The following is a 137189-nucleotide window of genomic DNA, read 5'->3' on the forward strand; positions in this document are numbered from 1 at the left end:
GACCTCGCTGTAACATGACACCCGAAGGTCCAACACAACAAGCAATGAATGAATTCAGAATTATTGCAGAGCATATCAGTACAAGGGACCTGGTTCAGGAGTTTTTGGCTTTCAAAGTTTTTCCCAGTTTGAAAGAATGGGAAATGCCGAAGCTGAAGGGGGAGAAGAAAGAAGGTGAACTTGTACGTTTACCTTACTATTTCAAGTTTAAGAAATACTTTAAAGCGCCTTGCCAAGAGTGGCTAGACACAATTGAAGTAATGTGTAATGAAATACTTGGCAATTATTCCAAAAAAGAAGATCAATTAATGACTGCGGCCTTCGGCACCCGTCCGAAGCGAAGACTGAACCGAGTGTTGGACGCCTTGGGTTTTGAATACCCTGACTATGAAAATCTGAACAAAGGTGCCGGAGGCCAGAAAAGGAAAAGGGTAACCGAAGCCTCAAATGAAGATGAAAAAGAGACACCAAAGAAGATAATTCCAAAGAAGAGGAAAGCGTCTTCTCCGAAACGGAAAATATCCGACGAAGAAAAATCCCCCGCATCACCCTCTGCCGCTGACGTTGAGGAAATTCTGAAGGTAATGACTGAATCCTTACCTGCGAAGCTAAGTCCACTGGGGCCCCAACTGACAAAGTTTTTTCAGAAGGACAAGGAGCCCGAAAAATCGAAGAAAATAATCAAAGCAAAGAGACAAAGAATTATCACTGTGACAGAAGTAATTGACAAGACACCGCCAAGAGCTTCAGCTCAGAAAACACCAGCGGCTCCGGAAGGGACAGATATTGAAATTACACCTTCGTAGGTCGCAGCTGCCGAAGCTGCCTCAGCTGAAGATTTGAACCTGGAGAGCACAATCGAACACATAGACAAAATACTGCTAGACATGGCTGCAGAAGAAGCTACCACCGCCGCCGAAGAGGCCGCGACCGCAGCGTCGGAGAAAGGGAAAGAAATTGCTGATGAAGCTTCAGAAAACGAAGCCTTCATGTTCCAGAATTTAGTTGGGGAAAAACTATCAAAAGCTGAAATAGAAGAGCTTAGAGAGTATGCCAAATCCTGCGGATACAAACCTGGAGCACTCCTCTTCGGAGGCGTTGATGATGAAAAATTAGATTGTATTCGAGATCAAACCGGAGCCAAAGTTATCGGTACTCTGTCAAAGAGTATCGGTTTTCCGAAGCTGGAGACAGGCATCAGCCGCTACCGACGACAACATATCGTTGGTAGTTTATTTTATTCCAATTTCAAGGTGAACTACTTTTCCCTTAACTTTTATTGTTTCTAATAATGAAAACACGTCTGACGAAGGTTGATTTCGTGCAGAGTATGCTGTTGAGCAAAGCCTTAAAAATGCAGCAAGATATTGAAGACAAGAAGCACGAAGTTATAATTGAAAATTTGGAAAGCAGAATAAAGGAGCAATCAGATGCTATCGAGAAAAAGAACTTCGAGCTCCAGGCAACCGAAGGTTCATTGGCGGAAGCCGAAGCAAAAATAACAGAACTGAACTCGAAGCTTCTTCGCCAATCTGAGCAGTTCGAACGAGAAAAGCAAGACCTTAATGCAAAACTTGAAGCCGAAGCTCAACAAAATTCAGATTTGAGAAAACTATTGACGAGCCTTCAAGAAAAATGTTTGGAATTTAGCAACAAATGCATTCAACGATTAAGAAATATTTTCCACTCAGTTGGAGCCAGCAGTGAAAAATTCACCCCCTCAGCTGAAGATCTACCGAAGACCTTCGAACATATTGAGGGTGAGATTGACGAGCTCGACGAAGTCATAGCTGGGCACGGTGACTTCTGTGCCTGGGTAGCTTCTCGGGGCACTGCTGCAGCTTTCCTAAAAGCTGGCTGCGATCATGGAAAGATTGTCAATAGGCCAAATTTCACTTTATCACCATCAATCCTAGATGACATTCCTGATCTCGCCCGAAGTATCTCTAATAGATTTGTAAAAATGATATGGACAAAAGGTGGGCGAGAAAAGGCTGGAGACGAAGCTCGGAGTCATCTTGAACCAGTAAGAAATCATACCTTGTGCTTACCTCTTCCTTCAAGTTCGATTTTGACTTACAACAACCTTATTCATGTAGGATGACGAAGCTGATGATTAAAAAATGACGCCGAAGCTGAAGCTCCTTGGAGATTAAATAGTAGACTGTAGACAGTTCTTAAGAAACTTTTGAGATAACTTTTGTAAATGTAACTAAAACTTGTCTTTAATGAATTCTATTCATACCTTGTAATATATCCTTATCCTTCCAATGGTGTATGGGAAGTGCTTTGATGTGGACGAAATTTTCTTTTTTGAGCCGAAGGCGAAAAAACACCTTCCCTTCTTTTCGTACGCAGCGAAGCATAGAAAACAACATTCCCCTCTTTCCGAAGCTCTCCTTTTTGTATATGAAGCTCTTTCTTTCTCTTCCCCCTTTTTTTTCTTTTTGCCGAAGCAACCACTTATGCCATGATGATGATTATCCTACATATGCCTGGATGAATGTTTATGAATGCAAATGCTATGATGTAATGTGATGTGCAAATGAATGTCCAAACACATATCCGAAGCCATACTTATAGCCATTATTTCCTTAGAAACAATCACACCTCAGCTCTGCATTCCCTTAGGAACGACTTTGGAGCTTCTTCGCCTTTACTTTTGGCGGAATCAGCGTTGACTTTTCGCTGTAAGCTCTGCATTCCCTTAGGAACGTCTTTGGAGCTTCTTCGCCTTTACTTTTGGCGGAATCAGCGTTGACTTTTCGCTGTAAGCTCTGCATTCCCTTAGGAACGTCTTTGGAGCTTCTTCGCCTTTACTTTTGGCGGAATCAGCGTTGACTTTTCGCTGTAAGCTCTGCATTCCCTTAGGAACGTCTTTGGAGCTTCTTCGCCTTTACTTTTGGCGGAATCAGCGTTGACTTTTCGCTGTAAGCTCTGCATTCCCTTAGGAACGTCTTTGGAGCTTCGTCACTTTTTACTTTTCGGCACTCGATGGTGCGTTCTCAGCTTTTACATTTACATTCCTTGGGGGATTTTGCTCTTATAGAACTAAAAAAGGAAATTACATATGATGGCCCCATTAAAAACCTTTCTCCCCCTTCAGAAAGGAAAAGGGTGCCATGAATGAAAAATTACATCGAGCTATACATAATATCGCCGAAGCTCATCCGCATTCCAAGATCTAGGAATGTCGTTGCCGTCCATATCCTTCAATCTGTATGAACCGGGTCTTGACGAAGATGCTACTAAGAAAGGTCCATCCCATTTCAACTGCAACTTGCCCACTGTTTCTGGGTTGGCCACTCTCCGAAGCACCAAGTGTCCTGGCTCAATATTCTTTAGCCGAACCTTTCTATCTCGCCATTTTATTGTTTCGGCTTGATATTTATTGATGTTCTCCACGGCTTGCAGCCTGATCCCTTCTAAAGCATCTTTTTCCACAGAATAAGCAGCTTCGGAACCTGATTCTGCCGAAGCTACTACTCTTATTGATCCGGTTTTAACTTCCTCCGGAGTTATTGCTTCGTCGCCGAATAATAACTTGAATGGAGTAAAGCCTGTAGACCTTGATGTTGTTGTATTGTGGCTCCACACCACTTTGGTTAACTGATCTGGCCACTTTCCCCTGGGTTGATTGAAGATTAACTTCATTATTCCTGTCATTATAATGCCATTGGCTCTTTCAACGAGTCCGTTTGACTCCGGATGCCTGACTGATGCAAAATGGATCTTCGTACCAATTTGATCACAGAAATCCCTGAAAGCTTCGGAGTCAAACTGTGTTCCATTATCCACAGTGATGGCCTTTGGTACCCCGAAACGACAAACAATATTCTGCCAGAAAAACTTTTAAATGGTGGCCGAAGTTATTGTGGCTAAAGGCTTTGCCTCAATCCATTTGGAAAAATATTCCACAGCCACTACAACATATCTTAAGTTCCCTTGGGCCGGTGGTAATGGACCCAACAAGTCAAGGCCCCACCTTTGCAATGGCCAGATGGGTTGTATGAGCTGTGTTAAGGACGAAGGTTGTTTTTGATCTCTTGCACATTTCTGACAACCTTCGCACTTTTGAACTAATTCCGCCGCATCCGAAGCTGCCTTCGGCCAATAAAACCCCTGACGGAAAACTTTTCCAAGTAACGGCCTAGATCCAATGTGAGATCCACACAGGCCTGCATGTATTTCTTTCATCAACTCTATGCCTTCGGCTCTAGATAAACACTTGAGTAATGGAGCACAAACTCCATGCTTGTACAACTCCCCTTCTATCATGACATATGGACGAGCTCTTGCCTCTATCCTCCTGTTATAAGTTTCGTCATCTGAAAGGAATTTACCCTGAAGGTAAGAGATGATCTCAGTTCTCCAGTCTTCACTATAAACAGGAGATATATTGAGGACTGCTCTTTCAAGAAGTTCCACCGAAGGTGCTTTTATTGTTTCGAAGAACACATCCGAAGGTAAGGGCAGCCCCTGTGCTGCTGACTTAGCTAGCAAATCAGCATGCTCATTTTGTCCTCGAGGGATATTTTTAACAGAAAATCCTTCGAAGGAAGCTTCAACTCTTCGAACCATATCCAGATATTTTTCAAGCTTCGGATCCTTAGCCTTGCAACTCTTGTCAATATGACCCGAATCAACCTGGGAATCAGTTTTAAGCATAGCCCTTCTGATTCCCATTGCTTTTAGCTTCCGAAGACCCAAAAGCAGGGCTTCGTACTCGGCAATGTTATTTGTGCAACTAAAATCAAGTTTTGCCGCATAGCAAGTTTTAACTTTGGAAGGTGAAACCAACACAGCAGCCGCTCCCGCTCCGAAAGTTCCCCAAGACCCATCACAAAACAATGTCCATGCTTCGGCGTCTTTATTTGTTTCTTCCTCCTGAGCCCCTGGCGTCCAGTCAGCAATGAAGTCAGCTAACGCCTGGGACTGAATCGAAGATCTATGAACATATTCAATACAAAATTCGTTGAGCTCTGCAGCCCATTTTCCAATCCTTCCAGTAGCTTCTCGGTTCCTCATAATATCCTTCAGAGGTTGTGAAGAAGGAACAATTATGTTGTAAGCTTGAAAATAATGCCGAAGCTTCCTGGAGGCCATCAAGACAGCATACAGTACCTTCTCCAACTCTGTATAATTTTTCTTTGATAAACTAAGAACCTCGGATACAAAATATATTGGGGCCTGCCGCTTAACTTGACCATCAAGCTTCTCCTGGACAAGCGCTGCACTTACCGCTGAGTGCGAAGCTGCCACATATAATAACAAAGGAGCCCCTGGCGTCGGTGGAGTTAATGTTGTTAGATCTATCAAATACTGTTTCAGCTCTTCAAAGGCCTTCTGCTGAATTGGTCCCCATTGAAAGACTTCGGCTGACTTCAGCACTTCGAAGAATGGTAAGTTTCTCTCTGCAGATCTGGATATGAATCTATTGAGAGATGCCAACCTTCCTGTCAATTTTTGAGCCCCCTTTTTTGTAGTTGGTGGCTCCATCCGAAGTATAGCTTCAATTTTACTTGGATTAGCTTCAATTCCCTTTGTTGAAACCAAGCACCCAAGAAATTTCCCCTTCTTTACTCCGAAGACGCATTTTTCTGGATTCAACTTTAAACCAGCTTGTCTGAAACTGGCGAAGGTCTCCTGCAAATCAGCAATATGATTCTCTTGTTTTGTGCTTTTTACAATGATGTCATCAACATAAGTTAGCACGTTTCTGCCTATCTGAGACTGGAGAACCTTCGCAGTCATTCTGTTGAAACTTCCTCCAGCGTTTTTGAGCCCCTCAGGCATCCGAAGATAGCAATATGTGCCACTTGGAGTTATGAAACTAGTCTTCGGCTCATCTTCCTTCTTCATCCAGATTTGGTGGTAGCCTGAATAACAGTCTAACAGACTCATGAGCTCTGAAGAAGCTGCTGCATCAACTAAAGAGTCTATCCTTGGCAATGGGAATTCATCCTTCGGACAAGCCTTGTTAAGATCTGTAAAATCGATACACATTCGCCACTTGCCATTGGCCTTTTTTACCATAACAGTGTTAGCTAGCCATTCTGGGTACTTTACTTCTCTGATAACTCCTGCACTGAGGAGTCTTTTGACTTTGTTACGAGCACCTTCGGCCTTATCATCTGACATTTTCCGAAGCCTCTGCTTTCTGGGCCTGAAGGATGGATCAACATTGAGCGAGTGCTCAATAACATCCCTATTAACTCCACAGAGATCATTGGCTGACCATGCAAAAACATCTTTGTTGTGAAACAAAAACCTTATCAAGGTTTTCTCTTGTTCTTCGGATAATTGAGAGCCCAGCAGCACCTTCTGCTCTGCTATGTCCTCACATAAGAGCATGGGCTTCGGCTGATCTGCTGAAGCTGCTTTCTCCCTTCTGAATTTGTATTGTTCACAAGCTTCAGCTCCATCTATGTTATGGATTGCTTTTGAGTCGGTCCAGTTTCCTTCGGCCCTTCTGGCAGCTTCCTGACTTCCATGAATAGCGATGGGTCCTTGATCCGAAGGTATCTTCATGCAGAGATAAGCAGGATGAAGAATCGCTTCGAAAGCATTGAGAGTGCCACGACCAATAATTGCATTGTAAGGGTATTCCATGTCAACAATGTCAAACACAACTTGCTCAGTTCTAGTGTTGTTGATGAACCCGAAGGTCACTGACATGGTGATCTTGCCGAGTGCTACAATCTGTCTTCCTCCGAAGCCACAGAGAGGATGTGTAGCATCATGAATCTTATCTTCTGGCTCTTGCATTTGTCTGAAGGCCTTAGCAAATATGATATCAGCTGCACTACCTGTGTCAACCAAGACATTGTGGACCAGAAATCCTTTGATAACACAAGAGATAACCATGGCATCATTATGTGGGTAATCCTTGAGCTGAAGGTCCTCTTGGGAGAAGGTAATAGGAATGTGAGACCATCTTGACTTGATGAAGGGCCCTTGCACCCCAACATGTTGTACCCTTCTCTGTGCCTCTTTCTTCTGTTTCTTGTTGGCTGGCTCTGAGGACGAACCACCTGTAATCGGGAGCACCAGCTTCGAGTCCGAAGCAGCTCCAGCTTGATCATTGAACGAAGCCATCAGCTCAAAAAGTGGAAGTGAGTTCACCGGAGGTGGGCGCCAATGTTGGGGACTTGTTCTCAAATGCTATGAATTAAGAACAAGGCAACATAAAGTGTTAAATGTTAACGTCCTTCGTCCACGAAACATTATTCCCTTGAGGATAATGGACCTTGGACGAAGGTTGATGAAAGTATAATTACGAAGCTTAAGTCTTCGTAATAAAATTTCAATAGATATTGTAAGATGACATAAAATAAAAGGTATAAAAAGGGGTAAATAAATCATAGACGAATTATATCATATTTACTTAATATATTGAATCATTGAATACAATAATACCTCTGCCTTGGCAAAGGTTGGATTCCAGAATATGTTATTGCAATTATCAGGATCCGTGAACAGTAAAGGAATACTGTTCACTATTTATAGGCACAGGACGCAGCCTGTGAGGAATTACAAGTATGCCCCTTATAAAAGCCTACAACATTGACTCAGACCTTTATGGACTAAAAGGTCATTCTATTTTTAAGTCGGTTTGTAATACCGAAGCTTCACGAAGAGGAACCTTCGGCCATCTTATACAAACAGCCTCAACCGAAGACCGCTTCTTCCTATAAGACCTTCGGCGACGAAGCATAGGCCCAACATTATTGTCTAGCCATTAGTGTCTCTGTCTTAACATGAAAGATGATTTAAAATTTATCTAGCACTTAATCTTGTATTAAATGCATAAAAGCTTCAGAAATCCATAACTTAAAATCTATACCTCCAAATTTAACGATTCCAGTTCCTGTGATCTTAGTTTAATGTCTAGTTTATTACTGTATATTCTATTTGCATGTTTGATGTGATGTTAATTTATGCCATGCTATGTATGTATTGTGTTGATACGAGTAGACGAGCAAGCCACTGTGGAATCTGGGGTTCATCAAGTTGAGATAGCTGAGCAGGAGCTCGTTGAAGGCAAGTTGTGCCCTTGATCACTTCTTTTTACCCACTCGCGTTCTAATTAATCATAATGATCTGCATAGGTTAATTTTGATGGGACCCAATAGGATACCCTAGTTTGTTTATCTTTATACCTTGTTTACCACTGAACTTTCTGGGTAGTACCTGCTATTGCTTTATGTGGTTATGGGTATGGAGATACATTTTATTCATGATTATACTTTTATTATCAGTTGTTATTTACTGTTCATGATAAGATCATTATGTTAATTGGAACATGGAGAACCACCCGGGAAAACAGTGCTACCACAAGGGTTTATGGGACGCCCTTGGCTGATTAACTAGGAAAGCTAGTGGATGGCTACCTTACCCGAAAGGGGCAAGGGCAGTAGGGGAGTGGTCAGTGTAGGGGGGTCCTTGGTTGATTTTGCTGTGATGGCGGTCAGGCAAGAACCCTGCACTGGAGCTTCCTATAAACTGTAGCGGGTAGTCTGAAGCTAGTGGAACTTTGTAAAGGCCTCATAGTGGTACCCTGCCTCGCTTCCTTGGTAGAGGTGTATGGAGTCTGATCAACTCTGTGGCAAATGGGTAACACGACTTGTGGGTAAAGATGCGCAACCTCTGCAGAGTGTAAAACTGGTATACTAGCCGTGCTCACGGTCATGAGCGGCTCGGACACTCACATGATTAATTTATGGAACTTAAACTCAATTTGTCATATGCATTGCATCGCAGGTGAGTTTGTTACTTTTGTTCTACTACTTAATTGGGTTGGTATTTACTTATACTTAGTAATTGCTAATAAAATTTTGACCAACTTTAAAAGCAATGCTCAGCTCTAACCATCCTCTTTGGTAAGCCTTACACTTCACGTGAGCTCCCACCTTTGGCGAGTTCATGCACATTATTCCCCACAACTTGTTGAGCGATGAACGTATGTGAGCTCACTCTTGCTGTCTCACCCCCCCCCCCACAGGTCAAGAACAGGTACCGCAGGATGAGGCGCTTGGAGGATGTTGTGGCGTGTTCGTGAGAAATCTAGGTCGTCGTCTCCCAGTAAACTTTGGGTTGCTGGACCGTTGTCTCCTTATAATGTAATTATTTATTTATTTTGTACAGAACTCCTGTTATGTAGTAAAGATGTGACATTCGATCCTGTGCCATGATTCATCATATGTGTGAGACTTGGTCCCAGCACACCTGGTGATTATGTTCGCGCCCGGGTCTTGGTGCCCCGAAACCCGGGTGTGACAAAATTACTCCTACTCCTAGTACGATGAAGAATGAAGCAAATAAAGTAGATTGTATTAATTTGGATAGATTGTGTTACATTCCAATCAGTCGTACCTCTTCGTATATATACAAGGGGAGGTTTGGACCCATTCCTATACGTATCCCAACAGATTTCCGTGCGGTTAGTTGGATAAACACACACGGGATAATGACTTTCGTCCGAGTTTATCTAATAGCAGACCATTCGGGCTACACCCGCAGACCGTCCGTGGCGCGGACCGTCCGACCTCACACTTGGCGCTTGTTGGGGACTTGTTCTCAAATGCTTCGGCTTGAAAGAAGGTGAAAGTCCAAGTGTGACGCGCGAGTGAATACAAGTCAGCGTGAACAGTACGGTGTTACTGTTCATCTATTTATAGGCACAGGACGCAGCCTATGTAAAATTACATCCATGCCCTTTAAGTTTACTATTGACTTAAGGACAATCTATCGAGGACTAAATAGCCTTTTCCTCTTTAAGTCAGTTTCCGCTGTTGAGCCGAAGCTTCTCTACGCGTAGCTTCGGAACTGATTTAACCTTTTCTCAGGCCATGCTTTTCATATCGTGTACAGTTTCATTCCGAGTCCGAAGGTCCCTATGAACATATTATACTTGGAAAACATGTTAGTTGTGTTTTTGAGGATCTTCCTCTACGCGTAGCTTCGGAACTGATTTAACCTTCTCTCAGGCCATGCTTTTCATATCGTGTACAGTTTCATTCCGAGTCCGAAGGTCCCTGTGAACATATTATACTTGGAAAACATGTTAGTTGTGTTTTTGAGGACCTTTGGAATACGAAGGCCCCCAACAATAGCCCCTCATAGTATTAATTTATTACAACAATAAATTCAGACTGCGACATGAACGAAGGCCTTAAGCCGAAGGTCCAAAAAAACACCTTCCCTTCGCTAGAATAGCAAAAGTCAATGACAAACGGGGCCCGCCAAGTTGCAAAGCACTGAGCGTATAAATATGAACCCATAGCGACAGCGTTTGATACGCCATTTCTGCTATTTGTGTTATTTTCTCAAACTTTTAGCTCTTGCTCACTAGCTCTCGCCTGATTTTCAAGCTTTTTGAGCTTCGGTTTTAAAGACGTTTGCCCCATGTCTGAGAAGAAGATGACTGAGGAGAAGAAGTTGTATGAAGAGAAGAAAGTTGCAGATCCTTTCATTGCTGGGTTTTATGAGTCTATGGCAAAAACGAATACAAAAAAATTACTAAGGAGATCATGGAGGGTTTGTCCGAAGATTCTGATGACAGTGATAGTTATGATGTGGAAAGTGGGGATGAAGACTCTGAGGACCGGCCCTGGTGGCTAAGCCATACTATCTTCGGAAAATCAACCATCAAACAGAGTCATATTGACACCATGAGGGGGAGATATTTTCGCGATATGTCTATTGTCAGAGTTGGAGGAGACAGCACTGCCCCTGCTCCTAAGGAAAACGAAGTTGTTATTTACCGAAGCTTTTTGAAGGCAGGCCTTCGGTTCCCACTGAGTAAATTTGTGGTCGAGGTTTTAAAGATATTTCAAATCTTTCTTCATCAGATTAGCCCCGAAGCTATAATCAGGATAGGGATATTTGTCTGGGTTGTAAGGAGCCAGGGGCTGGAGCCGAGCATGAAGTGCTTCTGCAATATGCATGAGTTATTATACGAGACAAAGGCTATCGGCAAAGAACAATACCACAACAACTTCGGTTGTTACAGGTTCATTGCCCGCTCTAATGCAAGCTGCCCGGTGCCAACATTCCGAAAAAGATGGCCCAGGGCCTAGATGGAGGAGTGGTTTTATGTTAAAAATGATCTTATTAAAAGGGAAGACATCAAGGAAATTATCCAGCGCCCCATCTGGTCTCGCTTCGGCCTTCGAAGGCCGAAGGTGAATATTGATAGCGATGTTGAAGCATGCCAGAAGGCCTTTAGTACTGTTTACGCCTTCATTGGCACAAGGGATTTAATTCAAGAGCACATATCCTTCAGGTTGTGGCCACTTGTGGAGAGCTGGGATATGTCGAAGGAAACTACTGTCGAATCCACTAAAGGTGGCCTGGTTCGATTGAAATATACCTTCAGGTTTAGAGAGAAGTTTGATGAACCAAATGATGACTGGTTGAAATATATTGAAGCTACCAGTGACGAGCTGCTTGGGGCATATTCCAAGGCCGAAGATGATACCTTGTCCGCAACCTTCAGGGGTCGGGGCAAGAAAAGATTGAATAGGGTATTTGATGCAATTGGCTTCGTATACCCTGATTATCACTACCCGCTATGAAGGAAAGGAAAAAAGAGGAAGACTGTCGCTTCGGCCACCACAGCTATGCCGAAGGGCAAAAAGGTGAATGTTCTGACCCACCGACCGTGATATATTGAACCAGCCCTAGTGCCTGAATTTGGGGAAGGAACCTCTTCAACTGCTGAAACAAAACAAGCCGCTCCGATTGCGAAGAGCGTCGAAGAGTCAATTGTAGTGCCGAAGATGCCTACAGTCGGGCCAGCCGAAGCCAAAGATGGTGCAGTCGAAGAGCCGATAGTGGAAAAGGTAGTGTAAATGCCAGAAATTCTGAGCCCATCAGCAGGGGCAGAATTACCGAAGATACTAAAAGCTGCAGCCGCAACTCCCAAGAGGAGGAGGATGGCTAGCGTACTAGACGCTGTCATGGAGACCACGAAGGCCTTGACCCCTACTCCTACCAAGAAAGTTGACGAAGTTATCGAAGTCCAGGCCGAAGCCGAAGCTGGATCTTCAGTGCCTATTGAGATGAAGGCTGCCGCGCTTGAGGAAGAAACTGAGCAACAAACTTCGGATACCGACATGGTGGCGGGGCAAGGTATAACAGAAGAAGCAAAATCTCGTGCCCCCGAAGCTTCGTCCGAAGATGCTGATTACATTATTCGACATGCTTCGGGGAAAAAATTGTCCAAAGAAGAAATCTTGAAAGCCAGACACTATGCCCAGAGGTTAAAATATCTGAAGGGGGCCTTAGTGTTTAATGGCACTGACGAAGATGACTTCCTATACTGTCTCCCGGACAATAAAGAAATATCCGTTTGCCGGGAGATAGCTAAGAGTATGGGGTTTTTGAAGCTTGAGGAAGGCCTTTCGGTTATGTCGAAGGATGATCTCGCTGACAGCCTTGCTTACAATAGTATAAAGCTACAGAGTTTAATTCTAAAGTTGGAAAATGAAGTATTGAATTGTCATACTCAATTCTTTATTTTTATTTACAGGGCTTGATTCTTAGCAATGCCTTGAGGGCACAAAAAGCGCCGAAGATGAGAGATGTACAATAGCTCTCAGTAACCTTCGCTCAGAGGTAATTGAACTGAGAAACGAAGGTCTAGAGAAAGACAAAATTTTAATTTCATTGGTGAATAAAATAAAAAGAAGACGAAGCTAAGTACAATGCTCAGGCCGAAGCCCAAAAGGTCGAGGTTGAAAACCTTCGGAGACAACTGGCCAAGGCTAAGGAGAACTGCACGCTCGCACAGGCTAACCGAGAGATTAGTGAATATTGGAAGAATAAACTAGAGAAAAATGTTGAAGAACTTCGCGAATCCAAGGAAAAGTGCTTTGAAAAATCCTTGGATTGCGTGAAGAAATTAAAAATCAGCTTCTCCAAAGTGGGCGCCTATTCTTCTGAAGAAAATTTTATCCAAGGCGACCTCGAGGGCGTTATTGAATGGATAAGTGGAGAAGCCGAAGCTTTCGAGGAAATATTGAATGATCGCGGGGATATTTGTGCTTTCTCTGGCGCACGGGAGGTTGCAGCTATTCTGGAGAAGGCTGGATGCGAATACGTGAAAGTCGTAGCTCAAACCGAAGCCGCCTTCTCCTTAAACGACACGAAGGACCCTTCAGTCGAAGCTTCTTTGATAGGCGGAAAATTTTATTCTAATGTCTGGGTAAATGGTGGGCGAGAGTTGGCCCATGAAATTATAAAAAAGAATGAAAAAGACACCCATGACGCCGGGAAGAAGCTAGGCGAGTTGAAGAGGCTGCCGAGCGCGAAAGGTGCATAGGTATTTGTTTGTTGAATTTTAACTTTGGTACTTGCTTTATGGCTTCGAACTAATACCTTTTTCTATTACAGCTGAGCTATCATCGCTGCCAGAGCCGTACAATCCTCTAGCTGATCCGGAAATGAAGGAAGCGTTGGACGTTATGAGCCTTGCAAATTCTATTATCGACGAAGTTGTCGACAAATTATTAAACGAAGCTGCCGAAAAGATCCTTAGTGAAGAGTAGTCTTTGATGTAATAATACTTTCGTAACTTTATTGTAAAAATACTTTGTGACATTTGGTGTATGAAACAATTGATGAGCTATGTAAATTATTGTAATATATTTCTTTACGATGCGTGAAATTTACACACATACCGTTTTTGAGCCTTCGGCAAAAAAACACCTTCCCTTCTTTTCATGCTTCGTAAAGAAAAAGATCCCTTATTATGGCAAGTCTGATAAAATTGTATTTCCCGAAGCTTACTTCGTGCCTTAGCACATTTTCATTTTGACGAAGCATTTGCCGAAGATTGGCTTCGTATTCGATTTTGTGCCGTCAATGCAATATGATGTATGATGTAATGTTATGCGAAATGATGTGATGATGTGATGCAAAATGATGAGGATGCCGAAGACACACACCCACGCACTCACACTGGAATACACAAGACTCTGCATCCCCTTAGGAACGTCTTTTGAGTCTAAGCTCTGCATCCCCTTAGGAACGACTTTTGAGCTTCTTCACCTTCTATTTCGGTGGTATAACTTCTGCATCCCCTTAGGAACGACTTTTGAACTTCTTCGCCTTATATTTCGGTGGTATTTGGCTTTGCGTTCCATTTGGAACGACTTTTGAGCAGAAAACGTACACTGGGTTCCCTTAGGAACGACTTTTTGTAGCTTCGTCAATTTTGGCTCTGCATTCCCTTAGGAATGACTTTTGAGCAGAAAACTGATAGTCGCCTAGAGGGGGGTGAATAGGGTGAAACTGAAATTCTCAAAAATAATCACAACTACAAGTTGGGTTAGCGTTAGAAATATAAACGAGTCCGCAAGAGGGCGTAAAAACAAATCGCAAGTGAGTAAAGCGGTGAGACACAAGGATTTGTTTTACCGAGGTTCGGTTCTCGCAAACCTACTCCCCGTTGAGGTGGTACAAAGATCGGGTCTCTTTCAACCCTTTCCCTCTCTCAAACGGTCCCTCGGACCGAGTGAGCTTTCTCTTCTCAATCACTTGGAACACAAAGTTCCTACAAGGACCACCACAAGATTGGTGTCTCTTGCCTCAATTACAAGTGAGTTTGATTGCAAGAAAGAATCAAGAAAGAAGAAAGCAATCCAAGCGCAAGAGCTCGAAAGAACACAAGCAAATCTCTCTCACTAGTCACTAAAGTTTTGTGTGGAATTTGGGAGAGGATTTGATCTCTTGAGTGTGTCTAGAATTGAATGCCTGGCTCTTGTAAGTGGTTGGAAGTGTGAAAACTTGGATGCAATGAATGGTGGGTGGTTGGGGGTATTTATAGCCCCAACCACCAAACTAGCCGTTTGGTGGGGCTGACTGTCGTATGGTGCACCGGACAGTCCGGTGCACACCGGACATGTCCGATGCGCCAGCCACGTCACCAAAGTCGTTGGGTCCGAACGTTGGAGCTCTGTCTTCTGGGCCCGCCTGGATGTCCGGTGGCGCACCGGACATGTACTGTAGAGTGTCCGGTGCGCCAGTAAGGGCGTGCCTGACTTCTGCGCGCGCTGGCGCGCATTCAATGCGCTGCAGGTAGCCGTTGGCGCCGAAATATTCGTTGCTTTGATGTCACACCGGACAGTCCGGTGCACACCGGACATGTCCGGTGAATTATAGTGGACTAGCCGTTGCAAATTCCCAAAGCTGGCGAGTTCCTGAGGCGCCGTTCCTTGGAGCACCGGACACTGTCCGGTGTACACCGGACAGTCCGGTGAATTATAGCGGAGCGCCTCTGGATTTTTCCCGAAGGTGACGAGTTTGAGTTGGAGTCCTCTGGTGCACCGGACACTGTCCGGTGGTACACCGGACAGTCCGGTGCGCCAGACCAGAGGTGCCTTCGGTTGTCCCTTTGCTCTTTTGTTGAACCCAATACTTGGTCTTTTTATTGGCTAAGTGTGAACCTTTGGCACCTGTATAACTTGTACACTAGAGCAAACTAGTTAGTCCAATTATTTGTGTTGGGCAATTCAACCACCAAAATCAATTAGGAAATAGGTGTACGCCTAATTCCCTTTCAATCTCCCCCTTTTTGGTGATTGATGCCAACACAAACCAAAGCAAATATGGAAGTACATAATTGAACTAGCTTGCATAACGTAAGTGCAAAGGTTGCTTGGAATTGAGCCAATATAAATACTTACAAGATATGCATGGATTGTTTCTTTGTTTTTAACATTTTGGACCGCGCTTGCACCACATGTTTTGTTTTTGCAAATTCTTTTGTAAATCTTTTCAAAGTCCTTTTGCAAATAGTCAAAGGTAAATGAATAAGATTTCGAGAAGCATTTTCAAGATTTGAAATTCTCCCCCTGTTTCAAATGATTTTCCTTTGACTTAACAAAACTCTCCCTAAATTAAAATTCTCCTCTTATTGTTCAAGAGGGTTTTGATATATCAATTTTGAAAAGCTACTTTCTCCCCCTTTTGAACACAATAAGATACCAATTTTAAATTTATCAATTGAGAATCATACCAATTGAAAAACTCTTTTTAAAATTAGGTGGTGGTGCGGTCCTTTTGCTTTGGGCTAATACTTTCTCCCCCTTTGGCATGAATCGCCAAAAACGGAGTCATTAGAGCCCTTTGTAATACTCTCTCCCCCTTTGGTCATAAGTAAATGAGTGAAGATTATACCAAAGACGAAGTCCTTTTGCTTTGAACTCTGCCCCAAAAGATGGAGAGATGCGCGGAGCGACGGCGAAGGATGAGTTACGGAGTGGAAGCCTTTGTCTTCGCCGAAGACTCCAATTCCCTTTCAATATACCTATGACTTGGTTTGAAATTCACTTGAAAACACATTAGTCATGGCGTATGAAAGAGACATGATCAAAGGTATATAAATGAGCTATGTGTGCAAATCAACAAAAGAAGTTTCTAGAATCAAGAATATTTAGCTCATGCCTAAGTTTGTTAAAGGTTTGTTCATCAAGCGGCTTTTAAAGATATCGGCTAATTGATCTTTAGTATTAATGTATGAAATCTCGATATCTCCCTTTTGTTGGTGATCCCTTAAAAAGTGATACTGAATGGCTATGTGTTTAGTGCGGCTATGTTCGACGGGATTATCCGCCATTTTGATTGCACTCTCATTATCACATAGAAGAGGAACTTTGGTTAATTTGTAACCATAGTCCCTAAGGGTTTGCCTCATCCAAAGTAGTTGCGCGCAACAATGGCATGCGGCAATGTACTCGGCTTCGGCGGTAGAAAGAGCAACCGAATTTTGCTTCTTTGAAGCCCAAGACACCAAGGATCTTCCCAAGAACTGGCAAGTCCCCGATGTGCTCTTTCTATTAATTTTACACCCTGTCCAATCGGCATCCGAATAACCAATTAAATCAAATGTGGATCCCCTAGGATACCAAAGCCCAAACTTAGGAGTATAAACCAAATATCTCAAGATTCGTTTTACGGCCGTAAGGTGAGCTTCCTTAGGGTCGGCTTGGAATCTTGCACACATGCATACGGAAAGCATAATATCTGGTCGAGATGCACATAAATATAGCAAAGATCCTATCATCGATCGGTATACCTTTTGATCGACGGATTTACCTTCCGTGTCGAGGTCGAGATGCCCATTGGTTCCCATGGGTGTCTTGATGGGTTTGGCATCTTTCATTCCAAACTTGCTTAGAATATCTTGAGTATACTTTGTTTGGCTTAGGAAGGTGCCTTCTTGGAGTTGCTTCACTTGAAATCCTAAGAAGTACTTCAACTCCCCCATCATAGACATCTCAAATTTTTGTGTCATGATCCTAATAAATTCTTCACATTTAGACTCGTTAGTAGACCCAAATATAATATCATCAACATAAATTTGGCATACAAACAAGTCATTCTCAAGAGTTTTAGTAAATAAAGTAGGATCAGCCTTTCCGACTTTGAAGCCATTATCTAAAAGAAAATCCCTAAGGCATTCATACCATGCTCTTGGGGCTTGCTTGAGCCCATAAAGCGCCTTAGAGAGTTTATAAACATGGTTAGGGTACTTACTATCTTCAAAGCCGGGAGGTTGCTCAACATAGACCTCTTCCTTGATTGGTCCATTGAGGAAGGCACTTTTCACGTCCATTTGATAAAGCTTAAAGCCATGGTAAGTAGCATAGGCCAATAATATGCGAATTGACTCAAGCCTAGCTACGGGTGCATAGGTTTCACCGAAATCCAAACCTTCGACTTGGGAGTATCCTTTGGCCACAAGTCGAGCTTTGTTCCTTGTCACCACACCATGCTCATCTTGTTTGTTACGGAAAACCCACTTGGTTCCTACAACATTTTGGTTAGGACGTGGAACTAAATGCCATACCTCATTCCTAGTGAAGTTGTTGAGCTCCTCTTGCATCGCCACCACCCAATCCGAATCTTGTAGTGCTTCCTCTACCCTTTGTGGCTCAATAGAGGAAACAAAAGAGTAATGCTCACAAAAATGTGCAACACGAGATCTAGTGGTTACCCCCTTATGAATGTCGCCGAGGATGGTGTCGACGGGGTGATCTCGTTGGATTGCTTGGTGGACTCTTGGGTGTGGCGGCCTTTGTTCTTCATCCTCCTTGTCTTGATCATTTGCATCTCCCCCTTGATCATTGCCGTCATCTTGAGGTGGCTCATTTGCTTGATCTTCTACTTCATCAACTTGAGCTTCATCCTCATTTTGAGTCGGTGGAGATGCTTGCGTGGAGGAGGATGGTTGATCTTGTGTATTTGGAGACTCCTCGGATTCCTTAGGACACACATCCCCAATGGACATGTTCCTTAGCACAATGCACGGAGCCTCTTCAATACCTATCTCATCAAGATCAACTTGCTCTACTTGAGAGTCGTTAGTCTCATCAAACACAACGTCACAAGAAACTTCAACTTGTCCGGAGGACTTGTTAAAGACTCTATATGCCCTTGTGTTTGAATCATATCCTAGTAAAAAGCCTTCTACAGTCTTAGGAGCAAATTTAGATTTTCTACCTCTTTTAACAAGAATAAAGCATTTGCTACCAAAGACTCTAAAATATGAAATGTTGGGCTTTTTACCGGTTAGGAGTTCATAGGATGTCTTCTTGAGGATTCGGTGTAGATATAACCGGTTGATGGCGTAGCAAGCGGTGTTGACCGCCTCGGCCCAAAACTGATCCGAAGTCTTGTACTCATCAAGCATGGTTCTTGCCATGTCCAAAAGAGTTCTATTCTTCCTCTCCACTACACCATTTTGTTGTGGGGTGTAGGGAGAAGAGAACTCATGCTTGATGCCCTCCTCCTCAAGGAAGCCTTCAATTTGAGAGTTCTTGAACTCCGTCCCGTTGTCGCTTCTAATTTTCTTGATCCTTAAGCCGAACTCATTTTGAGCCCGTCTCAAGAATCCCTTTAAGGTCTCTTGGGTTTGAGATTTTTCCTGCAAAAAGAACACCTAAGTGAAGCGAGAATAATCATCCACTATTACAAGACAATACTTACTCCCGCCGATGCTTATGTAGGCAATTGGGCCGAATAAATCCATGTGGAGTAGCTCAAGCGGCCTGTCGGTCGTCATGATGTTCTTGTGTGGATGATGGGCGCCAACTTGCTTTCCTGCTTGGCATGCGCTACAAACCCTGTCTTTCTCAAAATGAACATCGGTTAGTCCTAAAATGTGCTCTCCCTTTAGAAGCTTATGAAGATTCTTCATCCCAACATGGGCTAGTCGGCGGTGCCAGAGCCAACCCATGTTAGTCTTAGCAATTAAGCAAGTGTCGAGTTCAGCTCTATCAAAATCTACCAAGTATAGCTGACCCTCCAACACTCCCTTAAATGCTATTGAATCATCACTTCTTCTAAAGACAGTGACACCTACATCAGTGAAAAGATAGTTGTAACCCATTTTGCATAATTGAGATACAGAAAGCAAATTGTAATCTAATGAATCTACAAGAAAAACATTGGAAATAGAGTGGTCAGGAGATATAGCAATTTTACCCAATCCTTTGACCAAACCTTGGTTTCCATCCCCGAATGTGATCGCTCGTTGGGGATCTTTGTTTTTCTCGTAGGAGGAGAACATCTTCTTCTCCCCTGTCATGTGGTTTGTGCACCCGCTGTCGAGTATCCAACTTGATCCCCCGGATGCATAAACCTACAAAACAAGTTTAGTTCTTGACTTTAGGTACCCAAACGGTTTTGGGTCCTTTGGCATTAGAAACAAGAACTTTGGGTACCCAAACACAAGTCTTGGAGCCCTTGTGTTTGCCCCCAACAAACTTGGCAACTACTTTGCCGGATTTGTTAGTTAAAACATATGATGCATCAAAAGTTTTGAATGAAATGTCATGATTATTTGATGCATTAGGAGTTCTCTTCTTAAGCAACTTAGCACGGGTTGGTTGCCTAGAACTGGATGTCTCACCCTTATACATAAAAGCATGGTTTGGGCCAGAGTGAGACTTCCTAGAGTGAATTCTCCTAATCTTGCTCTCGGGATAACCGGCAGGGTACAAAATGTAACCCTCGTTATCCTGAGGCATGGGAGCCTTGCCCTTAACAAAATTAGACAATCTTTTAGGAGGGGCATTAAGTTTGACATTGTCTCCCCTTTGGAAGCCAATGCCATCCTTGATGCCAGGGCGTCTCCCATTATAAAGCATACTACGAGCAAATTTAAATTTTTCATTCTCTAAGTTATGCTCGGCAATTTTAGCATCTAATTTTGCTATATGATCATTTTGTTGTTTAATTAAAGACATGTGATCATGAATAGCATTAATATCAACATCTCTACATCTAGTACAAATAGATACATGCTCAACGACAGATGTAGAGGGTTTGCAAGATTTTAATTCTACAACCTTAGCATGTAATATATCATTCTCACTTCTAAGGTTAGAAATAGTAATATTGCAAACATCAAAATCTTTAGCCTTAGCAAGCAATTTTTCATTTTCAATCCTAAGGCTAGAAATAGAAACATTTAACTCATCAATCCTAGCAAGTAAATCAACATTATCATCTCTAGGATTGGAAGTTGAAACATTACAAACATGAGAATCAACCTTAGCTAACAGATTAGCATTTTCATTTCTAAGGTTGTCAATAGTTTCATGGCAAGAACTTAGCTCACTAAAAAGTTTTTCACATTTTTCTACTTCTAGAGCGTAAGCATTTTTGACCTTAACATGTTTCTTATTTTCTTTAATAAGGAAGTCCTCTTGGGTGTCCAAGAGATCATTCTTCTCATGAATAGCACTAACCAATTCATTAAGTTTCTCTTTTTGTTGCATGTTGAGGTTGGCAAAAAGAGTGCGTAAGTTATCTTCCTCATCACTAGCATTTTCATCACTAGAAGACTCATATCTAGTGGAGGATTTAGATTTAACCTTCTTCTTTTTGCCGTCCTTTGCCATGAGGCACTTGTGGCCGACGTTGGGGAAGAGAAGGCCTTTGGTGACGGCGATGTTGGCGGCGTCCTCGTCGTCGGAGGAGTCGCTAGAGCTTTCGTCGGAGTCCCACTCCCGACAAACATGGGCATCGCCGCCCTTCTTCTTGTAGTACCTCTTCTTTTCTCTCCTCTTGCCCTTCTTGTCGTCGCCCCTGTCACTGTCACTAGATATTGGACATTTTGCAATAAAATGACCGGGCTTACCACATTTGTAGCACACTTTCTTGGAGCGGGGTTTATAGTCCTTTCCCCTCCTTTGTTTGAGGATTTGACGGAAGCTCTTGATGATGAGCGCCATCTCCTCATTGTCGAGCTTGGAAGCGTCGATGGGTTGTCTACTCGATGTAGACTCCTCTTTCTTCTCCTCCGTCGCCTTGAATGCGACCGGTTGTGCTTCGGGTGTGGAGGAGGTGCCTTGCTCGATGATTTTCTTTGAGCCCTTAATCATTAGCTCAAAGCTCACAAATTTTCCTATAACTTCCTCGGGAGACATTAGCTTATATCTAGGATCACCTCGAATTAATTGAACTTGTGTAGGGTTAAGAAATACGAGGGATCTAAGAATAACCTTGACCATCTCATGGTCATCCCATTTTTCGCTCCCGAGGTTGCGCACTTGGTTCACCAAGGTCTTCAAGCGGTTGTACATAGCTTGTGGATCCTCCCCTTGGTGAAGCATGAAGCGACCGAGCTCCCCCTCGATCGTTTCCCGCTTGGTGATCTTTGTCACCTCGTCTCCTTCGTGCGCGGTCTTGAGTACGTCCCAAATTTCCTTCGTACTTTTTAACCCTTGCACCTTATTATACTCCTCTCGACTTAGAGAGGCGAGGAGTATAGTAGTGGCTTGGGAGTTAAAGTGGTGAATTTGGGCCGCCTCGTCCGAGTCGTAGTCTTCATCCCCTACGGATGGTACCTGTACACCAAACTCAACAACATTCCATATGCTTGTGTGGAGTGAGGTTAGATGATGCCTCATTTTGTCACTCCACATATTATAATCTTCACCGTCAAAAACCGGTGGTTTGCCTAATGGAACAGAGAGTAAAGGAGTACGCTTTGAAACATGGGGATAGCGTAGAGGAATCTTACTATACTTCTTGCGCTCTTGGCGCTTAGAAGTAACGAACGGTGCATCGGAGTCGGAGGTCGATGGTGATGAAGAGTCGGTCTCGTAGTAGACCATTTTCCTCATCCTCTTGTGTTTGTCGCCTCTTCGATCCGACTTGTGGGAAGATGATTTCTTCTCCTTCCCCTTCCCTTTGTTGGAGGAGCTTTTCTTCTCCTTCCTCTTGTTGCGGGACTCTTCCGATGAAGTTGACCCGTGGCTTGTAGCGGGCTTGTCGCCGGTCTCCATCTCCCTCTTGGCGAGTTCTCCCGACATCACTTCGAGCGGTTAGGCTCTAATGAAGCACCGGGCTTTGATACCAATTGATAGTCGCCTAGAGGGGGGGTGAATAGGGCGAAACTGAAATTCTCAAAAATAATCACAACTACAAGCTGGGTTAGCGTTAGAAATATAAACGAGTCCGCGAGAGGGCGTAAAAACAAATCGCAAGCGAGTAAAGCGGTGAGACACAAGGATTTGTTTTACCGAGGTTCGGTTCTCGCAAACCTACTCCCCGTTGAGGTGGTCACAAAGACCGGGTCTCTTTCAACCCTTTCCCTCTCTCAAACGGTCCCTCGGACCGAGTGAGCTTTCTCTTCTCAATAACTTGGAACACAAAGTTCCTACAAGGACCACCACAAGATTGGTGTCTCTTGCCTCAATTACAAGTGAGTTTGATTGCAAGAAAGAATCAAGAAAGAAGAAAGCAATCCAAGCGCAAGAGCTCGAAAGAACACAAGCAAATCTCTCTCACTAGTCACTAAAGCTTTGTGTGGAATTTGGGAGAGGATTTGATCTCTTGAGTGTGTCTAGAATTGAATGCCTAGCTCTTGTAAGTGGTTGGAAGTGTGAAAACTTGGATGCAATGAATGGTGGGTGGTTGGGGGTATTTATAGCCCCAACCACCAAACTAGCCGTTTGGTGGGGCTGACTGTCGTATGGTGCACCGGACAGTCCGGTGCACACCGGACATGTCCGGTGCGCCAGCCACATCACCAAAGTCGTTGGGTTCCGACCGTTGGAGCTCTGTCTTCTGGGCCCGCCTGGATGTCCGGTGGCGCACCGGACATGTACTGTAGAGTGTCCGGTGCGCCAGTATGGGCGTGCCTGACTTCTGCGCGCGCTGGCGCGCATTCAATGCGCTGCAGGTAGCCGTTGGCGCCGAAATATCCGTTGCTTCGATGTCACACCGGACAGTCCGGTGCACACCGGACATGTCCGGTGAATTATAGCGGACTAGCCGTTGCAAATTCCCGAAGCTGGCGAGTTCCTGAGGCGCCGTTCCTTGGAGCACCGGACACTGTCCGGTGTACACCGGACAGTCCGGTGAATTATAGCGGAGCGCCTCTGGATTTTTCCCGAAGGTGACGAGTTTGAGTTGGAGTCCTTTGGTGCACCGGATACTGTCCGGTGGTGCACCGGACACTGTCCGGTGGTACACTGGACAGTCCGGTGCGCCAGACCAGAGGTGCCTTCGGTTGTCCCTTTGCTCTTTTGTTGAACCCAATACTTGGTCTTTTTATTGGCTAAGTGTGAACCTTTGGCACCTGTATAACTTGTACACTAGAGCAAACTAGTTAGTCCAATTATTTGTGTTGGGCAATTCAACCACCAAAATCAATTAGGAAATAGGTGTAAGCCTAATTCCCTTTCAAAAACTTACGCTGCGCTCCCTTAGGAATGGCTTTTTGTAACTTCGTCAATTTTCGGCTTTGCATTCCCTTAGGAACGACTTTTGAGCTTCGTGAATCTATGAAGAAGATATATTTCATTCTGGAGCAGGCAGAATCATTACAAGAAATTAAAACTAAGTTTTTCATTACTTGTTCCTAATACAGAAAGTAAAATGGCGTAAAAGATAAAAGTATCTCAGAAGTAGGATATTGCTCAGTATATGTGCTTCGATTCTGGTACAGTGTTGTTAACTGTACGAGCTTCGGACTCCTCCCTGAAGTCGCGTTGCTGTTGGGGGTGCTGGCGCCCTTCTGGCTACTGGCTTCGGGTATGAGTAGGTTGCAATGGTGGTGGCGGTGGGAGCTGAGGCTGGGGAGCTTGTGAATGGCTTGCCAAAGCAACAGAAGCTGCAGGTTGATTGCCCACATATTCTGGTATGTAGGGAGAGTAGCACGAAGCAGTATGTAAGACCTGCTTCGGCTGATTCTGCCAGGCTTATGCTTCGGCAATCTCTTTTTGCTTCTGAATGGTAATCTGACACGTTCTTGTCGTGTGGCCCTTGTCTTCACCACAGAATAAGCAATAGATTTTTTTGGGCTGATCCCCATATCTTCCTCCGAAGCCCCTGCCGCCTCTGCCCCTTGGAGCTGGTGGCCTGAAGGAGCTTTGCTGCTGTCCTGAAGACTGTGAGCTATGTTGTGGCCTCTGAAACTAGTTTCCTTTGTCATCATTCTGAGTGGAGTTGTGGATTGATCTGACATGCCTAGGGTGGATTCTTCCTCTGAAGCCCCTAGTCATCTCAGAAAACCTATAAGCTTCCTCCCTTCTTTGGTGGAAGTCATTATAAGCCCGGATGTACTCATCCATTTTCTGAAGCAGCTTCTCCAGAGTCTGGGGGTTTCTTGGCAAAGTATTGAGCCGTAGGCCCTGGCCAAAGACCTTTGATCATGGCCCCAATGACGATTTCATTGGGCACTATGGGCGCTTGTGCTCTCAGACGCAGGAACCTTCGGACATACGTCTGAAGGTACTCCTCATGGTCTTGTGTGCACTGGAACAAGGCCTGAGCAGTGACTGGCTTTGTCTGAAACCCTTGAAAACTAGTGACCAGCATGTCCTTAAGCTTCTGCCATGACGTGATTGTCCCTGGCCGGAGAGAAGAGTACCATGTCTAGGCCACACTTCGGACTGCCATGACGAAGGACTTCACCATGACTGCAGTATTGCCCCCATATAAAGATATGGTTGCTTCATAGCTCATCAGAAACTACTTCGGATCTGAATGCCCATCATACATGGGGAGCTGAGGTGGCTTGTATGATGGGAGCCATGGGGTAGCTTGAAGTTATGCTGACAGAGGAGAAGCATCATCAAAAGCAAAATTTCCATGATGAAAATCATCATACCAATCATCATCATTGTAGGAATTGTCCTGACGAATCTCTCTTTGTGGAGGTCTTCGGTCCTGGTCATCTTAAGTGAGATGACGTATTTCTTCAGCAGCCTCATCGATCTTCTTCTATAGATCGGAAAGACGAAGCATTTTCTCCCTCTTCCTTTCAACCTGTTGATGGATAGCTTCGATGTCCCTTATTTCCTAGTCCAGCTCCTCCTCCTGAGGTGTTGGACTTGTAGCATTCCTCTTTTGAGTTCGAGCTTCGCGCAATGTGTCCTTGTTGACATCCAGTGGCTGCAGTGCAGCCCCTTGCCCTGAAGCTTTCTTCGACGGCATGATGAAGGTCACAGCTTGCCGAAGATGGTCGAATGAGTTCACCAGAGGTGGGCGCCAATGTTGGGGACTTGTTCTCAAATGCTTCGGCTTGACAGAAGGTGAAAGTCCAAGTGTGACGCGCGAGTGAATACAAGTCAGCGTGAACAGTACGTTGTTACTGTTCATCTATTTATAGGCACAGGACGCAGCCTGTGTAAAATTACATCCATGCCCTTTAAGTTTACTATTGACTTAAGAACAATCTATCGAGGACTAAATAACATTTTCCTCTTTAAGTCGGTTTCATTTTCCGCTGCTGAGCCGAAGCTTCTCTACGTGTAGCTTCGGAACTGATTTAACCTTCTCCCAGGGCATGCTTTTCATATAATGTACAGTTTCATTCCAAGTCCGAAGGTCCCTGTGAACATATTATACTTGGAAAACATGTTAGTTGTGTTTTTGAGGATCTTCGAAAGATGAAGGCCCCTAGCAGCGCTCAACATCCCGTTGCTGCTTTAGGGCATGTACAACTTAGAGCCCTTGGTTCGGTTTCTCAAGTATAAAAGATGGTTAAGAGACTGTATGATATAACCCAGAGCTCCTATATCAAAAATGTAGTTAAGAGACAATATGTATAGAGAGTTGTGTAGAGACAGGCTCTTTACAAAGAGTCCGTCTTTTACTTTTTTCCACTTAACCTTTAGAGACTCATCAAGGACACTCTAACTAATAGGGTTATACATGTCATAAGGGTCACCTCCCATGACCAGCCGATGGAGCTTGGACGGGCCAGCTCGACGTGAATGTAAACACCGCCTCTGCTAAGAGGTGAATGTAGACACCGCCTCTGCTAAGGGCGCGGATCCAAGAGCCACGCACAACACGCATAATTGGTTGTAAGCCTTTGTTGTCCATATTATTTCCTCTCAACGATAGCTTGCATGCATGTATAGACCTCTCGACCATGACTTTTTCCCAAATGTTAATAATCTAGCTAACCCGTGTTTGATGCTCCATCCCAACTAGCTCCAGAATCAAACACTACCCAGCTAGCCCCAGAATCAAACACTACCAAACTTGTTCTATTAGCATAGTAGTGCTCTAATAAGACTGATCTTGTATGTATGAGACTCCATACAATTTTAAGTTTAAAAATAATATTTTTAAAATTTATATAATATAAGCATTTTAAACCATGTGTAAAGTATTGCTACAAATCTATAAAGACAAACTAAACTTTGTACTACATCGGGAATAAAACGATCATTGTATCCTTTACTTAACACCCTTAATTGGCTAAACTAACAAAAGTGCTGTATAGGTACGTGAACATAGTTTTGGAGCCTCATAGGTAAATTCATAAAAAAACTATACTTTTTTGAGGCCATATAGCCAGTTCTCCTATAAAAATGACTGTGTCCCAATCATAATGTGACAAACCTCACTGTTGAGAGGATTGTTTCTCGAGATTCTTTGAAATAATATTTACGCATTGAAATTTAAAAATTAAAAGAAAATAGACATTTTATTCCCCTCTGTCTATATCTACTAGTCAGTTACTCGTGCGTTGCGACGGCTCACAACAATACCCACGTAAATTATCCACAAAAAAGATCTCAATATTTTTTATTGATTGTCTCCGCTCTTCGCATAATATTTTTTATGAACGCACGGGTACCATAGACAGCAAATCAGAGACCTCCATCCCTCGTCTCCCCAATTCCAAGGTTTCGTAGAGCAGGAGGGGAAGAGAAGAGGCGGACATACATGTTCGTTGCCGGAGAAGGACACGACGAAGATGAAAGTCGCCTAGAGGGGGGTGAATAGGCGTAATCTAAAACTTACAACTTTAAACACACACTACAAGCCGGGGTTAGCGTTAGAACTAAAATCAAGTCCGGGAGAGAGAGGGGAAAACAAATCAAATGGAAATCAAGCGAATGAACACGGTGATTTGTTTTACCGAGGTTCGGTTCCAAAGAACCTAGTCCCCGTTGAGGAGGTCACAAAGACCGGGTCTATTTCAACCCTTTCCCTCTCTCAAACGGTCACTTAGACCGAGTGAGCCTTTCCCTTAATCAATCAGGCCACTAAGACCCCGCAAGGATCACCACACTCTTAGGTGCCTCTTTCTTTGATTACAAGTCACTTGAGAACAAGAATGAGAAAGAAGAAAGGCAATCCAAGAGGCAAGAGCTCAAAAGAACACGAAATCACTCTCTCACAAGCCACTAAGTATTTGAGATGAATTTGGGACTTGGAGAGGCTTTGATCTCTTGAATTGTGCCTAGGAGTGAATGCTAGAGCTCTTGTATTGAATGTGATGTTCAGAAATCTTAGATGCTTGGAGTTGTGGTGGCTGAGGGGTATTTATAGCCCTCAACCACCAAAGTAGCCGTTGGAGAGGCTGCTGGCGATGGGCGCACCGGACAGTTCGGTGCGCCACCAGACAGGCACTGTAGGCTGTCCGGTGCGCCACCACGTCACCCAACCGTTAGGGTTCGGAGCTCGGACGACCGTTGGAGCTTTGTCCACTGGCGGCACCGGACAGTCCGGTACCACACCGGACAGTCCGGTGCCACACCGGACAGTCCGGTGCCCCTCTGACTTCGATGCTCTGACTTCTGTGTGGCACTATTGCTCACTATAGCTCATGTCAGAGTCGACCGTTGCACGCTGGATAGCCGTTGCCCGCTGGCACACCGGATAGCCCGGTGAATTATAGCGGAGCGCGCCCGTGTTTTCCCGAGAGTGGCTGGTTAGACCCTGTACGGTACGGTGCACCGGACAGTCCGGTGCGCCAGACCACAACACAATCAAGTCCTTTTGGCTCCTTTTGAATTGGGTCCCTAACTTAAATATTTATTGGTTTGTGTTGAACCTTATGCACATGTAGAACATGTATTCTAGAGTAAATAGTTAGTCCATATATTTGTGTTGGACATTCAACCACCAAAATTAATTGTAGGAAAAGGTTAACCATATTTCCCTTTCAGAAGACCTGAGCATCTGGATGCAACGTAAATAGTATACAGCTAGATATATAGGGAGAGAGCATGCAAGCGAAGAAAGAAGCCCAGTCGGAGCAGCTCCAAACCGAGAGGCACCCGCACGAGGCGTCAATCCGAGAAGAGCGAGTGTCTTCCTAACCATGGACCCGCCGAAGCAACACAACACCACCACCAACTCCGTAGCATATGCCGACTGCTGTCACGCTACGGGCCTTGGTTGTCCAATATCTTAGACCTGGACTCCTCATCGTCAAGATAACCTAAGCATGGCAGGCACCACCATGTCCTCCTCGACGGCACACACGGAGAAAGGCCGGGAGCATGATCGACTCCCCTCGTACCCACGTCGACAAGCGTCGGTCGGCTCGCGGCTGCGACCATGGGCAGGGGCAGCAAGTTGGGGAGGAAGAACAGGGTGAAGGTCAGGAAGACGAACGAGACGTCCGACGACGGCGAAAATGATGGTGCGTGCATGATGTGAAACGTACTTGTGGACGTGCAATAGCCACTGCGCGAGTCGGTGTCGGGGCTAGTGTCGGACAAATATGGGGAGGAGGCACATGCTCCTACGCCCTCTGCCGAGAATGGGGTGGCGCGGAGGTGGAGGCATAAGGAGAGAGAGAAAAGAAGTAGAATGACGAATGAGGTGGTGGCAATTGAGGCGAGGACCATCATTATCGTGCGGAGGTATAGATGGCCAAATAGGTCGTGTCTGGCGAGCCGACCCGAGGCACGACCCATTTAACAGTGTCTGGGCCAACCCGGCACGAGCGACATGCAGTGCTTAGGCCGTAGCCTCGGCCGTAGTGCTGGCCCGATCCGACACGATTATTTTTTTATTTTACAAAAAATATATATACATATGTACAATTTATATTCAATATTATAAACACGTGAGCATGATGTTCTACTGGTTAGACAACTTTGTCCAGTGTCTCACACCCTTCTTCCATTAGGGTGTTGTTTCAAACCCCATCGCCTGCACCACTTTTTAACATAACCCACCTGATGCACTGTTTTTTAACATTTTACGCTGAGTTTATTTGGAAGAAATGTAGGGACTTTTTTGTAAAAAGATGACGCGGGACGACCGTTGAAACTGGTGCTTTAAGTATAGTAGAGATTTCTTTGAACCCAAGCTAAAATAGAAATAAGAAAATATTTGCCTTTATGATGTCATCTATAGTTTCACGTCCTCTATTTTACTATATCTACTGGAGACAATATTATACTATGGGTTCTTCTTTCTTATAACATCTTCTACTTTCAAAGCGGCAGGTTGAAATACAGCTTCATTGTAATTTTACTATCTTTATGGTTTTTGTTCTTATATTTCTTTTCAAAAAGTCTAAGGTACCGTTTGGTTCTGATATGTAACGTAAATGGTAACAATAATGATTCACACTCGAGTACTAGCGGTAATAAGTTTGAATAGGACGATATCATTTTTTAGTGTGGTACCTGATTACGGTTGGGGTTAAATAAACATGATTTAACGTTATCAGTTATCCATTATGTTACAAATATGTGAACCAAACGACATCTAAAGTGTAATGGAATACTTTTTATATATCAGACTTTGACCCGCAACTCAACTAAATTAATTGGTTTGTGGTTGAAGACACTTCTTGAGTTGGGAAATAAGAAAAAAATTGTGAGTCTGATAGTGTAAGGAACTGTTTGTTACCCTACTATCCTACTAAATTTTAGTACTATCCACATCGGATTTTTGGATGCTAGTTAGAAATATTAAATATAGTCTAATTACAAAACCAATTACACATATGAGAACTGAACAATAAGACCATTGTTATTAAAACATCGTTAAAACGACGTTTAAATGCAAAAACACTATTAGAAGGCCAAAACATTGTAATGCTTATGAACTAGATGTAAAACAATATTTTTTGGTGTTTAAACATCGCATTTTGGTCGTAAAACTCTGTGTTTCTAGCGTTTTAGACCTTATGCCCAACAATGAATTTGGCTCGGTCCATCTAGAGTTTTAGGGTTCGTTTGGTAGTGCTCTCCTACATGATTCTCTAGCTTTGAGAGTTGATTCTCTAATAGAATGATTCTGAGTGATTCTCTAGTGAAGGTGAATCTATTTGATAAAAACCGTTTGACAAATAGTCTGTGAAGTGATTCCTAGGGTTAAAGAGTGGGAAGCAGGTTGAAAGTGGTGGGAAACATGTTTTTTTGCTCCCGCTTTCTAGTACAAAGTAGAGACCGTATTCACTCTACTTCCACCATAAAGTAGTTCAGATTTTTATCGTTTGGCCCGATAGGAGTAATTCTCGCTGGGAGCAAAGCCACGAGAGCTCTAGCTCTGTCAAACGCTCCCTTATTCCATCTAGCCCAATTCAGCCTCATGGCTCATGCACTCACGCTCGCTCCTCTTCAGGGGCAGAGGGAGGGGGGCCAGCGGGGGCCACAGCCCCTGCCAACGTCAACAGATTATTATATGGGCCACGTGATCACAGGCTCACAACCCAGACCCACACCATTGTTTATTCCTAATTCTGTGCACTATGCTGACCTAATTTATTTTGGCCGCCACAGCCTATAGGCATCAGTGCAGCACCACGAATCCACCTGCAGACCTGCTCACCGCTCGCTGCTTTTTCCTCTTGCGGTCTTGCCGACTCGCCACCCAGCAGTGATACAGGCAACCGTAGGCCGTAGCGTCCGTCGGGTTGTGCGCCTGTGCGTGGCGCCGTGGCGGCCAGCGCTACGCTGGCGCTCTCCATCATCTGCTGACCGCTACCCGCTGGTACTCGCCGATCTCCTCAACCCCGCTGTCATGTATCGGTAGATGCCTAGATGGTTGATTTATTTAATTTGCCTACTGTTCAGGCCTCCTCTTCAGCACAATCTACTCTAAAGGTTTCAATCATTTGCCTACTATTTTTGTTGTGCACTGTGCAATACTTTATTTATTTAATATTTTAATTTACTTGATATTGGTTAAGTAATGTCTCTATCGGTAGATGCTAATTTGTCCTATTATGTTTTTTATCTTAAAGGACAATCATGGTATTCAAAAGAACAACAATTGATATTTTTTATAAGAAAGATATTGTTGTCGATGTCCCAAGAGAACAAGAACAAAATAGTTCTGATTCTGAGCAAGAACAAAATAGTTATACCATATTGAACCGATTCTTGAGAAGCAAACAAGTGATGAAGTCAAGGCAAATAGATTGCGGCTTAGAACATCAATTGATGCAGTCCGTTGGTTAGTATTTCAAGCTTGTCCCTTTCGTGGACATGATGAGTCTGCTAATTCAAAGAACCAAGGTAATTTTCTTGAGATGGTAAATCTAATTGCATCATATGATGAGGAGGTCAAAGCTGTTGTATTGAGTAATGCTCCACAGAATGCTAAATACACGTCACATCAAATTCAGAAGCAGATATTGGACCTTATAGCTTTTAATGTGCAAACAACTATTCGTGATGAAATTGGTGATGCCAAATTTTGCTTGATTGTTGATGAATCAAGAGACTAGTCAAGAAGAGAACAAATGGCAGTTGTTGTTCGGTTTGTTGACAAAGGGGGTTTCATTCGAGAGCGTTTTCTTGATCTTATTCATGTTCATGATACATCATCTGCCACTCTTAAGAAGGAATTGGACTTTGTTTTATCACATCATAAATTAGATGTTCAAAATATTCGTGGACAAGGATATGATGGTGCTAGTAATATGCGTGGAGAGTGGAATGGATTACAAGCAAGTTTGTAGAAGAGTGCCCTTATGCATATTATGTTCACTGTTTTGCTCATCAATTACAGCTAGCTCTTGTAGCTGCATCTAAATAGGTAACAAAAGTTCATAATTTTTTTGAACATCTTGCTCTTATTGTCAACACGGTTGTGTCTTCTACTAAGAGAAATGATGATCTACGTGCTAATCAAGTTGCTGAAATAGAGCACCTCATTGAGCTTAACGAGATTGAAACAGGAAGATGTATTAATCAAATTGGAACTCTGCAACGTCCTGGTAAAACTAGGTGGAGTTCTCATTATAATTCCATTTGTAGCCTTATAAAGCTTTACAAGCCGACATTCTTAGTGTTGAAAGATATTGCTATTGCAAAAGGTTCAGGAACCACAGTTGCTGTGCGTGCGAAGGCTGTTGGTGCTATTAAGTTGATGATGTCATTTGACTTTATATTTATTATGCATGTTATGAAGGAATTAATGGGGGTTACAGATTTACTCTGCAAAAAGCTACAACATAAATCTCAGGACATTGTGAATGCTATGGATGATGTTGCCACTACCAAAAGGTTGATTCAGAACCTGAGAGACCATGGTTGGGATAGACTTATTAATGATGTGACAGTATTTTGCAATAAGCACGAAATCATTATTCCAAACATGACTGAAGTATATGCGGACTACATTCGATCTCGTGCAGGGAATGAGATCACAATTGAGCATCACTAAAGATATGATATTTTCACTAGTGCAGTTGATCAACAAGCTCAAGAACTAAACCACAGGTTTAGTGAACAAGTTACATAACTTCTGATATTATGTGCTTCTTTAGATCCTAAGAATTCATTCAACTCATTGAAAATTAATGATGTGTGCTCTCTTGCTGCAAAGTTTTACCCTGCTGATTTTTCTGAGCAAGAAAGAAGTATCTTAAGGCTTCAGTTGCAACGTTATGAATTTGATGTAACTTCAAATTCGAAGTTTTAGAATTTGACAACTGTTGCTGATTTTTGTCGCTGGCTAGCAGAAACTGGGAAATCAGATGAATATTATTTGATCGACAGGTTATATACCATTTTATATTCAATTTAGTATTATTTTCTATCGGTACAGAAAAACTCATACATTTCATCAACATGTTGATTCGGCTTGTTCTAACTCTACCAGTTTCAACAGCAACGACGAAGCGTGCCTTTTCTACGATAAAACTTGTTAAGACAAGGCTTCGAAGTAGGATGGAAGATGAGTTCTTAAGAAATTGCTTAATAACTTACATCGAGAAGGAGACAACAATTCAGTTTGCAACAGATAAACTTATTGATGACTTCGATGCAATTCAAACACGCAGAGTAGCACTCAAGTAAAACATGTGAGTTCTTTTAACAATTTGTTTTGCTGAATTTAAATTATGTGAATGTAAAATTACTAAAATTTTACTTACTATGTACATACGATTGATTTGATACTTATAATTATTATTATTATTTCTTACACTACTATATACTATGGTCTTGTTGGCCTCTCCTATATCTTCTTTCTAGCTCCGCCCCTGCTCCTCTTGCCCATGCCCGTCCGCATGCTCTCGAGTTCTCGACCGTCCACGTAAGGGGAGGCTGTTGCAGGTCCGATCCGCGCAAGGGGAGGCTGTGCGCCAGCGGCATTGTTCGCTCCACGCCGTAGCCGTCCGTCCGCTCCCCCATCCAGCGCCCGTCTGCTCCTCTGCCTCTGCTTATGGACAATGTCGGCTGCTTGGAGCTTTAGACTGTCTACTCCTCTGCCTCCGCTTGGCCTAGACAGTGTTGGCTACTTGGAGGTATATTGATATTTTCCTATGTTGATATATTGATATTTCATATGTTATTTAAAACTACATTTAAACTGTTTAAAAGTTAAACTTCACCCAAACGTTTAAGTTAAACTTCACCCAACGTTTCGTTGTTTTTAATAACCTTGATAATATAAACCTATTAAACCTAATTAATCTATGATTTACTCATATGATGCTACAATAAATATTTGCTAATAATGAATTAATTAAATTTAATAAATTTGTCTCGTCATTTTATGTTTTAGCTATAGAATTAGTTTTATAATTATACTATATTTAATACTCCCATCCCACCAAGAAAGTCGTCCAACGATTCAAAATTTGTCCCGCAAAGAAAGTCGTCTCGCACCCTGACTCACCGTAGGACCCGCCATCATCTTATCCCCATCCTCTTTCTTCAATATCTCTCTCTCCCGTTCTCCACATCGGCTTTGACGGCCTAGCTTGCCCCGTTCTCGGTCTCCAAAACGACTTTGACGGCCTAGCTTGCCCCGTCCTCGGCGGCGGCGTACCCCGCACATTCGCCCAGCGGTTAAGGTGGCCCTGCCCGCGCATTGGCGGAGGCAACCCCGCTAGCACCCCAGCGGTGGAGGTAGCCCCGCGTCGACACTCGATGGTGGAGGCAGCACGACGGTGCCTAGCTCGGTCGCATCCATGGGCCGGCGGCATGGACAAGATCCACGACGACACCGACCAATGCAGGCTCGTCCTCGTCCTCCGCTGTGCTGCCTCGAGAAGCTAGTCAATGGCGTGGCGCTCGAGTTCATCGAGCCAGTCAATGGCGAGGAGGGCATGATAGTCTTTTCCATTTCCGGCTAGTTTCAGCTGTAGAGCGACAATCTTTGTGGGACGAAGGAGTACTCGTGATAGGCATCTAAATACTTAATGTAACATGTGTTAAACTTCTCTAGAACCAAACGGCCTCCTAAATCCATGATTCCACATGGGAATTATAGGAGATTGACCCAAAAAAATTAACTTGTTTTTCAATCCCATCCAAACTAAAAGACAAGAGCTCTGTTTGTTTCAACTTTTTTAGCTTCTGGCCACTAGAAGCTGCTACAGACTGTCAAACATTAAGCTTTTCAATCCGTTTATATGAAAATCACTTTAGTCAATACATCAACGTGAATACAGAATAGACCGAATCGATGCGGTGCACATGAACTAACAAATTTATAAAACAATCTAAAAAATTCATACATATTTTTTCCATCCTACTCCTATTATATAGAAAAATCCAAGTTCAAATTCATTATGTTTTAGCTGTAATAAAAAAGAACATTTTAGCCGATTTTTTAATTTAAACTTGTCAGAAATTTTATCTCTTGCTATAGGTAAAATAAATGAATTTAAACTTAAAATTTTGTATATAATTCGAGTAATATAGAAAGAATATATATGAATTTTTTAGATTTTTTTGAACTTCTTAGTTCCTGTATACCATATGTGAAAAAAACTCATGTGCATAGGATATGCATAGGATATGTTAACCCTATAATTTTTTTATGTTACTCCCTGTATAATCACCATTATATTCAGATTCCACAGAGTAAAACTCATAAAAAAAGTTGAACTGACCAAGTCCATGAAAGTCCCCTTCGCTTTCCCTTTCCCGTTCTCGCGCAAAGCCACCTTTCACTTTTCCTTGCTCCGCCTCTCCTGGGTCCCTCCCTGCCCCCCTTTCCAACTAGGGTTTATCACTGGCCGGGCTCGTCACTGCATAGAGTTCCACAAGCTTCGCGGGGCGATGGTGTCGCCGCCGGCCTTTGCGGCGGCGGTCGCGGTGGTGGCCGTGCTGCTATGCGCCTCGGCTGCCGCCAACCCCGCAGGCGGGCCCCACATGGCGGACCTGAGCGTGCTGTTGCCCCCGCGGATGACAAAGCCTGTCGAGTACCGTCTCATCGGCGGGGATGGATGCTTCTCCTGGTATTCTTCTGTAGCCGTCCTTTGCCCACATTTTTTTGCTTCGGTGCTCTGCGTGATCGCTCGCTGTGGAGTGCCGTTCTGCGACATGCGTTGCTCCGTTGGTTTCGTGGAGTGTCTCCACGTTTGGTTGTTGCTACAGCTTGTAATTATGGATGGTTTATGTTTCGTGATTTGCTCCATGCTCTTGCTTGCTTCAGACAGTGGCCCTGATGTGAACCATGGTGAACCCACAGGATAGCAGTTTGGCCATGGTTAGGGCTTTTGGGGAACTGAAGTTGTACCCTTTTACTTGGAGTAGTTGATTTTCCATGTTTGTAGCTTGGGCATGACGCTAAATCTGTTATGTTGACCTTTAATTAAGTTAGGTATGCAGCCTGCAGGCAACCAGTAGGTGTCTGGTCTCTTGGTCAAGGTCGATTTTTGTTGTAAGCATAAGTCACAAATGTTTTTGTGCTCGCCCGTGCATGTGCATGTTGTAAGGGTTATTACCTCTTTTTTCTCTTAATACAAATATGCACAACTCTTTTCTGTGTTCGAGAAAGCCAGTGTCTACACTAGATCAGAATTTGGGATGCACATCACATTTTCAGGGCGATAGTCACCCGTGCTTAGTTGTTTGATTCTGTATCTGTAAATGTTTTATTTAGTAGCAATGTACTTCAAGTATGTAGAATCATCTGGTCAGTTGAATCATTTTACTTATGCATGGATGTATAGGGAGCGCAAGTTTTTTCCCCACAAATTAGAAACTGTTCTAGTACCATGCTTCTGTCCTACTTATGGAGACGGGGAGTTCCCATTTCACAATGTTAAGAGGGTAATGCCTTTGTTTTCTTTGTTTACAGGTCATGGGATCATCATGACCTTATTTCAGTTAAACCAGAGTATAATGATAGCAGCAGATGCTCGACTAGTGCTCGTTTGGCATCAATTGCCCCATACTCTGGCCGGAGGGAGACTTCTGTCTATGCGACTGATATCATCAGTGGAATCACGATACACTGCAAAGTATTCGTAGACAAGATCTCCCGGATCAGTATTTTCCACCATGCTGTTAAAATTGATCTAGATGAAATTGCTACATTACGTATACATGCCTTCGATGATGAAGGTAATTCATATGAACCTTTTGTATCTTTCATTCTTACGTTATGAAATTGACATAGTACATATAAACAGTGATACTGCTTTTTCTATCTAGTACTTGGGTTCATTGTTTGTAGATCATCAGTTTACATCACATTTTGTTCCCTTCTTTTCTGGTTCTTATTTCTTAATGCCCCGAAGTCGTTGTTGACCTAAGAGCTTCCTTTTGGAACACTTTTAGATTTAGTAAGCCTTTTTTCCAGTCAGGCATAGCCGTTTAGAACCAAAAAAAGTTGGGGTAGGCTAGAGATGAAACCATCTATGAACCACAAACAAAAAGGGGAAAATTTATATACAAAACTACTGTTTCCACTGTTCACAACTTCTAAATGGTAAACAAAGGCGAACCATGTCGTTTAGGCCCTAAGCGGTGAATTATATTGTTAGGCCGTTTAAACCCTTTTAAACCGTTAAAAGCCGTTTTAGTCAGAATCGATTAAACATGATTAAATGAGCTAAATGGACATTTAATTTGCCATTTACTCAATGAGAGGATCAGAGGATTACAACTACCACACTTGGTACCCAACTAATTAACACCGTAAGTACATAGGTGCAGTGGGATTTAGTTTTCTTCCAAAAAATCATTTGGTAGAATACTTATATTTTACATGCATAAATATGCATACTTTCTAGCATGTTTGAATTCTAAATACATTAATATGTATATTTTAGTGTTGCTATACAAAATCGTTTAAGCCATTAGCTCCATTTAAACACCATAAAAAATGGCCTAAATGCTAAGCAAAGGATGACCAACTGTTTACCATTTAGCGTTTAGGATAACTCTGCTATTTTCCTGGCATTGCTATATTTTCTTATTTTAGCATACTTAATTTGGTTCCTTTTGGGTTTAGAAAATGTGTTCTCGACATTGGTGGGCTTGCAGTTTTTGTGGCACCTTACCCCGAGGTTGGTTGATAACAGTAGCCATCATCTTATTCGTATTCCACTGAAAGAAACACATTTGAGTGACTGTGGTGGCTTCTGCGGTGATATGAATATTCGGTTTGAGCTAGAAGACAAGGTAAACTGTTTGTGTGCTTGTTTTCCAATTACATTTACCACTCTTCAGTATGGAAGAATACATATTTTGAATTTTCTTGCTGTACTTGTGCAGAATCTTGGTTCAGATTTCTCTGTGGTGAAGGGTATTGAGATTGGCCAAGAGGTTGTTAAAGCTCAGTTGTTTGAGCCTCAGTTTGAACATGTGATTGACACAATCACATTAACTGTTGCTGAATCCATGTCACTAGAGCCATCATCACCAGTTCTCGTGACTGTTGGTGTTTTGGTGAAGTTTAAACTCAAGGTATTCCGACAGAAAGTTGCTCAAGGTACCTTCTCTAACAGATCAAGTTCTGTCATTATTTGACATTGAATTCTCTGAACAATGAAACTAACCTAACTGTGTTCACTGATGAAACTGCATTATGGTCTCCTGTTATATGCTATATATCAGAGAAGAAACACAATAGATGAATAATTAACACAAAACACATTGTATTCATATTCAGGGAAAAATGAATCTTTTTTATGTCATCAGAGCTAAAATATCCAGTTTTAGATTCTGTTTTATGGTATGACATATTATTTTATCTCATTGCTATATCTTTTCTACCTGTGTTTTCTTTAGTGCATCTGGTGCTGAAAGCTAACCGATCCTCTCCATTTCTACCTTTTCACTAGTGGTTAAATTACCATCACAATATCATCGCTGGTATGCGACAAACTCTTCTGTGGCCCAAGTGGATTCCTTGGGTATCTTGCATGCATTGAGTCTAGGGTTTACTAAGGTGGTTGTTGAAGACACAAGAGTTTCTGGTCATGAACAAGTATCATCTCTACATGTTGTTATTCCACGGACACTTTTCCTTTATCTGGTCCCTATTATGGATGATTCTGCCCATCTTCATGGGATTACAAACATTCCATCCTCAAAAGTATGGTATGTTTATCCTGGAAGAAAATACATGGTCCTTGCCAAAGCTTTTGCAGAGGGATTTGATGCTAGGGAAATATATATTACAGAGGTACTATTCATATGATGAATTTGATTACTTGTTCTCTTACTATATGTTACTTATATCTGATATGCAGATACTACAGATGTCATTTGATATGTAGGAAAATTCTTGGAAATTATTTCAAGGTTGATTTGTGGATGACGTGTAGAACTACAAGCACACATTTCTTAAATTCCATCAACCAGCATGTGCTTCATGATGCAAGGGCAGACCTGGTGCAGTGGTGAGAGCTGTCTCACTGAGTCATCAGGTTGCGGGTTCGAAGCAGCTTCTCCACATTTGTGGGATCCCTTCCCCAGACCCCACTCATCTAGGAGCCTCTAGCACCGGGTCTGGACTTTTTTTAATCATTATGCGCTTCATGATATGCAGCGAGCAGGAGGCGTGTTAGTATCCTATGTGTTCAGGAGACAAAATGGAAGGGGCAAAAAGCGAAGGAGGTGGAGAACACTGGTTTCAAACTTTGGTACTCAGGAACAGTGGCAAACAAAAATGGAGTAGGTATCCTGATTGATAAGACCCTCAAGGATGGAGTGGTGGACGTCAAAAGACAGGGAGATAGGATTATCCTAGTCAAACTAGTTTTGGGGGATGTAGTCTTGAACATTATAAGTGCATATGCCCCTCAGGTTGGTCTCAGTGAGAGCGAGAAGAGGAAGTTCTGGATCAGTACCCATAGGGATAAACAAGCTAAAATTGCGAGGACGAAGTGGTGAAAACTCAAAGGGGAGACATCCAAAGTTTTTAGGGAAAGAGTTTTGTGGAGGGCGCTTGGATTGAAGAAGATGCAAACAACATGTGGGTGAAGATGGCAACTTGTGTTAGGAAGGCGGAGTCAGAGGTGTTTGGAGTGACCAAAGGGAGTAGCGGTGAACCTAAGGATACTTGGTGGTGGACCGAGGATGTTCAAAAGGCAATAAAGGAGAAGAAAGAATGTTACAGGAGCTTGTTCCATGACAGGAGCGCGGTCAACATAGAGAGGTATAAGGTGGCAAAGAAGACTGCAAAGCGAGCTGTGAGTGAGGCAAAGGGTCGAGCCTATGACGATCTTTATCGAAGACTAAGTACAAAGGAAGGGGAGAAGGATGTCTATAAGATAGCTAGGATTCGGGAAAGTAAGACGAGGGACCTCAACCAAGTTAAATGTATTAAGGATGAGATGGATCAACTCTTGGTGAAAGGACAAGACATCAAACAGAGGTGACAGAGGTATTTTGACAATCTTTTCAACAGTGAGAATGAGACTATGGACACCCAATTGGATGACTCCTTTGATGATTTAAATAGATGCTTTGTATGCAGGATCCAAGAATCAGAGGTCAAAGAAGCTTTAAAGAGGATGAAAGGGGGCAAGGCAATGGACCCAGATGGTATTCCAATAGAGGTGAAAATGCCTTGGGGATATTGCTACCGTTTGGCTAACCAAGTTGTTCAACCATATTTTTTCAATCAAACAAGATGCCCGATGAGTGGAGGAATACATTAGTACCAATCTTCAAGAACAAGGGAGATATTCAAAGCTGTACGAACTATCGAGGGATTAAGCTCATGAGCCACACTATGAAGCTATGAGAGAGAGTTATTGAGCATCGCCTGAGAGGAATGATGCATATCACCATGAATCAATTTGGATTCATGCCTGTAAGGTCAACCATGGAAGTAGTTTTCTTAATAAGGCAGGTCATGGAGCGATATAAGGAGCAGAAGGACTTGCACATGGTTTTTATCGACTTGGAAAAGGTCTATGATAAAATACCTAGGAATCTCATGTGGTGGGCATTGGATAAGTATAAAGTCTCAACAAAGTATGTTATGCTCATCAAGGACATGTATGACAAGGTTGTGACTAGCGTCCGAATAACTGATGGTGATACAAATGTTTTTACGATTAACATAATACTACATAAAGGTTCAACTTTGAGCCCTTATCTATTTGCCTTAGTGATAGATGAGGTCACGAGGGATATACAAGGAGATATCCCTTGGTGTATGCTTTTCGTTGATGATGTAGTTTTAGTAGATGAAAGCCGGGAAGGAGTAAATAGAAAGCTAGAGTTATGGCGTCAGACCCTAGAGTCAAAAGGATTTAGAATTAGCAGGACCAAAACTGAGTATATGAGATGTGACTTTGATACTACAGTTAGTGAGGATGGAGATGTAAGTTTGGGAGGCCAAGTAGTACCAAAGGACACCTTTTGTTATTTGGGATCGTTGGTACAGAGAGATGGTGATATTGATGAAGATGTTAGCCATAGAATCAAAGCGGGGTGGATGAAATGGCGTCAAGCATCGGAAATCCTATGCGACAAGAGAGTGCCACATAAGTTGAAAGACAAGTTCTACAGGACAGCGATTAGGCCTGCTATGTTATATGGGGCTGAGTGTTGGCAAACTAAGAGACGACATATCCAACAACTAAGTGTGGCTAATATGCATATGTTGCGTTGGATATGTGGACACACAAGATTGGACCGAGTGAGAAACAATGACATACATGATTGGCTAGGAGTAGCGCCAATTGAAGAAAAGCTTATTCAACACCGGTTGAGATGTTTTGGGCATGTCCACCGGAGACCCCCAGAGGCACCGGTGCATAGAGGCATTATAAGACGGGACAATAATGTGAAGAGAGGTAGGGGTCGATCAAACTTTACATGGGAGGAGGCAATCAAAAGGGACTTGAAGGAATGGAATATCCCAATGGAGTTGTGTTTGGATAGAAATGCTTGAAAAGAAGCTATCCACATGCCCGAACCGTGATTAGGCCTTTTTCCTTTTAGTGCTGTTAAAACTTTTCCCCTCCTCTTTCTCTCTTTCTCTTTTTGGTGACATCTTGTTGGGTTTCAACTCTAGCTACCCCAACTTGCTTGGGACTAAAAGGCTATGTTGATGTTGATGATGTATGTGCTTCATGATGCAAGGAAAAAGATAAAAAAACTCGACCTGCGGGGGGTAAGACAGCCCCCGGGCATTGTATTAAGAAGAAGACCTTCTCACACAGGTCGAGAAAACCCCCGAACCCTTGCCCCACCCATACACAGCAGCATCGAAGCCCATGTGAGGACCACGACCGGGGCTGAGCCTTAGACCTGTGCTTTGGCGTGGGACAGACGAGGGGATTTTTTAACCACAGCCTGAAATTCGCTCCCACGGGGAGTCGAACCCAGGACTTGAGGAGTGCTACTCAGACCACCTAACCAACTCAGCTAGAGGTCCTTTCGCTGCAAGGAAAAAGATAGTTCCATCCGATTTGTAGTATTAAGCGCAAAAGCTCAAACGAACAAAAAATGCGGCCAACCTAGGATGTAAGAGGAACAAGATGGTGTTGTAAACCCTGTTCTTAAGGCGTCGCCTAGGCGTCCAGACGGAGGTCCAACGCCTAGGCGCCTTGTCCGCCTACCTCGCCTAGGCGCCGCCTAGGCGTCCAGGCGGTGGTCAAACGCCTTGGCTCGCCTTACCGCTTTAAAAACCATGGTTGTAAATAAGAAGAAATAAGCACCAAATTCAAGTCAAAAAGGCCTTCAACCTAGGGTGTGGTGTGGTGGGGGGCTATATGCACAAACCTTCTACCAACGAAATTAGTTTCAGTTGCTAACACTCGAACAAACACGACCTAAGCATGATTACATTTCTATTTACATGCAATGTTGTGTTCGTTGTTCTACTAATTAGTGTGCATATCTTAATATCTTAAGCTTTTAGATTACATAGGGCATCACTATTTGCTACCTCAAGATGTTTAATTACCACATTACCTTGGTGCTTCAAGATATCTGGCGCAGTTTTGTATGAAACTTGTGCAATGCATGATACATAAAATAATTACATAATTTGAGCAGTTTGTTAGAGGTTATTTTTTAGGTTGCCATATGTTGTTGTGGCGGTTACTGCAGTGGCTAGTGTTGAGGGAGCACAAGGAGGCTGGCCGAGGGCCTTGCCCGCAACCAAGCAAGAGGAAAGGGTTTACTTCTTAATTCTGGCTTGATTAGATTGATACGTCTCCTCTTTTTATATAGAGAGGCTTACTTGACCCCTAAGCAAGCGATCCTTATCTTTTACTTGACCCTAAGCAAGCGATTCTTATATCCTAATTTACCCCTAAGCAAGCGATCCTTATCCTAACCAAATTAATCTAACTTCTCTTTCCCAACAAACCGAACTAATCTAAAATCTCTTTCCTAACAAACCAATCTAATATGTTCGACACTCTTGCCATAACACTACTGCACCCTTCCACCAGCACAACTCGTCCTCGAGCTGTGCTGGTGGCCATGGTTGCAGATGTCAGTGTTTCCCTGGAAATGTGGGGCTTAAACGAGCACCATCCAGGCGATGGAATTGCATGCGTACAACTACCTCGATCCCATGGTGTAGTATGGTGGGTGTTGAGACAGAGAGTGGTCACAACGATGGCTAGTGAGACGCCCTTGTGGAGGTCGGTGACGAAATGCGGCGGTGCTATGCAGTGCGTGCTTGCAAGGAATCTCATACCTTCTCGCTGGATGGCTGCTGGTCTGTGCCACACTGGGAAGTCCGTGAAGCTGAGGTACCTCAGAGGACAGAACTTGTGCCTTGGAGGGCGGGACAAGTGCCCCGAGGGCCGGAAGAGTTGCCTGAGGGTCTATGTAGGAGTTGCCCCGAGGGTCGACGGAAGAGGTGCCTTGAGGGGCGGAACAAGTGCCTCGGGGGGCGAAACGCGAAACAAGTGCTCTGGAGGTCTGAAGAGTTGCCTCGAGGGCTGAGAGAGTTGTCACGAGAGGCGGCACACGAGGTGCCTTGGTGTACGGCACAAGAATTGTTCTGAGGGCTAGGCGAGATATATGCCCTGAAGGTTGGAACAGGTGCCACATGCCAGAACAGGTGCCTAGAGGATTGGGACATGTGCCCTAGTGAGTGAATGCTGCCCATGGAAGAACTGCTCACATTAGCCGAGCCAGTTCAGGAGGTCCTCCTTGTCGTCGTAGGTGGAGAAGAACAGAACGTTGTTGTTCCGTACCCCATCATCCCATAGGGAAAGCCTTGGGGTATGGCGCCTGCTGATGAGGATGCTTGGTGGCTCCCCACGTATGGAACTAGAGGTGGAGGCACGATGGTGGCAGAGGTAAGTGTGGGCGCGATTGACGTTTTGGTGGAGGTCGCCGATATGTTGCCATACCCCAGCAGCATGTAGGTAAAGCCAAGCGGGTAGACGACGAAAGAGGCGACAGACTGCCGAGCATCGAAGGTAGCGAGCCCTGTGGACTGTTGGGCGTTTATGGTGATTGATCATGTAGAGAGCGATGCTGCACGATAATGCACTAGAAGTCCCTGTCGGCGTGCTAGGGTCGGGCATGGCAGGGGAGGCGTGGAGTCGATGGTGGTTGCCGCGGCGGAGGAGACCACCGGGTTGTTGTCGTCGTGTTCCGACATCGCTGATACTAGATTGTTGTGGTGGTTATGGTTGTGGCTAGTGTTTTGGGAGCGCAAGGAGGCCGGCCGGGGGCCTTGCCCGTGGTCGAGGGAAGAGTTTTACTTCTTAATTTTTGCTTGATTAGATTGATACATCTTCTCTTCTTAAGTTCGTATATAGAGAGGCTTGCTTGACTCCTAACTCCCTAAGCAAGCGATCCTTATCTCTTACTTGACCCTTAAGAAAGCGATCCTTATCCTAACCAAATTAATCTAATCTGTTCGGCACTCTACTTGCCGTAACATCTGTACTGCAACCTTTTCTGTTCATTAATTATTTTTTCTTTGGCTGATAGGAAAATGAGCTTAAACTGGAGAGTAGTACCATGGAATTCTGGAACTTATCGCAGGTGCCAGACAGTTCTACAAGTTCCTATGAAGTGCAAACTTCTAGATTGTTAAGTCCTATTTTCCAGGGGCAAGGGCATTTAGATGCTTCCTTAACTTACCTAACGGGGGCATCTGGACCAACAAAGGTACATCCAACTCATGTGTGCATTTTTTTGGTGCATTGTTTAGCAGAGACTATTAGGATGACATTGTCATTACGGTTTGCTGATCACCTGATTGATGCATGCAATATTAGGTGCTCAAGCTTGTGCAAGAAGTTAATGTTTGTAGTAAGGTGAAGGCATTCTGGGATGAAGGATTGGAGAACTCCAACGTTATTTACCTGCCCTGGGTTCCTGGAGTTCACCAGGAAGTTGAAATGATGGCAATTGGAGGTTGGTTATTGTAGTATACTGATATCTGCATATTTTTTTCCCACTTTTAGTTTGTAATTTGAGTAGTTTTATATTGTCTTTGCATTCATATGAAGGGTGTGGTAAGACGCTGGATGACTACAAGTTATTTTCCTCTGATGAGGATGTTGCTTCTGTGTCTGATTCCCGTATCGTGCGTGCAAAAAAGCCTGGTCAAGCTGTCATCCGAGTAGTTTCTGCTTTCGATTTCTTGAATTTTGATGAGGTTTGTCTATCTAATTTTCTTTTTAAATACTTATCCTTCCTGAGGTCTTTACCTAGTTGACATGATATGAAGAGTGACACATGTTATTCCTAGAGATCATCTATAGAACCACTTATTATGTTGTGCTGAGTTACTGGTGATGTGTAAGGTTTAAATTTAAACTTCAAAATTTCTACTATTTAGTGCTGATCACTATAACAATAACTTCTTACAGAATGACCAGTTGACCACTTCCTTTTATTTTTTCTCTTGCCCTTGGACTTCTGAACCTTATGCATATCTAGCATATGTGCACCTTTTTCTGTTACAATTGTTTGTTTGAGGCCTTTATTCTTGGGCAAAGCATATTATGACACCTTCCTTTAATTATCAGATAGATACATTGAAGTTACTGGATCCATGTTTTCCACAAGTGTATATCTGCACCAACTCCCGAAAAGAAAAAAAACCCATACTTGCATAGTCTACTGTGCCTTCATTCACATTTTCAGTTCACTGAACGTGCATACATGGTTGATTGATTACTGTCCTTTTTGTAGTTTCATTCTGGGTTCATTTTATTTCATGGTTCATGACAGTCCTGTTTCATTATTCTACTTTTTTGAGCCATTGGCAATTTTGCCATTACCATTTGTGGGCTTTGCCAGTATGCCATCGGACCCACAAATCATACACAAATGGCATAATAACGGACAACCAAAATTGAGAGTGGCGAAATGGCTTTTAGTGGAAGTCTTCCTTTACATTAATAATATTCCGTTTCCACAAATTTCAGACTCCTGGTAGCTCATTTTGTTTTTTTGGCAATGTAGGTAATTGTTGAAGTTTCCATTCCTTCAGTACTGTCTATCTTGCCAATCTTTCCTGTGGAGGTGCCTGTTGGAACACGACTTCATTCTGCTGCAGTGTTAAAAACATCTGCTGGTGCGTTTGCCAAAAAAGAAACATATGGTGGTTCATGCAAGTTGAATTTGATGTCACTCCTTTGTTACAAATCAGATGAAGTTTAGCTTGTGCCTTACAAAATGGCATTAGTACACGAATGGAAAGTAGCTTGTGTCTTACAAAATGACATTAGTACAAGAATGCTAGGTTTTGGAGTACTACTCTCATACCAATGCTTCTGCTGTCAACTCTCTCTTGTTCTGTCCTCATCCTCAGCAAATAGCATAATTTATTCAGGGATTCAAATCAGACTTCGTCTTTTTCTTACAAGAAGAAAGAAGCTTATGTTAAACTTATCCATTTTTGTGTAGCATCTGAATTACTAATTAATTATTTTTGCCTTCAAACTGTTATGTTCTAAATGAGCTTTCACCATTTCTCTCTGCAGGACACCCATTCTCACAATGTAACCATTTTAATGCTTTTATGCCTTCAAACTGTTATGTTCTAAATGAGCTATCACCGTTTCTCTCTGCAGGACACCCATTCTCACAATGTACCCATTTTAATGCTTTTATAAGGTGGAGTCTACTATCCGAGGATGAGGCCTTTCACATTCTTAACACCGCTGAGGCCTCAAGCATCGACGACATAAAACATAATTCTGGTTATTGGGGACAAAATGGCAATCCTTGTGCCTGGGTCTCTCTGAGTGCATTTGCTGCTGGCAGATCAACAATAGTTGCAACATTTGCTGTTGATTCAGATTCAGATATTGAGACATTTGGTGGACCCATTTCTCTGGAGGCAACTTCAAAAATTTCTGCATATTATCCTCTTGTAGTTCTCCAAGGGGGGAATGGAAATCATTTTGGTGGGTACTGGTTTGACTTATCTGGAATTCATAGTAGGATTAAGAACATGGATAACAACTCTCCCAAGGAGCTGTACTTAGTTCCTGGATCAACAATGGATGTCCTTATCTTCGGAGGACCTGAGCGTTGGGACCAAGTTATTGATTTTGTTGAAACAGTTGATGTTATTGATCCATCCAAAAATCATATTATTAGTTCTACCGCTGTGAAGAAACTATCTAGTGGACTATATCGAGTATCTTGCCTAAGCAAAGTGAGCTATGTAAGTACTTCAAATGGATCTTTGCATTTTTGTTTATGAACTGCGTATTGCAATATATTCTGGTGAATTGATTCACTGAAATATATTTAATTTAATTCACTTTTTTTTTAGAAATTGCTGTTTTCACGTGGGAACATGGTTGGTAAAGATCATCCTGTGCCTGCAATTTCCAAATCAGAGTTCACTGTTATTTGTGACTTCCCATCAGAAATAACATTGATAGCAAATGAAAATGGTACTTTCTTGTTCTTTTCATTAAAATTCAGTTTAATAATCCTTAAAAGTTCAACATGTCCATGTTGAAAGTTTTTGTACTGTTCCCAGCCTACTAAATGGTTTCCGTTGACTGTACAGAAAACCGACTTGATATATTGGAAGCTGCTAGGAAAGCTGACCGTGGTCCAGATAGATTGCAAGCATCACCCATTGTAATCTCCAACGGAAGAAATATACGTCTAGCTGCTGCGAGTATACATGTAAATGGAAGATTTTTCGCTAATTCATCTTCTCTTCGCTTGAAATGGGAAGCCACTGGATGTGAAGGGCTTGCTTACTTTGAAGAAACCAAATCTGTTGAAATGCTTGATGAGTCAGCTTGGGAGAGATCTCTTGTCCTACAGAATTCTACAGGAGTGGTCAGTATAGTTTATATCATAAGTTGCATTGTATTGAACTTTGGTTTCTTTAATTACTCGTCCAAAAATGAATGCAATTCTTACTTCCCGACAAGTCAAACAGTTTGAAGTTTGACCAAATTTATATGAAAAATACTAATATTTATGATAACAAATTAATATCCTTAGATAGTTAGATTGGTTATGAAATATATTTTCATAGTAAACCTATTTGGCGACATAAATGTTGATACTATTTTCTATGAACTTTGCCGGACTTAATTTTTTTGACTTGTCTCAAGTCTAGAGTTGCTTTCTTTTTGGGGAGGAGGGAGTAACATAAGAAACAACCCACCTTGCATTTACAACAACGTTCACATTTTTTTTTCTTATTGAGTTCAAGTGATTCACCTCTCTCTTAATATGTCCAACAGTCCAATGTGGTTGCATATTAGTGACATACAAGGGGATATCCCTTGGTGTATGTTTTTTTGCATACGATGTAGTGCTAGTTGATGAAAGTTGTGCAAGAGTAAATAGGAAACTAGAGTTGTGGCGGGAGACTATAGAATCTAAAGGTTTTAGACTCGGTAGAACTAAAATAGAATATATGAGATGTGATTTTGGCACTAAACACGAGGAAGATGTTAGTTTGGAAGGTCATATTGATGAATTATTAGCCATAGAATCAAAGCGTGGTGTATGAAGTGGCGTCAAGCATCTTGCATTCTATATGACACTAGTCTAATACTTGTGCTAATGCTACGGTCCTGGGGAGGGGGAATGGCCGGCGGTGGCGGCGCGAGTGGGGGAGGGGGCGGTGGGGTTGTGGGGCAAGGGGAGGACAGAGGTGCGAGTAAGGGATGAGGAAGGAAGGATGATCTAAATAATATTAGCCATTAGATTTGAGTGAGTAAGAGAGAGAATGGGTTATCCAGCCATCTGAACCGTTGGTTTTGATATTGTGTTATGTGCGTGTGCAATTCGTTTAGTGGATTTAGGGAAGGTTATGGGTGTGGGGGTAGAGATGGCCAAACAGGCCACCCGGCCCAGGCCGACTCGGACCCGGTGAAGCCTGGCCCGTTTTGGGCCCGGCCCGCAAGGCACGGTTAGAAAACTGGGCCGGGCCGTCTAAGCCCGCGGGCTCAATTTCCTGTCCGAGCTCGGCCCGCAGCGGGCCTAAACGGGCCGGGCCGGACCGGCCCTTTTAGCACGAAAAAAGCGGGCCGAAAAGCGGGCTAAGCGGGTCGGTAAGCACGTTTTAGTGTAAAAAAACGGGCTTAACAGGCTTAGAGGTAAACGGGCCGTGCCGGGCTAGCCCACCGTGCCTAGTTTCTTGTCCGAGCCTGGCCCGCTTATTCGTGCCGGACCGGCCTGGCCCGCATAGAACCGGGCCATGCCGGGCTCGGACCGGGCCCAAACAGCGGGTTCGTGCCGGGCTCGCGGGCCTCGTGCTTATTGGCCATCTATAAGTGGGGGTGATTTGGTTGGGTCAATTTTGCAAAATTTAAACTGATGGATTATATAGGGGTATAGAAAAGGGTACCACATAAGCTAAAAAACAAGTTTTATAGGACAACGATTAGACCTGCTATGCTGAATGGTGTAGAATGTTGGCCTACAAAAGTATGACATATTCAATTGATAAATGTTGCGGAAATGCGTATGTTGCGTTGGATTTGTGGACATACAAGAAGGGATTGAGTCTGGAATGGTGATATACATAATAGGCTAGGGGTAACACCAATTGAAGAAAAACTTGTCTAACATTGGTTGAGATGGTTTGGATATGTCCAATGGAGACCTCTAGAGGTGCCAGTGTGTAGTGGGATTCTAAAGCGTGACCGTGATAGCAATGAAAAGAGAGCAAGACCGGAGTTGACATGGGAAGAGACAGTAAAAGGAGATTTGAAAGGATGTGATATATCCAAAGATTTAGCCTTGAATAGTAGTGCAAGAAAAATAGCTACCCATGTGCCCTAACCTTGATTTGTGGGTTCTATTGGGTTTTTAACTCTAGCCTACCCCAACTTGCTTGGGATAAAAGGCTTTGTTGTTGCTGCTGCTGGTGGTGGTTGCATACTATCATAGATGTATGAATTTTGTGGATAGCATGCGAATGTCTTGACATTTTCAATTTTGAACCTCTAGTGCACTGTACGTGCTACAGTTGATGACTTTTCTACCAAATATGCTGGCCAAACTCATGAGGAAGAATACACATTCCATAGTCTCACAGATGCTATTCAGTTGCAGGTAATTTAACTATTTTTTGAATACTTTTTATCAATTTCGCTAAAGTTCTTGTCTCACTCAGTTTATGTTTATACAGATTGTTTCTTCTTTAAGAGTCACCCCTGAATATGTCTTATTAGTTTTCCATCCTGAAGCACAGGTGAACTTTTGCTCACTTCTTGTATATCCTGTTCATGGTCTGAAGTAATTTAAGCCCCCTTTGCTATTTATGCTCTTATACATTTGAGCCACAGGAAAACCTGATTGTAAGTGGTGGAACATGCTCCCTAGATGCTTCTACCAATGACACACATGTGGTGCAAATAGTTACACATCCAGGAAAAGCCTTATGTTCTCAATTGATTCTTGCGGCTAAAGGTTTAGGCGAAGCTATAATCATAATCCAGGATGTTGGCCTTTCTCCAAGAGCAACTACTCATTCTTTGGTACATCACTTTGGCGCTTATCTTCCTAATTCTCCTGATACTTTTTATACTTGTTACAATTCAATCAAGTGACTTCTGTTGCATACTATGTTTATACTGTTCAAATGGTTGCCAACATCCCTTGAGTCATATCTTTGTATCTGTGCTTTGTCTAGCATTAATCTTGGGATAATGATAACTTTTGAATTTTGATATATATCTGTCATCCCTAATTTACAGTCAACTTCTATCAGACTACCCCTCATAATAAAGATGTGCTAATCTTCCTTTTGAGGCCACTGATATCAAACTGACAGTAGTTTTTGTGGTGCTGTTTTCTTATCTGTTTGCAGGTTAGAGTTGCAAATGTTGACTGGATTAAGATAACAGCAGAAGAGCAAATCAGTCTTATGGTACGAGGATCTCCATTTTTATTATGTTTTTTTGTATTTTTTGCTGATTTTTTTTCATTTATAGGAAGGAAGCACAAAAGATTTCCAAATATTAGCTGGCACCCAAGATGGACAAATATTTGGTGATTCTCAGGTTTGTGCTTGGATGCATTATGTATCTACTTCATATTTTTCTAGCATGTTGGTTAAATTTAGCACTATTCATTTACAACAATACTCTGGTTTAAAATGTCTAAACTTTACATTTAATATCCTTTAAACTCCTTTCAGAGATTTTTATTACCCATTATCCTTTTCAACTGTATTCAATCAGCTAACACCAATTCTATGAGTTCTTCAAGTTATCATGTTGGTTCAAGCCTGGAAAATAGGGTTGTTATTATTTGTCTCAATGATTTTTTTTCCTTTCCAAATCTTAATGCTGTGACAATTGTTTGCTCTTGTCTTTGCTCATTTGATTGGCTATACTGTAGTTTTTCTGAGTTTGCTAATTTCTCTCCATCTTTGCAGTTCAAATATATGGACATTGAGTTGCATCTTGACGATGAGATTCTGGAGCTTATTGGTCCAAGCGAATCAATGGATGGACCCGAATTTTCAATTAAAGCTGCAAAAATCGGCATTACATCTCTATATGTAAGTTGGTGATAGATATATGTTCAGTTGCTTGTATTGGTTGATGATCCTTACTATGTCCAATCTTCAGGTCAGTACTAAACAAAGCTCTGGACACAGAGTTTTAAGTCAGGTTGTCAAGGTGGAAGTGTATGGACCATTGCAAATACATCCTGAGTATATTTACCTCACTCCAGGCGCCTCTTTTGTGGTAACCAACTAACCATTAATAACCTGCTCTCTTTCTATAAATTTATGCCAGCTATATCTACATCCCTACAAGTTTCTAATGCACATTTGGGGATGTACTATTAGGCTAGTCTCGATAGTAGTTTCATTGTGGTTTCATGCACATTTAATAGTGTGCCACATCAGACCTTTTGATGACATGTCATATCATTTAAGAGAATTAAGTTTCATGGGATGAAACTAGTTTCATGGGAATGAAACCATGTCAACTCGTTTCCAAGGTCTTGGAAACCGTGTGGAACCTCCATTGAGAGTGATTTGTTTCATCTTTACATATTTTACTAACTTCTATTGGTCATTGAGTTACATCATTTAATTGGTATGTTAGTCTGAAATAGCGAGGTGATTTTTTTGCATTGAGAGGCATTGTTTCATTCTGAGTTTCATGACACCTTGGATGATGTGGCAGTGTTGGAAAAAGTGGTACGGAATCTCCATTGTGAATAGCCTTAGCATGCTGTTGCCAAATCATTGACATTTTAGTTCCATTTTCGTAAAAAGATTGTGGGTCCTGAGTTTTATCTTCCTCCTGCTTAGCTTTCTGTTAAAGGTGGTCCAAAAACTGGAGTTTCCATTGAATACTCAAGTCTGAACATGGGAATTGTAGAAGTTCAAAATACCACTGGGAAACTATCTGCAAAATCTGTGGGGAACTCTGTAAGTTGTACCATTTTGAGATCATTTACTCCTGAATCTTGAATCTGGATCAGTTATACACTCAATGTACTGAGCTGTTGCACTATTTAGACTGTACGTGCTGCTGTTTTAGCAAATGGAGGTATCTTAGTCTGTGAAGCTTTTGGAAGAGTTGAAGTGGATATCCCAGTGGCTATGACATTGAATACTCAAAGTGAACGTCTTTGTATTGGCTGTAGCATGCCAGTTTATCCATCTCTGCCTAAGGTGTGCTTTGTATCTGTTTGCTATATGCTTATCTTTTCACGTTTGCCATTCCTTAAATGATAATGCTTCTCAGGGAGATCTATTTTCCTTCTATGAAACTTGCCAAAGTTACAGTTGGATGATAGCAGATGAGAAGGTCAGAATTCAGAATACTCCTACTTCCCTTGCATAAAGTTAATCTGTACTAATAATAAGTTATTCTGCCTTAGGTTGTGACATTCCAATCAGCTAAATCCTGGCGATACAGACTTGACCAAGGACTATATTCAGATGGAAAAAAGAGTCCATGGTTTTCCAATGGCAGCAGCAAATTTTTTATCAGTCATATGCTTGGAAGGTATAGTATGTAGCATGACACTAAATCTGCAGTGAACTGATTTTTTATATCAGAGAATTGACTGCCCTAACCTTAAATCAACTGAAATAGTGTTTTTATTTGGTGCTTGATCTATATAGTAAAAGGGAATAATAATTGTTCCAGTAAAAATGTATTAAGTTTGAGCTGAACCAGATGTTGGGTTCTGCAGTGCTCTCGTAGACCCCCCCCCCCCCCCCTCGAAAACAGACTTAAGCTAGAAACCAGTGGAGAAGCTTTCTTTTTCCTCCCTTTCCATTGGTTTAAACACATAACAAAACACCCTTGTGTATTTGGTAACCCAGATAGCAACAAGTTTGTCCTAATAGATTATTTCATTTTTGTGACAGGTCTGCTGGCAAAACCAAAATTTCCATTTCAGTTGTTTGTGATTTCTTGCTACCTGGCACCTCTGGATCTGTTGTATCATACAATGCCTCCAAGATCATTCTTGTGGTTCCAGATCCTCCCCTTGCACTTGCGCTACCGATGACTTGGTTATTCCCACCCTTCTATACCACTATGAGCCTTTTGCCTAGATCAGCAAATTCCCTTGGGGAACCAAACTCACTTGACCTGGAGAGCTCCGTTGGGTATTCTCTGCTAAGGGGCAATGGTAGGATAATTGATGGAAGTAAAATTCAGACTGGAGAAAGCAATACAGTTGATTGTATTCAAGCAAAAGATCACTCAGCTGGGAGAACGGAAATAGCAGCATGTCTACGAGTTGCTCAGGTTGGACGCTGAAACTAATGTTATTTAGTTTTGACTGCAAGTCGTATACTTAACGATTTACTTACAAAGATTCTTATTTGTTTTTTCATCTTTCTTCGTAGACTGTGGCTTACTGAACTGATTTAGAATTAGAATATCAAGGTCAATTGTGTGCGCATTTGGATCTCTTACTTAGAAGGTCACCGAGTCGCCAGGTCATGGGTTCGAAGCAGCCTCCCTGCATTTGCATGGGAAGGCTTGCCTTGGTTTACCCCTTCCTCAGACTTCACTCACGTGGGAGCCCGACACTTAGTCTGCCCTTTTTTTGGATCTCTTGCTTGAGCTTGCCTCGCTTCGCTGGGCAACAGACTGGAACACACAACATGTTTTTTTTGCTTGCCTGCCTTGTTTCCTGTGCTGTCAAGGCTAACCTTGCAAGACGAGGAAATCCAGCAAGCCAACTAAACAGCCCCTAGATATATGGAACTTGACAAAGTAGACAATCAGTCATGGCTTTCAAGGCGCCGCCTAGCTGTACATGCAGCCAAAAATTCTGGGTGTCCCTGAACAGGAGAGAGGAAAGGGCAATAATGGAAGAGAAATTTACCAACAAGCAACAAGGCCATGTAGCTGCTGCCTGCCCCATCCCCATCTTCTCAGGCAGCAGTGGTCGATGAAATTTCACTCTGGATGCTGCAGCAGCGGTCTTCTTAGAACCTAGTTAGTTAGGGTTTTGGGGCTAGTCCCTTTGTAATTACCTGCATATCCCTGTGTAATAGGCCAGGCCCAACAACTTGGTCTATTAATACATGTCCCAACCCTAGTTAGGGTTAGGGCTTCATTCTCCAATTTGGTACCAGAGCCAGTTTCTCTCTTTCCCACCCTCCCTCACCCACAACCGCCGGGTCCTTGGGCCTCTGCCCAGCTGGCCGCCTCCCTTCCCCGGACCGCACAGGCACCGCCGTCGGGACCACGCTTCCTCTCCGCCGAGCCGCGCCGCCGGTTTGCCGCCCCTTGGCCACACCACCGTCGGATCGAAGCACGCCACCCTCCTCAGCGGCACTGGGCATAGCCTGCTGCCCACTGGCCGCGCCCCTTTGCTGCGCTGCTGTTCGGGCCGCTCCGAGCCGCCCAGCCACGCGCTCGCGCCCCCACCTCAAGCATCGCCGGCCTCTGGGCAACTTCAGCCCTGTCGTGTTGCTCCCTCCGGTGTGCGCACCCAGACGTACGAGCTCGGCCCCAGTCCTGACCTTGCCGTCGAGCCGTGCGCCTAGGCTGTCAACAGCTCTTCTGCGCCAAGTCGTGTGCCTCCATCGCCGCGCCCTGGTGGCTGTCGTGCAGTTCGCCGCTGGCCCTGCCCCTCTTAGCTCTCCACCACTAGGTCGGGCGCTGCCACCCACCCGTGGTACCAGCAGCAGTCTCGCGCGATGCCCCCACCTTGACGGCTGCAACCCTCCTCATGGTGGCTCCCTCTTCCTCCGCTGTAGTGGACGTGCTCGGCTCGGACACCCTCCTCTCCACGACTGGCCTCTCGGTTGGCGCTCCCCTTGGCCTCCACGACTACCCTACGATCACTAGACTTCTTCTCGACGCCGACCCGCTCGACCCACCCCACCAGCAGGCACACACCACCACCGCTGGCACCTCAGGCACTCTTCTACAGCAAGCGCACACGCCGACCTTTCGTCGACATCCTTCTACAGGGTCCCACCATCCTCCGCCCCTCTGGCTTTGCTTTGGGGGACTTGTACCTCCGTCACGGCTCCCGTCCTAGGTCCTGTGCATGTGCGCGTCCTACTCCACGTTCAGCTTGTCTGGGGTATTTTCGTGGCCTTCTATCGGGCCATGAATCCTGCCCTTCGTGACTGCATCGAGCTCCACCCTCAAGCGAGCCACCACATGCTTGGGCCGCTTGTCTTCCCCCATGCTGTGATTGCCTCCCTGCGATCGAGACGTTGTCTCCCTCCCCTTCTAGTGGCTCTGTCGGAGCAACCCCCTGGCTCTCTCCTCGCACCCCATTGCCTTCGCCCCCTCCCTGTCCCACTGATTGGGTGATCGACTTCTGGAGCCTCCTTCCACACCACTCCTACTAGCTCCTTATCAAACTACCATCCTCCACGCTCCTCACATCCTCTATTGTTGTGGTAATGGTTCAACCCTCTCGATCACCTCAGTAGGTGCATCGGTTCTTCCGGGACCCTTTTACCTTAACGACGTCCTTGTTGCAGCCCATTTGACTCACCCCCTTCTCTTGGTTCGTCGCTTTGCTAGTGACAACCACTATTCTATGGAGTTCGATCCCTAGGGGCTCACCATACGACACCTTCCCACTCATGCCGTGCTCGCTCGCTGTGGCAGCTCCGGCCTCCTCTACTCTATTCACTTGCCATCCACTTTCCCCACCGACGTGTCCTCCCCCCTTGCTCTTGCCACTATCACCACCTCCACCGTTTGGCATTGTGTCTCGGTCACCCTGGACCTGACATGATGTCCCAGCTCTCCAGTCGCTCAGATATCTCCTGTAGCCGGGGCTCCTTTGAGTGGCTCTGTCATGACTGCCAGCTCAGCTGTCATTTTCATCTTCCATTCTCTACTTCCACGTCCAAGGCTGCTCAGGCCTTTGATCTTGTTCATTGTGATCTCTGGACTTCTCCTGTCCTCAGCCTCTCTGGTTACAGATACTACCTAGTCATTCTGGATGACTTCTATCATTTTCTTTGGACTTTCCCTCAGTGGCTCAAGTTCGACACCTTTCCCAACTTCTTCGCTTGGCTCTCCACCCACTTTCGTCGTTCGGTTCGTGCACTCCAGTGCGATAACAGTCGCGAGTTCGATAACTCCGCCTCTCGATCCTTCTTTCCCACGACATTCAGTTGTGCCTCTCGTGCCCCTACACCTCTCCCTAGAACGGCTAGGCTGAATTCATCATTCGCACCACCACCAACATGATCCGTTGCCTCCTCTTTCAGGCGTCTCTCCCTGCCAGCTACTGGGCAGAGGCCCTGAATGCTGCTACCCATCTCCTCAACCGCCTTCCTTTGAAAATGGTGAGCCACCCCACTCCCTACTTTGCCCTATATGGCATATCCCCCTCCTATGAGCACCTTCGAGTTTTTGGTTGTGCCTGCTATCCCAACACCTCCGCCACCACTCCTCACAAGCTCTTTTCCTACTCCACCTGTCTTTTCCTTGGTTACTCTCCTGACCACAAGTGGTACCGTTGCCTTGACCTCCTCCCACCGCATCATCTCTCGTCATGTCGTTTTTGACGAAGATGTCTTTCCCCTTGCTGGCTTCGCCTCGCCTACCGATCTCGACTCCCTTCTTGACTTCGATCCTATTCCTCCACCCCGGTCGCCCCGGACCGTGCCCCGCGTGGCCCAGACGCCTCCGCTCGCGCCTCTACCCACACCATGCACGACCTCGTCGCCTTCGCGCGTGGCGTAGGCGACCCCACCTGCGCCACACGCGGCCCCGTCTCCTTCGCCTACGCCACGCGTGCCTCCGTCGACGAGCGCTGCACCGTCGTCTTCACCTTCGCTCGGTGTGGCCCCGTCGCTTGCTCCTCGTCTACCGCTGTCGCGAGCGGCCCGCTCCATCAGTACCCGTTGACCTGCCGACTTGCCTCTACATCGAGCACCGCCATCCACTGTGACCCTGGTCATGTCCACCCGATGGTGACTCGTCGTGCGACTGTCGTTCTCTGCCCCGTCGATCAACTGGTACTCACTGCCGACGCTCCTCCGGACGCCTCCCCGGTGCCCTCCTCTGTTTGCACCGCTCTCGCCGATCCCGTTGGCCGACCACACATGGGACCTGATGCCACGTTCGCCTGACACCAACGTGGTTACTGGCAAGTTGATCTTCCGCCACAAGCTGACCTCGGATGGCTCGCTCGATCGTTGCAAGACCTGTTAGGTCCTTCGAGGCTTCACCCAGCGCCCCGGATTATGACGAGACCTTCAGCCCTGTCGTCTAGTTTGCCACCGTTCGTGCTGTTCTCCCTCGCCCTCTCCTGGAACTAGGCGGTAGATCAGCTCGATGTCAAGAATGCCTTTCTCCATGGCACTCTAATAGAGACCATCTATTGTAGGCAGCCCACCAGTTTCGTCGATTCCGCTCACCCGGATTTGGTCTGCCGGCTGAATCGCTCCCTGTACGGCCTTAATCAGGCTCCGCGAGCCTGGTACACTCGTTTCGCTTTCTACTTGGCCTTCCTTCGCTTCATCGAGGCCAGTCTGACATGTCCTTGTTCATCTACCGGCACGTCGAAGACACCGTATACCTCCTGCTCTACGTCGACGATATCGTGCTCACGACGTCCAGTACCGATCTTCTTCAGCGCACGATCATCGCCCTTCAGCGGAAGTTCGCGATGAAGCACCTCGGGCCTCTCCACCACTTCCTTGGCACCACCGCCGAGTGACGGGCTTAGGGTCTCTTCCTACACCAACACCAGTATGCTCTCGACATCCTGGAGCAGGCTGGCCACCGGTCGCCGACGCGACAGCCTACCGGAGCTTCACCGGCGTGCTCCAGTATCTGACCTTCTCCAGGCCTCACATTGCCTACACTGTCCAATACGTGTGCCTTCACATGCAGTCATGCACCCCCCGGGAGCCTCATCTCACTGCTCTTAAGCGGATCCATCGACTACAACCTACTACTTCGACCCTCCCCGACGTTGGAGCTCGTGGTCTACACAGACATTGACTGGGCCGGCTGTCCTAACACGCGCTGGTCCACTTCCGGTTATGTCGTATTTTTTGGGCGCTAACCTCGTCTCCTGGGCCGCTAAGCGACAGCCCGCCGTCTCTCGCTCCAGCGTCGAGGCCGAGTACCACGTTGTGTCCAACGACGTGGTAGAGGCTTCTTGGCTGTGCTAGCTTCTCCAGGTGCTCTACAACCCCCTCCAGCGCGCCACCCTCGTCTACTACGACAACGTTAGCGCAGTCTACCTCTCCACCAATCTCGTGCAACATCAGTGCACGACCACGCTGCAGTTCGTCGACATCTTCACCAAGGGGCTACTGTTGAGTGTTTTCGTCGACTTTCTATCTAGTCTCAACATTTGCACAAGATAGAGTTGAGATGCAGGGGTGGTGGTGTGTTACTACCTAGTTAGGGTTTTGGGGCAAGTCCCCTTGTAATTACCTGCATACCCCTGTGTAATGGGCCAGGCCCAACTACTTGGCCTATTAATACATTTTTTGAAACGAACTAGGCAGGAGAGCTGTCGATTATATTAATAAAGGAGAAGGGTCTGGACCGGACAAAACAACAGACAACAGGCAGTTGGATTGGGACATCAACACGCCGACACCATACAAACTCAACTCGTCAGTTGGATTGGGACATCAACACGACACAACACTCACCACCTACAGAATGCACAAACATCCCAGACAACGGTAGCCCCTCACACACAACCCATCCAAAGTTGTCGTTGCCAAGCTCGACCCAAGGGACAAGCAGCTCCTACTCCGCAAGACGGGCCACACATGGCCAAAGAAAACACGACAACGCCTACAACCAAAACCAGCACAGAAGGAGGAAGATCGCGGTGCGCCGTCGTTGCCAAGCCTCACACACCCCACGCGAGGCAGCTCCGATTCTTCACCAACGAGCTTGAATCTCCGTCCTGTCCCCGACAGATGCCTGACCCTCCGAAATAATGGCTCGTCAGCTGTCATCTTGACATCTTGTCGAGCCACAACCCCTGATGCAGTAGCTTCGACTTCACGTTGCAAAGCCCCGCCTTCACCCGCATACCAGACGCCGAGAATCGAAAGCAACCACCGAAGGCGAAGCTGGGGCCGAGACAAACTTCAATGCGACGCCTTCAGCGAGTGACGTCGGGGACGACAACGTCGCGAGTCTGAGATGGACTGGGCTTCGCCCAAGGAAGAATATGCTGGGGAACGCGACGCCCCAACAGGGGAAGCAGTGCCCATGGGCGTCGCCGTTGCCGTCGCCGAGGCTTTCGCCGAGGCTTTCGCCCAAGAAGTCCCCAACACCAACGTCAGGCCAAGAGTCACCGTCACCGTCGTCCTCCTTGCCACGTGCATCACACTGGCGCGTGCCAGAGCCGCAACCGGCAGCCATCGATGGCACTGGCACACGCGGCCACTGAAGCCAGCTGCCGCTGGGCACCCTGTCACAGCCACCACCACCCTGCGCCGTCTTGGGCCACTGGCCGGCGCCGCCCCTCACAAAAGAGAAGCCTTCACGCCGCGACACTCGCTACTACCCACACCCATCCCCTTCCTCTTCGACACTGCCTCCACGAGGTAACTGAGAAAGAGGAGCACACTATTGTGTGCTCACGGGTACAGGCGCTGTCGGCCCTGCTGCCGTCTTGCACTGCCTCGCTGACACCGGAGCGTGGCGCCACCACCAGCGTAGCCCGCAGCTCCACGGCGCCACGCCGTCGAGGCCGAACCAGATCCAACCCAGTGGGGTGGAGGACAAGCGGAGGCCGTCGCCGTGGGGGCTCCCTTGCACGTGTGCCAGCCCCATGGGTCTTCTCGCGGCCCGGGTGGCGCGGCCGCCCAGATCCGCCGGAAGGAGGGGAAATGGCCTTGCCGCCGCTGTCATCGCGGGCCGCATGGGCATCCTGTGGCCTGCTCGGGTGGCGGCGCGACCTGAGGAGGCGGTGAGGGCAGGGTGGCGGCTAGGGTTTCTTGGGGACGCTCGGGTCGCCTAGCGCGGGGCGACACGAGCGCTGTTACTCAGTGGTCTATTAATACATGTCCCAACCCTAGTTAGGGTTTCATTCTTCAACTGGTTTATCTGAAGATGGTGGTAGATTTGGTGGTCTGGTGGATCTAAAGGCTGTCGTGTTAGGGCCTAAAGGGCAGGAGCATGTGAGCGGCAAGGATCACTGGCTGGCTCTATGGGCGAGAGATGGGGCGGAGAGGCCGTGGTGCTGCTTCTGCCAGAGATCCATTGCAGAAAAAATGCATGTTGGGTCTTTGAAACTGTCAATCATTTCGATATAATCCGTTTGATCTGTTTTATTGAGAAGGTATATGGTTCAGATGTGTATAGCACTAACATATACTCCCTCTGTCCCTAAATAAATCAATTTCTAGAGATTTATTGAATCAAATCTTTTGTGTTCAACCAAATTTGTAGAAAAAGTACAAATATTTGTGACAGCAACTGTGCATATTATGAAGGTGGCTAATTATACTATTTTTGTGTCATAAATCTTGGCGCTCTTTTCTATAAATTTGTTGAAACTTTAAAAAGTTTGACTTAAGATAACTCTAGAAATTGATTTATTCAGGGTCGATTGGAGTATGTTCCTTTTCTATTTTAAGATAAGTATCTTATTTTTCTTTACACCCCTGTTTGGATGTGGATATTCAGCCTTAGAGTTCGGAATGCATATTGGTTAGCTCCTAATGTGGATGTTTGGATGGTTAAGAATCCAGAATTGGAAATTGACCCAAGTACCAAACGGTATTAACTACACCTGCAGCCCTTTGTCCTCCAAATCTCCAATACCGGCCCATACCCCTCCGTTTTGCGTTGATTTCGCATGCCCCCTCAAAAAACAAAAAAGAACCCTGCTGTTCCTCTACTTGCTGTTGCCGCTGCTGCACGCTTACCACCACTTGTGTGTTGATGCAGCTGCCGCCGCTGCTTCTGAATTTCACCTGTCTCCGTGTGGCTCGTCGACTCTGACATTCCTCGTTCCTCGTCCAGCATAAAGGCCAGAGATCCAATCTCCCTTGGCTGCGCTGCCTAGCCTCGTCCTTTTCTTCCTTGCAGCCGGCGAATCCTTCTCTTCTTCCTCACAGCTGGTGACTCCATCTTCACGCCTGGCAGCCCCTTATTTCTCCTCATCCCTGTGGCTGGCTTCCTCGTGGTCGGCTCCCTTGTCTTCTTTCTTGTGGCCGGCACCCCTGGTTCTTCTTCCTCACCAGACAGCCAGAGGTAGAGGCGGAGTTCGTGTGGAACAGTGGAAGGCATCACACACATGACCAAGTTTCAGTTTAATCTTCTCCTCCAGCGGGTCGGCCTGTCCGCACTCTCCCCCGGGATGGAAGATATCAACTTTGAAGCTTGGTGGAGTAGATCGGCTGAGGTTACTCCTAAGGACCTTAGAGATGGCCTTAACTCTTTGGTGGTTCTTGGGGCTTGGACTATCTGGAGGCACCGTAATGACTGTGTTTTCAATGGTGCTCAGCCTTCTATAGCTAGATTGCTTACCTCAGCCAGTGATGAGTTCAATATGTGGTGTTTTGCGGGGGCCAAAGGTTTGACCCGTCTTTCGGACCTAGCTTTTGTGTTCAACCCCGGTTAGAAGGGGGTTATTATTACTAGTGTTGTTTGTGTGTGTGTTTGTGGGAGTGGTGTTTAGGTCATTGTAATTATTATCATCCTTCTTTTAATGAAATGATACGCAGCTCTCCTGCGTGTTCGAGAAAAAAAAGACCCAGACAAGAATCAAATTGGACTGCTTTCTAGGATTCCAAAAGCCATTTTTATGTCATCCAAACATCAGAATTTGAATTGTGGCCCATTTAAAATCATGAAATATTTGGTATTGAACTCAATCCATTTCCTTGCCCGCCAATGTCAATATTGAAATGGAGCTTTAGTGGAGGGAGGTGGGAGTAGAGAGAGATCTGTGCACACAGCAGCATTGAGTGGTTCAAGAGAGTTGTAGAGCGGATTAGGGAAGAGGTAAGGTAAGCTGGGCCAGTCACTTTCTGCTTCATGTTTTCTCCCTTCTATTTTCGTTATCCTTTCTCTCTTTATATTCTACTGTTGCTTAAGTGGTAATGTGCCAATGTGGTATGATGTTGTCTAGGCGTTTGGAAGGAGGGCGGCGTTCACCATGTCTTGCCTTTTTTGCCTTAAGAACCATGTAATTGATTGTGCACGGGTGGGCGTTTGGTCTAAACTATGAGTTTTTTTGAGGAAATCTAAAACGAGAGTTTGATTTGGGTATATCGGTTATTAGAAAGTTTGGTCTTTATATATAGGAAAATGAACTTGTGCTTGAGTAATCGAGAACAGATAGTTTGGTTACCTGAATCCACGATGTCAGTCTTTGGTTTCAACCAAATCTAACCGCAGAACCACCCCTACTCAGATTGCTGCTCCTTTGATGCGCTTTCCACCGCTGCCCTCAAGTTCTCAGCACTCCAGATACGCCTCTCCATTGGCATAGCGCACAGGATCCCCTTCTTTGGCAGCACAGTAGCCTAGTTCGCTGAATCGTGTTTGGTGGGGAGAGACTTGCCGTAGCTGTGCTAGTGTGATGGAACATTAAGATGAGCGGCTGTTGCTGGTGGCTAGGCGTCACAGCCACGCTGCCCAGGAAATCCATGCACAGCATCGTCAGACAGCCAGTGGGGGGCGCTCGGTGTATAGTGGTTGGGAGCCTTGGACGATGGGTAACTGGGCGTACTACTACTAGGTAGACTCTACTGGGCTTCATGCCATAATGGATAATGGTCCACCGGAGCCTTATTAGAATAGTATCTGGTTATTCGGGTTCATGACTGAACGACCGAAAAAAAAATTGGTGTTCCGTGATTAGGATGCGAAGTAGGGACTAAGGACTGAAATTTCAGTTTCTTTGGGTTCCGTCTCAGTTGTTTTGCCCACCCCTAGTTGTGTATAGACCACCTTATGATCGACAGATAGAAAAAGCCTGCCTGAGATTGAGGGTCAGTTTGTTGTTGTTATTGTGCTGTGCTCTACTGTACTATGGAAACAAATAGCCATTAGGAATCTTTGCTATTGCTAGTAAAATATTTATGACATTACTGTGGAGTTCGCTAATTAGTGTATCCAAAAGTGCAAAACTGAAGTGCTTATAAAAAGCCACATGGATGGTAATGCCAAAGAAGCTTAAAAACTTTCTAAAAAAAGTGACACTTTGTCAGACTGCAATGTGTTCTTATTTGTGGGGTTGTTACTATTCTCTCTGCTATTATGTGAATTAATGTGAAGGAAATTATGTTATGCCTAATGTTTCCTTTGATGCTGTGATCATTATTGTTCAGGTTGCACAAGTGCGGGTAGCTGCTGCAGAATCATCAATCCAGATTGTCTATCTATCTGTAAACGATAAAGTTGAATTGGATATAAAATATGCTGATGAATTAGGTAGATCAATAGCATCTTTATCAATATCAAACATTTCAATTCTTAAAGCTGATGTTTTTATCCCCTTTCATCAGGTTATATTTTCAACGAAGCTCATGGAGTAGTCCCTGTAAAGATTGAGACAAATTATCCAGATGTTGTTTCGGTTCTCATGCCAAGAGATTTTAATGGTACATATGACACACGTGAACGTTTTGTTCTTCAGGTTTGTCATGGAATAATGTGCTTCTGCTCAGTTCAGGAATACTGTCACAATACTAGATTTAAAGATAACTCCCTTTTCATGGAAACTTATTTTTTATCACTGTATTTTTTTAACTTGAAGGCGAGAAGTCATGGAACAGCTCTTGTAAGGCTCCACACAAACAATGTCCCTAACAAAGTGGATTTCATAATGGTATTTTTTTTTGTTATAAGCCCATGTCAGTTCATGCTGTATTTGATTTTATTAATTTAATGCTGCTCAAACTCGAATTCAATATGTTCTTTATACTTGCTAGCTATAAAATTTTGTAGGCTCTTTTTGTCTGTAGTCTCCAAATTTGCTATTGGGATTCAGTTTTGAATTGTTTATGGTGTATTTCTTAATATAATGATGGGCAGTTCTACCAGTTCGAGGAAAAAAATTGTGTAGTGTACCGAATTAGCAACATCATGCCTTTATGGATGTGGCAGTGCCATCAAATTGGAGAGCCGCAGAGAAATAATGATGATGCTTTTCTCACTTTTTTAGTTAAGTGCATGCACCCAAGAAATTTTCTCAACCCTGACTGTTTTACTCTGTAGGTATCCGTAGGAGCACAAATATATCCTAGGGATGTGATCCTTCATTCTGGCCAGCACCTGAACTTCACTGTTATCGGAGACAGTATGTTCAATGAAATTAATTTCTTATTCATATTATCTTACATTTTTTATTGTTGTTTTAATACTAATATCATTTGACATTAATCTTTATCCTACCCTTTTTATGGTATTTTCTCATTGCATGTTGCATTCTAATTAACAGTATGAAATGCTATTTCCGTAATGACAAAAACTTACGAGTGTTAGATCTTAGGCCTTCAGCGTTAGGGGGAAACCCTATGTGTCTTGTACTCTCTACACTTCTGAATCAATAGAGCATATTCTAACATGGTACCGAAGCCTTATCTTCTAACATTCTCTCCTCTCGTGGCCACAGTCGCCTGCCATGGCTGACACGCGCCTACTTGTCCCTTGCTCCCTCGACATCGATGTAGCTCCCTTGGGCGCAACCATGCCCGCCATTCCCTTGGCCGGAGCTGCACCTGCCATCCTTCCGGCCGGAGCCGCACCCAAGGTTATTAAAACGATAAAACGTTGAAATACTCATGTGTGAAGTTTTGACTTTTAAACGTTTAAACGTAGTTTTAAACAACATAGGAAAAATACCAATATATCATAATTTCAGACAATAACATGAAGTTAAATACCAAATCAGAGAGGTTAGTGGCTTACCACAACAGAGGTAGAGAGGATGAGAGGAGTCAACTGCTGGTGCTGGCTACCGACTGCTAGCAAACATAGGCGTGGAGAGAGAGGGCAACACGGAGGGAGAGGGCGGCGCAAAGGGAGAGGAGTGACGCGGATGGCTCACAACGTGGAGAAGCGGCTGCACACGCTGCGGAAGGAGGGCACACTCGGCGCGAAGGGAGAGGGCACACAAGGTGCATTAGACGACAACAACACCTTCAGGCGGCGACGACGATAGAGAGTATAGAGGTGTGCTACTAGCCATTGGGCTTCAGGGCAGGGGACTAGGGAAGCGTGTGGAGACTTGGTCGGTTTGGACCCAAAAGTAACTAACAGAATGGGCCCAAAAGTAGCTAATGGTCTAAAAAGCATGAAACACTGTGTTTTACATTTTAGAACGCCAAAACGCGGTTTCAATCTTTAATTAGAGTTTTGACGTTTAAGCGTCGTTTAAACATAGTTTTAATAACAGTGGCCGTGTCCGCCCTATTCTTTGTGGACCTGTGATTGCCACTCCCCTCTGGACACCCCTGCCTCCACGCTTGATGTGGCTTTCACAGTTGCCAAGAAGGTTGCGGCTGTCGTTTAGAAGCGTGAACGCTGAATGGGTTGCGGCCCTCACTTGGGAGCAAGTGCACTGTTGCGGATGCCTTCGCCCACTAGCTCGCTGAGGCTGAGCGTCTTCTCGACAGTCCTTCCTGCTTCGTTCCGCTCTCGGAGGTCCTAGTGCTTGATCCCCCTCTAGAGTATGGGGCTCGTCATCGTCAATCTCCACGCTTAGGCGACGAGTGTCTAGAACATCTGCTCTCTAGTTCTCGTCCTGGCTTGCTCCACCTAACGTTCGTTGGTGTGAACCTCGTCCTCACCGTTCAGTGCTACGCCTTGGACGACCACGTCCTCACCGACACGTCGTCCCTCGCTATCACGTTCTAGCGTCGGATAGCATGGTCCTCTCGTAGATCATTGGGACCGTCACCGTTGAGCTATAAGATGTTGTTTGCGAGCGTAGTGGCACGGCCCGTAAGGCCCAGGTTGCCATCGAGGAGCATTTCCTTAGCAACCGTTAGGCTCGTGCTCTCCACCTCGACGCTGCCTTGTAGACCGTCGTTCAGGGGACCTCTCCGTCATCGAGTATTCTTGCCAGATGAAGAATATGGTAGCCTCCCTCCGTGATATTGGGGAGCTCGTCTATGATTGTACGCTTGTCCTCAACCTTCTTCGCGGCCTCAACGAGCGCTACGACCACCTTGGCACTTGTATCACTCGCTCGGTCTCGTTCCTGTCATTTCACAAGGTCTGCAACGACCTCATCCTGGAGGAGCTCACCAAGGGGTCATCTCCTAGCTCCGACGTCGCTATCGCGCTCTACAGCTCCACCCTCGGAGGCCAGACCTCACACCCGTCCTCTTCCTCTCTTACCTTGGGGTGCTCGTCGTTGCACTCGTCTGTCTCTCTCGTCTTCGGTTCTGTGTGTCCTCCCCACCAACCTGGGCCTCTAGAAGGGTGCAGGGCCTAGGGTGGTGGTCGGCGGCGGCGGAAGAGCGACAATGATGGCGTGGTGGTGGGAGGAGTGGCCAGGGGGACGCCCCTTGGCCCTCCATTTACAACTCGTGGATTGGCCGCATCTCCATGTGGCTCGGACCGTCTTCGGGTATCCCCTAGCGTCTTCACCACAATTGGCTCTCCTGACGATGCCCGATCGAGGGTATCCCCTCGGCCACCTTACCTCTACACCGCAACTCATCCACCACCATTCCACTCTATCCTAGGACCCATGGCGTGGTGGGTGGGATCAGCCTCCCGCTGTCACCGACTGGGTTGCTGATTCCGGTGCCTCCTACCACACCGTTCTAGATACTGTATACTTTCTTCTTTCCACCCACCTCTCTTGTCCACTCCATCTATCATTATGGGCAACAAACACATCCTCTTGATCACCTCTGTAGGTGACTCGGTTCTTTCTAGAGCCTTTCATCTTCACAACGTTTTTGTCGCCTCGCATATCATTCAAAATCTCCTCTCCGTTCGCCAATTTACCACTGATAACTCTTGTCCTATTGAGTTTGACTCCTTTGGGTTGTTCGTGAAGGTTCTCGGTACTCAATGCCTTCTCCCTGCGACTGCTTGCATCCCCTTTTTCACACCGTGCTTCTGCTACATCATCGCCTTTGTCCTCGCCGCAGCCGCACACATTGACTATGTCCACTACATGCAATACTTGGCATCGTCGACTTGGTCATCCTAGCCCTGTCATGTTGTCTAAACTACGCAGTAGTTCAATCATTTCTTGTACCAGGGGCACCCCTGAGTATCTATGCCACACCTGTTAGCTAGGTCCCATGTTCAACTTCCTTTCTCTAGTTCCTCATCTCAGGTTGTGCACAATTTTGATCTCATACCCTGTGATTGTTGACCTCTTGAGCTGGGAGGATTGGGTATCTCTAGTCTCCAAGAGCTCTGCTGGGCTCTCAGAATGAGGTGGCTTTGGCTGCAAAAAATTGAGCCTGGGCGCTCCTGGTCCTGTTTATCTATACAGGTACCTGCCAAGGCCCTACTTTCTTTTCCATGGTCTTGACCTCCGAGGTTGGTGATGGAGCAAACACCTTGTTTTGGACAGATAAGTGGCTGCATGGGGAAAGAATCTTTGATTTGGCCCCTCGGCTTTTTGGCTTAATTCCTAAGAGATTTGTTAGCAAAAGAACTCTCCAAGAGGCCTTATCTAATAAAAGATGGATTTCTGACATTAAAGGGGCCCTCACAGTTGAAGCTATAACAGACTACCTACATCTCTGGGAAATGTTTTCTGGTTTTGAGTTGCAACCTGACAGGGAGGATAAGCACATATTCAGCATTGCTTCAGATTGTAGATACTCTGCAAAGTCTACCTATAAGGGTCTCTTCCTGATCATGCTCTTTTGGACATCACAAAAGGGTGTGGAAATCACAGGCCCCATCAAAATGTCGATTTTTCATTTGGCTTGTTGCCCAGAACAGGTGCTGGACAACCGATAGACTATCAAATCACCCAAGCAAATGTCCTTTATGTGACTAGGAATCTGAAACCTGAAACTATCTGCTTGTCACATGTGTTTTTTCAAGGTTTTTTTGGTATAAGGTGCTGAGAAAGTTTGGTATCATTCCTTAGCTCATCCCTCCTTTTTAGAGTGGTGGGAGAAAGCCTCAGAGAGACAGTAAATGGGCTCACCAAGAAAGGTCTCGATAAGGAGTCTTTTGTTTGTTTGTATTTTTGGTCTGCTTTAGACCTTGTACCTTCTCTTCTTAATTTATAAAATGGTGTAATCCTCCTGCGCATTCGAGAAAAAAGATGTGGACCTCTCCTGTTACCATTGTTTCGGGTTATAAATATTATCAGGTGGTTCTTGATGATTCCTTTTATTATTCGCGAATTTTCCCATGCGTTCAAAGTTTATACTTTTGCTACTCTTCTCCACTTCTTCGTTTGGGTTTCCACTCGGGTTGGTTGCACCATTAAGGACGTTCAGTGTGACAATAGCAGGGAGTTTGATAACTCCTCTCGATTCGTCTCTCATGGGCTTCAGCTCCTAATGTTGTGTGTCCCTATACTTCCTCTTATAATGCTAAGTTCGAGCACATGATTCACACTACTGGCGATGTCATGCGCTCCCTTCTATTTCAAGCATCTGTCCTGTTCGTTACTGGGCCGAGAGCCGCCACTTGACTCCTTAATCGTCTTCCTACAATGATGACTCGCGCCCCACCCCCATTTTGCTCTCTTCGGCACCACTCCCTCCTACGACCATCTTCGTGTTTTTGGTAGTGCGTGCTGTCCCAACATTGTTACCACTACTCTCCATAAACTTGCTCCGCTCTACTCGATGCGTCTTCCTTGGTTACTCCACTGATCACAAAAGGTAACAGTGTCTTGACCTCACCACTCATCGTCTCTTGATCTCCCTTTACGTTGTTTTTGGCGAGACAGATTTCCCCTTCTCGACTTCCAATCCACTGCCGCCTCCCTTCTCGAGTTGGATTTTCTTCGTGATCCTAACTTCATGGCGCCCTCTGGCCATCGCTTGTTTTTCCCTTGTAGGTTACCCCCTCCGCTTCAGCTTGTGGCACCGATGCCCTTGATGGCTCCTGTACCCTTGCCGCCCTCGGTTGGACCGTGTGCTCCCTGTCAGTCTCCGTTGGACCACAGGCGGCTCCGGTGGCGCCTCCTTTAGCCTTGCCTTCTTCGCCCTCGTTGGCGCCACTAGAGGCCCCATCGATGGCCTCCCTGAGACTGGCTCCTCGCTATGTCAACCCTATGCATGTCTATCAATGATGTGCATGAGTAGGTGCACCACTCCGTTCTCGTACCAACCCGACGGTGTATCACCCCCTCTTCTTCACCGTGGCCCTTGCATATCCACCCAATGGTGACTCATCAGGACGCTAGGGTTCTTTAGCTGGTTCATTGCTTTGCCCTCTCTGCGACCTCCTCCACGCTGGTTTCCCTTGTGCCAACTTCTGTGCATAGTTCCCTCGTCGATCCTCACTGTCGTTGTGCTATGGAGAAAGAGTACCAGACCCTCCTTACCGATCACACCTGGGATTTAGTGCTTCGTTCTCTAGGCGGCAATGTGGTGACTGACAAGTGGGTCTAAGCACATAACGGTACAAGACATGTTGGATTCTCCGGGGCTTCACTTAGTGTCATGAGATTGACTATGGTGATACGTTTAGCCCAGTGGTGAAGCCTGCTACTGTCCGAGTTGTCCTCTTACGGGCTCTTTCTCGTTCGTGGCCAGTCCATCAAATGATGTCAAGAATGACTTCATGGGACCTCACCGAGACAGTCTATTGCAGTTAGCTTGCTGGTTTTGTTGACTTTGCTCACCTTGATATTGTCTGCATGCTCAACAAGTCACTCTTTGGTCTGAAGCAAGCCCCTCGTGTTTGGTACAACTAGTTTGACATCTATTTTCTCTCCCTAGGGTTTGTTGAGGCTAAGCCGGACACCTCCCTATCCATCTGACGGTGTGGCAATGATGATGCTGTGTATCGCCCGCTGAAAGTCGCCTAGAGGGGGGGGGGGTGAATAGGGCGAAACTGAAATTTACAAATATAAACACAACTACGAGACGGGTTAGCGTTAGAAATAAATATAAGTCCGAGAGAGAGGGCGCAAAACAAATCGTGAGCAAATGTGGAGTGAGACACGATGATTTGTTTTACCGAGGTTCGGTTCTCGCAAACACTCCCCGTTGAGGAGGCCACAAAGGCCGGGTCTTTTTCAACCCTTTCCCTCTCTCAAACGGTACCTCGGACCGAGTGAGCTTCTCTTCTCAAATCAACCCGGGAATAAAACTTCCCCGCAAGGACCACCACACAATTGATGTCTCTTGCCTTGGTTACAAATGAGTTTATGATCACAAGAACAAATGAGAAAGAAAGAAGCAATCCAAGCGCAAGAGCTCAAAAGAACACGACAAATCTCTCTCGCTAATCACTAAAGCCTTGTGTGGAATTGGAGAGGATTTGTTCACTTGAGTGTGTCTAGAATTGAATGCCTAGCTCTTGTAAGTGGTTGAGAAGTGGAAAACTTGGATGACTTGAATGTGGGGTGGTTAGGGTTATTTATAGCCCCAACCACCAAACTAGCCGTTTGGTGGAGGCTGTCTGTTCGATGGTGCACCGGACAGTCCGGTGTGCACCGGACAGTCCGGTGCGACAGCCACGTCACCAAAGCCGTTGGGTTCCGACCGTTGGAGCTCTGACTTCTGGGCCCGCCTGGATGTCCGGTGGCGCACCAGACATGTACTGTAGAGTGTCCGGTGCGCCAGCATGGGCGTGCCTGACCTCTGCGCGCGCTGGCGCGCAATAAATGCGCCGCAGGTAGCCGTTGGCGTCTGAAGTAGTCGTTGCCCCGCTGTTACACCGGACAGTCCGGTGTACACCGGACAGTCCGGTGAATTATAGCGGAGCAACCCAAATGAATTTCCGAGGCTGGCGAGTTCCTGAGGCCGCTCTCCCTTGGAGCACCGGACAGTCCGGTGAATTATAGCGGAGTCGCCTCTGGATTTTCCCGAAGGTGACGAGTTTGAGTTTGGAGTCCTCTGGTGCACCGGACATGTCCGGTGGTGCACCGGACAGTCCGGTGCGCCAGACCAGAGGTGCCTTCGGTTGTCCCTTTGCTCTTTTGTCGAACCCAATACTTGGTCTTTTTTAATGGCTGAGTGTGAACCTTTGGCACCTGTATAACTTATACACTAGAGCAAACTAGTTAGTCCAATTATTTGTGTTGGACAATTCAACCACCAAAATTATTTAGGAACTAGGTGTAAGCCTAATTCCCTTTCAATCTCCCCCTTTTTGGTGATTGATGCCAACACAAACCAAAGCAAATATAAAAGTGCATAATTGAACTAGTTTGCATAATGAAGTGCAAAGGTTGCTTGGAATTGAGCCAATAAATATCACTTACTAGATATGCATGGATTGTTTCTTTATTTTTAACATTTTGGGCCACGCTTGCACCACAAGTTTTGTTTTTGCAAATTCTTTTGTAAATTCTTTTTCAAAGTCATTTTGCAAGATAGTCAAAGGTAAATGAGTAAGATTTTTGCGAAGCATTTTCAAGTTTGAAATTTTCTCCCTTTGTCTTAAAATGCTTATCCTTGACTAAAACAAAACTCCCCCTTAATCAATTCTCCTCTTAGTGTTCAAGAGGGTTTTAAGATATCAAGTTTTGAAAATACTACTTGCTCCCCCTTTTGATCACAAAGAGATACCAATTTGAAATTTACCAATTGAAAATCATTAATTTTAAAAATTAGGATGGTGGTGCGGTCCTTTTGCTTTGGGCTCATATTTTCTCCCCCTTTGGCATGAATCGCCAAAAACGGAATCATTAGAGCCCATCTTCTAACTACTTTCTCCCCTTTGGCAAATAAAACATATAAGTGAAGAGTATACCAAAGATGGAGAGTGAAGCGAAGCGACGGCGAAGGATGAGTAGTAGAGTGGAGTGGAAGCCTTTGTCTTTGCCGAAGACTTCAATTCCCTTTCAATATACCTATGACTTGGTTTGAAATACACTTGAAAACACATTAGTCATAGCATATATAAAAGAGATATGATCAAAGGTATACTTATGAGCTATGTGTGCAAGATTAGCAAAATAAATTCCTAGAATCAAGAATATTGAGCTCATGCCTAAGTTTGGTAAAAGATTGTTCATCAAGTGGCTTGGTAAAAATATCGGCTAATTGATCTTTAGTATTGATGTATGAAATCTCGATATCCCCCTTTTGTTGGTGATCCCTAAGAAAATGATACCGAATGGCTATGTGTTTAGTGCGGCTATGCTCAACGGGATTATCCGCCATGCGGATTGCACTCTCATTATCACATAGAAGAGGAACTTTGGTCAATTTGTAACCATAGTCCCGCAGGGTTTGCCTCATCCAAAGCAATTGCGCGCAACAGTGGCCTGCGGCAATATACTCGGCTTCGGCGGTAGAAAGAGCGACCGAATTTTGCTTCTTTGAAGCCCAAGACACCAAGGATCTTCCCAAGAACTGGCAAGTCCCCGATGTGCTCTTCCTATTTATCTTACACCCCGCCCAATCGGCATCCGAATAACCAATCAAATCTAATGTGGATCCCCGAGGGTACCAAAGTCCAAACTTAGGAGTATAAGCCAAGTATCTCAAGATTCGTTTTACGGCCGTAAGGTGGGATTCCTTAGGGTCGGATTGGAATCTTGCACACATGCAAACGGAAAGCATAATGTCCGGTCGAGATGCACATAAATAAAGCAATGAACCAATCATCGACCGGTATACCTTTTGATCCACGGACTTACCTCCCGTGTCGAGGTCGAGATGTCCATTTGTTCCCATGGGTGTCTTGATGGGCTTGGCATTCTTCATTCCAAACTTTGTTAGAATATCTTGAGTGTACTTTGTTTGGCTAATGAAGGTGCCCTCTTGGAGTTGCTTGACTTGGAATCCTAGAAAGTACTTCAACTCTCCCATCATAGACATCTCGAATTTCTGTGTCATGATCCTACTAAATTCTTCACATGTAGATTCGTTAGTAGACCCAAAGATGATATCATCAACATAAATTTGGCATACAAACAAATCATTGTCAAGAATTTTAGTGAATAAAGTAGGATCGGCCTTGCCGACTTTGAAGCCATTTGCAATAAGGAAATCTCTAAGGCATTCATACCACGCTCTTGGGGCTTGCTTGAGCCCATAAAGCGCCTTAGAGAGCCTATAAACATGGTTAGGGTACTCACTATCTTCAAAGCCGGGAGGTTGCTCAACATAGACCTCCTCCTTGATTGGTCCATTGAGGAAGGCACTCTTCACGTCCATTTGATAAAGCTTGAAGCCATGGTAAGTAGCATAGGCTAATAATATGCTAATTGACTCAAGCCTAGCTACGAGTGCATAGGTTTCATCGAAATCCAAACCTTCGACTTGGGAGTATCCCTTGGCCACAAGTCGGGCTTTGTTACTTGTCACCACACCATGCTCGTCTTGCTTGTTGCGTAAGACCCACTTGGTTCCTACAACATTTTGATTAGGACGTGGAACTAAATGTCATACCTCATTCCTAGTGAAGTTGTTGAGCTCCTCTTGCATCGCCATCACCCAATCCGAATCTTGAAGTGCTTCCTCTACCCTGTGAGGCTCAATAGAGGAAACAAAAGAGTAATGCTCACAAAAATGTGCAACACGAGATCGAGTGGTTACCCCCTTATGAATGTCGCTGAGGATGGTGTCGACGGGGTGATCTCGTTGTATTGCTTGGTGGACTCTTGGGTGTGGCGGCCTTTGTTCTTCATCCTCCTTGTCTTGGTCATTTGCATCTCCCCCTTGATTATTGTCGTCATCTTGAGGTAGCTCATTTGCTTGATCTTCTATTTTATCAACTTGAGCTTCATCCTCGTTTTGAGTCGGTGGAGATGCTTGCGTGGAGGAGGATGGTTGATCTTGTGCATGTGGAGGCTCTTCAGATTCCTTAGGACACACATCCCCAATGGACATGTTCCTTAGTGCGATGCACGGAGCCTGTTCTTCACCTATCTCATCAAGATCAACTTGCTCTACTTGAGAGCCGTTAGTCTCATCAAACACAATATCACAAGAAACTTCAACTTGTCCAGTGGACTTGTTAAAGACTCTATATGCCCTTGTGTTTGAATCATATCCTAGTAAAAAGCCTTCTACAGTCTTAGGAGCAAATTTGGATTTTCTACCTCTTTTAACAAGAATAAAACATTTGCTACCAAAGACTCTAAAATATGAAATATTGGGCTTTTTACCGGTTAGGAGTTCATAAGATGTCTTCTTGAGGATTCGGTGTAGATATAACCGGTTGATGGCGTAGCAGGCGGTGTTGACCGCCTCGGCCCAAAACCGATCCGAAGTCTTGTACTCATCAAGCATGGTCCTTGCTATGTCCAAAAGAGTTCGATTCTTCCTCTGCACTACACCATTTTGTTGTGGCGTGTAGGGAGAAGAGAACTCATGCTTGATGCCCTCCTCCTCAAGAAAGCCTTCAATTTGAGAGTTCTTGAACTCCGTCCCGTTGTCGCTTCTAATTTTCTTGATCCTTAAGCCGAACTCATTTTGAGCCCGTCTCAAGAATCCCTTTAAGGTCTCTTGGGTATGAGATTTTTCCTGCAAAAAGAACACCCAAGTGAAGCGAGAATAATCATCCACAATAATTAGACAGTACTTACTCCCGCCGATGCTTATGTAAGCGATCGAGCCGAATAGGTCCATGTGTAGGAGCTCTAGTGGCCTGTCACTTGTCATGATGTTTTTGTGTGGATGATGAGTGCCAACTTGCTTCTCAGCTTGGCATGCGCTACAAATCCTGTCTTTCTCAAAATGAACATTTGTTAGTCCTAAAATGTGTTCTCCCTTTAGAAGCTTATGAAGATTCTTCATTCCAACATGAGCTAGTCGGCGGTGTCAGAGCCAACCCATGTTAGTCTTAGCAATTAAGCAAGTGTCGAGTTCAGCTTTATCAAAATCTACCAAGTATAGCTGACCCTCTAACACTCCCTTAAATGCTATTGAATCATCACTTCTTCTAAAGACAGTGACACCTATATCAGTAAATAGACAGTTGTAGCCCATTTGACATAATTGCGAAACGGAAATCAAATTGTAATCTAAGGAATCTACAAGGAAAACATTTGAAATGGAATTGTCAGGAGATATAACTATTTTACCCAAACCTTTGACCAAACCTTGGTTTCCATCCCCGAATGTGATCGCTCTTTGGGGATCTTGATTTTTCTCGTAGGAAGAGAACATTTTCTTCTCCCCTGTCATGTGGTTTGTGCACCCGCTGTCGATGATCCAACTTGAGCCCCCGGATGCATAAACCTACAAAACAATTTTAGTTCTTGACTTTAGGTACCCAAACGATTTTGGGTCCTTTGGCATTAAAAACAAGAACTTTGGGTACCCAAACACAAGTTTTGGAGCTCTTGTGTTTGCCCCCAACAAACTTGGCAACTACCTTGCCGGATTTGTTAGTCAAAACGTAAGATGCATCAAAAGTTTTAAATGAAATGTCATGATCATTTGATGCATTAGGAGTTTTCTTTCTAGGCAACTTGGCACAGGTTGGTTGCCTAGAGCTAGATGTCTCACCCTTATACATAAAAGCGTGGTTAGGGCCAGAGTGAGACTTCCTAGAGTGAATTCTCCTAATTTTGCTCTCGGGATAGCCGACAGGGTACAAAATGTAACCCTCGTTATCCTGAGGCATGGGAGCCTTGCCCTTAACAAAATTAGACAATCTTTTAGGAGGGGCACTAAGTTTGACATTGTTTCCCCTTTGGTAGCCAATGCCATCCTTGATGCCAGGACGTCTCCCATTATAGAGCATACTTCTAGCAAATTTAATTTTTTCATTTTCTAAGTTATGCTCGGCAATTTTAGCATCTAATAATGCTATATGATCATTTTGTTGTTTAATTAAAGCCACATGATCATGGATAGCATTGATATCAACATCTCTACATCTATCACAAATAGACATATGCTCAATAGTAGTTGTAGATGGTTTGCAAGAGCTAAGTTCAACAATCTTAGCACGCAAAATATCATTGTTATCTCTAAGATTGGAAATTGTAACATTGCAAGCATCTAATTCTTTAGCCTTAGCAAACAATTTCTCATTCTCATCTCTAAGGCTAGCAAGAGAAACATTCAACTTATCAATCCTAGCAAGCAAATCAACATTATCATTTCTAGGATTGGAAGTTGAATCAATACAAACATGAGAATCAACCTTAGCAATTAATTTAGCATTTTCATTTCTAAGGTTGGCAATAGTGTCATGGCATGTGCTTAGCTCACTAGATAATTTGTCACATTTTTCTACCTCTAGAACCTAAGCATTATTAACCTTAACATGTTTCTTGTTTTCCTTGATTAGGAAGTCCTCTTGGGAGTCCAAGAGATCATCCTTCTCATGGATGGCACTAATTAGCTCATTTAGTTTTTCTTTTTGTTCCATGTTAAGGTTGGCAAAAAGGGTACGCAAATTATCTTCCTCATCACTAGCATTATCATCACTAGAGGACTCATATTTAGTGGAGGATTTAGATTTAACCTTCTTCCTTTTGCCGTCCTTTGCCATGAGGCACTTGTGGCTGACATTGGGGAAGAGGAGTCCCTTGGTGACGGCGATGTTGGCGGCGTCCTCGTCGTCGGAGGAGTCGGTGGAGTTCTCGTCGGAGTCCCACTCGCGGCACACGTGGGCATCGCCACCCTTCTTCTTGTGGTACCTCTTCTTTTCACTCCTCTTGCCCTTCTTGTCGTTGTCCCTATCACTGTCACTTGATAATGGACATTTAGCAATAAAGTGACCGGGCTTACCACACTTGTAGCAAACCTTCTTGGAACGGGATTTGTAGTCCTTCCCCTTCCGTTGCTTGAGGATTTGGCGAAAGCTTTTGATGATTAAAGCCATCTCCTCATTGTCGAGCTTGGAGGCGTCAATTGGTTGTCTACTCGGTGTAGACTCCTCCTTCTCCTCCGTCGCCTGAAATGCCACCGGTTGTGCTTCGGACGTGGAGGGTTCATCAAGCTCGTTGATCTTCTTTGAGCCCTTAATCATACATTCAAAGCTCACAAAATTCCCGATTACTTCCTCGGGAGTTATTAGTGTATATCTTGGATTGCCACGAATTAATTGTACTTGAGTAGGGTTAAGGAAAATAAGTGATCTTAAAATAACCTTAACCACCTCGTGGTCATCCCATTTCTTGCTACCGAGGTTGCGCACTTGGTTTACCAAGGTTTTGAGCCGGTTGTACATATCTTGTGGCTCCTCCCCTTGGCGAAGACGGAAGCGGCCGAGCTCCCCCTCGATCGTTTCCCGCTTGGTGATCTTGGTGAGTTCATCACCCTCGTGCGCGGTCTTGAGTAGGTCCCAAATCTCCTTTGCATTCTTCAACCCTTGCACCTTTTTGTATTCCTCCTTACTTAGAGAGGCGAGGAGTATGGTTGTAGCTTGAGAGTTGAAGTGCTCGATTTGGGCCACTTCGTCCGTATCATAATCTTCATCCCCTATGGATGGTACCTGTGCTCCAAACTCAACAACATTCCATATACTTTTGTGGAGTGAGGTTAGATGAAATTTCATTAAATCACTCCACCTAGCGTAATCTTCGCCATCAAAAGTTGGCGGTTTGCCTAATGGAACGGAAAGTAATGGAGTATGTCTAGATGTACGAGGATAGTGTAAGGGGATCTTACTAAATTTCTTGCGCTCTTGGCGCTTAGAAGTTACGGACGGCGCATCGGAGTCGGAGGTTGATGTTGATGAAGTGTCGGTCTCGTAGTAGACCACTTTCCTCATCCTCTTGTGCTTGTCGCCTTTCCGATGCGACTTGTTTTTTTTTTTCGAATACGCAGGAGGGCTGCGTATCATTAAATTAAAGTAGAGGGAAAAAGGGCCTGTGGCCCGGGACAAACAGAACACACACAACACAAACACACACTCTAAACACAAACACACACTCACCCTTACAAAGCACACACCACACAGACACATACGACACCCCAACACCCCCGTCTTTTAGTAGGCTATAAGACTTTCCTTTCTCTATCCAGGGTCAAAAAGAGAGCGCAAGTTCTTGGCTCCAGCAGAAACCCACAATCTGGGAAGAAGATTTTTCCTTCTTCTCTTTGTGGTGAGAAGAAGAAGATCTTTTCTCCTTCAGTTTGGAAGAGTCCTTCTTCTTCTCATTCCTCTTGGTGCGGGACTCTTCCGATGAAGTGCTCCCTTGGCTCGTAGTGGGCTTGTCGCCGGTCTCCATCTCCCTCTTGGTGTGATCTCCCGACATCACTTCGAGCGGTTAGGCTCTAATGAAGCACCGGGCTCTGATACCAATTGAAAGTCGCCTAGAGGGGGGGGGGGTGAATAGGGCGAAACTGAAATTTACAAATATAAACACAACTACGAGACGTGTTAGCGTTAGAAATAAATATAAGTCCGAGAGAGAGGGCGCAAAACAAATCGTGAGCAAATGTGGAGTGAGACACGATGATTTGTTTTACCGAGGTTCGGTTCTCGCAAACCTACTCCCCGTTGAGGAGGCCACAAAGGCCGGGTCTTTTTCAACCCTTTCCCTCTCTCAAACGGTACCTCGGACCGAGTGAGCTTCTCTTCTCAAATCAACCCGGGAATAAAACTTCCCCGCAAGGACCACCACACAATTGATGTCTCTTGCCTTGGTTACAAATGAGTTTATGATCACAAGAACAAATGAGAAAGAAAGAAGCAATCCAAGCGCAAGAGCTCAAAAGAACACGACAAATCTCTCTCGCTAATCACTAAAGCCTTGTGTGGAATTGGAGAGGATTTGTTCACTTGAGTGTGTCTAGAATTGAATGCCTAGCTCTTGTAAGTGGTTGAGAAGTGGAAAACTTGGATGACTTGAATGTGGGGTGGTTGGGGTTATTTATAGCCCCAACCACCAAACTAGCCGTTTGGTGGAGGCTGTCTGTTCGATGGTGCACCGGACAGTCCGGTGCGACAGCCACGTCACCAAAGCCGTTGGGTTCCGACCGTTGGAGCTCTGACTTCTGGGCCCGCCTGGATGTCCGGTGGCGCACCGGACATGTACTGTAGAGTGTCCGGTGCGCCAGCATGGCCGTGCCTGACCTCTGCGCGCGCTGGCGCGCAATAAATGCGCCGCAGGTAGCCGTTGGCGCCTGAAGTAGCCGTTGCCCCGCTGTTACACCGGATAGTCCGGTGTACACCGGACAGTCCGGTGAATTATAGCGGAGCAACCCAAATGAATTTCCGAGGCTGGCGAGTTCCTGAGGCCGCTCTCCCTTGGAGCACCGGACAGTCCGGTGAATTATAGCGGAGTCGCCTCTGGATTTTCCCGAAGGTGACGAGTTTGAGTTTGGAGTCCTCTGGTGCACCGGACATGTCCGGTGGTGCACCGGACAGTCCGGTGCGCCAGACCAGAGGTGCCTTCGGTTGTCCCTTTGCTCTTTTGTCGAACCCAATACTTGGTCTTTTTTAATGGCTGAGTGTGAACCTTTGGCACCTGTATAACTTATACACTAGAGCAAACTAGTTAGTCGAATTATTTGTGTTGGGCAATTCAACCACCAAAATTATTTAGGAACTAGGTGTAAGCCTAATTCCCTTTCACCCGCTGCAATGGATCATCACTGGTCTTCAACACGAGTTCACCATGAAGGGTTTGGGTCCTCTTCGTTTTTTGGGGATTGTTGTTGAGCGTTGTTCGGATGGCTTGTTTCTTTATTGGCGACAGTACACCTCAAACATCCTGGAGCACGCTGACATGCTGGATTGCATTCCTTGCGCGACACCGGTGGACACACAACCAAGGTCTCCGGCGATGGTGCTCCTGTAAACGACGCCACTGCCTACCAGTCTTGTTGATGTCCTTCGGTATCCCACCTTCACTAGGCCCGACATTGCATATGATGTCCAGCAGGTCTGCATCTATATGCATGATCGTCGGGAGCTGCACCTGAGCATGGTTAAGCGGATCCTTTGGTACCTTTGGGGTATATTCGATTACGGGCTCCATCTTTGGCGCTCTCCCACTGTCCCACATGAGTTCTTCAGCTATGTGATATTTCTTGTTACCAATCTCATCTCTTGGTCTTTCAAGCGTTAGCTCGTGGTCTTCCGGTCTAGTGTTGAGGTTGAGTACCGAGCCGTCACTAGTGGGGTTGCTGAGGCGAGCTGGTTGCGCCAACTCCTTTAGGAGCTTGAAAACCCCCTCACTCGGAGCACATTTGTCTACTGCAACAACTTCAGCACCGTCTATCTCTCCGTCAACCTCGCCCAACACCAACACATGAAGCATGTTGAGGTCGATCTTCACATCGTCCATGAGCGCGTTGCTGTTAGGGACATCCGTGTTCATCACGTCCCGATGAGCTCGCAGTTTGCCGACATCTTCACGAAGGGTCTTCCCTTGTTTTTATAAATTCTATCTAGTCAATGTTTGCTCTGGCTAGTGTTTTGACTGCCCCGGGGGGGGGGGGGGTTGGCCTTTAGGGTTAGGGGTAAACCCTATATATCTTGTGCTCTCTACACTTGTGAATTGATATAACATATTTTAACGAGTACAGCTATATGTACACCCATATAAAATTTGGGAAATGCTTCAAGTACAACCACAGTACAACTCAGAATCCAATGGTTGGGATCACTTGGATGGAAAGCTCATACGTGCATTACATGGTTGTACTTAAGTAGTTGAGTTATGCTCAAGTGATTGTACTTGATGCATTTTCAAAAATTTATACTGGTGATATATAGGTCAGAAGTAGGTCGTTTTCAGCTAATGTTTTAGCTTAGTACTAATGTAGTGTCGAGTATTTGTTTGATTGATAGAGTAAGCAATCATTGTTACCATACATATTGTTAGGTCATAAACATACTGCTGTTATAGGTATGGACATGTGTGGACATGGTCACTGGTTAAGTAGCAATGGGAAGATCGTCCACATCAATCGGGTAACTGGTGAAGCACAAGCACGTAGTGAAGGTGTAGCGGAAGGTAGTCTTAAGACCATATATCCAAGCATAACTGTATAATACATTATCAACTAGACTGTTCTTTTTTTATGATAACTTCTCGCAAATCTACTCTTTCTAAACAGTAATCTTCAAAGGTTCAAATTTTAAGCTGCAAACAACTATCACTGTTCTCAAGGTGAACCAGATAGTTGTTGATGCTCCTGCGGAGACACTGACTAATGCAGCTGGCCTGCCGGATGGATACATGTTTTCTGTGAGATTTAGGTTTGTATTGCTCATATGATAACCTTCCTTCCACATTTTTGTAATTATATTATAATCAAGGCTGAAACTACTCTAACATACCAATGTGATTTCCTTGGGATTTCGTGTCAATTCAGGAGCAGACATAAATTTGTGGTATACTAGGTTGGAATATGTGGAAAGTGTAACGTACTGATTTCAAGTGCACAGATAGTGCATGGTATGTGCACTATGGAAAATACCATCTAAGAGCATCTCCAAGAGACTAGCTAAATAAATTTTAGCTACTTAATAGTATAATAGCTCTCCAACAGACTAGCCATCTAACTTGCTAAGCTATCTGGTTCTCCAAATTAACTCACTCACTAGCCAAATTTGGCTAGCAACTCTCGCTAGCCAAATTAACTTGCATGTTGGAGAGTCTGTTGGAATGAGATTTTATATATAGAGTTTAATATTTATGGAGAGACAAATAAAGAGTCAAATAGAGAGTCAAAAATAAAGAGTCTCTTGGAGATGCTCTAAGCCAACTGCATTTAGTATTTCTATATGTGTAGTTATCTGCTTCTGCTGCAGTTTGTGATCTTAAAGGAGAGGCTCACAACATTTATATGCATAAAATGTCTCATATGACTTCTAGCATAGGAATGCAGTCACTATGAAAATCGGATAAGTACCCTTTGAAACTGTAATTGAGTTTATCACATGTATCTGCAACTATCTCCAGTCTCAAAGGAATGTAACAATGCATATCATTTGTGCTAACCTTTTCTCATTTCTTTTTCTATAGTGATTCAATTGAGCACAGTATTGGATCCTCTGCGAGCCCAATTAATGTCCCCTTTGAATGCAAGGTTGACCCTTCTTTTGTTGGGTACGTTTCCTTCTCGTCAATGCGTACACAAAGCATCTCCAGCAGTTCCCAATAATCTATCCCCAATATGTATGTATTGGGGTAAGCCCAATATTGTTTCTGTGAGTATTGGGGGAGTTGCTGCAGCCGGAACCCAATATATCTCCCCCAATACCCATGTGGAAGGTGAGTCCTGCAGGAGTGTAAGAGGAAAGATGGCTGAAAAGTGATAGTTGGGGTGGGCCCCATGGTATTGGGGGAGATACAGCTGCCCCTTTACTTGAGGGGAGATGAGGGAAATATTGGTGACCACAAAAAAGGAGAGGCATTGGGGAACTGCTGAGTAAGAAAAAAGCATAGTTGTCCCCAGACAGTTTTATGGGGATAGAGGGAGGTATTGGGAAATGCTGGAGATGCTCTTAACTCCTGAATAATTAAGTTGAAATCTCATTTTGTTGTTTCCTTTAGGTTTGTTGAGCCATGGACTGAGCATGCCACAAAGAAATCCTACTGCCTGTTTCATCCATATTCACCTGCACAACTGTTGCCCGTGAAGTTGGACCCTAATGAAGGAACTTTACACATTTTAGTTCGTGCAAATCTAAAGGAAGACCCAAAGGTGACCGGATCTGCACATGCTCTTTTTGTCAAAGGGTTTTACATAAAAGAACCTGGGAAAGTAGGTGCCTTCTCCCTCTCCCTTGCTCGTTGCTCATTGCATGAAGCCTTTTTATTCACTCTAACTACAAAGTGTCTACTCATGCAGTTAAATCTGACTCCAAGTTGCAATCATAGTGTCATTACTATCGATGGAAATACTGGTATGAGAAAGATAATTGTTTGTGTGAACTTGGACCCTTGTATTAGGCTTGTGCTTTAACTGATAGTCAAGTTATTGTTTATGCTGTTCTAGATATTGAGTTGTTCTGGAATGCTAAAGATTTACTCAGAGTCAGTCGTGTTGACACAAATGAGAACAATGGTGTTCTTAGTCGAGTTGTTTACCGGGTGAGTCACAACTGACAATGCAGCATTTTCTTTGGTTTCATTTCTTTTTTATCAATATTTAATGCTGGCAACCTGGGACTTTACTTTTGTAGGTTGAAGCGCTAAAAAGGCTATCGTTCTCTGACAAGGTTACTATCGTTCTTCCTGCCACTGGTATGCTATTTAATCTGCTTTGTTTAATACTTGTAGTAAGCTGATCACCTACAGTTAATATCTCTTGTTTGGTTCATCAAAATCCAAATCATTCATCATATGCAGTATATAATTCGTTTAATATCCCAGAGGTAATTGCAATACTGTGGAAGTTACTATTTGCGTATTACCCATGCACAGGTCAAACTGAAGAAGTTGAAGTCAGCTACGATACAGGAGAGGAGGCAGAGTCACCATCATCATGGGGCCTAACCACAACTGCTGTTATGCTCACATGCATCATTGTGACAATAGTCACTGTTGCACTTTTCATTAAGTTGCTGCAGAGACCTATCAGACAGGCACCATCAGGGAGCATGACAGCATCCACACCAGCACGAGCACCAGCAGCCGATCCCGCAGCCATGGCTGATCCTGCATCCCCGGCTAATGGTCAGTTCTCTCCTCGTACACCCCAGCCTTTCATGGAGTACGTGAGGAGGACCATTGATGACACACCGTACTATAAGCGTGATGCCAGGAGGCGATTCAACCCGCAGAACACCTACTGAGCATGCGTGGCAGCGTGTAGTGTGGACTGGTTGGTCTGTTGTAACGTTCCTGATTTAGGTCCGCAGTTGGTTTAGAACCACAGTTGTAGTTCTTGCACGAGTATGCCCTTGCTGTGAGAATGCTGTAAAATTTGTGGTTCTAGCAGCACGTGCGGTGAGGGGTGGACATCTATTTTGGTAGAAGCCTGTTGTTTGCCATTTTGCCAACAGGTATAGGACATCTGTTTTGTTAGAAGCATGTTGTTTGACATTTCGCCATAGATATAGGACATCAATTTTGTTAGAACCCTGTCGTTAATTCTTGGCATGTAATTTTAGGTCTGTACATTGGAGTACGGGACAACCAAACCCTTGGTTTAGACAACTGTTTTAGCTCAATTGCTGCAGATACTTGAGTTTTGTTGGCCTGATTTAGTTTATTTATTCTACAAGCAGTAGTGAGTGGTCACAGTCCTAGTTGTGGTAAATGTCCTGACATTGGGTGCTCGTACAAGATTTGCATTTGCATCGTATTAGGGGCAACGCGGGATAGGCTATTGCACAATTGGTTTTTTGGTTAGGCCGCATGATACTGTTGTATTATTTCTTCGTTGGTTGTGTGTATTGGACGATGGGTACATATAGTTTTATGTTTGGTTTGCACTACATATGAGACTAAACACAATATCAACAATGTCCTTTCATGGAACACAGTTCCAGCCATCTAATGTAATGGTGAGCTCATGTTGGTTCAGCCATTGAACACCCGGTTTGGAACGATGTGGATCGAGTCTGAAACCTCGCCTCCTGTGGATTGAGACCCATGCCGGGGTTCGAACCCCACGATGAGCTGATTGTCTTTGCTTGGAATGATTCCAACCCAAACCCGTGCCAGAGCCGGTAGAAGGGGCCAGATCTAGGTACGAGGCCTATCTCTTTTGTCTCATCCATTCTCTATATCCTATTTTCCTAGCTAGGTGTTGGGGTGTATGTGGCACGGGGAGAGGGCCATGCTCTTGCAGGCATAATGGTGGCGGCTTAAGGTCCTTTACAGTACCTTAGTTATGTATAATTGTACTACCTAAGTCTTTAAATAATAAAAGAAGAAAAAAGCATCTCCTCAAAGAGTTCTCAATATATTACTTTTCTAAATATGTTGAACTTGCCATGTCACTAGTTTGAGTATGATCACCTAAATTTTTTCCTTTTGTTTTCATCTCCCTTCCTCAACTCGGATCTCAAAATTGTGATCTGTTAGCGGTGCCGGATTCAACCTGGTGACCTGTCTTGGCCTTTTCATTTGCTGCCGCAATTGTTTATCGTTTATTCCTAGCCTATGCATGTGAAGATGTTGCATAGCTAATTATTTAATCTCTAGCTGACTAGCTGCCGCAATTGTGCATTACTGGTGGTCGACGTATGAGCTTTGTTAATCTATCTTTACCGCAGAGTGAGAAAAAGACAACAAAATTTTAAAAAATGTCGTCAGTTTTTTTTGTTTCAGGAGTGTGGGTGATTTAATTGTTGGGGACCTATCGAGATTCTTGAAAGAAACCTAATAGGGCAAAATGTCAAAGTTATATATCATTCTCCTCTTTGAATGGTTCATTGGGAGCACATAAAAATAAATGAAGCTTTACAACGAAGCGTTAGCATGGTGGGTCGTTGATGAGCCCAAGTGTAAAGTTATTTCTTATTACCCGAAGCAAGATTTTTTACTTAGCAGATACATGCATATCACACATCCTTTTATACATGGCAGTGAAAATATTCAACATCATACACATTAGTATAAATACAAACCCCACCGATGTACCTTTGTATGCTCTATCGGGAGAAGCTGCTACATGCGCTAGATTACAAATGCCAAATCTACTAGTGGTATTGTTTCCCTATTTATAGGGTTAGACCAGTATACATTTTTGCGTGAAGTTACGAGAATGTCCTTTATACTACACAATGGGTCTTCGAGACGAGAGATACAATTATATCTTTTTACAACAGAGGCATTTTGTATATGCTTTCTCTTCTTTCTAACCTCCTTATTCTATTTACTTTTTTTAGGGCAGCTTCACATGTTCTTGAAACACATTTCCTTCAATGATGTCTTCTAGCTTCGTTTGCCTCAAAGCTCTTACCATATGCTTGAGTTTTGAAAGTCGATTTAAACAATGGTTTTTGTTAACATGGACTTTGGCAAGAGACCTTCTCCCCAAACATAGCCACTCATACGATTAGTTTGTTTTCTATAACAAGCTCAAAATGTGAAACACAATTAGGAAGGCTCTATGTCGAAGATTCGAAAAGCACCTTTCTTCGAGTTTGTTATTGAAAATGGGTAACCATTAAATATGCTAGCTCTTAAGGAAAGTGTGACGTCATAAATGGGATCACAAGTCAGTAAGTCTGATCTATGTGCATCCGAAGAATTCTTCTAGCTACAAAGCTATTGCAACTACTTAAATTTGGCCCAGGGGCTCAAGCATCTCAGATATTATCACATTCAATATGGAAAGACTAAAATGTGTGTCAACTACAAGTTGAATCTACAGTGGGTTGACATTATGAAACCTACCAGGGAATATTTATAGCTTGGAATCCACACAAGTAGACAACAACAATGATCTTGTGATAAGCTAATATATCTATTGCCCAACAACCTTTTTAGAGTGCATTTATGAGATGGGTACATCTCTTTTACTTTGGACAGATATAAGAACAAAGCTTGGTGCTCTCATGACTATGCAAAACAATGAATTTTCTCATCAACTTGATGAAATAATTTTAAGATATAGGACTTCCCTATTAGAACAGGTTGTTCAAAGGGATCTCCTATTCTTCCATCAAATATTCTGCTTTTTCCCGGGTACACAGGTTCAAATACCCATGGATTTTTCGTTTGTTTAGTGGCTTCATATAATTCTAAAAACACGTTTTTTGAAGCCTCTTGCTCATATCTCTCATCAAAGAGTGCTATTATATAATGTTTCTTTAGCAGATCCCTTGCTAATCCAAGCGAGCTTTCAAATATCTTGGTTATGAATGGCACTTCAATATCAATAGAATAAATGGGAAATATTGTATCTAATACATAGACCATTTCACATGACAACAAATATATCTTACACTTTGTAGTGACATGCAACACTATAATTCACTTGAATTTCCTTCTACAAGGACCCAAGAAACACATATTCAATCTTGGAGTTGTTTTTACAAAACACAGCTGGAAACTTAAGGGCTATAGGGGTAACTGAAAGCTCTCTTGTGGGTTTTGGTGTTTGGATGACAACCCAATTAAAGGACTAACAAGTGTGCTAAGTGTTGAACATGTGCTTAATGCAAAGCTAACAGGGTTCAACACAAGTGAACAACTGTGATGGTCCAAAGACTAATTTATCTATAGATAATGAACACTGCTTAAGTGAGACTCGGTGTGCGTAACTCAGAGACAACTGATCAAGCCAAGGATGGAGGCAAGAAGAGCTTCGAGGTACCGAGTGCACGGGAGAAGGTCAAGGAGACCAGGAACCCAAAGCCAGGGGTGAAGAAGAAGACTTGCAAAGTCAAGGTTGATCGAGTTAAGAGTTATGGTGCATCAAGGATCACTACATAAGGACATGACTTACAACCAATGAGGTAACATCTACAGTTATGTGGTGTAAGTCATAAGGCTCAAGATCAAGCTCGAGAAATGAACAAGGGAGTTAGAGCTCAGATATGTCAATCTAGATCAAGTCAAGTTGACTTAATGGTTTAGAGTCCAACATCGACCTCAAACATGCCAAATTGGGTAAAACGATGAAAAAGGTTAAGCATGTAAGGTTTGAGTGTTTAACCATGTTGCATACACCTCTTACTACAAATTTGGTGCTTTGGTTTGCTCTCTAACTCTTTCTGTAGAGAAAGTACCATTCTAAGCTCTGCTGGAGGAGAAACAGAAAAGCTAGGAGAAGAACAAGAAAGATGTAAGTTTCTAAGACTAAATCAATTGGATTATACTCTAAAGGTGTTTGCTTAAGTCTCAGGAAAATCCTCCCAAAAGTTGAAGTAAAACGGAGAAAGAACGGAGAAAGGTGTTTGCTTAAGTCGCTGGTTTGACGAAGACAAAACGGGCAGGGACACCCTTCGCTTCATTCAGCATTAGTCGAAGGCCTGCGGTGACGTCTCCCCGTAGCACGGCCTCGTCCTGCTCTGAGGCCCACGTGTGATCTGGCCCATTGTAACGGGCCCCGCGTGGCCGCCTTTGTGTTACGGGCCTAGTTTGTAAAGGCATTCTTGTAATTACGGCTTGTAACCCTGCTTTATGGGAATATTCTGGGGATAAACTAGGTGTCTGAGGGCACATGCGTCCTTAACACAAGGCGCTGGGCACCCAGATACCTATAAATACCCCGCACAGTGCCCGTGAGAGGCTAGATTAACAGAGCTATTGCCCCCGTGCACGTAACCCTGTTGTCACCACCGTTCACCCTTGTTGGCTTCCTTGCTGCTGAGAGCAAGTTCCAACATTTGGCGCCCACCGTTCGTGCTACGACAAGACCACCCGCGATGGCCCCCAAGAGAGCTAACCCGAAGGCTGACGAGGCTGCGAAGGCAGCACTGCTGGCCGCAAGAAAGGGCAAGACCCTCGCCCTCACCCAATCCACCCACCAAGAGCCCACCGGAGACAATATTCCCCGCACCTGCGAAGACGACACCTTCCGCAACTGCGGGCCCGAAGGACAATCGCAGCCGCCCCCAGGCTTCGCCCCAGTGCAGGGCGCGGATCTCACCGAGGACGGCGAGGTCCTCGGCGTCTCAACAGAAGAACAGTTACAGCTGCGCGCCCTGCGCCTCAAGAACCGCAATCTCCAGAGGCAGAAAGAGATACTGGAAGCCAAGCGCCAACGTGTGTCCGCACTAGCCAAGGTGCGGCAGATGATACGCGACGAGGAGCAGAAGGCCCAAGACCTCGAGCGCGAGATCGCGCTGATGCAGCGCGAAGGCCACCTCGGTCTACAGCAAGAGCCACCCCTCCAGCAGCGCGCGCAACCGGAGGACACGCGCGAAGGCCACCTCGGCCTGCAGCATGGCCCACCCCTGCAACACCGGGCGCAGCCGGAGAACCCGCGCTTCCCCCAACATGACTACGCCTTCCAGCACGGCGCGCCATTCCAAGGGGTCAACTACCTCGACGAGCGCAGTCCCCTGGCGCCACACCTGCAAGTGACGCCTTGGCCAGCTAACTTCCGAGCAGGGGCATATCCCAAGTACAACGGCAGCACCGATCCGGCGCAATACATAATGAGTTATCAAGTCGCCGTTGCATCCGCCGGAGGGGACGACGCCACAATGGCGAAGTCTTTCATCATCGCCCTAGAGGGCCCAGCACTCACCTGGTTCACCAGATTGCCTCCGCTGTCCATTGATTCGTGGAGAAGTCTCCGGGACAAGTTCCTTCTCAACTTCCAAGGATACCGTCCAGACACCGACGCTTTGGCCGAGCTCTCGCTCTGCAAACAGCTGGAAAAGGAGACTCTGCGGGAGTATTACCGCAAATTCCTAACACTCAAGTCACAACTGCCCTCCGTCGATAATCAGATCGCTATCCACTACGCCATCAGTGGCCTTCGGGCCGGCGTCCTCTACAGCCACTGTATCAGAGATCCACCCAAGAACCTTCAGGAGCTATATCAGCTCTTTGAAAAATATGCCAAATCCGAAGAGCTCCACCAGCGCAAAGTTGAGTCACAGCGGAAGCCCAAGGATGCCCCGCAGTCCAGCCGCACATGGACAAGGACTCCGCAACCAGACTCCGGTCGAGATGGCCGCGGCCAACAGCAAGTGCACAACATCGCAAACCAGCAGCCTGCTGCTGACCCCCCTCGTCGCCAGGAATATCCCCCCCAAGGCCGCGGAAACGGAACTCGTGGCAGGGGCCGAGGACGCGCGCAGCCGCCGCGCCGGTTCTACTGCCTTTTCCACGGCGAAGACTGCGCCCACCAAACCAAAGACTGCCCCGAAACGAAGGCCACCAGAGACAGAATGGCGCGGGCGCAGCCAGCCGACAATCCCAGAATTGTCGCGCATAATTACCAGCCACCCCCTCCACCATATATCCACGCTCCCGCTCCGCACCCACCGCACCACGCTTACCAACACCATCAGGAAGTACAAATCGTACCTCCTCCACCCCCACCACCACACCAGCAACACCAAAACATCCCCCATGCCCCAAAGCAGGAAGACTTCGCCGATCAACCATATCGCGGAGTCATTCACATGATAACAGGGGGGTCCAGCACTGACTTCGACACCAAGCGGCAGAAGCGGGACCACTACCGCAGCATCAACCATGTCGCGGTCACCGGCCCAGTCGTGCAGACGAAGTGGTCCCACATACCGCTAACCTTCGATGCACGAGACGTCGACCTGCGCAGCGCCCCCCACATCGACGCTATGGTCATCAATTGCAGCGTGGCAGGCTGGGACTTGCACAAAGTCCTAGTCGACAACGGCAGTCAGGCGGACATCATCTTCCTCCACGCCTTCGACCGCATGGGTATAAGCCACAGCCTGCTCAAGCCTTCGGACAATCCGTTGTATGGCTTCGACGGCAAAGGCACCTTCCCCGTTGGCAAAATAGAGCTTCCCCTCTCCTTCGGTGTAGCACCCAATGCCCGAAGTGAGCAAGTAACCTTCGACATTGTCGACATGGTATATCCGTACAACGCCATCATGGGCCGGGGCTCCATCAATAAGTTCGAAGCTGCCATCCACGGACTGTACCTATGTATGAAGATACCAGGTCCGCTAGGCGCTATCACGATCTACGGCAACCAGCAGACGGCGCGCAACATAGAGCGGGACTTCGTGCCTGGTCAGAGGAACGTACACTGTCTCACGACCCAGCGCGAGGTCCCCGCGCCCGCCAGCCCAGCCGACAAGCAGCACGAGAAGGCACAGTTGCAGAGCCAAGATGGAACCAGGACTGTTCCCCTTGATCAGGCCACGCCCAAGCAGACAGTCACTATCAGCGAAGACCTTACGTCACATGAAGAAGAGAGGCTTCTCTGCTGCCTGGCCAAAAATAAAGATGTCTTCGCCTGGTCCGCCCTAGATCTGGTCGGAGTCAGCCGATCCATAATTGAGCACAGCTTGGGAATTGACCCTTCGGTGCGACCAAAAAAGCAAAGGCTCCGCAAAATGTCCGACGAAAAGACAGAGGCCGCCAAGGCGGAAGTGCACCGCCTCCTAGAAGCTAAATTCATCGAGCCAGTGGCTTACCCCACGTGGCTCTCCAATGTCGTAATGGTGCAGAAAAAAAGCGGGAAATGGCGAATGTGCATAGACTTCACCAGTCTCAATAAGGCCTGCCCGAAGGACAATTTCCCCTTGCCGCGGATCGACAAAATAGTCGATAGCGCGGCCGGATGCGAGGTCATGTCACTCCTCGACTGCTTCTCCGGTTATCACCAGATATACATGAAGGAGGAAGACAAGGCTAGCACCAGCTTTATAACACCCTTCGGCACTTATTGCTTCATCAGGATGCCGGAGGGACTCAAGAATGCGGGGTCCACCTTCTCCAGACTCACCAAAACAGTACTCGAAGGGCAGGTCGGCAGAAACATATTTACATATGTGGACGACATCGTCGTCGCCAGCAAGAATAAGGAGGACCATCTCGCCGACCTCGCCGAGACATTCGCGAACATGCGAGATGCACGACTCCGCCTGAACCCGGAAAAGTGCGTCTTCGGTGTTCGCCAGGGCAAGATATTGGGTTACCTGGTGTCACACCGCGGCATCGAGGCCAACCCAACCAAGATCCAGGCCATCGTCGACATGTCGCCTCCGCAGTCCGTCAGGGACGTCCAGCGTCTGACAGGCAGATTGGCCGCTCTCAACAGATTCATCTCCAGGTCCGCCGAGCGAAGTCTCCCCTTCCTCAAAACACTTCGCGGTGCGAAAGACTTCGCCTGGGGGCCGGAGCAAGCAGCGGCCTTCGCCTCATTAAAACAGTACTTATCGGAACTGGCCATCCTCACAAGCCCCGACTCCTCGCTCCCCCTATTGCTCTATGTCGCGGCTTCGCCGCACGCGGTCAGCGCGGCACTAGTTCAGGAGCAGACTATTGAAGGCACAGTCAGACAGTGCCCTATTTACTATGTCTCCGAAGTCCTGACACCGTCCAAATGCAACATGACAGAGCTGGAGAAGATCGCCTACGCAGTTGTTATGTCCTCGCGCAAATTGCGCCATTACTTTGAAGCATTCAAGGTCCGAGTCACCTCTGACAGGGGGCTTGGCGAACTATTCAGAAACCCGGAGGCATCGGTGAGGATTGCCAAGTGGGCAGTCGAACTCTCCGGCTACCACATCAGCTTCGAGCCCAGGACAGCCATCAAGTCGCAAGTCCTGGCAGACTTCGTCGTCGACTGGACTGGGCCAGTAGCACAGCCGGACCCGTCCACAGAAAAGGTCTGGACCATCCATTGCGACGACGCATGGTGCCATGCGGGGGCAGGCGTCGCTGCAATTGTCACCTCACCAACCGGAGTCAAACACAGATATGCAGCACGCCTCAGCTTCGCTCTGGAGTCCGACAGATGCACAAACAACATCGCAGAGTATGAAGCGGTTATCCTCGGCCTCCGCAAGCTAAGGGCCCTCGGAGTCACCACATGTATCATCAAGATAGACTCCAAGATAGTTGCTGGCCAGATCGAGAAAGATTATGCAGCAAAGGACCCCGCGCTCATGCAATACCTCGCGGCTATCCGAAGTCTCGAGAGACAGTTCAAGGGATTCACCCTGCAGCATGTGGATAGGGCCAAGAACGAGGAGGCCGACACATTGGCCAAGGCTGCCGCCAGGGGCGAGCCCTTGCCCTCCGACGTGTTCTTTCACACCATCGGCACGCCCGCCGTCCGGAGCCCCGAAGGGCTCCAAATAACTAATGATAGCGAGGGCCACCGAATAGTCAACCTAATCATGACCGAAGACTGGCGGGCGCCGATAACCCTGTTCCTACAGGGCTACTATCATCCAGCTGACGTCAGCGAGGCAAAGCGCCTCAGACATCGAAGCAGGGACTTCGCACTGATTGCGGGCCAATTATACAAGAAAGGGGTCAGTCAGCCAATGCTCAAATGCGTCACCGAAACCGAAGGCATGCAGATCCTACGCGAAGTCCACAGTGGCACGTGCGGCTCGCACGCAGGGCCGAGGGCCCTGGCTGCCAAGGTGATCCGACAAGGGTTTTACTGGCCCGCAATGATCTGCGCCGCAAATCGAGTCACGAGGTCCTGCGAAGCCTACCAGAAGTTCTCTCCTCGGTCAGGCAACCCCTCGCAATATACAAAGCTGATTGCCCATACCTGGCCTCTCCAGCGCTGGGGCCTGGACATCGTCGGGCCCCTGCCCACCGCTTAGGGGAACCTTAAGTTCGCCTTCGTAGTCGTCGAATACTTCACCAAATGGATTGAAGCAAGGGCTGTTTCCACAATCACATCAAAGACTGCCCAAAAATTCTTCTGGCAGAACATCGTTTGCCGCTTCGGAGTACCGTCCGAGCTAACAGTTGACAACGGCAAGCAGTTCGACAGTCAAGATTTCAAGGATTTTTGTTTTTCCATCGGCACCAAGCTTGCCTTCGCTTCAGTCTATCATCCGCAGTCCAACGGGGTCGTGGAGCGTGCCAATGGGAAAATATTCACAGCTGTCAAAAAGATGCTCCTCGATGAAAGAAAAGGCAGATGGACCGATTTATTACCGGAGGCAGTCTGGGCGCTAAACACAACTGAGTGCAGGGCGACCGGGTTCACTCCTTTCCGCCTTCTATACGGATCGGAGGCAATGACCCCGCAAGAAATAAAGCATGGGTCCCCGCGTACAGTTCCGTTAGCCGTCCCCGACGTGGATGAGCCAACTTCAAAAGATCTCATTGACGGAGACCGGGTCTTCGCCCTACAGGCCCTAAACAAATATCAAGCCCAGACCAAAGCTTGGCGCGACCACACAGTCATCCCGAGGGAGTTCAGCGAGGGGGACCTCGTACTCATCCGGACGGCTCGGACGGAGTCCAAGGGCAAGTTGGAGCCCAAGTGGGAGGGCCCCTTCATAGTCAAGTCAAAAGCTTCCCCCAGCGCTTACAGGCTCACAACGCCAAACGGCGAGGACCTGGAGCACTCCTGGAACATCGACAACCTTCGCAAATTTTTTGTTTGACCCATTTAGGGCTGATTTCGCCCTTGTAATTCGCCGCAAACAATCTTGTACCGGCCCGCACTCTTTTCCTCCCGGGGGGTGAGGTTTTTAACGAGGCGGAGCCATGTAATATATGTGAGAAAAATCCCCCGCAAAAACATGTGTCGAAAAAAGACCGCGACAACGGTCTTCGGCATTCGACCAATTCGAAGTCACCGCGAGGCTAAGCGCTAGCCACCCTCGCGTGCGACAAATCCGCGCAGAAGTCGCCTAAGGGTGCAGCCGGACTTAGCACAACAAGTGCGAAAAAATTCCGATGTCTATCGCGAAGACTATCCGCGCAGAAGTCGCCTAAGGGTGCAGCCGGACTTAGCACAACAAGTGCGGAAAAATTCCGATGTCTATCGCGAAGACTATCCACGCAGAAGTCGCCTAAGGGTGCAGCCGACTTAGCACAACAAGTGCGAAAAAATTCCGATGTCTATCGCGAAGACTATCCGCGCAGAAGTCGCCTAAGGGTGCAGCCGGACTTAGCACAACAAGTGCGAAAAAATTCCGATGTCTATCGCGAAGACTATCCGCGCAGAAGTCGCCTAAGGGTGCAGCCGGACTAAGCACTTCAAGTGCGAAAAAATTCCGATGTCTATCGCGAAGACTATCCGCGCAGAAGTCGCCTAAGGGTGCAGCCGGACTAAACACATCAAGTGCGAAAAATTCCGATGTCTCTCGCGAAGACTCCGCGCAGAAGCCGCCTAAGGGCGCAGTCAAACTAGTACAACAAAAGCAGAAGCGACAGCATCAAACCATCCGCGCTAAGACCGACCATAATTACACCAGCACAGCATAGCCAACCATGCCACACAAAGTACACAGCGCCCTCGCAGGCACAGGCACGCGAGGGCACACAACTTCATCTTACAACCTTTTACACATACACAAGCGAGGGCACCACACTCTACATCGGCTCCACCTTAGGAATAATCCCCATCTCCCTATAATTAAATAACATTATCCTAAGCTCCTCACCCGCAAAAAGACTTCGCAGTTCCCCTTCCCCTGTGCTCGTGGCGGCCGGCAAAGACAACAGTTCCTGCCGACCACCCCTACTCACGCGAAGCCGAGCCCCTTCCTCCGCACTAACCCTACGCTGTGCAACCGCCCTTCGTCGTCGGCGCCCGGTGCTAGGACCCGGCACGTCTGGCGCGTCCACGGCGTGTGGCGAAGCCTCCGCCGCAGCCACGTCCAAGGCCGCAAAATAATCCAAGTCCTCCTCCGACGACTCCTCAGTCCACTCAACCGAGCTCCCAGAATCAGTAAAATCAAAAAACTCAGATACAGACCCACCATATTCATTTCCATCTTCCGCGGTCGAAGCCGCCAAAAACCCAGTAGTAGCGGTTGCGTGCGCAGGCCCAAAATCTTGAACCTGCGCAGCAACCAAAATTCAGTACAACATCCAAAAAGTCCCCAACCCTAAACACCCACTACGCCACCTGCGAAGGCCCTGCCGCTGCGGGAGCCTCCGCTGTCTCCTCCGCCGCTGTTTCCGCCACCACCGCCGCAGAATCTTCAGCGCTCGGCGCAGCAGCTGCGGGGGCGTCAGGCGCGCCTTCGGCCACCTTTGGGGGCAGGTCTTCGCCGGCCACGACAGAGGTGGGCACGCTCGGCGCGTCTTCCGCAGGCTCCGGGGTTGTTTCCAGGGCGACTCCAGTCGCGGCCTCCGCAGGGGTCGGCTCCGGGCCAGGCAGCGCGCTGTTCAGTGCCCCGAAGTCGTCCACCCGCTCGCCACGCTCCGCCTAAGACAACACACACAAAAATTCAGCAAGCACACGCACAGAACACATCCAGCAAACACCGAACAAACAACAACGTTACCTGAGCCCTCGCAGCCTCGGCCCGTTCCCTGACCACCTCACGGCCGTACAGACCCCACATTCGGTCATAGAGGGCCCCGGCGGACTCCTTCACCACGGGGTCTTCGACCTCATAGATATCTCGCCCAAAATCTTCATCTACCTGGTCGAGGGCCTCAAAGTGCCGGCACCCTTCGCGAGAGAGCGCGTTCATCGCCCCCTCGCAGGTGACCAGGGAGGCATACGACATCAACCCCCCACGACGGATGGAAGTTCCAGCAGCTCCTCCTGCACCCACTGCAGACAGCGAAGGCCGGGCTCTCGGTCCGGCACTTCGAAGTCACCGGTCCGCGCACCCAGCTCACGATATGTATCCATAAGCTGCGTGCGCGTCCGTTCGGCCTCCGCATGCACTGGCCGGCGGCGCATCGGAGGGCCCCTTCGTCTGCATCCTCTTCTGCCACTTCAAAAGGCGGATACGCAGAATAATAATGAGAACACATCTCAGACACGGGGAGTCCCTCATGGCCTTCGACAGTACCCTCAGCAACGTAAAACCAAAATTCATTCCAACTGCCCCACTTGTTACGGGCGCACGGAACCAACTCCACTACTGGCATTGTGGTCTTGCCGGTCTTCGGCGTGAATGTGCATGACCCGAACTGGGCAACTCCGTCCCCAACCATCCTCTTCTGCCAGTGCAAACAATAATTCTTCGCAAAAACTTCAACAGACGGCTGCCCGCCGTACGAAGTCGTCGCCCAGACATACTTCGCCAGCGCCACCATGGCATTCGGTGTCAGCTGATGTATTTGAACATTGAATCTACGCAGGACTTCGCCAACAAACCGGTGCGCAGGCAAGCGGAGACCGGCGGCGAAGAACGCCTCGAAAACGACCAACTCACCCTCCGGCTCGGGGACTTCCTCCGTCCCCGGAGCACGAGCAACTCCGCCGCCAAAGTAGCCCAACCGCTGCATATCTTCAACGCGGGCTGACGTCATCCGTGACACACCAAAATCAACAGAGTCGCCGGCGCGCAACTCCTCCACCACCAAGCTACTCAACGTCTCCTCAGACGAGGCGGCCGCCGGCGGCGTGGTGTCGGCGGAAGAAGAAGAGGACGGCATTGCTACGTACCGTCGGCGGCGGCGGGCGGTCTGCTTCACTCGAGCCAGATCTCCGGCGATCAAGAGCACGGCGGGCAGACGAACAGCAAGTCGGCGGGCGGCTAGGGTTTTCGCGGTGCGCGGAAGGCAAAGTTCAAAAAGCACCGACCCCTGCCCCCTTTTATAGGCAAGGCGCGGCGCTTCGGGAAACCCGCAATCCAACAGTACGCCGTCCATCAACGGTCACATCGAAAACCCCCGCGGAACCACTTCGAGCGAGGGCAGCGTCTCCGCCATCTAGCGACGTCTTCGGCACCAGGTGACTTTGTCGAACTGGTCCCTCGGAGGGCAAATGTTGGGGGCGAAGGCAAAGACGCCACCCTTCGCTCGTCGTCTCTCGCTGCAGTCGCTGGTTTGACGAAGACAAAACGGGCAGAGACACCCTTCGCTTCATTCAGCATTAGTCGAAGGCCTGCGGTGACGTCTCCCCGTAGCACGGCCTCGTCCTGCTCTGAGGCCCACGTGTGATCTGGCCCATTGTAACGGGCCCCGCGTGGCCGCCTTTGTGTTACGGGCCTAGTTTGTAAAGGCATTCTTGTAATTACGGCTTGTAACCCTGCTTTATGGGAATATTCTGGGGATAAACTAGGTGTCTGAGGGCACATGCGTCCTTAACACAAGGCGCTGGGCACCCAGATACCTATAAATACCCCGCACAGTGCCCGTGAGAGGCTAGATTAACAGAGCTATTGCCCCCGTGCACATAACCCTGTTGTCACCACCGTTCACCCTTGTTGGCTTCCTTGCTGCTGAGAGCAAGTTCCAACACTCTTAAGTTGGTTTGTTGTGCTACCTATCCTTGGAGTAGTTATGCTTTTGAGATTGCTTGTGTTATCAATGGTTCATAATGATGCTTGCTTAATCATGATTGTGTGTTCTATATGTTATATCTTTTGAATCATTCAATGGTAGCTTTTCAATCGATATATTCACTATGATTAACTCTTTTTGTGTTAATGGATAAACCTGTATCCTTTTGTAAGACATGCTATTGTCTTTAATGATTAACCTATGTGCAAGCATGACATCTTGTTTAGTCCATGTTCCCATAATTACCCAATTTTGATACTGTGTGTATACCAAATCCATGTTGTGCCACTAATGCACCTTCTTGAGTTATGAGGTGCATGAGCAAAAGGAGCCCTAAATTGGTGACAACAGGTGCTCTCACTCTACACTACCTAAAAGAATGGATCTCATGGTATTCAGGTAAAAGGCAAAGGTATGGAGAATGGAACTATGCAATCTCATATCTTGAAGTTCCATTGATTGTGATCACAGCTATGTTCTTGCCTCTGAATTGGTAGTAACTTGGCTTAGGTGCTCCTTACTTTAAAATGTTGTTTCTTTTGCTGTACCTAAGGAACCTTCTTAATCATGGTGTGCTTAGACATTGTGCTTTATATGCATGATCTTGTCGTTTTTCAATTGGTATATGTGTTGCAATAATCATCATGTGTGAAGTGTGCCTACGTCGCTTTTAAAATGTTATATATCTTGAGGCATGCATTGTTTCTACTAGTCATAAGTTGTATTATGTCATATATTCAATTGGTATCTTTTTGTGATGCAATTGATATATTATGCCTAGACCAAGGTATGTTGTGATCCCCTCTAGTTCTGAGGACACTAGAATGTGCAAGGTGCAAGTCATTCAAATACTTGACGCACAACTTTAGGGGGAGTGAAAGGGAATTAGGCTTACACCTAGTTCCCAAATAATTTTGGTGGTTGAATTGCCCAACACAAATAATTGGACTAACTAGTTTGCTTTAGTGTATAAGTTATACAGGTGCCAAAGGTTCACAACAAGCCAATTAAAAAGACCAATGTTGGGTTCAAAATAGAGAGCTAAAGACATCCCGAAAAGGCTCCCTGGTCTGGCGCACCGGACTGTCCGGTGTGCCACCGGACAGTGTCCGGTGCACCAGGGGACTTCGCGCTGAACTCCTCAGCCTCGGGAATTTTCGGAGCCGGCGCGCTATAATTCACCGGACTGTCCGGTGTACACCGGACAGTGTCCGTTGCTCCAAGAGGACGCGGCTCTGGAACTTGGCAGCCTCGAGAATTCGCAACGGCTGCTCCGCTATAATTCACCAGACATGTCCGGTGTACACCGGACTGTCCGGTGTAACTACGGGGCAACGACTATTTCGGCGCCAACGGCTACCTGCAAGTGCATTAAATGCGCGCCAGCGCGCGCAGAAGTCAGGCACGCCCATGCTGGCGCACCGGACACTCTACAGTACATGTCCGGTGCGCCACCGGACATCCAGGCGGGCCCAGAAGACAGAGCTCCAACGGTCGGAACCCAACGGTTTTGGTGACGTGGCTGGCGCACCGGACATGTCCGGTGTACACCGGACTGTCCAGTGCACCATACGCCAGTCAGCCCCACCAAACGGCTAGTTTGGTGGTTGGGGCTATAAATACCCCCAACCACCCACCATTCATTGCATCCAAGTTTTCCACTTCTCAACCACTTACAAGAGTTAGGCATTCAATTCTAGACACACCCAAGTGATCAAATCCTCTCCAATTCCACACAAGGCTTTAGTGATTAGCGAGAGAGATTTGCCGTGTTCTTTTGAGCTCTTGCGCTTGGATTGCTTCTTTTCTTTCTCACTTGTTCTTGCGATCAAAACTCAATTGTAACCAAGGCAAGAGGCACCAATTGTGTGGTGGCCCTTGCGGGGAAGTTTTGTTCCCGGTTTGACTTGAGAAGAGAAGCTCACTCGGTCCGAGGGACCGTTTGAGAGGGGGAAAGGGTTGAAAGAGACCCGGTCTTTGTGACCACCTCAACGGGGAGTAGGTTTGTGAGAACCGAACCTCGGTAAAACAAATCCGCGTGTCACACTTCATATTTGCTTTCGATTTGTTTTCACCCTCTCTCGCGGACTTATTATATTTCTAACACTAACCCGGCTTGTAGTTTGTGATTAACTTTGAGATTTTCAGTTTCGCCCTATTCACCCCCCCTCTAGGCGACTTTCAATTGGTATCAGAGCCCGGTACTTCATTAGAGCCTAACCACTCGAAGTGATGTCGGGAGATCATGCCAAGAAGGAGATGGAGACCGGCGAAAAGCCCACTACAAGCCACGGGAAGACTTCATCGGAAGAGTCCCGCAACAAGAGGAAGGAGAAGAAAGACTCCTCCAAAGGGAAGGAGAAGAAATCTTCTTCACACAAAGAGAAGAAGGAGAAATCCTCTTCCCACAAGCCGCATCGGAGTGGGGATAAGAAAAGGAGGATGAGGAAAGTGGTCTACTACGAGACCGATTCTTCATCAACATCCACTTCCGGCTCCGACGCGGCGTCCGTCACTTCTAAGCGCCAAGAGCGCAAGAAGTATAGTAAGATTCCCCTACGCTACCCTCGCATTTCTAAACATACACCTTTGCTTTCCGTCCCATTAGGCAAACCACCAACATTTGATGGTGAAGATTACGCTAGGTGGAGTGATTTAATGCGATTTCATCTAACCTCACTCCACAAAAGTATATGGGATGTTGTTGAGTTTGGTGCACATGTACCATCCGTAGGGGATGAAGACTATGATGAGGATGAGGTGGCCCAAATCGAGCACTTCAACTCCCAAGCCACAACCATACTCCTTGCCTCTCTAAGTAGAGAGGAATATAACAAGGTGCAAGGGTTGAAGAGTGCGAAGGAGATTTGGGACTTACTCAAGACCGCGCACGAGGGTGATGAACTCACCAAAATCACAAAGCGAGAAACGATCGAGGGGGAGCTCGGTCGCTTCCGTCTTCGCCAAGGGGAGGAGCCACAAGATATGTACAACCGGCTCAAAACCTTGGTGAATCAAGTGCGCAACCTCGGGAGCAAGAAATGGGATGACCACGAGGTGGTTAAGGTTATTCTAAGATCACTTATTTTCCTTAACCCTACTCAAGTACAATTAATTCGTGGTAATCGAAGATATACACTAATGACTCCCGAGGAAGTAATCGGGAATTTTGTGAGCTTTGAATGTATGATCAAGGGCTCAAAGAAGATCAACGAGCTTGATGATCCCTCCACATCCGAAGCACAACCGGTGGCATTCAAGGCGACGGAGGAGAAGAAGGAGGAGTCTACACCAAGTAGACAACCAATCGATGCTTCAAAGCTCGACAACGAGGAGATGGCTTTAATCATCAAAAGCTTTCGCCAAATCCCCAAGCAACGGAAGGGGAAGGATTACAAATCCCGTTCCAAGAAGGTTTGCTACAAGTGTGGTAAGCCCGGTTACTTTATTGCTAAATGTCCATTATCAAGTGACAGTGACAGGGATAACGACAAGAAGGGCAAGAGGAGAGAAAAGAAGAGGTACCACAAGAAGAGGGGCGGCGATGCCCACATGTACCGCGAGTGGGACTCCGACGAGAGCTCCACCGACTCCTCCGACGACGAGGACACCGCCAACATCGCCGTCACCAAGGGACTCCTCTTCCCCAACGTCGGCCACAAGTGCCTCATGGCAAAGGACGGCAAGAGGAAGAAGGTTAAATCCAAATCATCCACTAAATATGAGTCTTCTAGTGATGATAATGCTAGTGATGAGGAGGATAACTTGCGTACCCTTTTTGCCAACCTTAACATGGAACAAAAGGAAAAATTAAATGAATTAATTAGTGCTATTCATGAAAAGGATGACCTTTTGGATACTCAAGAGGACTTCCTAATTAAGGAAAATAAGAAACATGTTAAGGTTAAAAATGCTTATGCTCTAGAAATAGAAAAATGTGAAAAATTATCTAGTGAGCTAAGCACATGCCATGACACTATTACCAACCTTAGAAATGAAAATGCCAAATTAATTGCTAAGGTTGATTCTCATATTTGTAATGTTTCAACTTCCAATCCTAGAGATGACAATGTTGATTTACTTGCTAGGATTGATGAGTTGAATGTTTCTCTTGCTAGCCTTAGAATTGAGAATGAAAAATTGCTTGCTAAGGCTAAAGATTTTGATGTTTGCAATGCTACTATTTCCGACCTTAGAACTAAGAATGATATATTGCATGCTAAGGTTGTAGAATTAAAATCTTACAAAACCTCTACATCTACCATTGAGCACACTTCTATTTGTACTAAATGTAGAGATGTTGATGTTAATGCTATTCATGATCATATGGCTTTAATTAAACAACAAAATGATCATATAGCAAAATTAGATGCTAAAATTGCCGAGCATAACTTAGAGAATGAAAAATTTAAATTTGCTAGAATTATGCTCTATAGTGGGAGACACCCTGACATCAAGGATGGCATTGGCTACCAAAGGGGAGACAATGTCAAACTTAGTGCCCCTCCTAAAAGATTGTCTAATTTTGTTAAGGGCAAGGCTCCCATGCCTCAGGATAACGAGGGTTACATTTTGTACCCTACCGGTTATCCCGAGAGCAAAATTAGGAGAATTCATTCTAGAAAGTCTCACTCTGGCCCTAATCATGCTTTTATGTATAAGGGTGAGACATCTAGCTCTAGGCAATCAACCCATGCTAAATTACCTAAAAGGAAAACTCCTAGTGCATCAAATGACCATGACATTTCATTCAAAACTTTTGATGCATCATATGTGCTTACTAACAAATCCGGCAAGGTAGTTGCCAAGTTTGTTGGGGGCAAACACAAGGGCTCCAAGACTTGTGTTTGGGTACCCAAAGTTCTTGTTTCTAATTCCAAAGGACCCAAAACAGTTTGGGTACCTAAAGTCAAGAACTAAAATTGTTTTGTAGGTTTATGCATCCGGGGGCTCAAGTTGGATAATCGACAGCAAGTGCACAAACCACATGACAGGGGAGAAGAAAATGTTCTCCTCCTATGAGAAAAACCAAGATCCCCAACGAGCTATTACATTCGAGGATGGAAATCAAGGTTTGGTCAAAGGATTGGGTAAAATTGCTATATCTCCTGACCATTCTATTTCCAATGTTTTTCTTGTAGATTCATTAGATTACAATTTGCTTTCCATTTCTCAATTATGCAAAATGGGTTACAACTGTCTATTCACTGATGTAGGTGTCACTGTCTTTAGAAGAAGTGATGATTCAATAGCATTTAAGGGAGTGTTAGAGGGTCAGCTATACTTGGTAGATTTTGATAGAGCTGAACTCGACACTTGCTTAATTGCTAAGACTAACATGGGTTGGCTCTGGCACCGCCGACTAGCCCATGTTGGGATGAAGAATCTTCATAAGCTTCTAAAGGGAGAACACATTTTAGGATTAACAAATGTTCATTTTGAGAAAGACAGGATTTGTAGCGCATGCCAAGCAGGGAAGCAAGTTGGAGTCCATCATCCACACAAGAACATCATGACGACCGACAGGCCGCTTGAGCTGCTCCACATGGATCTATTCGGCCCGATTGCTTATATAAGCATCGGCGGGAGTAAGTATTGTCTTGTAATAGTGGATGATTATTCTCGCTTCACTTGGGTATTCTTTTTGCAGGAAAAATCTCAAACCCAAGAGACCTTAAAGGGATTCTTGAGACGGGCTCAAAATGAGTTCGGCTTAAGGATCAAGAAAATTAGAAGCGACAACGGGACGGAGTTCAAGAACTCTCAAATTGAAGGCTTCCTTGAGGAAGAGGGCATCAAGCATGAGTTCTCTTCTCCCTACACCCCACAGCAAAATGGTGTAGTGGAGAGGAAGAATAGAACTCTATTGGACATGGCAAGAACCATGCTTGATGAGTACAAGACTTCGGATCGGTTCTGGGCGGAGGCGGTCAACACCGCCTGCTACGCCATCAACTGGTTATATCTACACCGAATCCTCAAGAAGACATCTTACGAACTCCTAACCGGTAAAAAGCCCAACATTTCATATTTTAGAGTCTTTGGTAGCAAATGCTTTATTCTTATTAAAAGAGGTAGAAAATCTAAATTTGCTCCTAAGACTGTAGAAGGCTTTTTACTAGGATATGATTCAAACACAAGGGCATACAGAGTCCTTAACAAGTCCTCCGGACAAGTTGAAGTTTCTTGTGACGTTGTGTTTGATGAGACTAACGGCTCTCAAGTAGAGCAAGTTGATCTTGATGAGATAGGTATTGAAGAGGCTCCGTGCATCGCGCTAAGGAACATGCCCATTGGGGACGTGTGTCCTAAGGAATCCAAGGAGTCTCCAAATGCACAAGATCAACCGTCCTCCTCCACGCAAGCATCCCCACCGACTCAAAATGAGGATGAAGCTCAAGTTGATGAAGTAGAAGATCAAGCAAATGAGCCACCTCAAAATGACGGTAATGATCAAGGGGGAGATGCAAATGATCAAGACAGGGAGGATGAAGAACAAAGGCCGCCACACCCAAGAGTCCACCAAGCAATCCAACGAGATCACCCCGTCGACACCATCCTCGGCGACATTCATAAGGGGGTAACCACTAGATCTCGTATTGCACATTTTTGTGAGCATTACTCTTTTGTTTCCTCTATTGAGCCACACAGGGTAGAGGAAGCACTTCAAGATTCAGATTGGGTGGTGGCAATGCAAGAGGAGCTCAACAACTTCACTAGGAATGAGGTATGGCATTTAGTTCCACGTCCTAATCAAAATGTTGTAGGAACCAAATGGGTCTTCCGCAACAAGCAAGATGAGCATGGTGTGGTGACAAGGAACAAAGCCCGACTTGTGGCCAAGGGATACTCACAAGTCGAAGGTTTGGATTTCGGTGAAACCTATGCACCCGTAGCTAGGCTTGAGTCAATTCGCATATTATTAGCCTATGCTACTTACCATGGCTTTAAGCTTTATCAAATGGACGTGAAAAGTGCCTTCCTTAATGGACCAATCAAGGAAGAGGTCTATGTTGAGCAACCTCCCGGCTTTGAAGATAGTGAGTACCCTAACCATGTGTGTAAACTCTCTAAGGCGCTTTATGGGCTCAAGCAAGCCCCAAGAGCATGGTATGAATGCCTTAGAGATTTCCTTATCACTAATGGATTCAAAGTCGGAAAAGCCGATCCTACTCTATTCACTAAAACTCTTGAAAATGACTTGTTTGTATGCCAAATTTATGTTGATGATATCATATTTGGGTCTACTAACGAGTCTACATGTGAAGAATTTAGTAGGATCATGACACAAAAATTCGAGATGTCGATGATGGGGGAGTTGAAGTATTTTCTAGGATTCCAAGTCAAGCAACTCCAAGAAGGCACCTTCATTAGCCAAACAAAGTATACTCAAGACATTCTAACCAAGTTTGGAATGAAGGATGCTAAGCCCATCAAGACACCCATGGGAACCAATGGGCATCTCGACCTCGACACGAGAGGTAAATCCGTCAATCAAAAGGTATACCGGTCGATGATAGGTTCATTACTCTATTTATGTGCATCTCGACCTGACATTATGCTTTCCGTTTGCATGTGTGCAAGATTCCAATCCGACCCTAAGGAATCCCACCTTACGGCCATAAAACGAATCTTGAGATATTTAGTTTACACTCCTAAGTTTGGGCTTTGGTATCCTAGGGGATCCACTTTTGATTTGATTGGTTATTCGGATGCCGATTAAGCGGGGTGTAAAATCAATAGAAAGAGCACATCGGGGACTTGCCAGTTCTTGGGAAGATCCTTGGTGTCTTGGGCTTCAAAGAAGCAAAATTCCGTAGCTCTTTCCACCGCCGAAGCCGAGTACATTGCCGCAGGCCATTGTTGCGCGCAATTGCTTTGGATGAGGAAAACCCTGCGGGACTACGGTTACAAATTAACCAAAGTCCCTTTGCTATGTGATAATGAGAGTGCAATCAAGATGGCGGATAATCCCGTCGAGCATAGCCGCACTAAACACATAGCCATTCGGTATCATTTTCTTAGGGATCACCAACAAAAGGGAGATATCGAGATTTCCTACATTAACACTAAAGATCAATTAGCCGATATCTTTCCCAAGCCTCTTGATGAACAAACTTTTAACAAACTTAGGCATGAGCTAAATATTCTTGATTCTAGGAATTTCTTTTGTTGATTTGTACACATAGCTCCTTTATATACCTTTGATCATGTCTCTTTCATATGCTAAGACTAATGTATTTTCAAGTCTATTTCAAACCAAGTCATAAGTGTATTGAAAGGGAATTGGAGTCTTCGGCGAAGACAAAGGCTTCCACTCCGTAACTCATCTCTCGTTGTTGCTCCACGCATCTCTCCATCTTTTGGGGAGAATCCAAAGCAAAAGGACTCCATCTTTGGTATAATCTTCACTCATTTATTTATGACCAAAGGGGGAGAGAGTAATTTTAAAGGGCTCTAATGATTCCGTTTTTGGCGATTCATGCCAAAGGGGGAGAAAGTATGAGCCCAAAGCAAAAGGACCGCACCACCACCAATTTCAAAAATTTAGTTTTTCAAAGAGTATTTTCAAATTGGTATCTTATTGTGTTCAAAAGGGGGAGAAAGTAGTATTTCAAAAATGATATATCAAAACCCTCTTAAACACTAAGAGGAGGATCTCATTTAGGGGGAGTTTTGTTTAGTCAAAGGAAAAGCATTTAAAACAGGGGGAGAAAATTTCAAATCTTGAAAATGCTTTGCAAAATCTTATTCATTTACCTTTGACTATTTGCAAAAGAACCTTGAAAAGGATTTACAAAAGAATTTGCAAAAACAAAACATGTGGTGCAAGCGTGGTCCAAAATGTTAAAAAACAAAGAAACAATCCATGCATATCTTGTAAGAATTTATATTGGCTCAATTCCAAGCAACCTTTGCACTTACATTATGCAAACTAGTTCAATTATGCATTTCTATACTTGCTTTGGTTTGTGTTGGCATCAATCACCAAAAAGGGGGAGATTGAATGGGAATTAGGCTTACACCTAGTTCCTAAATAATTTTGGTGGTTGAATTGCCCAACACAAATAATTGGACTAACTAGTTTGCTTTAGTGTATAAGTTATACAGGTGCCAAAGGTTCACAACAAGCCAATTAAAAAGACCAATGTTGGGTTCAAAATAGAGAGCTAAAGGCATCCCGAAAAGGCTCCCTGGTCTGGCGCACCGGACTGTCCGGTGTGCCACCGGACAGTGTCCGGTGCATCAGGGGACTTCGCGCTGAACTCCTCAGCCTCGGGAATTTTCGGAGCCGGCGCGCTATAATTCACCGGACTGTCCGGTGTACACCGGACAATGTCCGGTGCTCCAAGAGGACGCGACTCTGGAACTTGGCAGCCTCGGGAATTCGCAACGGCTGCTCCGCTATAATTCACCGGACATGTCCGGTGTACACCGGACTGTCCGGTGTAACTACGGGGCAACGACTATTTCGGCGCCAACGGCTACCTGCAAGTGCATTAAATGCGCGCCAGCGCGCGCAGAAGTCAGGCACGCCCATGCTGGCACACTGGACACTCTACAGTACATGTCCGGTGCGCCACCGGACATCCAGGCGGGCCCAGAAGACAGAGCTCCAACGGTCGGAACCCAACGGTTTTGGTGACGTGGCTGGCGCACCGGACATGTCCGGTGTACACCGGACTGTCCGGTGCACCATACGCCAGTCAGCCCCACCAAACAGCTAGTTTGGTGGTTGGGGCTATAAATACCCCCAACCACCCACCATTCATTGCATCCATGTTTTCCACTTCTCAACCACTTACAAGAGTTAGGCATTCAATTCTAGACACACCCAAGTGATCAAATCCTCTCCAATTCCACACAAGGCTTTAGTGATTAGCGAGAGAGATTTGCCGTGTTCTTTTGAGCTCTTGCGCTTGGATTGCTTCTTTTCTTTCTCACTTGTTCTTGCGATCAAAACTCAATTGCAACCAAGGCAAGAGGCACCAATTGTGTGGTGGCCCTTGCGGGGAAGTTTTGTTCCCGGTTTGACTTGAGAAGAGAAGCTCACTCGGTCCGAGGGATCGTTTGAGAGAGGGAAAGGGTTGAAAGAGACCCGGTCTTTGTGACCACCTCAACGGGGAGTAGGTTTGTGAGAACCAAACCTCGGTAAAACAAATCCACGTGTCACACTTCATATTTGCTTTCGATTTGTTTTCACCCTCTCTTGCGGACTCATTATATTTCTAACACTAACCCGGCTTGTAGTTTGTGATTAACTTTGAGATTTTCAGTTTCGCCCTATTCACCCCCCCTCTAGGCGACTTTCAGGGAGCAAACATAACTTGTGTCTTTTGAGACTAACTATTTCTTGAGTCATCCTATATAGTCTCAAGGTGGAAAAGGGAAGATGAGCAAGAAATGGAGCAATCAGGACTTGGGTACCTCCACAACTCGAGTAATTGGTATATAAAGTTGTGAGTAATTGCATATTTAAAGATTACTCGTGCTCTATAATAGTTGGTGATTCTAGATGCTTATCTTTAAATATCATGGAGCTATGACAGTGATGATCCTTTCAATTAGTAGCCTTGGTAGTGTGCTTCAATTGGTATCTTTTGGTAATCACTAGAATAGAAGCTTCATCTTGTGCCACAATACTATAACTTGTTCTAAGTTTGGTGTCTTAGCAACAAGAAAAGGTCAGGATAAAGGATGAGGCACAAGTGTGAAGGAGCTCCCTAGAGATAAAGCTTTCAAGATGGAAATCTTAAATTGATGACAAAAGCAACTCCGCCTACTTAGATGGAAAGAACACCATAACAATGGTAAAGGTACAAAAGGAGGTATTGACCTTTTTGCGTATTTGTACCTTAATTTTTCTCCAATGCTTGTGTTGCATATGTTTAATGCGTAAGGGGGAGTAATATTAGTGTGTTGCATTTTCCCTGCTTAATACCCTGCTGTCCCTTAACATCATCCTATGTTCTTGCTTGAATATGGTTTTGGTGTTTGATGTCAAAGGGGGAGAATTTGTGCATTAAAGCTTACCTCGACCTGAAAGGAAAGCTTATCTTAAGGGTGAAGATTAATTTTTTGTGTGCTAAAGGACTCAAAGGGGTTTCCTTGAGTTCCTTTGATCTTAAAGAAAAATGTGTTAGTTTGTTGATAATACTTATCATATGCTTCTTGTTGTATTATATGGTGATAATGCAAAATTAGTGCTTCCATTGATATGAATCAATTGGTATCTATTGTGTTTGTCCTGTAATAGATATTCATATGGTTCTGGTGCTTTAAATTGGTATCTTAATGGTGAATAGTGGTAGGTTGATATTCCTATGGTATATCCATTTAATTGGTGTTTAACTCTTATTATGTGCATTTGTGTGTTATACGCATCACGGTTTGATTCTTGACACAATGCATCCCACACGTGCTAAGGTGTAGCAATGCTTCGAATTAGCCTAAGTATGTGCATTTTGGCATTTAAGGCCAAAGTTAAGATTTTAATGTAAGCACATATTTAGGGGGAGCATTCTATAAACTTAGAATTCAAAATTTGTGCTTTAATTGTGTTGCCATCAATCACTAAAAAGGGGGAGATTGAAAGCTCTCTTGTGGGTTTTGGTGTTTGGATGACAACCCAATTAAAGGACTAACAAGTGTGCTAAGTGTTGAACATGTGCTTAATGCAAAGCTAACAGGGTTCAACACAAGTGAACAACTGTGATGGTCCAAAGACTAATTTATCTATAGATAATGAACACTGCTTAAGTGAGACTCGGTGTGCGTAACTCAGAGACAACTGATCAAGCCAAGGATGGAGGCAAGAAGAGCTTCGAGGTGCCGAGTGCACGGGAGAAGGTCATGGAGACTAGGAACCCAAAGCCAGGGGTGAAGAAGAAGACTTGTGTTGGGGCGAAGGCAAAGGCGCCACCCCTCGCTCGAAGTCTTCGCTGATAACCGCTGGTCAGACAGAGACAGAACAGGCAGGGACACCCTTCGCTTGATCGGCACCAGACGAAGACCGGCGATGAAGTCATCCCACAGTGCGGCCTCGTCCAGCTCAGAGGCCCACGTGCGTTCCGGCCCATTGTAACGGGCCCTGCGTGGCCGCCGCCGGTTACAGGCCTAACTTGTAAAGGCATCCCTGTAATTACAGTCTGTAACCCCGCTTTATGGGAATATTCTAGGGATAACCTAGGTAGCTGAGGGCACATGCGTCCTTAGCACAAGGCGCTGGGCGCTCAGGTACCTATAAATACCCCTGCACAGTGCCCGTGGGAGGCCAGATTAACAGAGCTATTGCCTCCTAGCACGTAACCCTGTTGTTACCACTGTTCACCCTTGTTGGCCTCCTTGCGATTGAGAGCAAGTTCCAACATTTGGCGCCCACCGTTCGTGCTACGACAAAACCACCCGCGATGCCACCCAAGAGAGCTAACCCGAAGGCTGACGAGGCTGCGAAGGCAGCACTGCTCGCCGCAAGTAAGGGCAAGGCCCTCGCCCTCACCCAATCCACCCACCAAGAGCCCACTGAAGACAATGTTCCCCGCACCTGTGAAGACGACACCTTCCGCACCTGCGGCCCCGAAGGCCAATCGCAGCCGCCCCCAGGCTTCGCCCCACTGGAAGGCGCGGGCCTCACCGAGGACGGTGAAGTCCTCGGCGTCTCGGCGGAAGAACAGCTACAGCTGCGCGCCCTGCGCCTCAAGAACCGCAATCTCCAGAGGCAGAAAGAGATACTGGAGGCCAAGCGCCAGCGCGTGTCCGCACTAGCAAAGGTGCGGCAAATGATACGCGACGAGGAGCAGAAGGCCCAAGACCTCGAGCGCGAGATCGCGCTGATGCAGCGCGAAGGCCACCTTGGCCTGCAGCAAAGGGCCACCCCTCCAGCAGCGCGCACAACCAGAAGACACGCGCGAAGGCCACCTCGGCCTGCAGCATGGGCCACCCCTGCAACACCGAGCACAGCCGGAAGACCCGCGTTTCCCCCAACGTGACTACACCTTCCAGCACGCCGCGCCATTCCAAGGGGTCAACTACCTCGACGAGGGAAGTCCCCTGGCGCCACACCTGCAAGTGACGCCTTGGCCAGCTAACTTCCGAGCAGGGACCTATCCCAAGTACAACGACAGCACCGACCCGGCGCAATACATAATGAGTTATCAGGTCGCCGTTGCATCCGCTGGAGGGGACGACGCCACAATGGCGAAGTCCTTCATCATCGCCCTGGAGGGCCCAGCTCTCACCTGGTTCACCAGATTGCCTCCGCTGTCCATTGATTCATGGAGAAGTCTCAGGGACAAGTTCCTGCTCAACTTCCAAGGGTACCGCCCAGACACCGACGCCTTGGCCGAGCTCTCGCTTTGCAAGCAGCTGGAAAAGGAGACTCTGCGGGAGTATTACCGCAAATTCTTAACACTCAAGTCACAGCTGCCCTCCGTTGATGATCAGATCGCTATCCACTACGCCATCAGTGGCCTTCGTGCCGGCGTCCTCTACAGCCACTATATCAGAGATCCACCCAAGAACCTCCAGGAGCTATATCAGCTCTTTGAAAAATATGCCAAATCTGAAGAGCTCCACCAGCGCAAGGTTGAGTCACAGCGGAAACCCAAAGATGCCCCACAGTCCAGCCGCACGTGGACGAGGACTCCGCAGCCAGACTCCGGTCGAGACGGCCGCAGTCAGCAGCAAGTGCACACCATCGCCAACCAGCACCCCGCTGCTGACCCCCCTCGTTGCCAGGAATATCCCCCCCAGGGCCGCGGGAATGGAACTCACGGTAGGGGCCGAGGGCGTGCGCAGCCGCCGCGCCGATTCTACTGCCTTTTTCATGGCGAAGACTGCGCCCACCAAACCAAAGACTGCCCCGAAACGAAGGCCACCAGAGACAGAATGGCATGGGCGCAGCCAGCCGACAACCCCAGAATTGTCGCGCACAATTACCAGCAACCCCCTCCACCATATATCCATGCTCCCGCCCCGCATCCACCGCACCACGCTTACCAACACCATCAGGAAGTACAAATCGTACCTCCTCCACCCCCACCACCACACCATCAAAACATCCCCCATGCCCCAAAGCAGGAAGACTTCGCCGATCAACCATATCGCGGAGTCATTCACATGATAACTGGGGGGTCCAGCACTGACTTCGACACCAAGCGGCAGAAGCGGGATCACTACCGCATCATCAACCATGTCGCCGTCATTGGCCCAGTCGTGCAGACAAAGTGGTCCCATGTACCACTAACCTTCGACGCACGAGACGTCGACCTGCGCAGCGCCCCCCACATCGACGCTATGGTTATCAATTGCAGCGTGGCAGGCTGGGACCTACACAAAGTCCTAGTCGACAACGACAGTCAGGCGGACATCATCTTCCTTCACGCCTTCGACCACATGGGTATAAGCCACAACCTGCTCAAGCCTTCGGACAACCCGTTGTATGGCTTCGGCGGCAAGGGCACCTTTCCCGTCGGCAAGATAGAGTTGCCCCTCTCCTTCGGTGTAGCACCCAATGCCCGAAGTGAGCAAGTGACTTTCGATATCGTGGATATGGTATATCCATACAACGCCATCATGGGCCGGGGCTCCATCAATAAGTTCGAAGCCGCCATCCACGGACTGTACCTATGTATGAAGATACCAGGACCGCTAGGCGCCATTACGGTCTACGACAACCAGCAGACGGCGCGCAACATAGAGCGGGACTTCGTGCCCGGTCAGAGGAATGTGCACTGCCTCACGGCCCAGCGCGAGGTCTCTGCGCCCGCCAGGCCAACCGATAAACAGCACGACAAGGCACAGCTGCAGAGCCAAGACGGGACCAAGACCGTCCCCCTCGATCAGGCCACGCCCAAGCAGACAGTCACTATCAGCGAAGACCTCACCTCGCATGAAGAAGAGAAACTCCTCTGCTGCCTGTCCAAAAATAAAGATGTCTTCGCCTGGTCCGCCCTCGACCTGGTCGAAGTCAGCCGATCCATAATTGAGCACAGCTTGGGACTCGACCCTTCGGTGCGACCAAAAAAGCAGAGGCTTCATAAAATGTCCGACGAAAAGACAGAGGCCGCCAAGGCGGAGGTGCACCGCCTCCTAGAGGCTAAATTCATCGAGCCAGTGGCTTACCCCGCGTGGCTCTCCAATGTTGTAATGGTGCAGAAAAAAAGCGGGAAATGGCGAATGTGCATAGACTTCACCAGTCTCAACAAGGCCTGCCCAAAGGACAATTTCCCTTTGCCACGAATCGACAAAATAGTTGATAGCGCGGCCGGATGTGAGGTCATGTCACTCCTCGACTGCTTCTCCGGCTACCACCAGATATACATGAAGGAGGAAGACAAGGCCAGCACCAGCTTTATAACACCCTTCGGCACATATTGCTTCATCAGAATGCCGGAGGGACTCAAGAACGCCGGGTCCACCTTCTCCAGACTCACCAAAACAGTACTCGAAGGGCAGGTTGGCAGAAACATATTTGCATATGTGGACGACATCGTCGTCGCCAGCAAGAACAAGGAAGATCACCTCGCCGACCTCGCCGAGACATTCGCGAACATGCGAGACGCACGACTCCGCCTGAATCCGGAAAAGTGCATCTTCGGCGTTCGCCAAGGCAAAATATTGGGCTACCTGGTATCACACCGCGGCATTGAGGCCAACCCAACCAAGATCCAGGCCATCGTAAACATGACGCCTCCGCAGTCCGCCAGGGACGTCTAGCGTCTGACAGGCAGATTGGCCGCTCTCAACAGATTCATCTCCAGGTCCGCCGAGCGAAGTCTCCCCTTCCTCAAAACACTCCGCGGCGCAAAAGACTTCGCCTGGGGACCGGAGCAGGCAGCGGCCTTCGCCTCACTGAAATAGTACCTGTCGGAGCTGGCAATCCTCACAAGCCCCGACTCGTCGCTCCCCCTATTGCTCTACGTCGCGGCTTCGCCGCATGCAGTCAGCGCGGCACTTGTGCAGGAGCAGACAGTTGAGGGCGTGGTCAGGCAATACCCTGTCTACTATGTCTCCGAAGTACTGACACCGTCCAAGTGCAACATGACAGAGCTGGAGAAGATTGCCTACGCAGTCGTTATGTCTTCGCGCAAGTTGCGCCATTACTTCGAAGCATTCAAGGTCCGAGTCACCTCAGACAGGGGACTCGGCGAATTATTTAGAAACCCGGAGGCGTCGGTGAGGATTGCCAAGTGGGCAGCCAAATTATCCGGCTACCACATCAGCTTCGAGCCCAGGACAGCCATCAAGTCACAAGTCCTGGCAGACTTCGTCGTCGACTGGACTGGGCCAGTAACACAACCAGACCCGTCCACAGAGAAGGTTTGGACTATCCATTGCGACGGCGCATGGTGCCATGCGGGGGCAGGCGCCGCTGCAGTCGTCACTTCACCAGCCGGGGTCAAGCACAGATATGCAGCGCGCCTCAGCTTCGCTCTGGAATCCGACAGATGCACAAACAATATAGCAGAATACGAAGCAGTCATCCTCGGCCTCCGCAAGCTAAGGGCCCTCGGAGTCACCACCTGTATCATTAAGACAGACTCCAAGATAGTTGCCGGCCAGGTCGAGAAAGACTACGCAGCAAAGGACCCCGCACTTATGCAATACCTCGCGGCCATCCAAAGCCTCGAGAGACAATTCAAGGGGTTCACCTTGCAGCATGTGGATAGGGCTAAGAACGAGGAGGCCGACGCATTGGCCAAGGCTGCCGCCAGGGGCGAGCCCTTGCCCTCCGACGTGTTCTTTCATACCATCGGCACGCCGGCTGTCCGGAGCCCCGAAGGGCTCCAAATAACTAATGACAGCGAGGGCCACCGCATAGTCAACCTAATCATGACCGAGGACTGGCGGGCACCAATAACCCTGTTCCTTCAGGGGTACTATCATCCAACCGACGTCAGCGAGGCCAAGCGCCTCAGACATCGAAGCCGGGACTTCGCACTGATCGAGGGCCAACTCTACAAGAAAGGGGTCAGTCAGCCAATGCTTAAGTGCGTCACCGAAACCGAAGGCATGCAGATCCTACGTGAAGTCCACAGCGGCACGTGCGGCTCGCACGCAGGGCCAAGGGCCCTAGCTGCCAAGGTGATCCGCCAAGGGTTTACTGGCCCGCAATGATCTGCGCCGCAAATCGGGTCACAAGGTCCTGCGAAGCCTGCCAGAAGTTTTCCCCTCGGTCAGGCAGCCCCTCGCAGTATACAAAGCTGATTGCCCATACATGGCCTCTCCAGCGCTGGGGCCTGGACATTGTCGGGCCCCTGCCCACCGCTCAGGGGAACCTTAAGTTCGCCTTCATAGCCGTCGAATACTCCACTAAATGGATCGAGGCGAGAGCTGTTTCTACAATAACATCAAAGACTGCCCAAAAATTCTTCTGGCAAAACATTGTTTGCCGCTTCGGAGTACCGTCCGAACTAACAATTGACAACGGCAAGCAGTTTGACAGCCAAGATTTCAAGGATTTTTGTTTCTCCATCGGCACCAAGCTTGCCTTCGCTTCAGTTTATCATCCGCAGTCCAACGGGGTCGTGGAGCGCGCCAATGGGAAAATCTTCACAGCTGTCAAGAAGATGCTCCTCGATGAAAAAAAGGCAGATGGACCGATTTGTTACCTGAGGCAGTCTGGGCGCTAAACACAACTGAATGCAGGGCGACTGGGTTCACTCCTTTCCGCCTTCTATACGGATCGGAGGCCATGACCCCGCAAGAAATAAAGCATGGGTCCCCGCGAACAGTTCCGTCAGCCGTCCCCGACGTGGACGAGCCAACTTCAAAGGATCTCATTGACGGAGACCGGGTCTTCGCCCTACAGGCCCTAAACAAATACCAAGCCCAGACCAAAGCATGGCGCGACCACGCAGTTATCTCGAGGGAGTTCAGCGAAGGGGACCTCGTACTCGTCCGAACAGCTCGGACGGAGTCCAGGGGCAAGCTGGAGCCCAAGTGGGAGGGCCCCTTTATAGTCAAGACAAAAGCTTCCCCCAGCGCTAACAGGCTCACAACGCCAAACGACGAGGACCTGGAGCACTCCTGGAACATCGACAACCTCCGCAAATTTTTTGTTTGACTCATCAGGGCTGATTTCGCCCTTGTAATTCGCCAAAAAACAATCTTGTACCGGCCCGCACTCTTTTCCTCCCGGGGGGTGAGGTTTTTAACGAGGCGGAGCCATGTAATACATGTGAGAAAAATCCCCGCAAAAACATGCGTCGAAAAAAGACCGCGACGACGGTCTTCGACATTCGACCAATTCGAGGTCACCGCGAGGCTAAGCGCTAGCCACCCTCGCGTGCGACAAATCCGCGCAGAAGTCGCCCAAGGGTGCAGCCGGACTAGCACAACAAGTGCGAAAAACCCAAAGTCTACCGCGAAGACTATCCGCGCAGAAGTCGCCTAAGGGTGCAGCCGGACTAGCACAACAAGTGCGAAAAACCCGAAGTCTACCGCGAAGACTATCCGCGCAGAAGTCGCCTAAGGGTGCAGCCGGACTAGCACAACAAGTGCGAAAAACCCGAAGTCTACCGCGAAGAATATCCGCGCAGAAGTCGCCTAAGGGTGCAGCCGGACTAGCACAACAAGTGCGAAAAACCCGAAGTCTACCGCGAAGACTATCCGCGTAGAAGTCGCCTAAGGGTACAGTCGGACCAGCACAACAAGTGCGAAAAAACCAAAGTCTACCGCAAAGACTATCCACGCAGAAGTCGCCTAAGGGTGCAGCCGGACTAGCACAACAAGTGCGAAAAAACCGAAGTCTACCGCGAAGACTATCCGCGCAGAAGCCGCCTAAGGGCGCAGCCGGACTAGTACAACAAAAGCAGAAACGACAGCATCAAACCGTCCGCGCTAAGACCAACTATAATCACACCAGCACAGCATAACAAAACATGCCAGACAAAGTACACAATGCCTTCGCAGGCACAGGCAAGCGAGGGCACACGACTTCATCGTACAAGCCTTTACACATATACAAGCGAGGGCGCCACACTCTACACCGGCTCAACCTTAGGAATAATTCCCATCTCCCTATAATTAAATAACATTATCCTAAGCTCCTCACCCGCAAAAAGACTTCGCAGTTCCCCTTCCCCTGTACTCGCGGCGGCCGGCAAAGACAACAGTTCCTGCCGACCAGCCCTGCTCACACGAAGCCGAGCCCCTTCCTCCGTACTAACCCTACGCTTTGCAACCGCCCTTTGTCGTCGGCGCCCGGTGCTAGGACCTGGCACATCTTGCGCGTCCGCGGCGTGTAGCGAGGCCTCCGCCGTAGCCACGTCCAAGGCCGCAAAATAGTCCAAGTCCTCCTCCGACGACTCCTCAGTCCACTCAACCGAGCTCCCAGAGTCAGTAAAATAAAAAAACTCAGATGCAGATCCACCATATTCATTACCACCTTCCGCGGTCGAAGCCGCCAAAAATTCAGTAGTAGCGGTTGCATGCGCAGGCCCAAAATCTTGAACCTGCGCAGCAACCAAAATTCAGCAACATATCCAAAATTCCCCAACCCTATACACCCACTACGCCACCTGCGAAGGCCCTGACGCTGCGGGAGCCTCCGCCGTTGGCTCCGCCGCTGCTTCCGCTGTTGTTTCCACCGCCACCGCCGTGGGATCTTCAGCACTCGGCGCAGCAGCTGCGGGGGCATCAGGTGCGCCTTCGGCCACCTTTGGGGGCAGGTCTTCGCTGGCCGCAGCGGATGTGGGGGCATCCGGTGCGTCTTCCGCGGTCTCCGGGGTTGGCTCCAGGGCGACCCCAGACACGGCCTCCGCAGGGGTCGGCCCTGGGTCAGGCAGCGCGCTGTTCAACGCCCCGAAGTCGTCCACCCGCTCGCCACGCGCCGCCTAAGACAAAACACACAAAATTCAGCAAACACACGCACAGCCCACATCCAGCAAACGCCAAACAAACGACAACGTTACCTGAGCCCTCGCAGTCTCGGCCCGCTCCCTGACCACCTCACGACCGTGCGGACCCCACATCCGGTCATAGAGGGCCCCGGCGGATTCCTTCACTATGGGGTCTTCGACCTTATAGACATCTCGCTCAAAATCTTCATCTGCCTGGTCGAAGACCTCGAAGTGCCGGCACCCTTCGCGGGAGAGTGCGTTCATCGCCCCCTCGCAGGTGACCAGGGAGGCGTATGACATAAACCCCCCCCCCCCCCACGACAGTGGGGAGTTCCTGCAGCTCCTCCTGCACCCATTCCAGACAGCGAAGCCCGGGCTCTCGGTCCGGCACCTCGAAGTCACCGGTCCGCGCACCCAGCTCACGATATGTATCCATAAGCTGTGTGCGCGTCCGTTCGGCCTCCGCGCGCATCGCGGCCTCGGCCCCCTTCACGCGGCTCTCCAGGGCGGTGAGCCACTCCTGCAGCTGTTCGGCGCGCTCCCTGGCAAGATTGCCTTCCGCCCGCGCCAGTTTGGCCTCCGCCTGCGCAGCCTGCTCCTTGGCAACGGCCTCGTTGGTCTCCCTCCTCTCCCCCGCCAGTTGGCACCGGAGGTCAGCCTTCTCCCTCTCCAGTGCGGCCACCTTGTCCGTCAGTTTGCGGCACCTGCTGTCGGAGGCCGATTTTTCACGGACAGCGTCAGCATGTTGCGTCCGAAGTCTCTCGACTTCGGCAGACACAGCTGCCGACATGACTTACAACCAATGAGGTAACATCTACAGTTATGTGGTGTAAGTCATAAGGCTCAAGATCAAGCTCGAGAAATGAACAAGGGAGTTAGAGCTCAGATATGTCAATCTAGATCAAGTCAAGTTGACTTAATGGTTTAGAGTCCAACATCGACCTCAAACATGCCAAATTGGGTAAAACGATGAAAAAGGTTAAGTATGTAAGGTTTGAGTGTTTAACCATGTTGCATACACCTCTTACTACAAATTTGGTGCTTTGGTTTGCTCTCTAACTCTTTCTGTAGAGAAAGTACCATTCTAAGCTCTGCTGGAGGAGAAATAGAAAAGCTAGGAGAAGAACAAGAAAGATGTAAGTTTCTAAGAATAATCAATTGGATTATACTCTAAATGTGTTTGTTTAAGTCTCAGGAAAATCCTCCCAAAAGTTGAAGTCAAACGGAGAAAGAACGGAGGAAAAATCACTTAGTGTGCTGTTGGCTGGTGCACAGGACAGTGAATAGTAGCTGTCCGGTGCATAGGACAGTGAATAGTAACTCTGTCCGGTACACAGTACAGTGAATAGTAACATGTCCGGTGCACAGGACAGTGAATAGTGCTGTGTCCGGTGCACAGGACAGTGAATAGTGACCTATCCGGTGCACAGGACAGTGAATAGTAACCTGTCCGGTGCACCAACGGCTAGCTGTTCCAGAGAAGGAAACTGTCAATCAGATCCGTTACTGTTCACTGTCCGGTGCGCCACCGGACAGTCCGGTGCACCCGCAACTAGGGAAGGCTGGGAGCTTCCAAATGAAGCTCCAACGGCTCCTAGGCCCTTTGGGGCTATAAAAGGGACCCCTAGGCGCCTCAAACAAGTACACAAGTGCAGCCAACAATTGTACACATCATTTGGATCAATTCTCTCTTGCCCTCTCGTGTATATCTCTCTAGTTTATGTAGAGGCAAAGCTATAAGCCTTTAGAGAGTGGAGAAGTGCTGCTGAGAGCTAGAGCAAAGTCTTGAGCACATTGTTACTCTGTCTGAGTGCTGTCGAGAAGACTGTAAGCAGCCACGGCGTTGTTGTAACCAATATCAACATAGTGGAAGGCTCTATCTGTCATACTGACAGATCTGAGCAAACGGAGGAAGGAGTTGAAATAGACTCCAAGCCCAGGTGTGGCTAACTCCAACGAGGACTAGGCAAGCATTTCAGGCTTGGCCGAACCTCGGGATAAATCCCTGTGTCTGTGTGCTCTGCTCTGTGCTGTGTGTTGTTTCTCTATCTTATTTGTTGTTTATACTTGCACTTCAATATTTATATGTGGTATAAGCTGTCTTCGAAGTGCAGTGTATTTTAAGACAAGAACTTCAATTCCGCTGCAACCTACTCGAAGGGTCTTTCATTCCATTGCGATCCAACCTTCGAGTAGAGTAAGAATTTCTAGTTATAAAGTGATAATTATTATTCGCCTATTCACCCCCCCTCTAGGCGACATCCAGATCCTGTTCCCGGGCATAGGGAACTTTCAGTAACACCTGAATAATTATTCTTTTTAGATCCTATTTAAGACCTTCGAGTCGATTGCTGCTCCATGCAACTTGAAGCTCGAGGGCTACACCGTATTTTTTTACTTGGATTCCCAAGGCGATTTTGAAAATCCTCATGAAGCTTAGAGGCTTGTCGGAAGTACGCATCATACGATCCTACGAGCATAGCAAAATAGCACATCTAACTAATGGACCAGCTCATATCCTAGAGGGGATACGGTACAATACGACATATTCGTTACAAGTAAAGGATGAAGTTTATCGGTTATGGTCTCTAGTATGAATACTACTTAGATTTTAAGCTGATTAGGTACATAGTTCATATACAACTTGTAACTCTCAACCCTACATATATAAGGGGAGCTAGTGACCCTCCGTATAGCATGAGATCGAAGCTTGTCATGTTTGATCTGGTCCAATAACATCTGAGCATATAGTATCTGACCTGATCTACGTTAATCGGGAAAACAAACTCACACATACGCGATATAAGTACCAACCACCCCATACAAAATATAGGGTACAATGTTTTGCTTGTTTGAAACTGTCTAAATCTTATGTCCTTTGTGTGGAATATCGACTTCCTTTCAACAAAAAGTTGAATTCACCACAAATTCATAATATAAAGACAATGACTAATAGATGCCTAACAAATATTCTCTTTAATAGAATATGAGAAGGTTAACTTCAAAACACATATAATTCATATAATACTTGCATGATGAGTATTAAGTGAAAATAATACACATAAACAAAAACAACAATGGTTTAAGCAAGATTGCAACCATCGCTACAATTGCTTCCCTTCACCGAAAAGACTTTAAGACACTAGGCATGATCCAAAGCACTACTACCTATTTTTATAAAGTAAAAGACCTTAAGACACTAGGCATGATCCAAAGCACTACTACCTATTTTTATAAAGTACAACTCAGCATAACATTTTATAATGGTTTATATTCAAAAAACATAGTGAAACACCTGTAAATTAGAATTCTAGAGAACTACATCTTTCTCAATTTGGAACATATTTCTCTACCCATGGTCTTTTACCCATAACGTTTACCTTGCTGCAATAAATGAGGCAACAAAATATATTCTAGAAATCTTCGGATATTTCATATAACTTTTACGTTTACTACCTGAAATGGAAATGTGCTTAGAGCCATTTATATATTGGGGTTTAGTGTTTGATGACCATCACAACATTATGAACTAACTAGTTTGCTAAATGAATGGTTGCTGGTTCATAAGAATGAAATTGAAGAATTCAATGCAATCAATAGCTCAATACTAGGCTAAAAAGGGCATATCTTTGAAAAGACAAACTATGAGTAGTTCAAGTGTTTGGATAAGTTTTAAATGCCTTTAGGAACATATTTGAGCACATAAGAAAGGTTGAAAAATCCAGATATTAAAATTGGTCTTTTGGTGATATGTTTGAGCTAGAATGAGGAAATCATTTGGATTTATCAAAATATCATATGAATCTATGACTTAGACTAGTCGAATAAACACTAGTTTGTCTAAGTCATAGAAGTGCTAAAGAAGATAGCAAAACAAAGACAATGAATAAAATCCAAAAATGGTTTTAAAGATTGTGCTCTGTGGCGTATAGAATCAAGTCTGGTGTGCACCGGACTAGTTACACAGAGAGCACGTTTCTGGGAAGTTGTGGCTCGGCGCACCGGACCAGTCCCGTGTGCAACAGATGAAGCACCGAGCCACTTACATAGAGAAGTTTGATGCTTAGAGGAAGAGGTTCTTGGCGCTGATTTTTTTTGCATTTTAACCATTTTTATGAAGAAAATTCATATTTAGCCCCTGGAGGGAGTACTCTCGGTTTTGGACCCTTTGCTCGGCGCCACAACCCATGGCGCCAAGGTGACGACCTCGCTAGCGCACGCGGGCCGAGCTGGCGCTGAGGTGACCTAGCTCGGCACCACAGATCTTGGCGTCGAGCTAGGCTGTATTATAAATCTCTCCTTTCCTGACCAAGAGCTATGCCCAACCATTTATTTTCATCGTTTCCCTCTTCATCCATAACACAGAGAGCTACTCCAATCTTCGTATTCGAGTTTGAAAGCTTTGATTCGGTCCATATAGCTTGAAAGCCAAGGTATGGTGTTTCATCGATTCATTTGTTATGTAATCATTCGCTATATATATATTGCGTAGTATGGTTCCTTAGGGTTTGGATTAATTAGTGTATGGTGGTGAACACATTGCTATTAGTTATGATTTCTAAGATATATGGTTTATATGGTGATTAAGGTTTGTTAGATAGTTTTTGAATCGTGGGTTTAAAAATATTTAGGATTTTAAAATAGAGTACCATGTTATTTATAAGTTTAAATCATTTCTGGTATATCTCTAGTGATGTTAATATAAAATTGCTTCGTAGATGGAAGACATTTGTTGCCACCTTCTTCATTCCATCAAAACTAACATTCCCATAAACATCTTCCTCCATGATATAGGGTGACTAAGTTGTCCATCTACAACCCCCGTTCTTAAATATTTGTCACCCGCTAGTTCATTTTTGAACCAAAACACAACAAATAAAAAAGAACAGACGGAATATTTCAAAGATGAATTCATTACTCAATAATCAATTAAGATGGTACGTGACTAACACTATCTACTAATGTCTAACTAATTACTAACTCCATCTACTGATCTACTAATTAATACCTAATTACATACAAAGTAATAATTAATTAATAGCTAATTACTAACTAATAACTATATACTAACTAATAACTAACCCAATCTAACAGAGTTACGTAATCTGCGATTATGATATGAAAAAGGGGTGTTCTTGAGGTCATAATGGAGTCAAGCTACCAGTGGCAGTGGCGGTGGAGTCCGACGGTCTCCTCTCTGCAAAAAAAGGAACATCGTACTCTTAGTAAAAATTTTGGCAGCACCTCCCCTGTACGGTGAGGTTTCTAAAACCTGCAAATAAACGAACAACATGATGGCTGACATGCACATTCAAAAACAAATGAACAACATGATGGATCACGTGCACATACACATTCACTACATATACTAACAACTAAATAGCAATGTAAAAACATGTTTGCAAACTATCTACCAGGTTTTCCAATTAAAGTGCTAACTAAATGTAAGATAGCTACCATATTTTCTAACAAAATTACGAGCTAACTAACAAATTTCCTAACTAATTAAACTACATACTAACTAACTACCTGAAAGTTGCCTAGAGGGGGGTGAATAGGCAAGTGGAAACTTTTTCAACAAAAACTAGAAACGAACTGGGTAAAAACGGTTCAATCGGTGTCAAAACCGGTTCAATCCTAATCCTCCACGGAATAGTGAGAGAACGAAGAACACAAACAAATACAATGAGCAAGAACACAAGAGACACAAGATTTATCCCGAGGTTCGGTCACACCACCAAGGTGCCCTACTTCCTCGTTGAGGCGCCCACAAAGAGCCGGGTCTCTTTCAACTCTAATCCTCCCTTTGCCGACCACAAAGGTCAAGCCCACACAATAATCTTTGCTCAAACGAGCGGGTAATACAAATTTTCTTGTGGTCTTCCACAAGATTTGGAGACTCACAAGAGACACCTAGTCGTCTAGGAGCTAGAAGCTCCAAGAGTAATGAATCCACAAAGAACTCGATGTAGTACCAAATCTCGAATCAAGAAGAGCAAGAAGGATTTAGAGATGAAGCACCAAAATCGTAGCTCTTCAATCTCACTCAAAGATTTCTCTCCAAAGATTTGAAATGGGAGAGGCAAGATGTGTGTGAGAGAGAGTGGGAGGTGTTTCTCAGGTTGGGAATGAAGTTTTGTGTGTGCTTTGCAATGGGGAAGAGTGTGGGAGGTGTATATAAAGGTGCCCCCAAAAGCTGGTGGCTGTTGGGGAAATCTGACTGAAAAACGGTTGAACCGGTTCTAAAACCGGTTGAACCGGATTCCACCAGGGGGTTTTCGGTTCACTGGCGGACTCAACCGGAGACTGGACCGGACTCAAATTCGGTTGAACCGGACCAAAATTCGGTTGAACCGGTTTTCCAAAAATCTGCACACGACTTTTTCTGACTGGCAGACTGGCAGGTCAGACTGTGACAGAGGGGAACAGTGCAGAAACCGGTTGAACCGGTTTTAAATCCGGTTGAACCGATTTTTGAAACTGTTGCACATATTTTGAGAAAACTGAAGTGAAACAAGGGTAGAATGGAGTTCTAGATCAAGGATTTTGAGCTTTAGTACCAACACCAACCTTCTTTATGGATCCCCCTTGATAGTACGATGATTCCTATACTCAAGTTAGATAAAATATAATTAAGTAAACTCCTTGAGTCATTGGTGTCTCAAGTGTGATTTCTCCATGGTGTTGCTTGATAAGGATCACAAACATCTTTGTCTCACCTTTTGAAGCGAACACAAATCGAGCATGTGACTTGTGCCATTTCACCATATATGAGTTCAAATCATGGCTTCAAGACACCTTACTGATGCATCAACATGTTGTAACTCTTTATAGCTGATTAGTTCATCGACTTAGTGCAAGTACTCTCTTCTTCACCTTAGCCATGGTACCTCGGTCTACAAGCCGTCGCTTGGCCTTCACCTTCGCTTAGTTCCTCGAAGCCCTTTCCTTGCTATCTTCAGCCTATCAAGCCATTCTTGAGTCACATCCTATTGAGCATCCATTGAGAGAATCATTTCTTCAATATTGTGAACCTTGCTTGAATGTGATCTAGATATAACTGCTAAGATCAATCAAGCTCTAGTTTGATTCTCATATATTCATATATGGACTAATAGTAATATGGTCAAGCCAATTCACGACTCCTTTTATTCACTTTGGCTTGACCAATCCTCTTAATCACTTCAACCTCTATTATGATCATATTTATGCATAGTGATTTCTTAGGACTTGTCCATATATTCAAACCAATATAGAGACCATATTATATCCATTTGCATTGTATCACTAGTTATTTGACCTTGTGTTGAACCTTGTTCACTGATCATTATACACTATTCAAGTATGTTCATCATACTGAATTTCCTGTTCAACACTTAGCAAACTTGTTAGACCTTTAAATGTGTTGTTATCCAAATCACCAAAACTCACAAAAGGGATGAATGCACTTTCAATATCCCCCTTTTTAGTGATTGATGACAACACATTTAAAGCTTACATAAGATTTGATAAATAAGATTTTGAATCCTATGATATAGTTTCCTCCCCCTAAATATGTGCATTTCAGAAAATACCAATTTTGTACTCAAATGCCAAAAGCACATATTTGGGTCAAAGAGTGAAGACAACTTATATCATACTATTCATAGGGTGCTTTGTGTCATAAATAAATGTGATGCTCATGACATATTATGCACTCATCAATTTCCTTCATCTTATGTTTTACTTATGATTCAACCTTTTTGTTAATTATTTCTCCCCTTTTCAAAAGTCTTCTAACACTTAGTTACATAAGACTAAAGGTAAGCTTTAATGCAAAATTTCTCCCCCTTTGTCATAAATCTCCAAAAAGGATACAAAGAATATAAATGGCAGAAATTATGATTAAGCGAGATGTGAACACACTATCATGAAAATGATCTTTAGATGGCACAAAGGTAATGGATAAGTGTCACAAGTGATGTACCTTTGTGTTTTACCTTTTCAAGGGGTTCCTAGACTTGTGTTGGATTTAGAATTCATTTGCAAGCTCTTGTTGGCATAATTGTGAGATAGGTCCAAGATATCAAATGAATATTGTCATACTAATTGAAAGATAAATCTTGATACCTAGAGTTTAGATGGCACCTAGCATTTTCTTATCATAACAAGAGGCAACATGAAAATTGCACAAGTATGGATTATACAACTAGTGATCATGTATGAAAATACCAATTGAAAAACACTAATTGATACAATTTGTTAGATAAGCATATCACTAATTGCATATTACACTAAGTTCTCCTCAAGTTTTAGTGTGCACATATATATGAATTCAATTGATACAAGTTGAGAGTACTTATTTGCAATTTAAAGTACCATTAGCATAAAAGGAGTATCAACTGAACATAATCATGTAACATAAGGAACATGTGCACTATTTAATCAATTAAGTGCTAGACAGGAGAATTTATAAGCTATGCTACTTTAGACATTTGCAATCCAAAAGGATGTGATACATATTTACCAATGTTAGATGACGTTGGAGTAGCATATACAAAAGAAACTCATTCTCTTATGAAATGTATAGAAGATACATTTATTGGAGTAAAGAATCTTTGATACCCATCAAATTTTCAGTGGAAGCGATTGTCTTTGCTTGAAGATTCCTTTCTAATTTGAGATTACACACATAATAGACTTGAAAATGAGGTTAGTCTCAAAGATTCAAATTATAGACCATTCTCCCCCTAAATGTGTGCATACAGGTGATGAATACTTGTTTAGCTTATGCACTTGGACTTGTGAGGCCAGGGAATTAAGTTCTACAATTTGAACCTTGGTACAAATAAAGTATGAAAATATGAAATTGCACCAATTTAAGGAATTACTCATAATCAAACGGTATACTAATAGACATGATATGCAATATTTTAAGCCAAGATTCAAGTGCAACCTTATGATGTGACTTAAGATATTGCATATACATGCATACACTAACTTGTAAGAGCCTAGATACACAAATGTAATACAATAGTTCATGGAGTGACACACCTTCGTTCCATGCCATATGATCTTCATTATAATCATGAATTTCTATCTTAGCTTTTGATAGGCTTGACATTTCAAAGAGAAACTTATCCTCTTTAAACGATCAAGAGAAACTCATTCTCTTCAAAGAACTACACAAATTCACTAAAAGAAAATGTTAGTCTTTAAGGACACAAGATATAGAATGAGCTCCCCCTAAATGTATGCATCAAGTACTCGAATTACTTGTAACATGCACTTGATTCAATTAAGATTCTTAGAGGAGTTCATCATATATCTTGGTCAAGGCATAATATATTTGAAACAATTGAATTTATGCTAGAGAACACATATCGTTCCCCAATAGAACTAATCCATGGGGTGACATGTGGTAAATATTTGATCATTTCCTTGGAACCACTCATCCTCATTTGATGTTCTCCAAGGTGTGAGACTACAAAACATGAACTTGAAGAAATCATTAGCCTCACAAGATATAGGCTAAACTCTTCCTCAATTTGTGCATGCAAGAGTACACAAAGTACACTTATGCACATTAACAATACGCGGTTAAAGGAGATGTTTGCACTATATCTTGGTTTAACATAACATGCTTTACATAGATGATGAAAATTAAACCAATTGAAAGTTTAAGAACTGAAAGTATATCAATTGAAATCCTAAAGGGTAAAGCATGCTAATATGAACCTCAAACCTTATAATGAAGGATATCATATAAATATGTCACTACATCTTCATTATTTGGTTGACAAAAAGTGTAACTCCCTTCTTGAATCACTATGATTTCTTTTCTCTTTATGATTTCATCCAACCAGGCGATCTTGAACTTCATTCATCTTGGCTTGGTTCAATCATACTTGATATGAGACCCATTGAAACTCAATGATTGAAACAACCAAGACTCTTATATCCGTAGATTTTGAATCCATCTTGAAAGCACTTGGAAGGACCTTATTGAGACACTTAGAAAAGAGAGTATTAGAAACACAAGGGAGGGTTTCACAAATGATGATCCTTATATACGGATGGCAAATGAATCATCATTATTGAAACCCAAAAGGATAGACTAAATTCCTTTAAATAAGTGCACACATATAGTTGATGTCAAAGTTATATGCACTATTGAACATTTTATATTGCGAGGAATTTAACCTATACTATGGTATATCCCACTAAGGATAGAATACTAAAACAACTGAAGGAGAGGAAGTTTTCATACCTTGGCATCTTATCAACTTCTTTTTACTTTAGTTGAACAATATCCTTTAAGCTTGTGATTTATCCAATTTAAAACAAGCACCATCTCTTAACATAGATTTTCTATGGATAAACTCAACACAAGAGATGACATTAGTAGCACAAGCACTAGTTTCTTATTTAGCAACCCTTTATATGTGGAAGGCAAGCGAGTTGCTAAAATAGAGAAACCTCATAATATGGACTAAATTTCCCTTGAGCCCTCATGCACAATATATTTTGAATGACATAGATAATAAGCATGGTTGTTCAATGAAGTCTAAAGGGCTGACTTAATCCATATTATGGTGAGTGTCTAATATAGAAGAATCAAATCCAAATTAACTAGAGAGAGAATACATCACATAATTTTGGATTGTTGACCATATGATAATATTCATTTATCTTCCAATTTGGACCTTTATTTCATAATCAACAACTGATATATATCCTCAAGTACTTCTTTTTCCTTAGTGGCTACACAAGTCACAAAAGAGATAAGATTTGAAAATAATATGCACTTGAGATTCAGTTGTTACCACCCTTGCTACTATCTCCAAAGATGATTTATACATTCATTATCGAGCACCTAGCTTGATCCATTTAAGAAGTGATCCTGCAAAACAAGTTTAAGCTTCATATCTTGGTACCCAATTTGAATTGGGTCCTTTGAGATTAGTATTAAGAGCCTTGAGTACCCACACAATCCTTATTGTGGCCTTTCTCTTTGTGTAGGCATTCACATATACTTGACAACCATCTTACACACAAAAAACTAGAGTTAAGAATAGGAGCCTTTTCTCCTTTTCTTGATACATCATTGTGTTGCCTTCTTGATGATGAACCTAGCTTGACCTTGGGTGCACCTAACTTATCAAGGTTAGTCGCACAAGAATTCATATCATAAAGACAAGTTATGCATGGAATTTACAACTTAGTGATCCAATTCAATATGAAGCATATGGATACCGATTTAAGTAGATTTCTAAGATATAAAAATATGGGTTTCCAAAATTTAGAGAGTATGGATCACTAATTGTACCTTTTATAGTTTAAAAATCATATCCATGTTAGTGCATATGTATGTCATGAATATCAACAAAAAGATTCTTATGCACTTTTAGAATTAACGATAAGGGAATTTTAAACTGCATCAAGAGTAGCTATTTAGAAAACAAAGATTACAATCCATATGAATGAAATACAAATTTAACATTATGGATTTAATTAGTATAGCTTACTAAAGAGAAACTTATTCTCTAAGACACAAGATATATAATATGCTCCTACTAGATATGTGCATCAAGTATTTGAATGACTTGTCAAATGCACTTTCAATTCAGTTAAGAGTCTCATGAGGAGTACATTACATATATTGGTCAAGGCATGACAAATTTGCAATGAATTAAATTATGCCTAAGAATACTTACCACCATATAGAGTGTACCATTTGTTATACCAATTTGACAGATCTTACTATATGTGGTGGTGTCACCTTAGTATTCTTCTTTTCATCATTTGTGGAGACCTCCTTCTTTGTTATCTCTTTTCCTTTTAAAACTAGTCGATAAAACACTTTGAAAAGAGGTATTAGTAGTACAAGGAAGTATTTAATGAATGATGATATCTATATATGAATGGCAAACAAATCATCATTTATGAGGCGTAAAGGCATAAAAATTCCTTTTAAGTTAATGCACATGGAGCAGTGAATTCACAATATGCACTAATTTATAAATTTAAGCCAATAGGCATTTAACCTTCATATTGACATTCCTTTCCATAGAATATATTATCACCAATTGAAAGAATGTCACTTGGAAGGAACTACTATTGATCAACTACCAATTGAACCAATTTGTTCCATACCTTTGCCTTGAGCATTCCTAATATTTCTTTTAGGTGAAGATTAACCTTTAAAGCTTGTGATTTTACCAATTGAAAGATCACAATCTATACTTATGAATTTCCATGAAATATCTTAAAAGAGATTGTATTAGTAACACAAGCAATAGTTTCCTATTTAGCAACCTCCAGTATATGAATGATAAGAAGGTTACTAAAACAAGGAAACCTCATGATATGAACTAAATTACCCTTACAAGCATCATGCATAACATCAATTGTAAAAAAGATGAAAGCAGCATGATTATTTAATTTAGTTTACATGGCAAGTTTAATTCATAGCATGGTGAGTGATTAATGTAGAAGACTCAAAACCAATTTAAACAAGAATGAATACATCACATAGTATTGGTTTGATCTTCTTTGAATGTTGAATGGCACACTCCATTTGGGAAACACATTCTCATGTTGTGAGACTACATAAACACTTGGATAGAAACATTAGTCTCATAACTCTAGTCATATAGAGAATTCCCTTTTGATAAGTGCTTTAAGAATTTGAATTTCTTACTTAGCACTCTATTCATTTAAGAACATGGCATAATACTCTTTATGTCTAGGTCATGGCAATAATATGATGATTAACTTGAAATATGCCACAAGATACATACAATCAATTTAAAGCATGTAGATTGTCACAATATAAAAATATGAACTTGCAATCTACCATATAATTAGATCCTTTCCAAAGCAAGGTAAAATCTTTTAAGTTCATTCTCAAGTGCTTCATTTTTCCTATGTGGCTACAAAAGACACAAAGGAATATACCAATTAAAAACAATGTGCACTTAAGAATTAATTGTTACCATCCTTTGGATATCACTTGGTTGTAGGCCTTTTGCTTGATTCCCACAAAGATTAATCCTTATTCCCTACAACACAAGTTCTTGCTAGAGATGAATATGAAGTTAGTGATATAACAACTCAATTCATCTTTGGGTCAATCTTAAAGGATAGACAATGTAAGATTGATAGCTTGAGATAAGAATTGAATTAAACCGCTCAAGCACCCCAAAGCTTCATATCATCTCTGGGTACCAGCAAAACTTATTAAGTACATTTTGGTACCCATCTCATGATGGGTCCATCAAGGTTAGACAATAAGGACTTAGGCACCCAAATAGCCTTGGTCCTAGAATGTGGTGAACTCATCACCTTTCTAGCACAAGAGTCAAATTTGGGTTTCCTAAGCATATCTGAATGTATTGACAAGTTAGGCTTAGGAATTTTACCCTTTGGACAAACCTTGAATAGATGACCTTTTTCACGGCAATTGTAACAAATGCGGTGCTTGTCCTTGCAATGCATTTGCCTTTTGCTTTCATCCTTTTTTATGGTCATCTTTCTTGATCGTGCAAGGTTTTGGTTCTTCATGTGGGGGCATGAATCAATTTCATGACCCTTCTCCTTGCATCCATAGCACCTTCTATCGCTTCTCTTTGATCTTTCTTTGTTGAAGCACATAGGTACATTGTTAGAGCAAATAGTATGAGCATTAATTTTCTTACCATGAATTTTTCTCATGCCCTTCTTGGAAAGCTTGATATTCTTTTGAAGGGGTTTTGTGCATGCTACGGTTGTCCCCTTCTCAAGCTTTTTCACCATATTATCACGGTTATCTTGAGAAGGTTGAGCATGACACTTTCCCTTCAAAAGAGTTAAGCTCCTTCTTGCCTTCCAACTTCTTCCTTGAGCTCTTTATTTTCTTGTGTGATAGAAATATCACTAATTCCTGAAATTTCTAGCTCAATGGAAGATAGGCTTTCTTGAGAGCAACATTTGTTAGCACATGATAATCTAGTTTCTACTTGAGTACATGTGCATATGTGAGGTTGGTATGATTTCAAATTAGTTAACACAACCTCATGAGCCATTTCTAACATGATATGTGAATCCATAAATTTATTATGAGAGCACACAAGCATATCATGTTTTTCTTGCAAAGCTAGATTTTCAATATTTAGCCTTTCTATTGTGTTCTTGAACATAGCATTTTTATTTTCTAATTGAGCAATATATGATGAATGATTAACAACTTTAATTTGCTCAATTGAAATGTTTTCATACCTTTGGACCAAATCATCATGAGAGCACTTTAGCTTCTCATGCTCTTTGGTCAACTTCTCTAAGTCTTCGATTTTTCTGATGAGGAAGTCTTCTTGCTTATGAAGCATTTCTTTTTGTTCTTTCGCTCTTTTCATGAGTTTGAGCAAGCTCATCCGATGTTTCTTGCTTAGCTGAGCGAAGAATTGTTGAAGATCATCCTCATCTTCACTATCACTTTCTTGCTCCTCCTCATCCTCACTTTCGCTTTCACTGTCACTCCCATTAGCGACAAAGCACATATGAGAAGTGGATTTGAAAGACAAACCTTGTGAAGAGATGGATTCGTCGTTTGGTCTCCATCGATCATTTTCTTCTTCTTCAATCTGGTTCTTCGCCTCATCTTCCTTCATTTTGAGGAACATCCTTTCGGCGATTCTCATGGCAAGATCTATTGCCCTAGGATCAACATCTGCACCAAAAGATGAAGTCGAGACAATCTCAACTTTTTCAAGCTTAGAAGCACTTTCGTTTCTTAGTCCCCCCTACATGATCTTTTCCTCACGCGGTTAAGCGTTAGAACGAGGATTAGGCTCTGATACCAATTGAAAGTTGCCTAGAGGGGGGTGAATAGGCAAGTGGAAACTTTTTCAACAAAAAACTAGAAACGAACTGGGTAAAACCGGTTCAACCGGTGTCAAAAACGGTTCAACCCTGATCCTCCACGGAATAGTGAGAGAACGAAGAACACAAACAAACACAATGAGCAAAAACACAAGAGACACAAGATTTATCCCGAGGTTCGGTCACACCACCAAGGTGCCCTACTTCCTCGTTGAGGCGCCCACAAAGAGTCGGGTCTCTTTCAACTCTAATCCTCCCTTTGCCGACCACAAAGGTCAAGCCCACACAATAATCTTTGCTCAAACGAGCGGGTAATACAAATTTTCTTGTGGTCTTCCACAAGATTTGGAGACTCACAAGAGACACCTAGTCGTCTAGGAGATAGAAGCTCCAAGAGTAATGAATACACAAAGAACTCGATGTAGTACCAAATCTCGAATCAAGAAGAGCAAGAAGGATTTAGAGATGAAGCACCAAAATCGTAGCTCTTCAATCTCACTCAAAGATTTCTCTCCAAAGATTTGAAATGGGAGAGGCAAGATGTGTGTGAGAGAGAGTGGGAGGTGTTTCTCAGGTTGGGAATGAAGTTTTGTGCATGCTTTGCAATGGGGAAGAGTGTGGGAGGTGTATATAAAGGTGCCCCCAAAAGCTGGTGGCTGTTGGGGAAATCTGACTGAAAAACGGTTGAACCGGTTCTAAAACCGGTTGAACCGGATTCCACCAGGGGGTTTTCGGTTCACTAGCGGACTCAACCGGAGACTGGACCGGACTCAAATTCGGTTGAACCGGACCAAAATTCGTTTGAACCGGTTTTCCAAAACTCTGCACACGACTTTTTCTGACTGGCAGACTGGCAGGTCAGACTGTGACAGAGGGGAACAGTGCAGAAACCGGTTGAACCGGTTTTAAATCCGGTTGAACCGATTTTTGAAACTGTTGCACATATTTTGAGAAAACTGAAGTGAAACAAGGGTAGAATGGAAGTTTTAGATCAAGGATTTTGAGCTTTAGTACCAACACCAACCTTCTTTATGGATCCCCCTTGATAGTACGACGATTCCTATACTCAAGTTAGATAAAATATAATTAAGTAAACTCCTTGAGTCATTGGTGTCTCAAGTGTGATTTCTCCATGGTGTTGCTTGATAAGGATCACAAACATCTTTGTCTCACCTTTTGAAGCGAACACAAATCGAGCATGTGACTTGTGCCATTTCACCATATATGAGTTCAAATCATGGCTTCAAGACACCTTACTGATGCATCAACATGTTGTAACTCTTTATAGCTGATTAGTTCATCGACTTAGTACAAGTACTCTCTTCTTCACCTTAGCCATGGTACCTCGGTCTACAAGCCGTCGCTTGGCCTTCACCTTCGCTTAGTTCCTCGAAGCCCTTTCCTTGCTATCTTCAACCTATCAAGCCATTCTTGAGTCACATCCTATTGAGCATCCATTGAGAGAATCATTTCTTCAATATTGTGAACCTTGCTTGAATGTGATCTAGATATAACTGCTAAGATCAATCAAGCTCTAGTTTGATTCTCATATATTCATATATGGACTAATAGTAATATGGTCAAGCCAATTCACGATTCCTTTTATTCACTTTGGCTTGACCAATCCTCTCAATCACTTCAACCTCTATTATGATCATATTTATGCATAGTGATTTCTCAGGACTTGTCCATATATTCAAACCAATATAGAGACCATATTATATCCATTTGCACTGTATCACTGGTTATTTGACCTTGTGTTGAACCTTGTTCACTGATCATTATACACTATTCAAGTATGTTCATCATACTGAATTTCCTGTTCAACACTTAGCAAACTTGTTAGACCTTTAAATGTGTTGTTATCCAAATCACCAAAACTCACAAAAGGGATGAATGCACTTTCACTAACAAACTATATACCAACCAACTAACTAACTATATACTAACTATACGCTAACTAACTATATACTAAAGTATACACTACCTAACTACATACTAGCTAACTAATTATATATATATACAAGATGCACATACCGCGGAGCAGGCCAAGCACAGGGCGGAGGGGCGTGGCGGCAGCGGCGCGCGGGAGGCGGTGGTGAACGGTAGGCGGCGGAGGAGAGGGCTTGGGCGGCGGATGGCGCTAGTGGCCGCGGGTGCCGATCCTTGTGCACCGGCGAGGATGATGCGTGGAGGCAAAGCTGGCGAGGATGTGGGCTGAGCTAGCAACGGCGAGGAGGCAACAGCGTATGGCGAGGAGGTGGCGGCGAAAGAGCGATGGTGGAGAACTGCAACAACTAAAATGACATGCGGGGAAGAGGAAGCTACGCGGGGCATATATTGCCGAGCTCGGCGCCACGTCATCCACCAGCGAGGTCGGCACCTCGGAGCCATAGGTTGTGGCGGTGAGCAGTGTTACCTCGGCACCACGGTCCATGGCGCTGAGCAAAGGGCCCAAAACTAGGAATACTTCATAACGGGGGTTAAATGTGAATTTTCTTCATAAAAGGGCTAAAATGCAAAAAACAGGTTCTTGGCACACTGGACCAATCTCGTGTGCATCAGGCTGTTAGGACTCAACGATCAGCTTCAGGTTCCAACGACTAGATGACATGGCGACACATGTGACGGAGTTTGGTGCCCCTAACACCTAATAGACCAGTCAGAACAGTCATTGGAACAATAGCGTGGTAGAAGGTCCATTGTGCACTGGACCTACAACACATCAGAGTGGTAGCAGGACAAATTCCATCTTGACTGACTATGTCTCACATCATGCTTCCCGATAAATCCAAAACTATCTTTATAACTACCTAGTTACGAAGTAGCGTTTGATAGTCCCTAAGTAGGTCAATTCACATCTTGAGAACATGCGACAATTTCAGGTCTTCGGACATAACAAACATGTTGCAAAAAGAGAACTACATCACAAAACTCACGTTGGGTCGATCCAACCTCATGTCATACATGCACCCACATTATTATTTTTACATCTCCATATCCATGGCTTGTGAAACATAATCATCGAGTAAAGTAATACAAGTGCTAGTCATCAAATCTGACCAGTGACATCTTTTAAAATAACCATAGAAGTAAATAATCTCACAAACAATTCACATAATTGCTAATCATGGATATTGAATTTAGCAATATATCATGGATACAAAGAAATATGCTCATCTATATTATTATCTCTAGGGCATATTTCTAACAATATCAACATTGAAGAAAAATCTTTTTGCACAAATGAATCGGTTGGTTATCTACATATGTTTTGGTTAAGGAAAAACTAGAGGTCATAGGTTAAGATAAGAAATGAGATTGTCTAATTCACCCCTCTCTCTCTTATGCATCACTATTCCCTACACCTCTAACACTAGACCAGCAAAACAAAATTTATGTTCATACCTTTGCCTTTAATTCATAGGATTTTGTTTTTTCTCAATTCTTTTTTAGAAGGTAAGCACTGGACCATCTTGTGGACATCTCTCATCTTGTTTATGTGTGTCATCCTTGCTCAACCTTGACGTGAACATAACATATTTCAATCACAACGTTAAGGGTGAAGGTTAGACAAGCAAATATAGGTCTTTCAATGGTAGTGATCAATTACTCTAGAAAGCTTGGGCAAACAACATGGAGTCCAACAAAACTAGTTTCACCTCCATTAAAGCTTATTTACACGTGTTGGGGTGAAACGAGAAGGCTACACATATAGGACAATCCAACACAGAGAAAAGCTAGTGCATCAGACATTTTGAAAGGTGTTTGACAAGTGCCTCTATGTGATTTGTGAAGACATGTAGAAATCAAAACATCAAACAATTCGACCATGCTAGAGAACAGGACCGGACGGATCCAACCATGTAAAGAACAACATCATACTATCTACGAACTGCTCACAACAACTAGAGTTTGAAGGCACTATCGAGTTCACTCAACAGATGGTCTAGCCAAA

At 45.2% G+C, this 137189-nt stretch overlaps 2 protein-coding genes across 2 annotated transcripts; both read left to right on the forward strand.

Moving 5' to 3' along the window:
- Positions 1-35857: 35857 nt before the first annotated feature.
- On the forward strand, positions 35858-85000 carry LOC100384390 (uncharacterized). Its single transcript, NM_001349059.1, has 36 exons — positions 35858-35932; positions 36778-37043; positions 37936-38105; positions 38199-38415; positions 38768-39111; positions 44850-45029; positions 45140-45278; positions 45374-45522; positions 46335-46446; positions 46946-47544; positions 47656-47779; positions 47899-48179; positions 50310-50414; positions 50491-50553; positions 50648-50839; positions 51172-51231; positions 51296-51364; positions 51742-51867; positions 51938-52057; positions 52633-52752; positions 52843-52998; positions 53072-53134; positions 53208-53335; positions 53704-54088; positions 64096-64198; positions 64273-64403; positions 64524-64595; positions 64985-65066; positions 81648-81755; positions 81859-82000; positions 82770-82853; positions 83301-83511; positions 83599-83653; positions 83746-83840; positions 83933-83993; positions 84174-85000. The coding sequence occupies exons 1-36, from the start codon at positions 35880-35882 to the stop codon at positions 84542-84544; spliced, it is 5736 nt and encodes a 1911-aa protein (NP_001335988.1). The 5' UTR covers positions 35858-35879; the 3' UTR covers positions 84545-85000.
- On the forward strand, positions 39416-44255 carry LOC109944040 (uncharacterized). The gene is made up of 2 exons (XM_020548461.2): positions 39416-40314; positions 40408-44255. The coding sequence occupies exon 2, from the start codon at positions 40708-40710 to the stop codon at positions 41833-41835; it is 1128 nt and encodes a 375-aa protein (XP_020404050.1). The 5' UTR covers positions 39416-40314; positions 40408-40707; the 3' UTR covers positions 41836-44255.
- Positions 85001-137189: the final 52189 nt, after the last annotated feature.

The sequence above is a fragment of the Zea mays genome, chromosome 2 (assembly GCF_902167145.1).
Source record: "Zea mays cultivar B73 chromosome 2, Zm-B73-REFERENCE-NAM-5.0, whole genome shotgun sequence".
NCBI lineage: Eukaryota > Viridiplantae > Streptophyta > Magnoliopsida > Poales > Poaceae > Zea > Zea mays.

Coding starts and splice junctions, on each gene's coding strand:
- LOC109944040 (XM_020548461.2), top strand. CDS start 40,708: ATGATGCATATCACCATGAATCAATTTGGATTCATGCCTGTAAGGTCA.
- LOC100384390 (NM_001349059.1), top strand. CDS start 35,880: ATGACAAAGCCTGTCGAGTACCGTCTCATCGGCGGGGATGGATGCTTC. Junction 38,106..38,198: donor GGTTTGAGCTAGAAGACAAG/GTAAACTGTTTG, acceptor GTACTTGTGCAG/AATCTTGGTTCAGATTTCTC. Junction 83,994..84,173: donor TATCGTTCTTCCTGCCACTG/GTATGCTATTTA, acceptor ACCCATGCACAG/GTCAAACTGAAGAAGTTGAA.